At 37.6% G+C, this 144179-nt stretch overlaps 2 protein-coding genes across 5 annotated transcripts in view; both read left to right on the top strand.

Moving 5' to 3' along the window:
- The window catches only part of fhod1 (formin homology 2 domain containing 1), a 121472-nt gene extending 58815 nt beyond the window's left edge, over positions 1-62657 (top strand). Inside the window, exons 4-28 of one of the 4 annotated variants that reach the window (XM_030162084.1) lie at positions 6905-6972; positions 9330-9435; positions 12100-12194; positions 17069-17180; positions 17872-17966; positions 18955-19098; positions 19699-20105; positions 23896-24003; positions 26499-26579; positions 28736-28762; positions 30815-30865; positions 33285-33433; positions 35038-35094; positions 36676-36822; positions 37847-38016; positions 39982-40575; positions 43636-43791; positions 45264-45446; positions 45536-45655; positions 47484-47645; positions 50841-51031; positions 52510-52702; positions 53559-53733; positions 55326-55502; positions 61676-62657. In XM_030162084.1, the coding sequence (XP_030017944.1) occupies positions 6905-6972; positions 9330-9435; positions 12100-12194; positions 17069-17180; positions 17872-17966; positions 18955-19098; positions 19699-20105; positions 23896-24003; positions 26499-26579; positions 28736-28762; positions 30815-30865; positions 33285-33433; positions 35038-35094; positions 36676-36822; positions 37847-38016; positions 39982-40575; positions 43636-43791; positions 45264-45446; positions 45536-45655; positions 47484-47645; positions 50841-51031; positions 52510-52702; positions 53559-53733; positions 55326-55502; positions 61676-61758 (3851 nt within the window). In that variant the 3' untranslated portion in view covers positions 61759-62657. The remainder of the gene's footprint in view (positions 1-6904; positions 6973-9329; positions 9436-12099; positions 12195-17068; positions 17181-17871; positions 17967-18954; positions 19099-19698; positions 20106-23895; positions 24004-26498; positions 26580-28735; positions 28763-30814; positions 30866-33284; positions 33434-35037; positions 35095-36675; positions 36823-37846; positions 38017-39981; positions 40576-43635; positions 43792-45263; positions 45447-45535; positions 45656-47483; positions 47646-50840; positions 51032-52509; positions 52703-53558; positions 53734-55325; positions 55503-61675) is intronic. The other 3 variants (XM_030162101.1, XM_030162093.1, XM_030162110.1) reach the window with 3 other exon arrangements.
- Positions 62658-78234: 15577 nt separating this feature from the next.
- On the top strand, positions 78235-143968 carry slc9a5 (solute carrier family 9 member A5). The gene is made up of 16 exons (XM_030162120.1): positions 78235-78699; positions 102367-102669; positions 103488-103651; positions 113813-113891; positions 114589-114766; positions 117532-117752; positions 121555-121757; positions 127891-127980; positions 130838-130908; positions 132084-132210; positions 132996-133087; positions 133533-133659; positions 136818-136967; positions 139571-139640; positions 140524-140658; positions 142164-143968. The coding sequence occupies exons 1-16, from the start codon at positions 78330-78332 to the stop codon at positions 142778-142780; spliced, it is 2997 nt and encodes a 998-aa protein (XP_030017980.1). The 5' UTR covers positions 78235-78329; the 3' UTR covers positions 142781-143968.
- The last annotated feature ends 211 nt before the right edge of the window (positions 143969-144179 follow it).

Raw genomic sequence — 144179 nt, 5'->3', positions numbered from 1 at the left:
CAGGAGGAGGAGCTTCAGGAGGAGGAGCTTCAGAAGTGACCCATTAAATCAGTGACATGTGAAGACGTTCAGTCCAGTACATGACTGACATCCCATAATTCCATAGGTCAGAGTCCTGGTCATGTGTACAGACGCTGATGACCAGAGGACACGTTGTCCATTTAAGAGCCCTTTTGTTGTCCCTGTTGCCGTGACGACCCACTGCAGTGACTTCCTGTGGCAATAACTGGTGGTGGTGGTGGTGGTGGGGGTTTACTGACTGCATGTATTTCTGTTTCAGATCCTCATTTGTGCTTTGATTTGTGTTCCCTCAGGAGACATTTTCTCATGAACTTATTGCATTTTTGTTGTTGTTCTTGAACTTTCTGATAACTCCAGTTCACTTTACTGCCTGGTCTCATTCTGTTTCTAAAGACAGAACTCTCAACAAAGTCCATTTGTTTGTCAGATTCTTCCAGTGAATTAATTACCTCCGCCAAGGAGGTTATGTTTTTGCCAGCGTTGGTCTGTCTGTCTGTCTGTCTGTCTGTGTGTAAGATAACTCAAAAAGTTATGGACAGATTTGGATGAAATTTTCAGGAAATGTTGATACTGGCACAAGGAACAAATGATTACATTTTGGTTGTGATTGGGGGGGGCGCACTGATCGGCCTTGGCAGAGGTCTGTGCTCTCCAAGTGCTTCTAGTTTTCTTTGAATTTGTTAGATTTTCCTCCAGGTCTGTTTTTTTACTGACATTTTTAGGAAATCTGAAGAGTACAACAGCAGCTTTGTAACTCAGTCTTAGTCAGGATATGTGTTTTAAAGTAATGGTCACAAACTAACAATAGGCGCTTTTCCATTGACCCTCAAATTATATATTCTATTGTTATATATTATATTATATATAACTTGCGCATAACAATTTGTCTAATGGAAAAATGACAATTTCGCCAAAAGTCTAATTCTTCAATTAAGTTTTTTGCGCTGGCAAGAGGTGGTTTTTCGGAGATAGCGCAAATGGTATATCACACAAAACTACAATGGAAAGATCTTTTTTTGCAACTAGAGTCAGGTGAATTAAAAAAAACGGATGTTGACGTACGTTACAAGTAGCGAAGAAGAAGAAACATGTGTCGGTATGTGTGGACACACCAGGAAACCCCATCATTTTTTTTAATTTAGTACAAGATTGAGGGGTAATATATAATCATAATGAATATATCTGTAAATAAACACTATATTTACATTCGTTGCCATGTTTACAGAATGACTTCTCATGTCATCTTGCGAGAATAAATTAAAAAATCATCACATTTGTGATTGAATGGAAAAACCGACATTATGCACATTTGACATTTCGACATTTAGTAAATATGGGTAAAGTTTTGCACCAATGTCCAATGGAAAAGCCACTACTGAGATATAAAACTACAACTCCTAAGATGCTTTTCACCAACAAACATCCAATCACACACCTTCACAGCCTCTTGTCGCTACAAAGTATACATTTCCAAGGTTAAGCTACAGATTACGTTCTAACAGTTTATAATGGCTTCGTTTCCATGGCAACAGTAGCTGAGGCTCATGGGTAATGTAGTATTTAGACAAAACAGTTTTCAGAGTCGAAGTGAAACCAGAATGTCCCCAGTTCTGTTCCAGCTGCAAGAAAACCCTCCACTGAAGACTCCACAGACATGTTTTTGGCATCTGTTAACAAACACCATTTCCCATAAGCCCCCTGTCACTCATCATTAGAAATGGATTTATGGGTTCGTCCCTGGGGCCTCATGTACAAAGGTTGCGTACACACAGAAACGTGGCGTACGCCCTTTTCCATGCTCACGTTCAGATTTACAGAGAGTGACATGACCGTGGAAATGTGCGGTGCTCCACGCCAACTCCATGGCTGGGGTACGCATGTTTCTAGTGCTTTGGAACCGTCGGCGACACTTAGAGGTGACACTGAGAAACTGTTAATAATGTGACAAAGGTCATTCCTCCGATTGATGTGCATGTCAGAGATACACAAATGAACAAGGAACACACCGGCACGCAATTCTACTGCCAGAGCAGCACATCCACCACCAGAACCAGAACCAGACCAACCCTGGACCCATCCACGCCGATCCTGCCATCCGAACAGGATGTGATTTCAACCACATGAAGAGACAAGGACACACAATTCACTTGTTGATAATTGCATTTAATGTAATATTAATATCTGTGGAACATTTATAAGTCGGTCCAGGCGCTCATTGATGCCGTCGATTGCCCTCGCAATGTCCAGCTTGTGACTCGGGTGAGCACGGGCGAAGACACGGCCGAGGACGGACATCAGCAGCTGGCTGTTGGACCGGAGAACTCCCACAGTCTGTGACAGGCTGAGACTGTGTCTCACCGTCTTCTGTCTCATTGTCTTTTGGGAAATAATAAATGGAGTGATTAAACACAAGTCCAAGTCTTTGATTTCCTCTTTGATGTTGTGACATGACTACGCACGAACCTTTATCTTGTTTGGCTGTGATCAGACTATTGCATGACCTGTAGAATTAACAAATGTGTGAGTTACACAAATACTAAATATATGTTTATCTTGGGGGTGATCCGAGTCACCCTGTGACACCAGTGTCAGTCACAATATCGTCGACTCTCTGCTCAAACAGGCTGAGTTCGTCTCATTTCTCCTTCCGCCTGTTTTGGCCTGCGCTTCGCGTCCAGCTTGACGTCATGTGATCCTGCAGATAGGGGAATCCCAGAGGGAATCCCACCTGCAGACCCAGTTTATACTGATTTGCATATTTAAATGTAGGTGTGGAGAGGGAGGAGTCAGGTACTCCAACATATGCGATCAGTTCCACGTTGATTGGGACGTACAAAGGAAGTGTGCTTGGATTCAGGCGTACGCACAGTTTTGTTCATCTGGATTTTTTCGTGCGTACGGACTTTTCTGGATTTGGGCGTACACCAGGTTTCAGTATGAAATCCACGCAAGTCTTTGTACATGAGGCCCCTGGTCTTTATAGAACTGTAACCCACTGTAGATGTTCTACAGAGGGTTTGTGAAGACTTTCAAGTTCATGGATTTGGCCAATTTCAACACAAATAATGTACCAGATGAAATATAATTTACTTCTTGGCAGCGTAAAAAATGTTCTCATATCAACAGGAGGGTTATAACTTAAGAGGAACATTTAATTAGAACAACACTGTGTTTGTACCAGTCTCAGAAACATGTGGATTTAACTTTTCTGGAATGTTTTCGACGAAGAAACATAAATCAGAGACAAGTTTTTCTGAAACAAGTTTGGAAAAAGCACAAAAAGCTCCCAGGTTGGATCATATCATTATCCTCAGATCATAACTGTTTAACTCAGACACAAATGGACTAAAGTCTGTGGACCTGCTGAATCCAGGTGTTTCTTTTCTAACAGGGGTCTGGGATCCAAAACAATAATGACTAACATCAGAATATAGTTTTATATTATGGGATAAATATCATTACATTGGTTAGTTAGGGTTCAGTTATTATCTTTGTTTCCAAAATGACTCAGAGATGGTTTGGACTGAATTTCTCTCAACTTGGATTTTTTTTTTTCTCCATGACTCTGATTTTAAATGTTTTTCCTCTTAATGTCTCTAATATTTTCCTGCTCTGACTGTAAATAATGATTTTCTTCCACATCTAACCATCTACTTTCATCACATCTGGCTGAGGAAGAAAAATCTACAACACTTGGTTTATAATAAATGAAATGATCAAAAACAAAAAATAAATGTATAAAAATATTAAATAACGTGAAAACAATTTGCCAAAACTTTATTAAAATGAAAAAAAACTAAAATAAGGCATAAAATGAACAAACAGCCAAAGTGATCAATAAAATGAACAAAAATAATTAGAAATCAACATAATAAGACATGAAGAAAATAAACCACAAGGTGAAAAGAAAACAGAGAAGATAAACGAAATCAGTTAGAAAATGAACAAAAACCAAATAATATAATAAATAAAATGAGTAAAAATGAACAAAAAAAAAAGATTTTTTTTCTCCATGACTCTGATTTTAAATGTTCTTCCTCTAAATGTCTAATATTTTTCCTGCTCTGACTGTAAATAATAATTTTCTTCCACATCTAACCATCTACTGTCATCACATCTGACTGAAGAAGAAAACCTCCGTGTCACCCTCCTCCCACACTTGGTTTAAAATAAATAAAATGATCAAAAACAAATTATAAATGTATAAAACCTTAACCTTCCCTTGACTTCTACCTAAAGTAGGATTACTTTGTTTTATTTCATATTTGAAATAAACTGAAACTGACTGAACTGAAGGAACCCTCTTCACGTCACTAACGCACAGCACCGAACCCCCCCCCCCCCCCCCCCCCCATATAATACCTGAAGGAACCTGTCCACAGACACACTACAGCAGTGGAAAATGTAAGGTTCTAATCTGTCCACAGTATGAATTTGGAAAATGCAAAAAAATGATACAGTCTACTCTCGTTAAACTGCCCGCCGTTATACCGCCATTTTCTCTCACCGCCGACCAAAACCATTGCACAAAAATCCCCAATGCATTATTCCATTAGCTACCGCCATTTCCGCCTATCACCATCCGCCAGCCCAGTTCCATGCACAAACAACACTTATACCATTGATTTCCCGACCGTTATACCGCCAGCGTGATTGCCATCGAGTACACATAAATTTTAACAATGCACTGAAACAAACGCGCCAGACGCTGATCGCGACAAGCTACGAGTAGGTCTACGGAACGGCCACCGTTCATTTATCGCAGAACACTCAGTAGGTCAGGATGTCGGGAAGAGGATGTGGGATTAAGCCAAAGCCTCAAGATGATGGGGTGTCATTTCCCGACACGGTATAATAATGCTTAAAATGTTTCCCCACTTTAAATGATCCCTTACAACATAACAGAATCAAGATTTATTTAGAAACGCAATTTGAACGGGTTAACGGAGGCAGCATAGACAGCATATAGTAAAGACATGTACATTATGGACGCAACCCGTTGTAACGCCATTTTCGCTATACCGCCAATTTGGCCGTGAACGGAAGTTGGCGGTGTAACGAGAGTAGACTGTACTAAAGTTCTTAAGAGTCAAAGGTGTCAGAGTTGTTTTAGTTCAGGTTCCACATTCAGACCAACTGGGATCTACAGTAAAATAATAGTAGTAGTAGTAGTAGTAGTAGTAGTAGGTTTTGATTGATTGATTGATTTGATTGGTTTTCCCCTGTAAGTGGCTTTGGAAAAAAGCATCTGCCAAAAAATGCGTGAATGTAAAATGTAAAAAATAGTATAATAACCTGTACATATTGACTCCAAATTTAAATCAAATTTTCATTTTAAAAACTCCATATTTTATCGGTATCCAATATGCAAAACTAATCCCAAAAAAATTGGATCGGAAGCAAAAAATTCCAGATCAGACCTCACTAAACTGAAGGTCAGTGGACGTTTCTGTCTGAGTAACTGTCCTCAGTCATGTGGTCTGGACCTCATTCTGTCTGGACTATCAACTCTTTTGTGCCATTGTTGCCGTTTCTTATGAAATCCTGAGTCTGGAGTCACAACCTCTGACGGAAACAAACAGGAAATGGTTTCATTTGAGTCAGGAAGCCTCCCCATCCTCCCTACGCTCATCTGTACAAACCCTCCAACAGCATGTTTAACAAGGAGTTTGAATCAACAGAAGAAACCAATCAATCATCTAATACCAACACAAAGACTATCAATAAAAAGACCTTTGCACCTTTAACGGTCACGTTAAAAACATTATTGGTGTGTTTTAAAAGTGAACAAACAAGTGCAAACCCAGTAAAATGTCAGGAATGTGTTGGTGGTTGTAAAAGCAGCTGTTGGTGTCCATGACGACGGGGACGGACACCACCGCCGTTCTATCTCTGGACATCAGCTTCCACATCAGTCCGGACAGTTTCTGCCGCAGCACTGTCACATACACTGAACTGGAAAAAGTCTGAACTCTGCTGTTTTCTTCCTGTTCATCTTGTGTTCTGCCACATTTATTCAGTATTTATAAAATGTAAATGCGTTGTTTTTACACAGACTTGGCTCATACTAGGGATGTAACCATATGAACATTTCATATCACGGTTATTGTGACCAAAATTATCACAGTTATCATTATTATCACGGTATTGTTGAAATTGTGCTCAAAATGTTCAAAAAGTACTGATACACACACTGAAATAATTTAACCAAGTTGTATTAAAAGAAAATAGAATAAAATAGTTGGCACAATGTCCTTTCTCTTGGCAGAAACATTCAAATATTAACCCTAAGAGGTCTGAGCCTATTTTGTCTGTTTTTCAGTACTTTTGATTTTGCCTTTATAAACTATATACAGAAATGTTTATTATACCCATGTCTGGGATCTTTTTTTTTCAGCTCAACTTCATCTATCTCATCTGCCTATTATTTTTTCACTTTAACCTACTATGTCAACACAGAAGGACAAAAAACACACAAAAATATAAAATCTGATTTGAAAAATGTATATAATTTATTGCATAAATAACACAAAGATGCTTAACGAACCTTTTCAAAGACTTTAAAAGTGAATATTGGTTCCAAATATTAGATGTAGAAAAATCTAAATTGTAATAAATTAAAGCTATACTCAAATACTTTGACATAAAAGCATAGGTTTTTCCCCAAAAGTGTGGTAATCAAACACAGTTATCATAATAATTAGAATTTAAATGATAATACTAACCATCTGCAATTTTACCATGGTTTATCATTATACCGGTAATCGTTGCATCCCTAGCTCATACATATACACACTGCTGTCAGACGCCATCCTCTGCTCCTAATCCACCTCCTCTTGAATATAAAGTGATGTCCTGTGTTTGTTTTTTTTGTGTTTTGCAGAGAAGCTGTATAACTCTCAGGGTCCAGAGCTCAGACGGTCTCTCTTTTCCCTCAAACAGCTCTTTCAGGTAAAACCAACTCTCCTCATAACGACCTCTGATAACAACACTGATGATAGTTTTTATCAACTCATCCTCAAATGGACTGTTTTTTTTCTAACAGGGGTCTGGGATCCAAAACAATAATGACTAATGTTAGAATATAGTTTTATATTATGGGATAAATATCATTTCATTGGTTAGTTTGGGTTAAATTATCTTTGTTTCCAAAATGACTCAGAGAAGATTTTTAATTAATTTCTCTCTACATTGATTTAGTTTTTGTTTTGTTTTTTCTCCATGACTCTGATTTTAAATGTTCTTCCTCTAAATGTCTCTAATATTTTTCCTGCTCTGACTGTAAATAATAATTTCCATCTACTTTCATCACAACTGACTGAGGAAGAAAAATCTACCATTAAACTTTAAGGAAATATTGATGTTTCTATGTCAAATCCTGATGAACAGGACATCTGACAGCTGTAGACGTGATGTGTCCACATATTTATGTCCATATAGTTTAGAAACATCAATATTATAAACACTTTTATATTATTTCTTATATTTTATATTTATTTTATCTTTATATTATGGTGAGAGGCTTTATAAATTAATATGCCAAGTGAGCCCTTTGCATCAATACACAGATCATGCTATATCTTCATTTTATTTTATTTTTAAATTTTTTTAAAAATTTTATTTTGTTTTATTTTATTTTCATTTAAACCCCTGTGACCCTCTCAAGGACTAAGCAGTTCAGAAAATAAATGAATCAGTGAGCATTGTGGTGCGTTTCTACCACGTGGAACCGGCTCGACTCAATTCGGGTGCCATATACTATTCCTGGAGACTATTACAGGATACTACTGGCTTAAGAGTACCTGGTTGTCATAGCAACGTGTAACGTCTGTGTCGTCTGCTCAGAGAATTGCTGATAAAGTTGCTCATGGCGTGTTATCCCGTCAAGCTCAGCCTGAATTTTTCCATCATCCACCGAGGACAGAAATGTGTGAACCTCCTGGACCGACCACAGTGTAGTTTTTCAGGCTGTCATCATGGATTAACCTGCCCGTATATTTACTGTCAACTTCAGAATCTGGTTTTTAAAATGGCGGGTTGCACATTGATAACGCAATGACACACAGACAACTCTGACCAATCAGAGGTCTGCAGTGTTTAAACGTCACATTTTAGTTTCTCTTCCCCCGTTTTGGAACCTCGGCAGAGCATATACTAAAAAACTAGTACCGGTTCCAGATTCCAGGTTCTTTTATGTAATGGAAATGCAAAAAGGCAGAGTTGAGTCGAGTCAAGTCGAGTCGAGTCGAGTCAAGCCGGTACCATGTAGTGGAAACGCAGCAATAAACACCACTGTTCATCACTATCGTTGTCAGGGTTTTTAATAGAATATCCACAGCTGGTTAGACTTAAGTGAACTTTTTATCACATATATGCTTCTAAATCAGTGGTTCCAACCTTTTTTGGCTCATGACCCCATTTTAGCATCACAAATTTCTGGCGACCCCAGACATTCAAAATGGAGACATTTTTTTGCTAAAATTTTGTTATTTTTGATCATGTAATAGTTTAATATACTATGTTGCAAATAAACGTTCATTTTAGATGACATTTAGTCTATATAATGTATATTATTGCGGACAGAGGCAGAAAAGCCAGGTGTAGATTACTGCACAAAGGGAGAATTATATTTTCCTTGGTCAGGATATGTACAGTCAGTCCAGCTTGGATTTACAAGGCTGACAATTAATACTGAACAAACAAGAACTCAAACTATGAATTATGAAAGAGCTGCAGCATCTGAAACTGACCACAGTGAACATTTGACAGATAAACAGAACCACAGTGCTTCAGTTTCAGCTTCAGTTTCAGTTTCAACTCACCATATATTTTTAATTAATACGTTTTTGTTTTTTTTTTCAGTTTTTTTTATCAGTTACTATAAATTTCCAGCTTGAATTCCAACTTGAATTCCAGGCGACCCCACGTGGGGTCCCGACCCCAAGGTTGAAAAACACTATTCTAAATGTATTTTACATTTTGTATACATTCATTTTTTTTAGTCACCAAATGGACTGAACCACTCACATGAGGATTAGACATGACATATGTAACAGGTTTAACTCTGGATATCAACGTTTCACAATCATTTTCCTGTTGTATTTTTATAGATTGACTAATAATTATTCACAGAACAGTCATCAGTGGAAAATGAACCAATAGGCTTTACACTGAGATGAGTCACACACACACACACGGACATGCTGCTTCTGTCTGAAAACATGACATATATTTAATATTTGTTCGAAGCTCACATACATGTACGTGTCTGGTGTCTTACTGCTGTCTTTTTTTTTTTTTGTCTCCAGGACGATAAAGATCTAGTTCCAGAGTTTGTGGCGTCTGAAGGTTTGACATGTTTCATTAAAGTGGGAGCGGAGGCCGACCACAACTATCAGAACTACATCCTGAGAGGTAAGAGTCTGTAAGCCTGGACAGGAAGTTACAAATGACACAAGAGTGACGGGATAAATATGAAGCATTTAACCCTTTAACCCCTGAGCCCTGATTCCAGGTAAACGTATTACACACACACACACACACACACACATATATATATATATGTAAAACTCACATATTAAGTCAACTGTGGAAATATTGGCAATATACAAAAACTACTGAGATTAAATATTAAATACACAAGTACTACTGTACTTTCCAGGCAATAAGCCGCACCTGACTATAAGCCACAGGTGTCCACATTGTGACATGAGATATTTACACAGAAAGATGGTAAACAGAAATGTTATTTAAATATTATTTTCCATACCTTAACTGCTTTCTTCCAAACAGTGCCAGTAAAACGGCAGGAACACGGCTGGTTAAAAAACCCAGAAAAGTCATTGATCTCGCTGCAGCTCTATTTCCTTCTTAGACAGACACATCGATTGCTTTTAACTTAAAAACTGCAAAAGCTGCATTTCTTTGTGTGTTTTCCATGATGAGGGTTTGTGCATGACACGCAAAATAATTGTTAAAAGTTAAGATTCAAACTTTTCTCCGCATCACCTCTTCCACTTGTCTGTCTCACTTTTGCGCTTCCTGCTACAGCGCCCCCTGGAGGCTGTTAGCCCTTTTAAATCTATACTCGAGCTGCATCGCTGTATAAGCCGCAGGGTTCAAAACGAGAAAAAAGTAGCAGCTTATAGTCCAGAAAGTACGGTACTTAAAACTACTAAAATATGCAAAAAGCCAACTTTATACTACAGATAAGAAATATATACAACATATAAGGATATATACAGGTAATAAAAGGAAATATATACAGGTAAAATTAAAAACAAGGTGTATGTGTGATTTGGAGGCGTGTCCTTTTAGTTTTGTTCCGTATAATGTAACGTCTATTGTCTTTCTGGGAATCTCTAATGGCATCCTGGTGCAGATAGACACACAGCAGCTATTCAGCCACTTCCACCTACAAACATACAGACAAAAACATGTAAACTAATATGTAACATAAGTGTGTGTGTGAACAAAGAGGTGGAGTCTGAACAGATCTGATACAGGACTGTGACCCAGGACAGATCTGTTCGCTTCCTGTACACGATGACTAAACTCTACTGTTGGTTAAAGAGGAGCACACGTTTACCTGATCAGAAACAACACACCTGATGCTCATAAAGAAACATATTCACTATAATAAGTGTTAACCTCCAGAGACACAGCAGTGCATTTTTGTCCTCTGTAGGAGATAAGAGTTCCACAACTTTACAAAAAAACAAAACAACAAAAACACTTTCCACTGCAAAGGACATTCCATATAAAAAAAAAGTATCTGAATAAACTGTTGCATCAGGCTGTTTCCAATCAAGCACTTATTTAATGTATAAAACCTGAAACTTTTACTTTCCTGGTTAAATTTCTTCATAAAATGCAGAATTTGTAAGTAAGCTGCTTTTTTTCCACCAGTTTTTCCATATCTGTAGGTAGGATATAAAAAAACCATGAAGAATGGTATATATGTTAGTATGAGAGATTAATTATTAGTGATATTTGAGCATGAATCATATGTCATTAATAATTTAATCCATAAAGACCCTAAACATCCACCAGTGACCACAGTCATCTACTGGTATAAACTGTTTAATACCTATTGATCCACTAATCCTGTCAATACTTGGAAAAAATGGGTGTAAAATAGTTATTCATCTTTTTCACTTCCCACAGTGCACTTCAGAACAAAATTTCTTAACATTTTCCTACTTTTTTTTTCTTTAATTTTGTGCAGTTTGTCTCTTATTTTGTTCATGATACTTATTATTTTGTTGGTTTATTATTTATTTTTGTTCATTATATTGATCACTTCAGCTGTTTTTGTTCATTTTGTTGCTTAGTTTATTCTTTTTTTGGACTGTGGAACTGCTTTAGGGAGTTCAACAGGTGTCAAAAAGCACCAGGACTGATTTAGAAAAAAAGAGACAAAACTAAACCTGCTGGGCCCAAATTCAAATCCTTGTTGTTGTTCAGTGTGTTTCAGTTCACAGTTGATGTTCAACATCCGAAATCTCTTATTGATGTTCATTCTAGTGCCTTATTTAGTCCAAACCTGTCAAACGTCAGTTCCTCTCTGTGTCTTTTTCTGTTCTTCCACCTGTTTTGACCCTAAAACACACAGTACAACTAAACCACTGAAGAAAAGGAACACAAGCACATACTCACAGCAGCTTTAATGAACCTGAAACAGACACAGATTCACAGCAGAACCTTTACCTGAATCAGGGCTCAGGGTTAAAGGGTTAACGTGTCCATCTCTAGTACAGACTGTATCTGACCTCGGATCTGTAGGAAAACGCTTTGTGTTTGAAGACATTAGATCAGCTGATGTTGGTGGTCCCGCCTCCATCAGGGGCCCCAGGTTTCAGTATCTAGTCACGTGATGCAGCTGAAGCTGAAGAGGATGGAAACGCAGAGCTTCAGCTTCAGCTTCATCTTCACACGTCCACCAAACCCACAGGGAACTGAGTCAGCGCCGTAGATTATAGGTTCCACTGCAGCTGCTGGACTCATCTGTGGAAACGTTCACACCAGCGCTGATCTGTGTGTGTGTGTGTGTGTGTGTGTGTGTGTGTGTGTCCTCAGCTCTCAGTCAGATCATGCTGTTTGTGGACGGGATGAACGGAGTGATCAACCACAACGAGACGGTGCAGTGGCTGTACACGCTGACAGGAAGCCTGGTGAGTCTGCGCACACACACACACACACACACACACACACACACAGGGCTGGAACAGAAGAACACCAAACGACTGATCATTTCAACACTTCACAGCAGTTCTACAGCACCTTTCAAACAAGAAAGGCAGAAAAATGCATCAGATGTTCCATGTAAATAAATTAAATTTCCTGTTCCGTTCAGTTTTATGTGTGCAGCTCTATATCACAACAAGGTCACCTCACAGGCCTTTACAGAATCAGCTGGATATGAAAACAAACAACAGTCAAATAAACAGCAGATGAAGGAAATGGATTAATGTCCTGGTCATCCCTCGTCCTTAGACCCTACTTCTCCACAACAAAAAAACTCCAAAAACCCAGTGGGAAAAGAGAAACCTGAGGGAGAACCACAGTGAAGGACAGATCCACTCCCATGGACAGTAGATCAGGGGTGTCAAACTCATTTTCTTCTGGGGGTCACATTCAGCCCAGTTTAATCAGAAGTGAGCCGGAACCAGTAAAATAACAGCATGATCGCCAATAAATAATGACAACTTCTGTTTTAGCACAAAAAATAACTTTAAGTTATGCCAATATTTACATTTACAAACTATCCAAACAAAAAGGATGTGAATAACCTGATCAATGCAGTTTGTTAAGAAATGTTAGTACAATTTTATCGGTATTATGCCTTAACTTATCATTTATACATATGCATTACAGATCAGATCTACAAAGGCACAAAACTTTCAGTAGCAGGCAGAATATTGTCAAATTTGCACTTAATTTTCTTTAAACATTTCAGGTTGTTCATAGTTGTTCAGGTTATTCACATTTTATTGTTAAAGGATAGTTTCTTAATGTAAATGTTTTCATAAGTTAGTGTTTTTTGCACTAAATGAAAGAGAAAAAATTGATGTTGTCATTATTTATAGGTTATTATGATATTATTTTTGAGTTCGATGCCCTAACTTGCACTTTGCAAATTCATCCCATGGGCCGGGGTGGAACCTTTGGTGGGCCGGTTTTGGCCCCCGGGCCGCATGTTTGACACCTGTGCTGTAGACGAACCAGGAAAAAAAGACCTAAGACGCCCTTAAAACATATTCTAAATCCTAAGTGTTGTTTGATGATATTCTCGTTAAACTTAATGCTTTTCAGAAACTAAATCCTGTATTTGTGAGTTTTAGCGGATAGAGTTCAACATGTGAGTGTCATCAAACTGTTCATTATTACCTTTGGTCTGGATGAAAACATGCAAACATCACATTTAGTTTTAAGGCTTAAAAATAGGACCACGGCTCCTGTAGTCCAACAGCATGTTTAAAGACATTCACTGACATTCATCTGACCTTTGAAGGTCATGCAAGGTCAAAGGTCATGGCATCAAATGAAAGCCCATATGTGACTTCATATCTGTGAACAATAGTAATTATATCAATATCTTCAAATGTTTTGAAGTTATAGCATTTTGAAATGTGTCCCATTCTAAACTAATGGGATTTAGAAAATGTCAAAAAATAACAAAAAATTATAAACTGAATATTTCTTAATTCTTTGAACAAACTTGGTAGATCTTACCCCAAAGATGTTCCACAACAAATATTAAGTCATTCTGACTGACCGTTTCGGAGAAGAAGATTCTTGAAATATTCTGACAAAAAAATGGAAATGTTGCACAAAAAAAGGAAAAAAAACCTGCAAAATTCACTTTAGAATTTAAGACAAAACCACACAAACATCACACCCACTTTAATACTAAGAACACACCATCTAAGAGGGAAAACATGCAATTAGGACTCTTTTTGTATTCGACTTTATTCTCATCAAGTTACAGGTTTTATCTCAATATTTTACGACTTTATTCTCTAATGTTTTTCCCGCCTGTTTTTAAATTACGACGTTATTCGTTTAATATTATGGCTTTATTCTTAACCCTTTCTTGCATGAATTATGACAACCTTATTCAAGTTTAGTTTTTTTTTTCTGGGTGTTTTTATTCTTCTTTAGGCATGAAAAAAACTATGTGATTGAAAATTTTTTAAGAACTTTTTTCGTGGAGTTGCAAAAATGTCCACTCAGCTGGACACCATGCCTTTAGTTTTTGAAACAAAGAAACATGTATTTACTGATGTACTGCATGAAAACTATGAAATAAGAACATTTTTATCCCATAAAGACCCAAACATCCACCAGCGATCAAAACCATTTACTGATCTAAAATGTATGGTACCTTTTAATCCACTAATTCTATCAATACATGAGTAATTGGTGTAAAATTCCATTTTTTATCTTTTCATGGTCATCAGATATGACCCATTTGGACGTTCAGAGGCTCCGTAGTGAACGTGGAACACCGTCATTTTCTACAACATTGATTCACCAGTAAAACCCATGGAGTTGGATAAATAACAGCAGTCATAGATGCTTGTTTTATGTTGAAAAAGTCACTTATTCTTCAGTTTTCTGTTTTTTGATATAATAACCAAAAAGTTTAATCTGAGCTTTTATGAACATCTATATGATCAGTAAATTATATACTGGAAAAAACTTTATTTTCACTGGAAAAATGCTAAATACAGAAGGTTATTACCTCCGCCAAGGAGGTTATGTTTTTGCCAGGGTTTGTTTGTCTGTTTGTCTGTCCGTTAGTGTGCAACATAACTCAAAAAGTTATGGACAGATTTTGATGAAATTTTCAGGGTTTGTTGGAAATGGGATAAGGAAGAAATGATTAAATTTTGGTGGTGATCGGGGGTGGGGGGGCCCACAGGGGGGCCCATTTCCAACAAACCCTGAAAATTTCATCAAAATCTGTCCATAACTTTTTGAGTTATGTTGCACACTAACGGACAGACAAACAAACAAACCCTGGCAAAAACATAACCTCCTTGGCGTGGGGGGGCCCACGGGGGGGGCCACTGATCAGCCTTGGCGGAGGTCTGCGCTCTCCGAGTGCTTTTCTAGTTTCATAATAAATGGCAACAAATCACTTAAAAAAAAAAAAGAAAGAAAGAAAAAAATCATTCGGGCACTACTACATAAGTAGCACTGGGTCTTTATGGGTTAATGCTGCAAATCTGATGTTTTCTCACATTTTAATATATTCTAATGCTAATAAAAATTGATTTAAAAAACTGTCAATTACAGCCTAATAACAATTCGCAATTAATTTACACTTTAAACATGTTACAGCAGATCAGGTTTATCAAGAAGGTGAAGATTTATCCACTGGAGAGACCACTGTGCATGACAGGGTTAAAAGACTACGACATTATTCTCATAATACTACGACTTAATTCTCATAAAATTATGACTCTTTTTGTATTCGACTTTATTCTCATAAAATTACGGGTTTTATCTCAATATTTTACGACTACTCTCTAATGTTTTTCCCGCCTGTTTTTAAATTACGTTATTCTTTTAATATTACAGCTTTATTCTCGAAATATGACGACATTATTCTCATAATATTACGACTTAATTCTCATAAAATTATGACTCTTTTTGTATTCGACTTTATAAAGGGTTTTATCTTGATATTTTACAACTTTATTCTTTGTTTTTCCCGCCTGTTTTTAAATTGCGATGTTATTCTTTTAATATTACAGCTTTATTCTTGAAATATGACGACATTATTCTCATAATCTCACAACTTAATTCTCATAAAATTATGACTCTTTTTGTATTCGACATTATTCTCATAAAATTATGGGTTTTATTTCAATATTTTACGACTATTCTCTAATGTTTTTCCTGCCTGTTTTTAAATTACGTTATTCTTTTAATATTACAGCTTTATTCTCGAAATATGAAGACATTATTCTCATAATATTACGACTTAATTCTCATAAAATTATGACTCTTTTTGTATTCGACTTTATAAAGGGTTTTATCTTGATATTTTACAACTTTATTCTTTGTTTTTCCCACCTGTTTTTAAATTACGATGTTATTCTTTTAATATTACAGCTTTATTCTTGAAATATGACGACATTATTCTCATAATCTCACAACTTAATTCTCATAAAACTATGACTCTTTTTGTATTCGACATTATTCTCATAAATTATGGTTTTATTTCAATATTTTACGACTGTTCTCTAATGTTTTTCCCATCTGTTTTTAAATTACGTTATTCTTTTAATATTATAGCTTTATTCTCGAAATATGACAACATTATTCTCATAATATTGCGACTTAATTAGCATAAAATTATGACTCTTTTTGTATTCGACTTTATAAAGGGTTTTATCTTGATATTTTACAACTTAATTCTTTGTTTTTCCCGCCTGTTTTTAAATTGCGATGTTATTCTTTTAATATTACAGCTTTATTCTTGAAATATGACGACATTATTCTCATAATCTCACAACTTAATTCTCATAAAATTATGACTCTTTTTGTATTCGAGATTATTCTCATAAAATTATGGGTTTTATTTCAATATTTTACGACTATTCTCTAATGTTTTTCCCACCTGTTTTTAAATTACGTTATTCTTTTAATAGTATAGCTTTATTCTTGAACTATGACGACATTATTCTCATAATATTACGACTTAATTCTCGTAAAATTATGACTCTTTTTGTATTCAACTTTATTCTCATAAAATTCCAGGTTTTATCTTGATATTTTACTACTTTATTTTTGTGTTTTTCTTTTCTTACGTGGCCCTAATCGGCCGTCGTACAAAAACTGTCCTTTATGTGACTAATTCTACACACAGGAGTGAAAGGTGTGTCCAGTTCAATATAAAGTGTCAGTTTCCTCTGAAGGAATGAGTCAAATGTTGAGTTAGTAAAGCCTCAGACAGACACAGGGTCAGTGTTAAAGGTGGGACTGCAGCTCCATCTGGTGGACACTGAAGGACACGTCCTCTGTCTGTCCGCAGTCTCGTCTGGTGGTGAAAACAGCTCTGAAGCTGCTGATCGTGTTTGTGGAATACGCAGAATCCAACAGTCCTCTGCTCATCAACGCTGTCAACACAGTGGACGGAAACAGAGGTAAACACAACAAACACACACATATACACACAAGTATACACAAATACACACAAATATACACACAAGTATACACAAATATACACAAATATACACAAAAATACACAAATACACACAAATATACACAAATATACACAAATACACACAAATATACACAAATACATACAATATACACAAATATATACAAATACACACAAATATACACAAATACACACAAATATACATAAATATACACAAATACACACAAATACATACAAAGATACACAAATACACACAAATATACACAAATATACACACAATATACACAAATATATACAAATACACACAAATATACATAAATATAGACAAAAATACCCAAATACACTCAAATATACACAAATATACACAAATACACATAAATATACACAAATACACACAAATATACACAAATATTCAAATATACACAAATATACACAAATACACACAAATATGCAAATATATACAAATATACACAATTATGCACAAATATACACACACTCTTTTGGTTGAGCCTTTCAGTTTAAAGGGAAACAGGCTGTGGATCGTGTTGCATTATGGGAACAAACGTCAGGATCTATCACTTTGAACAGAACCCAGTTATGAGTTAATTAACGGACTGTAATTACAAACAAAAACAGCTGAGTGGTAAATAGTAAACAATTTGTTTATGCTGTAGGTGTGAAGCCGTGGAGTTACGTGATGGAAGTCCTGGAAGAAAGAAACGGTTCAGACACAGAGCTCCTGATGTTCGCCATGACGCTGATAAACAAGGTAAACAAACGCACTGGCAACGAGGTAAACAAACGCAGTGACTGAGATAAACAAACACACTGGCAAGGAGGTAAACAAACAGACTGGCGACGAGGTAAAGAAACGCACTGGCAATGAGGTAAACAAACACACCATGACGCTAATCAACAAGGTAAACAAACACACTGGGAACAAGGTAAACAAACACACTGACTGAGGTAAACTAACACACCATGACGCTAATCAGCAGGGTAAACAAACACACTGGCAACAAGGTAAACAAACACACTGACTGAGGTAAACAAACACACCATGACGCCAATCAACAAGGTAAATAAACACAGTGAATGAGGTACACAAACATACTGGCAACAAGGTAAACAAACACACTGGCAATGAGGTAAAGAAATACAGTGACTAAGATAAACAAACACACTGGCAAGGAGGTACACAAACACACCATGACGCTAATCAACAGGGTAAACAAACACACTGACTGAGGTAAACAAACACACTGTAAACAAAGTAAACAACCATGCTATTAACAAGGTAAACAAGCACACTGCCAACAAGGTAAACAAACACACTGTCAGTGAGGTAAACAAACATACTGTAAACAAAGTAAATAACCACGCCATTAACAAGGTAAACAAACACACTGTCAACAAGGTAAACAAACACACTGTCAGTGAGGTAAACAAACACACTGAACAAGGTAAATGCACTGAGCGAGGTAAACAAACACTTTCAATGAGGTAAACAAACATACTATCAACAAGGTAAACAAACACACAGTCAATTAGGTAAACAAACACACTGAACGAGGTAAACAAACACTGTCAACGAGGTAAACAAGCATGCTACTAACAAGGTAAACAAACACTGTAAACAAAGTAAACAACTGCGCTGTTCAAAAGGTAAAAAAAAACAAAAAAAACAAAACACCGTTAATGATGTAAACAACAACACTGTAAACAGCTGAACTCTGCCTAACCTTGTTGGTCCTCAGACCTTGGCCGTCCTCCCAGACCAGGACTCCTTCTATGATGTGACGGACAGTCTGGAGCAGCTGGGCATGGAGACCATCATCCACAAACACATGAACAACAAGGCCACGGAACCAGACCTGCGCACACAGTTCACCACCTACGAGGTCAGACACACACTGTCCACTGGGTGAACGTGTCTTTTGGTTGATCGTGTCCTTTGGTTGAACGTGTCTTTTGGTTGATTGTGTCTTTTGGTTGATCGTGTCCTTTGGTTGATCGTGTCCTTTGGTTGATCGTGTCCTTTGGTTGAACGTGTCCTTTGGTTGAACGTGTCTTTTGGTTGAACGTGTCTTTTGGTTGAACGTGTCTTTTGGTTGAACGTGTCTTTTGGTTGAACGTGTCTTTTGGTTGAACGTGTCTTTTGGTTGAACGTGTCTTTTGGTTGATCGTGTCCTTTGGTTGAACGTGTCTTTTGGTTGAACGTGTCTTTTGGTTGATTGTGTCTTTTGGTTGATTGTGTCTTTTGGTTGATTGTGTCTTTTGGTTGATCGTGTCCTTTGGTTGAACGTGTCTTTTGGTTGAACGTGTCTTTTGGTTGATTGTGTCTTTTGGTTGATCGTGTCTTTTGGTTGATCGTGTCCTTTGGTTGAATGTGTCTTTTGGTTGAACGTGTCTTTTGGTTGAACGTGTCCTTTGGTTGAACGTGTCTTTTGGGTGAATGTGTCTTTTGGTTGAACGTGTCTTTTGTGTCCTTTGTCCTGCAGACGGCCCTGAAATACGAGGACGGAGACATCGACGACCCGTCGTCTCACCTCCGTAAAGAGCGTCGTAAACCTGCCGCCGGTGAACAGGAAGGTCGGAGGAGTCGCCGCTCCTCGGCCCAGAACCTCCCTGACCTCCTGTCCTCCTCCACCTCCTCCTCGCCCTCCATCTCCCCCGCCATCACGCCCACCTTCCTGTCCCCATCCTCCGTCAACACCCCCGTGTCCCCCGCCATCTCCTCCGCATCGTCCTCCAACCCTAGCAGGGCCTCCTCCCCGCTGACCTCTGACCTCGGTAGCCCCTCCTCCAGCCCCCCGGGGTCACAGAGGTCGTCTCCTGTGCCGCACGGTGCCGCCAACGGATCAGCGCCGGTGACCGCAGAACCGGAACCGAAGGTGCCGCTGAGCCCGTAAGTTCAGAGTGTTCCTTTCGAGCAGCGTATGACGTTAACCACCATTTTTTATTCAAATGTGTCAAACCTCAGTGAAAGCCGAATTATCACTGATCCAAACATCACTCAGGCCTTTTCGGAAATTTTGTCGCTAAGTGCATTGTGGGAAGCAAAAGTGGTTTCTCAAAGATTCAGGTAAAAATTGAACCAGATGTCTCCAGCGTAAACTCCTCCAGTCCACCAGGGTTGTTTTCCAGAATGAGTCTAGTCGGTGGATGGAGGTAAGGATAGCAAACACACTGGCAACGAGGTAAACAAACACACTGTAAACAAAGTAAACAACCACGCTATTAACAAGATAAACAAGCGCACTACCAACGAGGTAAACAAACATACTGTAAACAAAGTAAACAACCACACTATTAACAAGATAAACAAACACACTGGCAACGAGGTAAACAAACATACTGTAAACAAAGTAAACAACCACACTATTAACAAGATAAACAAACACACTGGCAACGAGGTAAACAAACATACTGAAAACAAAATGAACAACCATGCTATTAACAAGATAAACAAACACACTGGCAATGAGGTAAACAAACGCACTGTAAATAAAGTAAACAACCACGCTATTAACAAGATAAACAAGCGCACTACCAACGAGGTAAACAAACATACTGTAAACAAAGTAAACAACCACACTATTAACAAGATAAACAAACACACTGGCAACGAGGTAAACAAACATACTGTAAACAAAGTAAACAACCACACTACTAACAAGATAAACAAACACACTGGCAACGAGGTAAACAAACATACTGAAAACAAAATAAACAACCATGCTATTAACAAGATAAACAAACACACTGGCAATGAGGTAAACAAACGCACTGTAAATAAAGTAAACAACCAAGCTATTAACAAGATAAACAAGCGCACTACCAACGAGGTAAACAAACATACTGTAAACAAAGTAAACAACCACGCTATTAACAAGATAAACAAACATACTGAAAACAAAATAAACAACCATGCTATTAACAAGATAAACAAACACACTGGCAATGAGGTAAACAAACGCACTGTAAATAAAGTAAACAACCACGCTATTAACAAGATAAACGAGCGCACTACCAACGAGGTAAACAAACATACTGTAAACAAAGTAAGCAACCACGCTATTAACAAGATAAACAAACACTGGCAATGAGGTAAACAAACGCACTGTAAATAAAGTAAACAACCACACTATTAACAATGTAAACAAACACACTAGCAACGAGGTAAACAAACGCACTGAATGAGGTAAACAAACACACTGTAAACAAAGTAAACAACCACGCTATTAACAAGGTAAAATGCTCTGGCAACGAGGTAAACAAACGCACTGTAAACAAAGTAAACAACCCCGTTATTAACAAGGTAAACATGACAACAGGGTATAACAGAGGCACGGAAGCTGGGTCGGACATTTGAAACCTGTTAAATTTCACTTTCGGTTTTCGGTAGTTATGGAGCCCCCCCCCCCCCCCCCCACCACTGGTCTCCTTCACTGTACCAAAAACATCAAAAATGTATCAAACCAAAGACCCCATACCAAATTAAAATTTTTCTGTATTGTTCCACCCTTAACAGACAGACTAATGGATTATTGATAATTAGGATGTGACGGAGGTTGGACACATTTGAACAAAAACTTACGATGAAAGTGAATACGCTGCTTTAAATAGGACTTTATAACACACATTGAACAAATAGAACATTGAAAACACAAACTGAGATTAAATTAGATTAGATTAATTAGATTAGATTAAATTAGATTACATTAGGTTAAATCAGATTAGATTAGTCTGATTAGGTTCATACTGTACTAGAATTTACAAAGATTTCTTTTTCTTATGTGTCAGATTAGATCAAATCAGATTAGATTAGATTAGATTAGATTAGATTAGATTAGATTAGAGTACCAGGTCACAGTATATTGTGTGTTGGCCATTTTCTATTTCATTTCATTCAACTAAAGCACTTGAACAAAACACACTCGTAATTTCAAATTCACAAGTGGAGACGTTCATCTCTCCGATAACACCTGAAGGCAGCATAATTCATGACACTGATTGTCTTATACAGACAGTGTAGAGGATGATGTCAGCGTGATTCTTCCTTAGTTGAAAATATCCTGAAATGTGAAAAGTGGAAGCAGAGTAATAATAACAGGTCGACCCCTGGGCTGCACTCAGAGCTTTACCAAGTTTAGACCGACACAACGAGGACGGAACGTGTTTTATTTGGAAACGGTTTTTCTCTGAGTTCAATCAATAGGAATGTTTGTCCTGTGGGTACGTTAAAGGTCCACACATGACTGTGAGAAACAGCAGAGTCTGAGGAAGACGTCATGTGTGTGGAGAAGGAATATGGTACTATTGATGTAAACCCTTTAACCCCTGAGCCCTGAGTCCAGGTAAAGGTTCTGCTGTGAATCTGTGTCTGTTTCAGGTTCATTAAAGCTGCTGTGAGTATGTGCTTGTGTTCCTTTTCTTCAGTGGTTTAGTTTTACTGTGTGTTTTAGGGTCAAAACAGGTGGAAGAACAGAAAAAGACAAAGAGAGGAACTGAAGTTTGACAGGTTTGGACTGAATAAGGCACTAGAATGAACATCAATAACAGATTTAGGATGTTGAACATCAACTGTGAACTGGAACACACTGAACAACAAGGATTTGAATCTGGGCCCAGTAGGTTTAGTTTTGTCTCTTTTTTCCTAAATCAGTTCAGCTGCTTTTTGACACCTGTTGAACTCCCTAAAGCAGTTACACAGTCCAAAAAAAGAATAAAGTAAGCAAAAAAAAAAAAAAAAAAAAAAAAAGGCTAAAATATTTACAAGATAATAACATGAAAGATATGCAAAAAATGGATTTAGATTAAGAAAAAAAAATAGAATAAGTTTTATAATTTCTTCCCAGTAGTTTTAGTTTTGTCTCTTTTTTCTAAATCAGTTCAGCTGCCTTTTGACACCTGTTGAACTCCATGAAGTCGTTCCATTGTTAAAAAAAAAAAAAAAAAAAGAATAAAATATGCAAGAAAATGATCAAAAACAGCCAAAGTGATCAATAAAATGAACAAAAATGAATAATAAACCAACAAAATTATATCTAATAAAGTAACATGAACAAAATAAGACAAACTGAACAAAATTGAAGAAAAAAAAATTAAAAAAACAACCAAAAGTAGGAAAATAAACAAATAAGCAACTAACTGAACAAAAACAAATATAATACTTACAAAATAATAAATTGAATGAAAAAATATGAAAAAAAAGTGACTAAAATAAAATAAAATAAATTAATACAATAAGCAACAAATATTTGATTTTTTTTTTTTTTTACTTTTATTTAACCAGGTTGATCCCATTGAGATGGAGGAGATTACATGGATAACACAGCAGTGGTATAGTCACATAGTTACAGTTTTACAATAATAAAAGTATTTGCAAATATAGAAACACCATAAAGAATCAGTGGAAACATTTCCAGACCAACAGCCTGTTTGAACACTGTCTTTAAAATCAGTCAAATCAGTTAGTGTTTGGAAATGGAGCTCAGACTGATGGGATTTCTGTCCTAATTCTGTCTTTGTCTTTGAATCAAATTGTGTCTTCAATGGGTTCTTTGGTTCTGGTTCTGTTTGGGTCGTATTTGGTGTTGGTTTCCTCTGTCATAACCTGGTGTTTCCCCTCCCTCGCTCTTCTCTCTCCCTCTCTCTCTCTCTCTGTTTTCCTACTGTGGTGTTTGGTCCACTAGGGGTCGCTCTTTCCTCAGTCATCACATGTCGGCTCTGGGTCTGAGCAGAAAGTCCAGACTGTTCTCCAAAACCAGCTCCATCTCAGAGGAGCCTTCAGCCGCCGGCAGGTCTGTAACGGAGCTCCTGATCTCAGATCTGTAAATTAAACAGACCCATTAACAGGATCAGGTTTCAGTCATGATTTAGGTTTTTTAGTTTTAACAGTTCACATTAAGGTCAAATCTATATATCAGGAGGAAACTTATCATTATGGGGGGGTTATACTGTGTGTGTCACAAAATCTTATATCATAAAATGTGACTGTCTTTCGTTTTTGTATTGTACTTTTGGAGATGCACAATGAAAATACATTTAAAAAATTAAAAAAAAAAAAAAGGAGGAAACAACATCAAACTAACTGAACTAAATGTGAATGTAGATAAACACAGATACATGGATACAAATCCCATATCAGATGTTTTTTTTTTTTTGTTTTTTTTTTCCTGAATATCGTAATATTAGAGCAGATGCATTGTTTTTTGCATATTGTGATGCATAGTTCAGGCACCTCTGTCTTCATGTCCCTGTTGTAAACTCATCACATAAAGTTACCTCCAGCAGGAAGAACAGATGAACCTGTCTATTATGAGCTGATAGTTTCCTCTTGAACATATTCTTTAACCTTCTGGAGCTCCTCTGATCAGGTCAGTCTGCTCTGACTGAGTTGATAAATGAGGCTTTTTATTCAGATTATTAGTGAAAAATAAGGATCTGTGTAATTGGAGCTGTTTATCATGTTTTAACCATTTAAGCGCCAAAGTTGTAATATTGCAACAAGAAACATAACTGAATGAAACGGACAGCTTTTTGAAATTTGTTATCAAAATTGAATATAAAAAAACAAACCTCTGGTGCCCAAAGGGTTAATTATAGAAAACCAGAAAAAGTTAGCAGACCTGAATATGATACAACCTGAATAAAACCTGTGTTAATGTGGATTATGTTCGAGTTTGTTAGATGATTTGTTATGCTATGGTTTGCTATGTTGTGCTATGCTATGTTGTGCTATGCTTTGCTATCTTATGCTGTGCTATGTTATGCTATGCTTTACTATGCTATCCTATGCTATGCGTTGCTATATTATGTTATACTATACTACACTATGCTATGCTATGTTATGCTGTGCTATGTTTTGCTATGTGATGCTAGGCTATGTTATGTTATGCTGTGCTATGTTATACTATCCTGTCCTATGCCATGCTATGCTATCCTATACTTTGCTATGTTAAGTTATGCTATGCTTTACTATGCTATGCTATCCTATGCTATGCGTTGCTATATTATGCTATATTATGTTATGCTACAGGGTGGGGAAGCAAAATTTACAATGAACATTTAGTTGTTTTTTCTCAGCAGGCACTACATCAATTGTTTTGAAACCAAACATATATTGATGTCATAATCATACCTAACACTATTATCCATACCTTTTCAGCAACTTTTGCCCATATGAGTAATCAGGAAAGCAAACGTCAAAGAGTGTGTGATTTGCTGAATGCACTCGTCACACCAAAGGAGATTTCAAAAATAGTTGGAGTGTCCATAAAGACTGTTTATAATGGAAAGAAGAGAATGACTATGAGCAAAACTATTACGAGAAAGTCTGGAAGTGGAGGAAGCAACAAAAAAACGTACCAAAGCTTTTATTAAAGCTCTCAAATCCAAAATCCTAAAGGATCCAACCAAATCTATGAGAAAAATGGCAATTGAACTTGAGGTAGACAACAAGACCATTAGAAATGCAGTAAAATATGATTTGAAGATTAAATTCTCATGACTTTCAATAAACTAATTGGTCATACACTGTCTTTCAATCCTTGCCTCAAAATATTGTAAATTTTGCTTCCCCACCCTGTATACCACACTATGTTATGCTGTGCTATGTTTTGCTATGCTTTGCTATGTGATGCTAGACTATGTTATGTTGTGCTGTGCTATGCTATGTTATGCTATCCTGTCCTATGCCATGCTATGCTATCCTATACTTTGCTATGTTATGTTATGTTATGTTGTGTTATGCTATGTTATGCTATCCTATGCTTCGCTATGTCATGCTATTCTATGTTATGCTATGCTATGCTTTGCTATGTATGCTATCCTATGCTATGCAATGCTATATTATGCTTTATTATGTTATGCTATACAATGCTATGCTATGTTATGTTATGCTATGCTATGCTATTTCAGTGTTATATTATGTTATCTTATGCTATGTTATGTTATATTAGATGTCATTTTACTATATTAGCTGGTGTTCTTTTGTTGCTACAGACCACTTGTTGCTTCAGTCTGTGATTTTCACCATAAACAGACTTTAAAGTCCATCTAAAGGGGCAGGACAGGGGCTTTTATTGTCTTTTATTGCTCATATTTTCGTCTCTCCTGGAGCTCTGTGCATCCAAACGTACATTTGTAGACTGTGTGTCTATTTTGGGATGGATGTGGATGGGTCGTGGCCAACCTGTGGAATGAACTGGCTCAGACCAGACTCTGAAACCCGACGCTCTGCTTTTCTCTCCGTTCTCGGCTTCATTTCTTCTCTTTTTTTTTGTGTGCGTTTCAGCTCGTCTCCGTCAGAACCGTCTCACACCCATTTCACAGCCGAGGCGCCGAGCAACAAGACGGAGACCAAGACCAGCTTCAAGTAAGTGACACTGGGATGTAAAGGAAGCTACGGTTACCGTGACGACCATCTGGGGTTCATCCAGTTACTGATTTACTGATGTTTGGGATGGTTTTTTTTAGTTTATTAACTGTTTTTTTCAACCATCACGTCATTAACTAAACTATTTTTACTGGTCAATGTGTCTAGTTTTACCAGTTCAGTGTTAATTAAACATTTTTCTGTAAAGTTTTATCACTTCTCTGTAGAATTACTGGATCGTTTCTGTGTAACGATCTCAAGATAGCGCTGAATCATTTGATTGTTTTGCCTTTTCGATCTTATTTTTTCACACTTTTCAGCTGTTCTTGAAAACGAAGAAAAGAATTCTAGATTGTTTCTCTGTCATCCGAGAATTTGTATAATCTGTTTAATTCAGAGTTAATGTGCGATTTCTGCATCTTCTCTGAATCATTTCTGTGTCATTTCTTGATCATCTGTGGGTTATTTGTGGATCATCTGTTTTTTTATTTTTATTTCTTGACAATATCTGCCTGTCACCATCACAGGATCATTTTTCATTTTGTCCTTCAGTTATTTATTGATCATTTCTTTTTCATAACGTCTACATCATATGCTTTGTCTAGTATTAGGGATGTGTACAGGCAAGAATCTGGTGATACGATACAAATTACAATACTAGGATCACGATACGATATATCACGATATATCATGATACTGTTAAAAAGGCTATTTTTTGTCTGTTTCTTTTCTTTTCTTTTTTTTTTTTAAATGATTATTTCCTGGAAGAATTGAATTACACCAGAAATATGCACAAATACTAACACATTTTTATTTGATCACAACAGGATCTAATGCTATATCACAAAATGTTCCTGTGTTCAAACTTAAATTATATTTTAAAGACATTACAGTTTAAGATCCTGTTCAAATATTCATATTCTGTTAGTTTAGAACTAACATCAGAACATTATATTTGTGAAATCCCAACAAAGGAACTAACATTATTTAATAACAGAGTGTTAAATAAGAATAATAAATAAAATATAAACAAAAAAGAAAAACAAAAATGAAACTCCACAATATCTGCATTCGAATAATTACCTAAAAATATTGATACAGTACTTTTTTTTTTAAACTTAATTTTTTTTTAGTTTTGCTCATACAAATATACAAGACATTTTACATACATTAATATATCCAATCAAACATCCCCATATGGCACCCATGAAAGAAAAAGAAAAAAAAAACATCTGCAGTAGATATTGATTACAATTAATCACAAATGAAACATGTATGACAAAAAACACACATGTATACGACCACTTCTAAATGCTTATTGCGTTAAAAGGTTAATCATGGGACTCCATCTCTTCATAAATATCTCTCCTTAAATTCGAAGTACATATGTAATTGTCTCCATCTGATAGAGTCCCTTCACTTTCTCAATCCAAATGTTATATGTGGGAGGTTCAGGTTTTAACAACTTGATAGTGATGCATTTAATGACTGCTGTTAGGAAAATTCCTAAGTGGTATTTTCGGTTATTTCCCTCTAAAGTTTCTGGGATTGCACCTAAAATAGCAAACTTTAAATCTAGATACTGTACTTTTTAATATCGATGCAGTATTGTGAAATGAAATATTGTAGAACCGATATTTTCTTACACCCCCTATCTGGTATAAAAACTGAAAACAGTCATGCTCGCAGTTATTTTTTTCACTGTCTTTATTCATTTATTAGTTTTATTTATTCATTATCTTCATGATCATTAGACAGATAATTGCAATCATATCTGTTCTCCATTTTTCTGGATTTTTATTTCTGTTTTTGGATCATCTCCAGATCATTGTTTTTCATTAGTTTCTATGTGTTTTCTCTTCGTTCTAGTTTAATTCTTCTTTAATTTAATCCCAGAATTATTTCCGCTGAATGTCTGGATATAGTTTCTTGGTTATTTCTCGATGTTCTTTCTTAAGTCTGTATTTTTTCTCTCCCTCCTTCAGATCTGAATCGCTCTAATATCTGTGTCTTAGACTCAGTGTTTCTGTTTACTCATGATTCTCGCTCTAATCTGTTTCTTTTTCTTCTTATTACGTCGTTGTGTCTGTTGCTGCTGTTGCTCTAATTTCTTTTTTCCTCTTTTATCTCTTTCCTCTCCATCGTTCCTCCCCCAGCTCTGGGGAGGATGAAGAGCTCTTCTGGTGAGTACAACCCCCCCCCCTTCCTCCTCATCACCTTTTTGTGTCCGGTTCTGGTGTAGTTGTACGTCTGGTCTCCAGTTGCATAAAGAATGTATTAATAAACAGAAATGATAAGATAAAAGTTTGATTTTAGCCAAAATAAAAGATGATATGATTATTTTCCAAAGACCCGGCTGAAATTAGAGGATTATTGTTGCTGGTTTTATGCATCTGGACGCCTGTTGTCAGGGCTGGTGTTGAAGCAGCTGGTCCATGATCAGCTTCAGAACAGGGAACGATGGGAAATCTGCTGCTGGAGAGTCCAGTCTGGGTCGGGGGTCGGGGGTCGGGGGGGGGGGGGGGGGGGGGGGGTTGGGTCAGGGTCAGTGTGTGTGTGTGTGTGTGTGGGGGGGGGGGGGGGGGGGGGGGGGGGCGGATTTTTATGGAGATCGTCTAATAATTCAACAACTTTACACTAATGTCAAAGATGGAATGAGGTGATGATTTTAAAACATATAACTGTACAATGAAGACATGATGAAATCACCCCCTGCTGGTTGAATGCAGGTACTGCAGTTTAACATGTTATCCTCATAATGAACTAACTCGTACTCAAATGGACAAAAGTATGTGGACGTGTTGAATCCAGGTGTTTCTTTTCTAACAGGGGTCTGGGATCCACAACAATAACGACTAATGTCAGAATATAGTTTTATATTATGGGATTAATATTATTGCATTAGTTAATTTGGTTTAAATTATTATCTTTGTTTCTAAAATGACTCAGAAATGGTTTGGACTGAAGTTATATGAACATTGATTTTATTTTTTTTATCCATGACTGATTTTAAATGTTCGTCCTCTAAATTGTTATACTATTTTTCCTGCTCTGACTGTAAATAATAATTTCCATCTACTTTCTACATCTGACTGAGGAAGAAAAACCTACCTTTAAACTGAACATGAACAGATGTCCTGTTCAGGAGGATTGGACATAAAAACATCAATATTAATAATCAATAGGATTTTTATCCCATAATATAAAACTATATTCCGACATTAGTTCTTATTGTTTTGGATCCCAGACCCCTGTTAGAAAAGAAACACCTGGATTCAACGGGTCCACAGACTTTGGTCCATTTATGTATGAGTTAGACAGTTATGATATGAGGGTAACAATATGTTTATATGTGATTATCGTGTCTGTGCAATCTGATAAAGAATTTACATTTTAAAGACACCCTTTGGGCTTTGTAAAGTGGATTTGTATGAGGTACCTCAGTGCACAGTCAGTGCATTAACTACATATTTCAGTGTTTTTCAACCTTGGGATCACCTGGAATTTCTAGTAATTGATAAAAATAAACAAAAAAAAAACATACTCATAAAATTCTGTTAAGTTGACAGAGCCAATCCCAATCCATAGCAGACAAACTGGGAGTCTGAAAATGAAGTACTTTATCTGTCAAATGTTCATTGTGGTCAGTTTCAGATGCTGCAGCTCTTTCATAATTCATAGTTTCAGTTCTTGTTTGTTCAGTATTAATTGTCAGCCTTGTAAATCCAAGCTGGACTGACTGTACATATCCTGACCAAGGAAAATCAAATGCTCCCTTTGTGCAGTAATCTACACCTGGCTTTACTGCCTCTGTCCAGAATAATATACATTATATAGACTAAATGTCCTCTAAAATTAACCTGTATTTGAAAGATAGTATAGAAAACTATAACAGGATCAAATTCAAATTAATTTTAGCAAAAATAAAAAAAAGTCTCCATTATGAATGTCCATTTGTGATGTTAAAATGGGGTCAACAGCCAAAAAAGGTTGGAACCACTGCCATATGGATTAGTTTGGTTGTGTTATGGTTTGATTTCATTCATTCCAGTTAAAACAAGTGGTTCCAGGCACAACAAGCCCCGCCCCTCGCAGGGCATATTAAATGCACTGACTGTAGACGTGGACCTCATGAAGTCCCCTTTCAGACCCAGACTGACCTGTGCCTGGGTGGTGGATCAGGGTCTCTGTGGGGGTGGGACAGTGTCCAGCTCAGTTCTGTTGTGTCCCTGCAGCCCAGATGACTGTAATGTAAAAATGGACAAGCCGGTTCTGAGGAAGTTTGAGTAAGTACTACTGCGCAGCCCCAATGCATGCTGGGAACCGGCCGGAGGACTGCTGTTGGTTTCTGTCAGGGCCTCCTCCTGTGTGTGCGTGTGTGTCTGTAGGTAGGTGTGTGAGTGTGTGTGTGTGTGTGTGTGTGTGTGTGTGTGTGTATCCACCAGGAGGTACTGTGATCACTTTGCTTTGTGTGTGTGTGTGTGTGTGTGTGTGTGTGTGTGTGTGTGTGTTTGTTTGTTAGCAAGATAACTCAAAAAGTTATGGATGGATTTTCATGAAATTTTCAGGAAATTCAGAAGAACTAACAGTTCTTCAAAAAACACCCAGGAAGCTCATAGTTGAGTATTTCCAGTGTCATAGTCACTTTAGTAAATGTCTGTATTCTTCTTCTGTTGTGTTGTTTAATCCTGGACCTGGACCAGGACCTGGACCGGTCTGAGTCTATTGTCCTGTTGCGGTTCGGTCCAGATCAACAGAAACTCAAAGTGTCACAGAGTTTGACTGTCGTGTGATTTTTTGGGATGCCTTTGGCCTCCTGCTGCGTCTTCTGCCTCTAAACACAGACATAAAACCCAGACAGGCTGATTACAGATCAGATCTGTGGTCCTGAAGCCTGGACCTGGACCTGGACCTGGACCGGGGCCACCCCAGGATCCTGAACTCTGCTGAACTGAACTGGACTGGAGAAGGGAACACACTGAAGCAAAACAAGAGTGTGTGTGTGTGTGTGTGTGTGTGTGTGTGTGTGTGTGTGTGTGTGTGTGTGTGTGTGTGTGTGTGTGTGTGTGTGTGTGTGTGTGTGTGTGGTGTGTGGGGCGGGGGGGGCTCAGATCTGTACATATTAAAGTCATAAATCTAATCGGTGCTGGTGTGAAGACCCAGTGGCAGTGCCTTTGGAATCCTTCAGTCCTGAACCATGATTAATTGGTTTTTGGTACAGTTTAATCACTGCTTTTAATTTTTGGTTAGGTCTAATCGCTGGTGTTTGGTTTTTGGCACAGTCTAATCGCTGGTGTTTGGTTTTGGTACGGTCTAATCGCTGGTTTTTATTTTTGGTATGGTCTAATCGCTGGGGTTTGTTTTTGGTATGGTCTAATTGCTGGTGTTTGTTTTGCCTGGAGTTTGTTTTTGCTTGGTTTTTGGTTTGCAGTGAAGAACAAATGAAATCCTGCCCGTCGTCAGGTCTCTGTCCATTAAACTGTGGGTTTTTCTCTCCTTTCACATGCTGTCGACAGTGTTTAAAGCCAACGTCTACTGTTTTTTTGTCAACAAATGTGTAAAAATGAGCTGAGCTAATGCCGTGTCAGCTAACAGATACAGACAGGTGACAAATGGAAGGTAAAACCTGATGGTAGTGTTCAAATTAAGAACAAAAATGACCAATTTATAGGAATTTTTATAGGATTCACTGAAAATTTGGAAGAGGATTAGGGCCACTAGAGAAAAAAAAAAAAGGTCCCATATATTTTTTTATTATTATTCTGAGATAAAAGTCAGAATTCTGAGTTAAGTCTTAGAATTATGACTTTTTTTTTCCTCAGAATTCTCAATTTGAACTCAGAATTCTGACGTTTACTCTCAGAATTATGGCTTTAATCTCAGAATTATGGCTTTTTGTCTCAGAATTATGGCTTTAATCTCAGAGTTCTGACTTTGTTTCACAGAATTCTGACTTTAAAATCAGAATTCTGACTTTTTTCTCAGAATTTGTACTTTTTTTTTCCTCAGAATTCTGGCTTTAAACTCAGAATTCTGCCTTTTTTCTCATAATAGTAATAAAAAAAATATTGGACCTTAATGTGTTTGTTTTTTTTCCAGTGGCCCTAATCCTCTTCTTTATGAAAATGATAATGTCATGTAATGAATGCTTTATATCCTATGTCTTCACAGTCACTAAATCAGACGAACACCTCTGGGAGATGCTGAGTGTTTCAACCACATTATCATTTTTTAGATATTGTGATAAATTGCCTTTGAGATCAATGACTAGAATTATCACAGTATCCATTTATATTGGCAAAGTTAATGTTGTTTCATTAAATTTTACTCCTGCATAAATTGATGTTGAAAAACTATTTCAGCTGCATAATTGTTACGATTATTTAAATGTTTTGACTTGAGATTAAATAGGGCTGAAAGTGGAACCTGAACTAAAATGAGTTTAACACCTGGAGCACGACTGTGGATCACTGTTGTGCTTTTAGTCATTTTCGAACAACAGTGGAACCAGACACATCACACATGGACCACATTTGTTGACAAAAAGAAAACCATTAAATCTAACCAGACAGGGTTGGGTTTATTTTTTTTGATGTATAAATTTGAAGGTCTATTTTCCCACCTGTGAAAGGGTCTGTTTTCTGCTCGTCTCTGAAGTCCTGTCACAGGGTCTGGTCTAACGTCTGCTGCCTTTCTCGTCTGCAGAGATCACTTCCTGCGTAACCTCGCTGCCACCCAGTGGGAGAAGAGGAGGAGGAGTAAACACCAAAACCTGCCTCGGGTGTCCTCGTCTGATGATGTCATAGCCCCGAGTCCACAGCCTGTAGACGACAGAGGCAGTGTCTCTACTGAAGGTCAGCGTCATCATAGTAAATATAAGCCACGGCCACTAGGGGACAAAAGTATGTGGACAGTCCCCCTGTTCACCAGAGGAAGTATGAATGCTGCAGCATGACATGACAACAAACCAGAAGGAGCAGAATGAGTAACAAAATAAATAAACATAAACATCAAAATGAGTAAAGACAAAAATGAATGAAATGAGACCAAATAAAAAAAGAACAAACAAAATAGGCAAGAAAAATAACATAAAATAAACATAATTAAGCGATGGATGGATGGATGGAAATGTAGAAAAACTTATAAAAATTGAACAAATTAAGCAAAAAAATAAACAAAATTCATAAAAATTGACAAAATAATGGAAATAAAATGTCAGCTTGCAACCGAATAAATACAAATTACAAATATAAGCAACAAAATTAGGAGAAAAAAAAGTAACAGAATGAGGAACAAAATTAAAAGAACAAACAATATAGGCAAGAAAAATGAAGAAAAACAAATAAGGGAGGGAGGGATGGATGGATGGATGGAAATGTAAAAAAAAAAAAAAAACTAATACAAAATGAACAAAAACAGCAATAAACAAAATTCATAGAAATTTACAAAATAATGGAAATAAAATGTCAGCTTGTTAAATAAGCAACTGAATGAATACAAATTACAAAATATAAACAACAAAATTATGGAAAAAGTGACAGAACAAGGAACAAAATAGACAAACGCAAACACCAAAATGAGTAAAGACAAAAATGGACAAAATGAGACAAAAAAGAATGAACAATATAGGCAAGAAAAATGAACATAAAATAAACACAAATAAGGGATGGATGGATGGATGGATGGATGGATGGAAATGTAGAAAAACTTGTACAAATTGAACAAATTAAGCAATAAAATAAACAAAATTCATAGAAATTGACAAAATAATGGAAATAAAATGTCAGCTTGTTAGATAAGCAACCGAATGAATACAAATGACAAATATAAGCAACAAAATTAGGAAAAAAAAAAGTAACAGAATGAGGAATAAAATAAAAAGAACAAACAATACAGGCAAGAAAAATGAAGAAAAATAAATGATGGATGGATGGAAATGTTAAAAAAAAAAAACCTAATATAAAATTAACAAAAAACAATAAACAAAATTCATAGAAATTGACAAAATAATGGAAAGAAAATGCCAGCTTATTAGATAAGCAACCGGATGAATACAAATTACAAAATATAAGCAACAAAATAATGGGAAAAAAAAGTAACAGGAGGAACAAAATAGACAAACACCAAAATGAGTAAAGACAAAAAAGCAGCAAAATTTATTTAAAAAGTGAACAAAATCAGACAAAATAAAAAGAACAAACAATATAGGCAAGAAAAATGAAGAAAAAATAAGAAGAAGAATAATAAATAAAATAAATATCATTAATAAAAAAATAAGTGGCAGATAAACAGTTCGATCTTAACTGTAACATTAAATCAGTGTCATCGCAGCATTAATGAGTGGGATCCAGTCCCTTTAATGGAACTGTGTGCAGATCAAGTACTTCATGAACCCAAAATAGAATACCTAACATCACATACTGGGTCAGAATAAATATGTTTTGTGTTCGTTGTACAGGTCAGACGTCCAGAGGTTTGGACACAATCGGACATGCAGAGTCCCAGAATGAAACAGGTGAGAAAACAGCTGATAAACACAGTGTGTGTCTGCGTGGTCACATATTACATCAGGACCTCTTTTGTGCATGTGGGTCACTTCAGGGTCGCTTTTTTTTTTTTTTTTTTTTTTTTTTTTTTTTTTTTTTTTGTAGTTTAGGTTATTTCGAATATGCAGCAAGACAAAGTAATCTTACTTAGTCCTTAGAAATAAAACAGGTAGTGAGAAGGCATGGGGGAAAAACAAAACCCACTAAACTTATACATACACATGACTTCATTTGCACATTCGAAAAAGAGAGGGAGGAAGTAGAACTTATTGAACCCCACCCCTTCTCCACACAACAGTCTATCTTTTAACTTCCTATCAGCAGAATATATGATCTGAAGATCTTTTATAAGTAATTAACCTCACTTATCATCCTCACATACACATACATACATTCAGTTCAGACTCAAAACTGATAGAAGTTGCATTTAATGTGGAATATGAACGAGCACATACACACACACACACACACACACACACACACAAAAAACAGATTTCACCCAAAAATCCGAAGTGTGCATTAAGACCTGCTGTCTGAAGGTAGTGTTAGTCTGTTTAACCTTATGTGAAGGATAAAATATGTGGAGCAGTGTGCCACCTGCTGGACTTTAGGGGTTATTACTAGTCTTTAATAACATCCAACATCCTGTCTGAACTGATGAAGCACCAGAATAAATACTGTATTCCTTATGTTTACACCTTTTACTACCACATGCATCTGTTATTTTGTTGTATTTGCTTATTTTTTTATATCATAGCTATATGTAGATATTTTAATTCGACATTGATCATGGCTGAACTGAGCAGACATGACTAAAAAAAACTCCAGTAAAAACTCTTCAGTGCCTTGAAAAATGACCTGGTTCAGATTATTATATTATTGTATTCACTATATGGACCAAAGTCTGTGGACATGTTGAATCCAGGTGTTTCTTTTCTAACAGAGGTCTGGGATCCAAAACAATAATGATTAATGTCAGAATGTAGTTTTATATTATGGGATAAATATCAGTGCATTGATTTGTTTGGGTTAAATTAATATTTTTGTTTATAAAATGCCTCAGAGATGGTTTGGACTGAATTTATATCAACATTGATTTTTTTAAATTTTTTTTTTTATCCATGACTCTGATTTTGAACGTTCTTCCTCCAAATGTCTCTAATATTTTTCCTGCTCTGGCTGTAAATAATAATTTCCATCTACTTTCATCACATCTAACAGAGGAAGAAAAATCTACCATTAAACTACAGTGAAATATTGATGTTTATCAACTATATGGACATAAATATGTGGACACATCATGTCTCCAGCTGTCAGATCTCCTGTTCATGAGGATCGGACACAGAAACATCAATATTAATAATCAATAGGATATTTATCCCATAATATAAAACTATACACCTGGATTCAACAGGTCCACAGACTTTGGTCCATATAGTGGATGAGTTGAACTTGAATGATAAGGGATAATTAAATTTGTTTGAAATGATCCTTTATTATCACTGATTTTGTGTGTGTGTGTGTGTGTGTGTGTGTGTGTGTGTGTGTAGCACCACCGATCCAGCGTCAGTGCAGTACGTTGTCCAACGACAGGAAGTTCCTGCTGGACATGCTCTATTCTAAGACCTCAACCACGACGCCGCTGAGCCCCGCCCCTGCTCCTGACACCACCGAAGAAGAAGGGCCCGCCCCCTCTGGTCTGTGTAGTTTCACATCAGTATGAAGCGTCCCCGTTCACATGTGACATAGAATATGTGGACAGAAGATCACTGACATTATAAAAGTTAGTTTGGCTCAGCAGAGGATGTCTAATTTCTCTACAGTAAAATTAAATGAAAGTTATGATCAAATAATAGATGAAAACAAGAACATTTGGTTCATAATAATTCCTGTTATCTTTAGAGAAGCTGAGAGTTGAGTTTATGGCTTAATTTTCATCAAATAAATATTAATAAGTATTTTTCAGTCCATCTTGAAACAGCAACAATTTATGAACTTAAACCACAGTAAATTAAATAAATAAATAAAAATAAATGAATTCAATTAAATAGATTTTTTTTTACCTACACAGGGTCATGGTGTATGTTTGACCCTAAAGTTTTGTTGCAACATAATTAAATTTAGACACAAACTTAAACTTTTTTTTTTCTCAAATCATTTATTGACATTTTCCATATTCAGTTCACAACATCCATAACAACATTTTTTTTTTTAATTAAACCTTTATTTAACCAGGAAGTCCCTTAAGATAAAATGTCTTTTTCCAGGCAGACCTGACCAAGAGGCACATCAGTACAATACAAATGAACTAACAGAGGATAAAACTTACATACAGTTAAGACAACATAAAATGGATTTAAAAAAAAAAACATAAAAAGCTGAAAACCAGTTTAAGAATAGCAGTTACACACTTCTGTTTGACAGAACAGATTTGAATTCACCCAAGGCAATAGAACTTTAGATTCCACCTAAACCCACCCCGTCTGTCCAAACCCATAGGCCAACTCTAAAAAAAAACCCAAAAATTTAATAAAAATAAAGAAGAGAATACAAGGTGAACTTAGATTAATGATCAGACCTTAATCCTTGCTGATTGAAGCCTGTGTTTCCTCTCTTTTCTGTACAGACTCATTCATTTCCAAACTCTTCCTCTGATCAGTTCTTCTGTCGGTTTTATAAAACTGCATCAGAGTGATACCTCTGTGTGTTTCCTCCTCTCAGGTGGTGATATAGGAGCCATAGGCCGTGTATCTGAACGCGTGTCGAGCTTCCGAGCACGCTCGGTAGAGCCCGCCAGCCCGAGTGAGAGCAGCGCTTCCCGGAGGGCGGAGCTAGAGGGACTGGAGGGTTCGGCCCAGGCAGCACTGGCCCGATTGGCTGAAGAGAAGCAGGTCAGAACCAGAGGAATAATGAAGGAACATGTTGATGAACGTTCACTCTACTCTGTCAAACTATTTCTGCAGCTTTATACATCTGCCACCACATCTGAGGCAAATACTGCACTTATTACTGCATTAGACAAAAATATTCTGACATTAGTCATTATTGTTTTGTATCTCAGACCCCTGTTAGAAAAGACACACCTGAATTCAACGGGTCCACAGACTTTTTTTTATTTTTTAATATATTAATTTATAATTTTTTGGTGCAGATTTAAGTTACATTGAATATAATCTAAATCTGACCAAGTGTATTTTCTCATTTGTAGTCTAAATATCTCATCACACTTAAAATCAGACAGAATCACCTAAAGAAGAACTTTTCAGTGAGATATAAAAACTGATTTTTAGACAATAGATCTGGAAAATCTGATTTCAACAAATCTAACAAAGATTATTTTCACTTGTTCCATTGGCAGATTTTTTTTTTTTTTTTGCTTAATTCAAGATTTTTTTGCTTAATAAAAAAAGCTCTTATATCTCACTGAAAAGTTCCTCTTTAGGTGATTCTGTCTGATTTTAAGTGTGATGAGATATTTGGACTAGAAATGAGAAAAATACACTTGGTCAGATTTAGATTTTTTCCAGTGTAACATGTTTGTTTGTGTGCGTTTATACAATAAGTTCATACATCGTATACTAGAAAAACCCTGTAAAGTGAATGTATTGTAAATGTTCAGACTGTTTGGAAGTGGATCTGACACAAACATTCCTTTGCGGTAAAACACATGCTCTCATTAATTCTCACAATTTCACATTTTCACCCAAAACTGTGTCTTGAAACTACAGACAAACAGTATTTGGACTTTATTTTACTTGACTCGAGGCTCAGACTGTAGGTGTTTGACTCTTAGACCTGACGCCTGCTCCTCCTCTGTGTAAAACTATCAGACTGTCCCTCTGGTGTGTATTTATAATTAGGGCTGTGTATTGGCAAGAATCTAGCGATACGATACAAATCACAATACTAGGATCACATTACGATATATCATGATATATCACGATACTGTTAAAAAGGCAATTTTTTGTTTGTTTCTTTTTTTAAAATGATTACATGTATTTCCTTGAAGAATTGAATTATACCAGAAATCTGTACAAATACTAAACACATTTTTTAGAGTCAAAAAAGTCCGCATAAGCATGCTAGATTTCAAAAAATATTCCAAGGCACACTGCAGGATTTGTCTAAAAATAATTTCTGGTGAAAAAAGCCCTGATGAAGACCAGACATCGCAACGCGTTGGCTGTATTTTAAAAGATTTCCATGGAGTAATAAAGGCATTTTATTTCTACACAAATCCCACAGTGTGCCTTGGAATATTTTTTGAAATCTAACATGCTTGTGCAGATTTTTTTGACTCTAAATAGTGAGACACACCACAAGTTTCCAAAGCACCTGTAGATAAGAGCACCTGTAGATAATCACCAAGAAGAAGACCCAGCAGCACTTCCACTCTGTTGGTTCAGACAAAACATATTTTTATTTGATCTAATGCTATATTACAAAATGTTCTTATGCTCTAACTTAAATTATGTTTTACAGACATTACAATTTAAGATCCTGTTCACATGTTCATATTCTATTAGTTCAGAACTAACATCAGAACATCATTTTAGTTCGGTCCCAACAAAGGAACTACCATCTGCCTCTCAGACACTAAAAAGTGCTTTTAGGATGCATCAGAGAAGCATTATTTAATAAAACAGTGTTAAATAATTATAAATACAATATAAACACAAAAGGAAAAACAAAAATGAACCTCTGCCATATCTGCATTTTAATAAATACCTAAAAATATCGATACAGTACTTTTTAATATCGATACAGTATCGTGAAATGAAATATCGTGATATATTATAGAACCGATATTTTGTAACACCCCTGTTTATAATCATGTGGCGTTCACGGACCAACAGAACCGCCAGCTCCGGCAGCAGTGCAGCATCGACGTGGAGAGCCACGCCCGTCGCCTGGACACCATCCAGATGACCCCCCTGGGCGCCGGGGGTCACACCGACGCCTGGGACCAGCTGCAGCCCAGCGCCGCCGCCCTGCGCATCAAAGACCTGGACTTCTCCGACCTGATGGACGAAGAGGACATCGACGTGTTGGACATGGACGCCTTTGACTCCGCCTCCCATCTATCCGCCGTCCCTCCTCCTCCTCCTCCCATCCCCGGACTGGCTGCACCTCCTCCCCCTCCTCCCCCACCCCCTCCTCTTCCTGGTGGTCCAGGAGCAGCCGGACCCCCTCCTCCACCCCCTCCTCCTCCTCCTCCTGGCGCTCCTCCTTTACCTCCTCCTCCTCCGGCCTTCGGGGCCGAGTCGTCGCAGAAGAAGAAGAAGAAGACGGTGAAGTTGTTCTGGAAGGAGCTGAAGCAGGCAGACGCGGCGCAGAAGTGTCGTTTTGGACGGGGGACGGTGTGGGCGTCGCTGGATAAGGTTGCCGTGGACACCGCCCGCCTCGAACACCTGTTTGAGTCCAAGGCCAAAGAACTACCCGTTGCCAAGGTAACCAGCTCTGTTTACTGCATCACACTAATACTCAGGAATAGAGTAGAACTTCTATCATGAGAAGTCAGTGTTTTCAGGACATTTTTAGTCCAACAGGTCAGATGGACAGTTGGTACCAGTTATCATCCTTTTGTTTTTTCTTTTTCTTTTTTATTAGTGATAGTTAACATGACATTGTGGACAGAAAAACAACAACACATAAACAAAAGGAAAATCAAACAAATATACAAACAAACCAAAAACAACAACAACAACAGAGTAATGACAAACAACAACAATAACAACAACATACAATGAAAAAGATCATAGATGTAAAGAGCAACTAAACAGTATAGATTAATTAGGGGTGATAGGGAAAAGGGGGGTGTGAATGAAAGAGAGAAACAGAGAGGGGGGAGTGAGGGGGAAAATAAGAATTGTTGCAATAATATAAAAATATATAATAATAATAATACCAGTAGTCTAATTTGCCAGTATTATTGTGCCAGTTATCATCTGTCATCTGTAAACAATTTTTCCAGAATCTTCTTCTCTGAAACAGTCAGAATGAGTTTATATTCGTTGTGGAACATCTTTGGCGTAAGGTTGACCAAGTTCATTCAAAGAATTGAGAAATATTGATTTTTTTTTTTTTTTTTTTTGATATTGGTTTATAATGGGACACATTTCAAAGTGTTATAACTTAATAACAATATTAATAATAACAATAATAATAATAATAACTAGAAGCACTCGCAGAGCGCAGACCTCCGCCAAGGCAGATCAGTCGCCCCCCCACCCCACCCCTGATCACCACAAAAATTTAATCATTTGTTCCTTGTGCCAGTATCAACATTTCTTGAAATTTTCATCCAAATCCGTCCATAACTTTTTGAGTTATCTTGCACACGGTGGGACAGACAGACAAACAAACCAGCACCGACAAAAACATAACCTTCTTGGCGGAGGTAATAATAATAATAATAATAATAATAATAATACTAATAATAATAATAATAATAATAGATTTTATTTATATAGCGCTTTTTATGGAACTCAAAGACACTTTACATAAAACAGATAAAAACAGAAACCAAACACATTAAAACAGATAAAAAGCAGGTGCAAAAGGCAGGTGTATAAATATAAAATAATTAAATATTCAAAGCAATCTTAAATAAATGAGTTTTTAAAGGGATTTGAAGGTGTTGAGGTCGGAGCAGTGTCGGATGGAGGGTGGGAGGGAGTTGCAAAGGGTTGGAGCAGCAGTGGAAAAGGCTCTGTTGGTTTTTAATGGTGGGGCGAGGAGGATCGGAGGGTGTGGGAGGGGGGCATGGGGCTGAAGGAGGTCAATGAGGTGGGGGGGCGCTGGTGTTGGAAGGCTTTGTGGGTGAGGAGAAAGATCTCAAATGTTATTTGGTGTTTGACAGGGAGCCAGTGGAGATGTTGGAGGACAGGAAACAGCTGAAAACAGTTGAAGATGTTGATCTAATTACTATTGATAACAGATAGGTCAGTAGGTAGATAAGTCACATATGTGCTTTCATTTGGTGCCATGACCTTTGACCTGGAGTGACCAAACGAAGGTCAGTTCATGTCTTTAAATATGCCGTTGGACTACAGGAGCCTTTGTCCTATTTTTATAATAATTTGAAGTATAAAACAAAGGTCAAGGTAAATCAGTCATTGAACTACAGATGTTCCAGTTGTAGTGAGATCTGAGTGTCAGTGTCAGTGGTTCCAGATGGTGGTGCAGACAACAGATCAGAGAACAGATCTGTTCACTGGGTTACAGAGTGGAGTCGTACATTTATACATGGATTTCTGTCCAGTCTGCGATTCCCTGCATCTGCTGAATTATTTTTATCCCAGGTAGGAACAATGTGTATCGTCCTTCTTTTATAGTCACTACTGCTGCTGCAACCATAGAACCTATAACACAACTAAGGTACAAGGATTTAAAAAAAAAAAAAAATATATATATATATATATATATATATATATATGTATATATATGTATATATATGTATATATATGTATATATATGTATATATGTATGTATGTATATATATATATGTATGTATATATATATATATGTATATATATGTATATATATATATATGTATGTATATATATATATATATATATATGTATATATATGTATATATATATATATGTATATATATATATATATATGTATACAGTGAAACAAAAGGAAAAACAATAAACTAATGTAGGGAGTTCATTACAGATGACAGCATGAGGATGCAGAGAGAGAGAGAGAGAGAGAGATAGGTAGGTAGGTAGGTAGGTAGGTAGGTAGGTAGGTAGGTGGATGGACGGATGGTGCCTTCAAGGACTATGTAATATATCAGATAAGGGTCATTAATGTTTTAATGAAAATCATCAGAAATCTAATTATAAACACTAGTGGGTTTTTTGAGGGTTTCTTTTAATATTTGAGCATTGAGACCCAATGGATCAAATATGATAGAAAATTGAAAATCCTACATGGAAATAGATATTTGATTTTTTTTATTTTTTTTTCGGTTGTTCAGAAGGACCAATAAAATAATAATAATAATAGTAGTAGTAGTAGTAGTAGTAGGACTAGTAGTAGTAGTAGTAGTAGATTTTTTTGGTTGTTTAGAAGGACCAATTAAGGCTCCAGTTTCGAAGAACTGGAATTTTCTGTCAATGTTTTAATGGTTCAGGCTTTACAGGGTTAAGATGTATGTATCATATTTGATCCTGCAGGTATATAAGGTACTTTATAAAAACACACAGTGTATCAAATGTGACACAAAAATACATCATAAACTAAATGATACGGCAAAATGTTGGGCTGGTATTTGATGGGTCAGGTTTTACAGGGTTAAAGTTTTCAAAATAGGTTAAATATTTCTGCAAATCCAAGGTTTAAAATAGTTTTTAAAGTTGAGTATCAGCCTTTGTGGTGTATTAAATCCCACTGTGACACAGTCATCATTTATTTTCATTAATTAAAACATCTACCCTTTCTCTTTTTTTCCACAAATTGCATGAATATTAATGTAGTTTTTTGAATAACTTTTCCAGAAAGGAGCAGAGACAAAAAAGGCTGAGATTCTGGTCCTTGATCCGAAGAGGAGCAACGCCATCAACATCGGGATGACCGTCCTGCCCGCCATCCACGTCATCAAGACCGCCATCCTCAACTTTGACGAGTTCGCCATCAGCAAAGAGGGAATCGAGGTGAGAATTAACCCTTAAAGAACCAGACATACTTACTACACTATTGAACCTTTATTAAGTGATTTATCACCATTCATTCTAATATTATTCTCTGTATTTTGCATTTTTCAGTGTAAATCCTGTATTTTCTATATTTAATTCACTGATCATGTAGATGTTCATTAAAGCTCAGATTAAAGTTGATGGTTATTCTATCAGAAACAGAGAAAACTGAATAAACAGTGACTTTTTCTGTCCAATCGTATCATTAACTGAACATAAAAAAAGTCTCTACAACCTTATTTTGTTCATGACACTTGTTATCTTGTAAATGTTTTATTAAATTTGTTCATTTTTAGTCATTTTACTTTAGTTTTTTGTTCATTTTCTTACTACATTTTTGTTGTTTTTCATCTTTTTTTTAGTTTGTCTTATTTTGTTCATGTTATTTTGTTGATTTCTTTTTCTTTTTTCGCTAATTTTTTCCACATTATTATTTGGTAGTTTTTCAGTAATTAATTATTTAATTAACTTATTAATATTTATAACAAGTGTGTCCATCCACTGTCATTGATCCAACTCCATGGGTTTATTATTTTGTTATTCAATTTTGTTCAGTTTGTGGTTTATTTTGTTCATGTTTCTTCTTATTATGTTGGTTTATTGTTTATTTTTGTTCATTATATTGATCACTTTGGCTATTTTGTTCATTTTGTTGCTTATTTTATTCTTTTTTTTTTTTTTTTTTACATGTTTCGTACTTTTTTGTTCATTTTGTTGTTTTCGTCAACTGTTTTTAATTATTTGGTTACTTTTTTATGTTATTTATTTTGTACCTTTTTTCCATTTTATTTGTTATTTAATATATCAAACTGTCATTGATCCAACTCCATGGGTTTTACTGGTGAATCAACGTTGTAGAAGATGACGGTGTTTCCATGGTAACTACAGAGCCTCTGAACATCCAAATGGGTCATATCTGATGACCATGAAAAGATGAAGAACTGGATTTTACACCAATTATTGACATGGATTGATAGGATTAGTGGATCAACAGGTATTAAACAGTTTAAATCAGGAGATGGTTTAGGTTTTTAGAGGGTTAACAGAATAAATACAGGGTTCTGGATGTTATGAAATGATGAATTCTTTTCTTTTTTCAAGTATTTGTTCACTTTTATCCCATATGTCAAGGTTTTTTGGTTTATCTTTTTCTTATTTTTCAAGTATTTTGCTCCTTTTATTCTCATTTTACACGTTTTTGTACATTTTATCCAGGACTAGTTGAGTTAAAACTGTATTTTACACCAATTATTGACATGGATTGATAGGATTAGTGGATCAACAGGTATTAAACAATTTAGATCAGTAGATGGTTCTGGTCGGTGGTGGATGTTCGGGTGTTTATGGGTTAAACACATTTGAACAGAATCTTCCTCTGATCCAGCCCAGACTGACCTGGTCCAGACTGACCCCCTTTTCTTCCTGAGCAGAAGATCCTGACCATGACCCCCACTGAGGAGGAGAAGCAGAAGATCCAGGAGGCCCAGTTGGCCAATCCTGACGTTCCTCTGGGTTCTGCCGAGCAGTTCCTGTTCAGCCTGGCCTCCATCAGCGCCCTGACCCCCCGCCTGCAGCTCTGGGCTTTCAAACTCAACTACGAGGCTCTGGAGAAGGTAACACCCCCCTTAGTCCAGAGGGTTTGGCCGTCTACGCTCCAGGTGTTTTAGTGGTGCTGATGTTTGGACTGTGTTGCCCCCTGCAGGAGATCGCAGAGCCGCTGTTCGACCTGAAGCTGGGGATGGAACAGCTGGCATCCAATCAGACCTTCAAGAGAATCCTGGCTACGCTGCTCGCCATTGGAAACTTCCTCAACAGCTCCAACGTGAGCATTTTTATTCTTTTTATCATCTCACCTGCCGACAGGTTATGAGTTATAGTGAAGACGCTGTGTCCGACATTAGCATCATCATCATCATTGTCACCTTCGTTAGAAATGTCTTCAAACATCTTCTCCGACCAAATTACTGGGATTCATTTATATTTACATATATTTATATTCATTTATAATCTTATACGTATCTTTCTTTGGACAATGTCAACAAACTGTTCGCCATTTTCAGAAATTTAGATTTTAGAATTTTTGACAAATTTTTGTAAATATTGTAACTGTTCTTTTCCTTCTACTGGTCCATATGTTGATGGTTTAGAACATGTAAATGGTTCCAGATATCAGTCTAGTTCCTATTGATCACTGATAGAAGTCTCATATGGACTTATTTTATTCATTTTGTTGATTATTTTGTTCATTTTTGTTCATTTTGTTGATTTTTTTTGTTAATTTTGTTGATTATTTTGTTCATTTTTGTTCATTTTGTTGATTATTTTGTTCATTTTGTGGATTTTTTTGTTCATTTTTGTTCATTTTGTGGATTTTTTTGTTACTTTTGTTGATCATTGTGTTCATTTTGTTGATTATTTTGTTCATTTTGTTCATTATTTTGTTGATTATTTTGTTAATTTTGTTCATTATTTTGTTCATTTTGTTCATTTTGTTGATTATTTTGTTCATTTTGTGGATTTTTTGTTAATTTTTTGGATTTTTTGTTAATTTTGTTGATTATTTTGTTCATTTTTGTTAATTTTGTGGATTTTTTTGTTAATTTTGTTGATTATTTTGTTCATTTTTGTTCATTATTTTGTTCATTATTTTGTTAATTTTGTTGATTATTTTGTTAATTTTGTTGATTATTTTCTTCATTTTGTGGATTTTTTGTTAATTTTGTTGATTATTTTGTTCATTTTGTGGATTTTTTTGTTAATTTTGTTGATTATTTTCTTCATTTTGTGGATTTTTTTGTTAATTTTGTTGATTATTTTGTTCATTTTTGTTGTTTAAATATTCTGTTCCTTTCCTTCCACTGGTCCGTATGTTGATGGTTTATTACATGTAAATGGTTCCAGATGTCAGTCTAGTTTCTATTGATCACTGATAGAAGTCATATATGGACTTTCATTTGGATCCATGACCTTTGAATAACCTTGAAGGGTCAAACTCAAGGTCACCACTGTCAATATTTCAACAATTTTCTTCTCTGAAACAGCTGGTCAGATTCATTTAAACTTTTATCTGTATCTTCCTTGGGACAGTGTCTGCAACGTTTGTTCAGTTTTGAAAAATTTTAGGATTTTTTTAGGGATTTTTGGAATATTACAAATGTGCCTTTGCTTATAATGGTCCATATTTTGATGGTTTATAACATGGAAATGGACTTGGTCAGAGCACAAAAAATATTGTATAAATTTGGAGGTAGAACATTTACAATCATAGTCATGGATAAAAGAAAAAAAAATCAATGTTGAGAGAAATGAAGTCAAAATTATCTCTGAGGTATTTTGGAAACAAAGATAACAATTTAAACCAAACAAACCAGTGCAATGATATTTATCCCAATAATACATATTTACATGTGTGTACTTCATAAAATATAAAAAGGCAATAATTTAGACCACAGTAGTAAATGTGTTCTAAAGGGTGATGGTGTGTCAGAGTGTTTCAGTGGATGAAGTTCAGATCCGTTTGTTTCCACCTCAAACAGATCAGTGATGACAGGAGGAGATACTTCTGTTTCCACACTGACGCTGTAATCAGATCAACTGTGTGTGTGTGTGTGTGTGTGCGTGTGCGTGTGCGTGTGCGTGTGTGTGTCTAGGCTAAAGGCTTCGAGCTGGGTTACCTGGAGAAGGTGGTGGAGGTCAAGGACACGGTTCACCGTCAGTCTCTGCTGCATCACACCTGCAGCCTGGTGGTGGAAAATTACCCAGAATCCTCTGATGTCTACTCAGAGGTCCCTGCCATCACCCGTTCTGCCAAGGTCATTATTTTCAATTATGTCCTGAATATAACAGGCTTTTTTTTCCTGGATGGTGAAAAGACTAGAAAACATTTTTTGTGGAGTGTTGCATTGTGGGTTGTAGTCGAGGTCGTTTGTTATTTTGAGTCGGTTTATGAAAAGCTGAAGTGAAAATGTCATATTCATCTTCTGCTCCAGCAAGAAGAAAGTATTCCAGTGACATTTTAGACATTTTGTGTTGAGCTTCATCACATTGTTCTTCACTGTAATAACATAATTTCATCTAAATGGTTTTTTTAGAGCGTTAACAAATACAGTTTCCCAAAGTCCTGCTGTATATTTAGAAAAAGCATTAATGAAGGAGGTGGATGGATGGGCTTGGTATATGGAAATATTAGCTGATGAATAATTGTCTTATTGCAATGTTTTAGTTGTCTTTTTCATAGCTTTTTGTCAGCGTTGATCATTAAAACACATAAAGGAAATGACATTCATGTCTCATAAACAAGAATATATAGTTTAACAGACATAGAAATGGTGATGACGTATGACATCTTTTTTATCTGCTTTTACACAGGTGAATAAAAATAGATTAGATAAAACTCTACTGATCCTTTAGGCAGGAAATCAGGAAATTGAAGTTCCAATAACAGAGCAAACACCGAATATACACACAAGAAAATAGCAAAACAATAACTTTAAAAAAACAAAAACAAAACAGTAGTGAAAAATTACAATTACGCATTGGAAAGTACTAACAGAAACAAGACGGTAAAGTAATAATAATAATAATAATAATTAGCTTATATATAGTTTAAGAATCACAGGATGAATTTCTACAGTTATGACTCAATATTTTGGCAGTGAGATGATTTTTTTTTCACACAAGCTTTGCAGATTTTTTTTTTTTTTTTTTGTAGATTTGTTTCCACAAGTTTCTCTGATACAGTGAACATCAAATATTTTAGAAGTTTCACAGAGTTTTATTGGCAAATGAATCATAGTTATGCAGAGTGAATTTATGTCACAGTCTAAACTTTAGCTCAAACCTGTAACCACTTTGGAAAAACCAAATCATCACAATCATCTGGTCATGTGACTAAACTGACATGTGACATAAACTAAACTGTTTCCATCATGGGAATAGAATCATGAAACACCTTCTAGCGTGAAACTACTGGTCGGATTCATTTCAGATGTGTTACGTACAGTACAGGCCAAGAGTTTGGACACACCTTCTCATTCTTCGCATTTTCTTTATTTTCATGACTATTTACATTGTAGATTCTCACTGAAGGCATCAAAACTATGAATGAACACATGTGGAATTATGTACTTAACAAAAAAGTGTGAAATAACTGAAAACATCTCTTATATTCTAGTTTCTTCAAAGTAGCCACCCTTAGCTCTGATGACTGCCTTGCACACCCTTGGCATTCTCTTGATGAGCTTCCAGAGGTAGTCACCTGAAATGGTTTTCACTTCATAGCTGTGCCTTGTCAGGGTTACTTAGTGGAATTTCTTGCCTTATTGATGGGGTTGGGACCATCAGTTGTGTTGTGCAGAAGTCAGGTTGATGCACAGCTGACAGCCCTATTGGACAACTGTTAGAATACATATTATGGCGAGAACCAATCAGCTAAGTAAAGACAAACGAGTGGCCATCATTACTTTAAGAAATGAAGGTCAGTCAGTCTAGAAAATTTCAAAAACTTTGAATGTGTCCCCAAGTGCAGTCGCAAAAACCATCAAGCGCTACAACGAAACTGGCTCACATGAGGACCGCCCCAGGAAAGGAAGACCAAGAGTCACCTCTGATGCTGAAGATAAGTTCATCTGAGTCACCAGCCTCAGAAATCGCAAATTAACAGCAGCTCAGATTAGAGACCAGATGAATACCACAGAGAGCTCTAGCAGCAGACACATCTCTACAACAACTGTTAAGAGGAGACTGCGTGAATCAGGCCTTCATGGTCAAATAGCTGCTAGGAAACCACTGCTCAGGAGAGGCAACAAACAGAAGAGATTTATTTGGGCCAAGAAACCCAAGGAATGGACATTAGACCAGTGGAAATCTGTGCTTTGGTCTGATGAGTCCAAATTTCAGATCTTTGGATCCAACCGCCGTGTCTTTGTGCGACGCAGAAAAGGTGAACGGATGGATGCTACATGCCTGGTTCCCACCGTGAAGCATGGAGGGGGAGGTGTGATGGTGTGGGGGTGCTTTGCTGGTGACGCTGTTGGGGATTTATTCAAGATTGAAGGGAACCTGAATCAGCATGGCTACCACAGCATCCTGAAGTGACATGCCATTCCATCCGGTTTGCGTTTAGTTGGACCATCATTTATGTTTCAACAGGACAATGACCCCAAACACACCTCCAGGCTGTGTGAGGGATATTTGACCAAGAAGGAGAGTGATGGAGTGCTGCGCCAGATGACCTGGCCTCCACAGTCACCGGACCTGAACCCAATCGAGATGGTTTGGGGTGAACTGGACCGCAGAGTGAAGGCAAAAGGGCCAACAAGTGCTAAGCATCTCTGGGAACTTCTTCAAGACTGTTAGGAAACCATTTCAGGTGACTACCTCTGGAAGCTCATCAAGAGAATGGCAAGAGTGTGCAAAACAGTCATCAGAGCAAAGGGTGGCTACTTTGAAGAAACTAGAATATAAGAGATGTTTTCAGTTATTTCACACTTTTTTGTTAAGTACATAATTCCACATGTGTTCATTCATAGTTTTGATGCCTTCAGTGAGAATCTACAATGTAAATAGTCATGAAAATAAAGAAAATGCAAAGAATGAGAAGGTGTGTCCAAACTTTTGGCCTGTACTGTATCTTCCTTGGGACAATGTCTACAAAGTCTGTTCACAGTTTCCAGAAATTTAGATTTTTAAATTTTTGATGAGTTTTTGTAAATATTCTAACTGTTCCTGCCCTTCTACTGGTCCATATGTAGATGGTTTAGAACAAATAAATGGTTCCAGATATCAGTACCACTATTGATTTCACTGCTTAAATATTTAACTGTGACTGTATAATATTTTTCCTCATCTGTATAAAACAGATCATTAAATGTCACATGTCGTCACCAGTTCAACTCTATATTCTTGTCCCAGATGGATGAAGACAGAGGATGAGGAGACACAGAAACACAGCGTAACTGTGAACCTCCAAACTCAACACATACTGACTACTTTTGTGCTTTTTTAAGGTGGACTTTGAGCTGCTCTCAGAAAACCTGGTCCAGCTGGAGAGACGCTGCAAAGCATCATGGGACAATTTAAAGGTGGTTGCCAAACATGAAACTAAAGCGGTGCTGAAGAACAAGATGACGGAGTTCCTGAAAGACTGTACACAGAGGATCATCATCCTGAAGGTGGTGCACCGCAGGGTCATCAACAGGTCAGCGGACACACACATATACAGGGTGGGGAAGCAAAATTTACAATATTTTGAGGCAGGGATTGAAAGACAGTGTATGACCAATTAGTTTATTGAAAGTCATGAGAATTTATTTGCCACAAGAAAATTGACATCATAGAAAATGTTTTTATTCTATGTGTCCTCCTTCTTTCTCAATAACTGCCTTCACACGCTTCCTGAAACTTGCGCAAGTGTTCCTCAAATATTCGGGTGACAACTTCTCCCATTCTTCTTTAATAGTATCTTCCAGACTTTCTGGTAATAGTTTTGCTCATAGTCATTCTCTTCTTTCCATTATAAACAGTCTTTATGGACACTCCAACTATTTTTGAAATCTCCTTTGGTGTGACGAGTGCATTCAGCAAATCACACACTCTTTGACGTTTGCTTTCCCGATTACTCATATGGGCAAAAGTTTCTGAAAAGGTATGGATAATAGTGTTAGGTATGATTATGACATCAATATATGTTTGGTTTCAAAACAATTGACGTAGTGCCTGCTGAGAAAAAAACAACTAAATGTTCATTGTAAATTTTGCTTCCCCACCCTGTACACACACACACACACACACATATACGCACACACACCGTCCACCTTTATGGATGGAATCATTGACATCATACATTCTATGGATGTGCATGTAATTACATATTGTTGTTGTCGGGCAGAAACCTCTTATCTCCAAAACAGTTATTTTTAGGAAACTGGAAAAAACGATGTGTTTTCTAAATAAATGAAGTGAGTTAAGAGATGGAGTCAGGAGCCGTTTTCAACACTTTTCATTGGTTAAATGTTCCTAAAACCATCAGGCCAACATGAAGACTGTCCAGTACAACTGTTTTATGACCAAAAAAAAAAGACCAAAAATCCCAAAATGGACTTAGGAGGTTTCTGCCAGACAGCGACGATATGTTGATTAATAGCCAACAATTAAATACAAATGAAGCAGCCATATATCATTTAATTCTGATTGCACCATAATGTGACTCAACACAAGGTGAGCTGACACTTCACTTCCACATGATAGAATAGAATAGAATAGAATAGAATAGAATAGAATAGAATAGAATAGAATAGAATAGAATAGAATAGAATAGAATAGAATAGAATAAGCTTTATTGTTATTGTAAAATACATTTGTACAGTGTAATGAAATGTAGTTTTACAGTCTGAAAGGTACTCAGGTAAGATACGCACAGCAATTATAGTCAAGAATAAAATATAAGTATGAAATAGTTCAGGAAAAAAAAAAGACAGTGTAAGTATAAAAAATAGTCAAGTAAACAATACACACACACACACACGTCAGTCCATGGTACGATGCTGTTTGAAAAAATAAATGTATTGGTTTCTGTGGTTCCTCTTAAATAATAGTAGATAGTGGATAAAATAAAACCAAACAAAACACCTGGGTGAATCTAACCTAGTCCCCCTCATCTAAACTCTGCTCCTGCAGGTTCCACTCCTTCCTGCTGTTCCTGGGTCAGCCGTCGTCCTCGGTCAGAGACATTAAAGTCACCAGTTTCTGTCGGATCATCAGTGAGTTCGCTCTGGAGTATCGAACCACCAGAGAACGAGTCCTCACCCTCAAACGGAAACGAGCCGCCCACCGAGAGAGAACCAAGACCCGCGGCAAGATGATCACCGAGGTAAACCTTCACACCAACACTCCGCTGTCCCACCACAACAGGACACGTACAGCAGGATTTGATGAGCTCAGTCTGACAGCTGCATCACCCAGAGCTGAAGGACACAGTGCACAGTCAGACACCAACAGAAACATGAGGATCCTTTACACACCTATAGGCTGAAGCACAAATCAGTATAAATCAAATCGTTTTGAATCGAAAATTGATTTTGCATTGAATCGTAGCCCCAAAAATTGGAGTTGAATCGTGAGATAGTAAAAGATTCCCACCCCTACTGGTTAGATTCATTCCAGATTTTTTATGCATTTTTCTTGGGACAATGTCAAAATTTGTTCACAGTTTTGAGAAACTATGATTTTGCTCATTTTTGTAAATATTCTAACTGTTCCTTTCCTTCTACTGGTCCATATGTTGATGGTTTAGAACATGTAAATGGTTCCAGATATCAGTCTAGTTCCTATTGATCTCTGATAGAAGTCATATATGGACTATGATTGGATGAGTTGAGTTCTCCTCCAGTGAAAGTCCCGCCCACTTCTGTAGTTAGATTGATGTGCATCCAGACCACAGGACTGGAACATAGAACAGAACCTGACAACCTCACACATTCAACTGGTTCTGATCCACATAGAACAGACTCTGACGTACAGGGACACTAGGACTTTTTATTTACATATAAATAAGGATGTAAACCATTGATCATGTGACAGAGTTCAACCAATGGTAGACGTTCATTTGACGGCGGCAGCAACAAACAACCAACAAACGTCTCATTGGACACAAACATAGAAGTGTTGACTAGAGACACTTTGAAGGATGGACGTCTAACTCCTTTCATCTGTTTCTTTTCTCTAAGACGGAGAAGTTTTCAGGGGCGGTACCTCAAGAGAATAGCCCCTCCCCTGTCTCCATAGCAGCAGAGGCGGCGCCTGGTCAGGAGGAGGAGCATGAGAACATGAAGAACCTCCTGATCAGCAACGACACCCTTCATGTCAACCAGGGCGGACTGAGACGGTCCAGAGCCGTTCGCAGTAAGTCGGGAGGGGGGGTTTATATCCCTACTTCTGCTCAGTGAATTTCATCCTGGGGGGGTAGGGGAGGGGGGACCAACCAATGTAAATACCAGCAGGTTGTGACAGTTTTCTTCCACCTACATTTCTGACACTAACATTCACCTGAACCCAACTGTCACATTCTCAGAATTTGCGAATGTCCTCATGCACTGGGGCGCTGTAAAAGGGGGGAGGGGGGAGGGGGGACATGTGACAAATTCATGTGGGCCAGCATTTGTGTGTCCAGTGAATATAGGTTAGAAATTGTGAAAATTTTGTGTAAGATCTGCTGTTTAATAGAGAAATACAACCTGGAGTTGGACATTGAAAGTATGTAAAGTTTCATTTTCAGATTCAGAAAGCTTTATTTATCCCATACATACATACATACATTCATTTGCAGCTTACCATAGACATCAGCCCACATCTGAAGTGCACAAATAAAAAAGAAAGAAAAAAGATCATTGAAAGCAGCTACAAATAAATGCATTTAAATAATCAACAATAAAAAGAAAATCTTATATAAAATAACTAAAATGGCTGCTGTCAGATTTTCAAAGTAAAAGTTAGAAGTATTTTCTTTTCACACCAGTGTTAGTTATGGACCACACTAGGGCATTAGCGACTTCAGATTTTTTCAGATCGACTTATTTGTCAATAAAGTCGACATGTTGTATGATGACGTCATCACATTGACAGCAGAGGAACACAGACACACAGCCGTTCAGCAATGAACAACTTGTACAAACGTTCACTGGAACATTAATGTACAGTAAAGAGCTGAATAAAAAACTAAGACACAAGCATCAACAGTCCTTCTCAGACATTTAACCAAACTAAACACAGGCTAACACCTTGAATTTTCTTTTAAATTTAAGTGAACAACAGAAAGTGGGAAAAGGTTCAGACAGCAGCAGAAAAGATGCACAGAATGTTAAAGGAAAGAGTGCATTGTCTTCATGAAATAAATGAACAGAATAATCCAAACACACTGGTGGTCCAAATTATTCTTCAGTATTGGTGGTGCTTCCATGGTTCACAGGACATTACTGAGACCAGAGTTTTTCTACGTCACAGTCAGTTTAGCTCCTACTCTGAGTCGTCTTCTTCCTTCAGTCTTGGCCATGCGCTAGTGATGCGCAGGTCGTTTTTTTTTTTTTTGTTTGTGTGGTTTTTTTAAGCCAATTTGTGGAATTTTGTTGACTCACCCCGCAAATAAAGTGATATTTTTTGGACCTGCACCAACCTGAGCCGGGTCCGCTGATCCGCGCATCACTACCGCTCACTGCGCTCCATGTTTTCATGTAGAAAGATGAGTATCGACATGCGCTGAATGAAGGCTCGCACGCTGTTGGGTGATGGAAGGGAGAGAATAACAAACGACTAGTCGACTCCTCCAAAGTAACGTCGACTTGTTCCACAGACATCAACGTGTCGACAAACCGACTTTTCAGTTAATGCCCTAGACCGCACCCCCATGTATATAACTGTTGCCCCACCCTCTGTTTTTTTTGACAAATTTGACAAACCCTGACCCGGATCTCAACCCTGGTTCTGGTTCTGGTCCTCAGGTCTGGGCAGAGTGAGTCCATCTCAGATGACGGTGGCTAAAGACGACGGAACCAGCTCCCAAGACGACGCCACGGACGAGATCATGGACCGGCTGGTCAAGTCCGTTACCCAGAATCCCTCAGACAGACAATCCAGCCCCAAAACCCGCAAACGCTCCAGAATGAACAGGAAGTCATGTGAGTAATTAAACGGACAGCACTGGACCGGGCTGGACTGTTGGTACTGACGGTCCAATAGGAACTCAAACGGGTCAGAACAGGAAAATAATAATAACATAGTGACATCGATCAGAATTACCCAGTACACAGGTGTTCAACATACGGCCTGTGGACCGAAACCAGCCCACCATAAAGTCCAGTCCAGCCCATGGGATGAACCTGTAAATGCAAAAAATGTCACTCAAAATATTAACAATTATTTTAGTTCAGGAGCCAAATTCAGCTCAATTCAGTCTCAAGTGGTTCAGATCAGTAAAATATGATCATAATAAACTATAAATAATGTCAACTCACATTTATGTCTTTGTTTTAGTGTAAAAAAAAAAGTACCATTACAGTATGAAAATATTTACTTTACAAACTATCCTTCAACAAAAAATGTGAATAACATCAACAACCTGAAATTTCTTAAGATAAAGGGCAATTTTACCAATATTCTGGTTCAGTTTAGCATTTCCACATGTGTATTATAACGTACAGATCACAGTGGATCTACAAATACACCAAACATTTAATAACAGACATCTGGGACTGAAAACATTACATTTAACTTCACAATCAATACAACGTTTTAAGACTGACCTGTTCTTTACCGTCAGTGTCGGACTGAATGTTTTAGAGGCTGGTTTTGGTCCACGAGCCTAATGTTTGACCCCCTGGTTCACAGACATGAAATCCCTCTGAAAAAAGTGTTGCTTCTCTAGAGAGACAACGTCAACAACATTAACACAGCAGAGCAACGGCAACATTTACCCTGACAGACTGTAGGAGTCCACCTGGAGCCGACAGTAACTCTGATTATTAAAAAATACAGGCTTAGAACCCAGCCGTAACCCTTTGACCCCTGAGCCCTGATTCCAGGTAAAGGTGCTGCTGTGAATTAAAAAATTTGCCCATTATAAGTGAATGGGGGAAAAAGATTTTAAAAATTGATTTAAAAAAAATTGAACTTTGACCTATTTTCCCCAAAATGTGATCAGATCTATTCTGGGTCACTGGCAATCTATAAACTCATTTTGGAATTTGGTATAAATTCAACCGATAGTTCTGCTGCTAAAATGTAAACAAACAAACAAACCGAACCACAAATAATTCCCCCTTGCCTTCCCTTACTTTACGAAATTAAAGTAAAAAAGAATAAAATAAGCTACAAGTATTTGAATTTGGTCCCAGTAGTTTTAGTTTTGTCTCTTCTTTTCTAAATCAGTCCAGCTGCTTTTTGACACCTGTTTAACTCCATACATCAGTTCCACAGTCAAAACTCAGTAAAAACACAGTAAAAAAAAAAAAGAAAATAAAGGAAAATCACCACAACACTGGAAACAACAGGAAAAACAAAAAAACACAAGGAAAACAGTGTGAAAAAGAAAAAAAGAAAAGAAAAGCCCAAACCGTCTATTTTTATAGTTAGTCGGTTTCACTCACTGCTCTGTGTTTTACCCCCCCATTCCACAAGGGGGTGGGGGTGAACTGAGCATGCTCAGATGTCTATGGAAAGAACAAGGTCTATTCTATCAGCACGACTGGAAATTAAACTACTGAACAAACAGGTGAATTTATATGAATATTTAAAATAAATCATACATTCAGAACGATCGCCACAGACACGTCAGGGGTTAAAGGGTTAACTTAAAAATACTTTTGACTAATTTGATAGCATTATATTTTAATAGTGTATTTTCAGGTGGTTTTCAGTTGTTTCTGGGCTGTTTTGTGTTGCTGTATTTGGGACTATGTGTTTTTTTAAGTAGATTCTTTTCTTTTGTATTCGTGGGGTTTGTTCTCCAGAAGGTCGAGGTCCTCCAGCCTCATCTGGTTCAGACTTTAGTGTGTTCAGACACAACAGTAGTTTGTGTCCAAAACAGCTCTGATTATCTCTGCAGCTTCATATCATTGTTTTTCCTTTGTCTGTAAATCCCTCTGAACAGATTATCAGTAGAAGTCTCTTCCTCACACTCATACAGGTTGTGTTAACTCTTTTCCAAAGATGCTGCCTCTTATTTTATCTGCATTTTGTTGAATTTGTCGCATTATTTCTGTACGTTTTGAGAGTTGAGGCCGTTTCACTAATGCTTGTTGTTCATTTATTACAAGACTGTCACTCTTAATGTTCTTTGCATAATATTCTCTTTAATAATATTTTTTTTAACCTTTATTTAACCTCTTTGACATGAAAAATCTCTTTTCCAGAGTATTGTGGCCAAGTTACACAAAATATAAATCTTATCCATACATCCAAGCTAAAAAAATATACTTAAAACACAATAAAAGTGAATGATAAAACATTAAACTAAGAACATACATATAAAACACTGCTATTATTTTAAAAGGTTTAAAAGTAGAACAAAAAGCATCTCAAAGCAGAACCCGATTCAATCAGTTATAATAACATCTATATCCAGATTTATCCGTTTCCTGTTCATCAAAATGACTTTCAGTGTATTTAAATCAACCAGTTCCTTCAGTTTTATTTCCTTCTGTAGGTTCAGTTCTATTCAGTGGAACCAGAACATTTCAAAGCTTTCTTTCCCAGTTCTGTTCTGACTTTTAGAACATGTAGATATATCAGATCCTTACTGTAATTATTAGTCATTCCAACAGATGTAGACCAGTAAATGTGATGGAAACAAACAATAAATTAAATACATTTATAGATAAAAGAATATAGATCAGTCCGTCCAACTTGAATATGGTTTTAAATAGTTTTGCAACAGCTGATGCAAAACAAAAAAACATCAGCCTCTAATCTGAATGTCTTTTCTGTGTCTTGATATAGTGTTCAGATAGATAGAAAGAAATGTAAAAAAAAAAAAAAAATCAAAATTGAAGAAAATTGGCAGGAAAATGAACAAAAAGAACCAAATAATAGGAATGGACAAAATAATAAAAAATATTTCAGCTTGATAAATATCCATCCATCCATCCATCCATCCATCCATTCTCTTCTGCTTATCCGGGGCCGGGTTGCGGGGGTAACAGTCTAAGCAGGGATGCCCAGACTTCCCTCTCCCCAGACACCTCCTCCAGCTCTTCCGGGGGGATCCCGAGGCGTTCCCAGGCCAGCCGAGAGACATAGTCTCTCCAACGTGTCCTGGGTCTTCCCCGAGGTCTCCTCCCGGTGGGACATGCCCGGAACACCTCCCCAGGGAGGCGTCCAGGAGGCATCCGAAACAGATGCCCGAGCCACCTCAGCTGGCCCCTCTCGACGCGGAGGAGCAGCGGCTCTACTCCGAGCTCCTCCCTGGTGACTGAGCTCCTCACCCTATCCCTAAGGGTGCGCCCAGCCACCCGACGGAGGAAACTCATTTCGACCGCTTGTATCTGGGATCTGGTCCTTTCGGTCATGACCCAAAGCTCATGACCATAGGTGAGGGTAGGAACGTAGATTGACCGGTAAATCGAGAGCTTCGCCTCTCGGCTCAGCTCCTTCTTTACCACAACCGACCGGTACAGCGACCGCATCACTGCAGACGCTGCACCGATCCGTCTGTCAATCTCACGCTCCATCCTTCCCAGGCCCAAACGTGTTGTGAGGGTCTGTTGGGAACGTCTGGCGGAACCCGATGTCAGTGTGGTTTTCAACTCCCACCTCCGGGAGAGCTTCTCCCAGATCCCGGGGGAGGCTGGGGACATTGAGTCCGAGTGGACCATGTTCTCCACCTCCATTGTCGAAGCGGCTGCTCGGAGCTGTGGTCGCAAGGTCTCCGGTGCCTGTCGTGGTGGCAATCCCCGAACCCGGTGGTGGACCCCAGAAGTAAGGGATGCCGTCAAGCTGAAGAAGGAGTCTTATCGGGCCTTGTTGGCCCGTGGGACTCCCGAGGCAGCTGATGGGTACCGGAAGGCCAAGCGTGCTGCAGCCCAGGCGGTTGTGGAGGCAAAAACTCAGGTCTGGGTGGAGTTTGGGGAGGCCATGGAGGAGGACTATCGGTCGGCCTCGAGGAAATTCTGGCAAACCATCCGGCGCCTCAGGAGGGAAAGCAGTGCGCCACCAACACTGTTTACAGTGGAAGTGGGGAGCTGCTGACCTCGACTGGGGATGTTGTTGGACGGTGGAAGGAATACTTCGAGGATCTCCTCAATCCCGCTGCCACGTCTTCCATAGAAGAAGCAGAGGCTGAGGTCTCAGAGGTGGACTCGTCCATCACCCAAGCTGAAGTCACCGAGGTGGTTGGCAAGCTCCTCGGTGGCAGGGCACCGGGGGTGGATGAGATTCGCCCTGAGTACCTTAAGTCTCTGGATGTACAGGGACTGTCTTGGTTGACACGTCTCTGTAACATCGCGTGGCAGTCGGGGACAGTACCTCTGGATTGGCAGACCGGGGTGGTGGTCCCCCTTTTTAAGAAGGGGGACCGGAGGATGTGCTCCAACTATAGGGGGATCACACTCCTCAGCCTCCCAGGGAAAGTCTATTCCAGGGTACTGGAGAGGAGGATCCGACCGATAGTCGAACCTCGGATCCAGGAGGAACAATGCGGTTTTCGTCCTGGTCGTGGAACGCTGGACCAGCTCTATACTCTCCATCGGGTGCTCGAGGGTTCATGGGAGTTCGCCCAACCAGTCCACATGTGTTTTGTGGATCTGGAGAAGGCGTTCGACCATGTCCCTCGTGGTATCTTGTGGGGGGTGCTTCGGGAGTATGGGGTCCGGGGCCCTTTGCTAAGGGCAGTCCGGTCCTTGTATGACCGAAGCAGGAGCCTGGTTCACATTGCCGGCAGTAAGTCAGACCTGTTCCAGGTGCATGTTGGACTCCAGCAGGGCTGCCCTTTGTCACCGGTTCTGTTCATAATTTTTATGGACAGAATTTCTAGGCGCAGCCAAGGGCCGGAGGGGGTCTGGTTTGGGGACCACAGGATTTCATCTCTGCTTTTTGCGGATGATGTTGTCCTGTTGGCCTCATCGAACCTGGACCTTCAGCGTGCACTGGGGCGGTTTGCAGCCGAGTGTGAAGCGAGCGGGATGAGGATCAGCACCTCCAAATCCGAGGCCATGGTTCTCGACCGGAAAAAGGTGGTTTGCCCTCTCCGGGTCGGTGGGGAGTCTTTGCCCCAAGTGGAGGAGTTTAAGTATCTCGGGGTCTTGTTCACGAGCTTGATAAATAAATAATTGAAAAAAAAAAAAAATGTTACAAAAGGTAAGCCATGATACAAAGGTTGGAAAAAAATGAACAAAATAAGGAACAAAATGGAGAAACATAAGTATCAGCAAAAAAATAAGCAGCAACATTAATTAAAAATAAACAAAACTGATCAAAATAAGCAAGAAAATGAAGACGGATAAACATAAATAAGCAACGAGATAGATAGATAGATAGATAGATAGATAGATAGATAGATAGATAGATAGATAGATAGATAGATAGATAGATAGATAGATAGATAGATAGATAGATAGATAGATAGATAGATAGATAGATAGTCAAAATTTAACAAAATAGGCAGGAAAAGGAACAAAAAGAACTAAATAACAAAAAAATGGGAAATATTTCAGTTGGATCAATAAATAATAAAAAAAAAAATGGTTAAAAAGGTATGTCATAATTCAAAGGTTGGAAAAAAATGAACAAAATAAGGAACAAAATGGAGAAACATAAGTATCAGCAAAAATTAACCAGCAAAATTAATAAAAAATGAACAAAACTGATCAAAATAGCAAGAAAATGAAGACGGATAAACATAAATGAGCAACAAAATGAACGGATGGATGGATGGATGGATGATAGATATAGATAGATAGACAGACAGACAGACAAAATTGAACAAAATAGGCAGGAAAATGAACAAAAAGAACTAAATAATAACAAAATAATAGAAATGGACCAATAATGGAAAATGTTTCAGTCTGATCAATAAATAATTTTTTTTAAAAATGGTTAAAAAGGTAAGTCATGATTCAAAGGTTGGAAAAAAAATGAACAAAATAAGGAACAAAATGTTTCAGCAAAAAATAAGCAGCAACATCAATAAAAAAAAAAGAACAAAACTGATCAAGAAAATGAAGATGGATGAAAATAATTAAGCAACGAAATTAACAAAAAGTCAGAAAGTGAAAATAACAATAAACTCATATAGTGACTTTATTACAGATGACAGCAATTTTAAAGGTTCTGATTCTGGCTGTGGTTTGTGTTTCAGTGCGGCGGACTCTGAAGAGCGGCCTCAGTCTGGACGTGGTTCAGGCTCTGGGTCTCAACAACAAGACAGGAGACAAAGTCTGAGCGGAGACGATCAATCGACTGATCGATCGGTGGATGAACACTAATGTGATGAATCGGTCGAGCAGGAGGACGATCATCCATCTGATCTGATTCACCGCCAACACACTCAGAAGCACTGTTCCTCTGCCGTTTGGAGACGCTTAGTTACAGAGACGTTGGAGATGAAATGATTGATGAGGCACATTTTCTGTGGTTTTTAACGTGTTTATGAATTCAGAAGAAAAACCACCGAAGCTCAGCCATAAAACCAAACATTTACAGGAGCCACTGAGTCACCGATCAGCTGTTTTCCTCTTATTCCAACAGTATTTCCCCTTTAAAACTAAACCTGGTGTCAAATAAGAATGTAAAGTGTAAAATATAAAATATAAAGACAAATATTCAGATGTACGACAGCGGATTAGGGCAGTGCAAGAAAATAAAAACAGAATAAAGTCGTAAAATATTGAGATAAAACCTGTAATTTCATGAGAATAAAGTCAAATACAAAAAGAGTCACCATTTTAAGAGAACGAAGTCGTAATATTATAAGAAAATTTGTAGTTAAAAAAAAAAATCATAATTTAACGGAAATAATGCCATACTTTTATGGGATTAAAGTTGTAATATTTTGAGAATAAAGCCATAACATTGTGAGAAAAAGTCGTAGTTTAAAAAAAACTCAGAATTTAATGGAAATGTCGTACTTATATGAGATTAAAGTCGTAATATTTTGAAAATAAATTTGCTATACTGCAATAAAAAGTCAGAATGTATAAACTGTATGCCTTAAACCTAGTTGATGACAGAGTTTCCAGTTACAGCAAACTCGCTTCAAAGTCCTTCGACTAATGCTAATGTGTTGATGGTGGGCGGGGCTAATCAGCTCAGTATTTGGTGGGCGGGGCTAATAGGCTCAGTATTTGGCCTTTGTGCGTAAACCTCGAATGAAAGTAGAACCTCACAGAATGTTCCAAGTTCTGTATTATGTGACGAGTGGGTACGACTTTATTAAATTATATTTTTCTACCTGTTTTTAAATTACAATGTTATTCTCAAAATATGACGACTTTAATCTCATAAAAGTACAACATTATTTTTGTTAATTTGTTTTTTGTTTTGGTTTTTTTTTTAAACTATGACTTTATTCTCATATTATGGCTTTATTCTTGAAATATTACGACTTATTTCTCGTAAAATTCTGTCTCTTTTTGTATTCGACTACAGGTTTTATCTCGATATTTTACAACTTTATTTTATGTTTTTTACTTGAAGTGTTTTAATTTTCTTCCGTAGCCCTAATACGCTGTCGTACAGATACAAACAGGTAAAGAGTGTGAGCAGATGTGGAATCAGACCTCCAGAACGGTGTTTTCACCTGCAGTTTCCGAAGAGATTTATTAATATATCTTCCAAATCAATCAAAAAATATAATGTTGACAGTTAAATTTATGGAAAAGGTCGAAGTCTGACTCTGTTTTTACCGTTCAAGTTAAAGTAAAAGACAAAGACGAACTGTGACATTAAACAAATATCTGATTTCAGCTGAATAGTAATATATGAATTATTTAAGGAATAAGAAATCGGAGTCATTCATCGTCTCGTTTAATGTCATTTTAACAGTGATTTGAAAAATTTAAAGGAAATCTGACTTGAAATGTTTTCTTAATGGATAAAATGAACCTGCTGATGCACAAGGTTAAAGAACGTTACACGACACATGATTCACTAAATGTTACTCACCTGGTACAAAACAGGTCAAACACATCAGCTGGTGTGTGTGTGTGTGTGTGTGTGTGTGTGTGTTCCACAGTGTCGTTGGTTCCGTCATTTCATGAACACAGACGTTAGATTATTATTAGACGATGACACTCATGTACAGTTTTTTTTTTTTTTTTTTCTTGCACTTTGAGGTGTTTTTGTTCGTGTTTTGTTTCACTTCTGTTTTTAAGGTCACTTTAAGGTCGACCGCAGGTTCAAAAGCTCCTTCACTGTTTTTCAGGCACATGGAGACAAACTGTCCAAACTGAAGGACGTGGACTCGGTTTTAATATTTTTGACTCGGTTCATGTTTGATGCTCAGTTAATGTTCAAAGATCCAGTTGAAAAATAAAGATTTTTAATGAATGACTTTTGTCTTTTGAAATGAAACTCCTGGACGTCTTCAGTGGAGTTAACGGGGGACTGACGGAGGAAAAACAACCTCTATGGCTACATTCAGACAGCAGGTCTTAGTGCACAATTCAGACTTTTTGGTGAAATCTGATTTTTTTGTGTGTTCGTTCCAAGGTTATTATCATTAACGAAAACTAATGAAATGACGAAAACTAGAATTGTAAAAACATTTTCATTCACTGAAATAAATAAAAACAAAAAAAAAAAGATAATTAACTGAAACTGTATTGTGTGTTTACAAAACTAAAACAGATAAAAACTAGAAGCACTCGGAGAGCGCAGACCTCCACCAAGGCTGATCAGTGGCCCCCCCACCCCGATCACCACCAAAATTTAATCATTTCTTCCTTATCCCATTTCCAACAAACCCTGAAAATTTCATCCAAATCTGTCCATAACTTTTTGAGTTATGTTGCACACTAACGGACAGACAAACAAACAAACAAACAAACCCTGGCAAAAACATAACCTCCTTGGCGGAGGTAATTTTGGATAAAATTTCCTTCATTTTCATCTTTGTCAATGTCGGATTGATACGAAATGGATTTATTTCACTCTAGCAGTTTTAGCTGTTGACACCATATGATATACTCAGTGCCAATGAACACACAACACTTGAATGTGTTTTATTGTTCCTGAGCTGCATCAGTATGTTTCAGTTTCACCTGTATAAGATAATCCCAGACAATTTCTTAACAACCTGAGACGGGTTGAGCTATTGTCACACTTGAATGAACTTGTCTGCATTCATAAGACTTGTTTTTCTCCTTGTTCAGCAATGAACTGCTCAACTTAAGGAACTGTGGTCAGTTAAGGAGTGGTCATGTTCTGTATATAAAGGCAAGCTGAAAAGCACCAAAATCATTTTCAACTAGAAGCACTCGGAGAGCGCAGACCTCCGCCAAGGCTGATCAGTGGCCCCCCCCGTGGGCCCCCCCACCCCCGATCACCACCAAAATTTAATCATTTCTTCTTTATCCCATTTCCAACAAACCCTGAAAATTTCATCCAAATCTGTCCATAACTTTTTGAGTTATGTTGCACACTAACGGACAGACAAACAAACAAACAAACAAACCCTGGCAAAAACATAACCTCCTTGGCGGAGGTAATAACTCAGCGATGCCTAGACTGACACGTGACCAAAGATGCCATGCTATGGGGCTCCTGGAGGCCGGAATCTCTGCTCGGCAGGTGGCGCGCCATTTTGGATGCAATGTGTCCACCATAGTCAGGATGCAACAGAGGCATGAAGAAACTGGCTCAACTGCAGACAGACCTCGCCCTGGACCAGCACGTGTGACCACGCCACAGCAGGATCGCTACATTGAGCTGCAGCACCTCCGGGATCGCTTTGTGACTGTTGGTTTTGGGGGTCCTTGAGTTTCTTTCTTTATCCTTATTTTTTGTCAACAAATTTGGACGTGATTTTTTATTTTTACTGTATAGAAATGGCCTATGATTAATTCCAAAGAGCTTAGGGAATAAAAATCCTCATCGATTTAAAAAAAATAAGAATTTTCAAGTGTTGTGTTTTCATTGGCACTGAGTATATTTAACAGTCTGTCACTTCTCATCACTTGTGGTTTCCAGTCGTCTTCTGGTCCCCACTCTACCTGGAAACATGGAGACTAAAGTTGGGAGAAAGCAGCAGAGTCCTGTCTGGGATTTATTTGAATACGACAGAGAAGAAGATAAAAGATATAAAAAAACTAAAACTAAGCATTTAGAAAATAACAAAAACTAATAAAAACCAGTAAACCTGCTCTAAAAACTAATTAAAACTAACTGAATTAGAGAAAAAAAAAGTCCAAACTAAATAAAACTAAACTAGAATAAAAAATCCAAAACTATTAGAACCTCAGTTCGTTCCTATTCCACATTAAATGCGACTTCTATCAGTTTTAAGTATGAACTGAATGTGACCCTGAAGTGACCCACATACACAAAAGAGACTCGGACATGAATGAGGAAACACGCCGTATCACATGACATATCTGGAAGGCTGCGCCATTTTGAACTTACAAACTATTGGTTGCTATGGGCAACAGCATAGTACCGACGTGCAGGAAAGAGCTGTATGAATCAAGATTTAAGATTCTAAAAATTGGATCAGGCAACGGCGAAAGCAAGGGGTCCGTATAGAGCGCAGGTGTCAAACATGCGGCCCTGGGGCCAAAACCGGCCCACCAAAGGTTCCAGTCCGGCCCGCAGGATGAATTTGCAAAGTTCAAGTTAGGGCATCGAACTCAAAAATAATATCGTAATAACCTATAAATAATGACAACCTCAATTTTTTCTCTTTGATTTAGTGCAAAAAACACTAAATTATGAAAACATTTGCAGTAACAAACTATCCTTTAACAATAAAATGTGAATAACCTGAAATGTCTAAAGAAAATGAAGTGCAATTTTGACAATATTCTGCCTGTTACTAAAAGTTTTGTGCCTTTGTAACTTGGATCTATAATGCACATGTATAAATGATAAGTCGAGGCACAGTACTGATAAAATTGTACTTATATTTCTTAACAAATTTCATTTTTTTCAGGTTATTCACATCCTTTTTGTTTGGATAGTTTGTAAACGTAAATATTGGCATAATTGAATGTCATTTTTTGCACTAAACAATTCGTAGTTGTCATTATTTACTGGCTATCATGCTGTTATTTTACTGGTCCGGCCCACAGGGCTGGACCAGGGCTGAATGTAAAAGAGAAAAGAGAGAAAAAAAAGAGAAGAAAAGAAAAAAAAAGAAAAAAAGAAGAGAGAAAAAAAAAAACAGGGCTGAATGTGGCCCCCAGAAGAAAATGAGTTTGACACCCCTGATCTAGAGAGAAGCTGAATACGACTGCAGAGTAAAGGGATTTGGAGAAGATCAGAGAAATGGAGGATATAGACCCTATGAACTACCAGTGTTCACCAGGTCCGACTGGTCTGTGCCCCCCCGGACCTACATGCGGTTAGTTATTACCTCCGCCAAGGAGGTTATATTTTTGCCAGGGTTTGTTTGTTTGTTTGTTTGTTTGTTTGTTTGTTTGTTTGTTTGTTTGTTTGTCTGTTTGTTTGTTTGTCTGTTTGTTTGTTTGTCTGTTTGTTTGTCTGTCCGTTAGTGTGCAACATAACTCAAAAAGTTATGGACTGAAATTTTCAGGGTTTGTTGGAAATGGGATAAGGAAGAAATGATTAAATTTTGGTGGTGATCGGGGGTGGGGGGGCCCATGGGGGGGGGCACTGATCAGCCTTGGCGGAGGTCTGCGCTCTCCGAGTGCTTCTAGTTAACTATCTGGTTTTGGGCATTAGTTACAACACAGTGTTAGAAGTCCTTTGACAGATATGAACAGTTTTTCTGTATCTGGGTTCAAGGTTTGAAGATCTACAACACAGGGGTCAAACATGCGGCGTGGGGCCCAAATCTGACCCGCCAAAGGGTCCAGTCTGGCCCCTGGGATGAATTTATGAAATGCAAAAATTACACTAAAATATTAACAATCCTTTTAGTTCAGGTTCCACATTCAGACCAATTCAATCTCCAGTGGGCAGGACCAGTAAAATACTATCATAATAACATAGAAATAATGACAACTCCAAATGTTTCTGTTTGTAAATGTAAATATTTTCATGTATTTACACTAAAACCAAGTATAATTTAGCAAAAATATCTGAATAACCTGAACAAATATGAACAACCTGAAATGTCTTAAGAGAAGTAAGTACAATTTTAACTAGAAGCACTTGGAGAGCGCAGACCTCCGCCAAGGCTGATCAGTGGGCCCCCCCGTGGGCCCCCCCACCCCCGATCACCCCCAAAAGTTAATTATTTCTTCCTTATCCCATTTCCAACAAACCCTGAAAATTTCATCCAAATCTGTCCATAACTTTTTGAGTTATGTTGCACACTAACGGACAGACAAACAAACAGACAAACCCTGGCAAAAACATAACCTCCTTGGCGGAGGTAACAATATTCTGTTTGTTACTAAATGTTTTGTGTGTTTGTAGATCCACTGTGTTCTGTAAGTTATAATGTACATGTGGAAATGATAAACTGAGGCATAATATTGTTAAAATTACACATTTTTTTTCAGTTTGTTCATATTATTCACATTGTTTTAAAGGATAGTTTGTAGATGCAAACATTTTCATCATGTAATTTTACTTTTTTCACTCTAAAACATAGAGAAAAGTTTGGAGTTGACCTTATTTCTATATTATTATGTTATAATTGTACTGGTTCGGCCCACTGCAGATCAGATTCAGCTGAATGAGGCCCCTGATCTACAAGAACCATGACTGTGAAAACACTGTGGTGGGGTCAAAGGTCAGCCCATGGATAGTGACATGTTTACGTGTGTATGGGAATTGTAAATTAAACTAGTCAGAAACTCAATTTAACATACCTCTGGGTCTCTGTGTTCACTGTGTCAATGATGGGAGTACCTGAAAGGTCAGATAAATGGGACCAGGCCGTTCAGACTGAAGTCACTTTTTAAAAAATCCAACATGTATCTGATTCAGTGGCACATTTGAAAGTGACTCAGATCTGATTTGAAAAGATCAGATTCCATGTGACTTGTGCTGTTCACACTATCATGAAAGAATCTAACCTGAGTCACATGGGGGGGGGGTCGGATTTGGGCCACATTTGTCTGCAGTCTGAACGGAGCCTATGAGGAGGTTTTGTCCCCACTGAGGACGTCCTCATGGTGTTGGAGTCTGTTCTGTCTGTTGTCTGTTACCGTTTTCTTTACGGGACTCAGGTCAGTGTTGGGGACATATGTGGACATACCCTGATGTCACCCATTTGGTTTTTCCTGTTGCTTTAAGGCGGCCATACACTGCGATTTTAGAGACGATTTCTCACTTGGGTGACTGTTTCTGGGATGGGGCCAGATGTGCCTCTGACCGTGTGTGGTGCCTGGTGCAGTGTACGTGGGCTAAGGAGAAGCCAATAACACCACACGACCAGCAATCATGTGTTCACAAGGAAAACAGAGCTGTTTGAAATCCTGCTCGCTCCTCATGAGGGTATTGCACTGTCAAAGCAGTGCCACGAGCCCACGGGCCTCAAATTCTCACACTGTGCATGTGCGAACACAATAATAGCCAGCTACTGTAAACTAATTCTAAGCTAACAGTAGCTGGCTATTGGCCTAGCGCAGTTTACACTATATTGCCAAAAGTATTTGCTCACCTGCCTTGACTCACATATGAATTTCAGTGACATCCCATTCCTAGTCTGTGGGGTTCAATATGACGTGGCTCCACCCTTTGCAGCTATAACAGCTTCAACTCTTCTGGGAAGGCTGTCCACAAGGTTTAGGAGTGTGTTCATGGGAGTTTTTGACCATTCTTCTAGAAGTGCATTTGTGAGGTCACACACTGATGTTGGACAGAAGGCCTGGCTCTCAGTCTCCGCTCTAATTCATCCCAAAGGTGTTCTATGGGGTTGAGGTCAGGACTGTGTGCAGGCCAGTCCAGTTCATCCACACCAGACTCTGTCATCCATGTCTTTATGGACCTTGCTTTGTGCACTGGTGCACAGTCATGTTGGAAGAGGAAGGGGCCAGCTCCAAACTGTTCCCACAAAGTTGGGAGCATGGAATTGTCCAAAATGTCTTGGTATGCTGAAGCATTCCCAGTTCCTTTCACTGGAACTAAGGGGCCAAGCCCAGCTCCTGAAAAACAACCCCACACCATAATCCAACATCCACCAAACTTTACACTTGGCACAATGCGGTCCGACAAGTATCGTTCTCCTGCCAAACCCAGACCTGTCCATCAGATTGCCAGATGGAGAAGCGCGATTGGTCACTCCAGAGAAGGCGCCTCCACTGCTCTAGAGTCCAGTGGCGGCGTGCTTTACACCACTGCATCCGGCGCTTTGCATTGCACTTGGTGATGTATGGCTTGGATGCAGCTGCTGGGCCATGAAAACCCATTCCATGAAGCTCTGTGCACTGTTCTGGAGCTAATCTGAAGGCCACATGAAGTTTGGAGGTCTGTAGCGACTGACTCTGCAGAAAGTTGGCGACCTCTTCGCACTATGCACCTCAGCATCCGCTGACCCCGCTCCGTCAGTTTACGTGGCCTACCACTTCGTGGCTGAGTTGCTGTCGTTCCCAAACACTTCCACTTTCTTATAATACAGCTGACAGTTGACTGTGGAATATTTAGGAGCCAGGAAATTTCACCACTGGATTTGTTGCACAGGTGGCATCCTATCACAGTTCCACGCTGGAATTCACTGAGCTCCTGAGAGCGACCCATTCTGTCACAAATGTTTGTAAAAGCAGTCTGCATGCCTAGGTGTGTGATTTTATACACCTGTGGCCATGGAAGTGATTGGAACACCTGATTCTGATTATTTGGATGGGTGAGCCAATACTTTTGGCAATATAGTGTAGCTTTTGCAGCTTACCTCTAGTTCTCGCTGTAGGATTGACAACCCATACTGTCCACATCTGGACAACCAATTCCTGCACCAAACACGTCGTCTTTTCTTCTTTTTTGATTCCCCGCAGATAATGGCACTTATTGCCAAAGCGGCTCGTTGGTTTTTGTTTAGCACTACCATTTCGTGACTCACGCCAACTCACAATCGTCTATGCATTGCCAGATTCCTTGGTATTTTAACATTGTATTTCCAGATACAACACCCCTCTGGTGTATGGTCCTACAGTGTGAGCAGTCAGGTCGAATACGAGCATCAGTGCAGTGTGAGAACATGAGCCTGACTTTACCATTGATTCGCACAGTTTGAGATGGAGCTGCGTGCAACAATCGAAATAATCGCACAGTGTATGGCCACCTTTACTGGCTCTTTGCAGCAACACGTTACCATATTTGGAAAAAGGGGTGGAGCTCTGGTAGCAGGTGAGCTAATGCTAAATGCTATCGTACTGACATGATCAAACTGTAAAGTTCCTCAAACCTTTGTGTCAAAAAATCTGTTGTCTAGTGTTATCGATTAAATACAACTGCAGTCAGTTAATATAGAAATGTATTATTCAGAAACAAAAGCTCTAAACATCCATCTCAGCAGATGAGTGAGCTGTCAATCACACCTGTCAATCACAGCCTTCTCTGAGCACTAAAATCTTATGAAGAAGATTAATGTCAAAATGGACAAAAACATATAAGAGTCCAAAAACAATTATTGAGACCACCATGACAACTGAAAAAATTGGGAAAAAAAAAAAACATTTATCTTAATTGGGACCATGCCTACAAATACTGTTCACAGTTTTGAGAAATTAGATTTTTTTTTTTTTTTAAGAATTTTTTAAATAATAAAACCATGCCTTTTCAGTCAGTGCATCTGTTGGTAATTGGATTTTCTTTTCAGAGACAAAAGAAAAACCAGTGGTTAATTGATTTTCCTTTTAAAATACAAGAATTTAAATTGAATTTCAATGCGTTTTTCTTTTTCAGTGTCAAATCAGATAAACCAAATTTAAAAAACAGATTTTTGTTTCCTCTGTCTAGTAACAAAAAAGAAAGCTACTACCTGACAGACATGATAAAACAGACCAAAAACGCCTGTTTATTTCATTTTCTGAGACCGAATGTTGCTATTTTTAAGGAAAGAGCACTAACGCCGAGGTCACGATTCTTACAAACGATGGGTTTGTCTGAATCTTCCAGTTCGTACGAAATCTGGACATCGCAGACATGCTCCCTCCACGAATGTCTACGAACTCCAGATTTTTATCTGTTTTGACACTAAAAAAAAAAAAAAACACCTTGAAATTCAATTTTAATTCTTGTATTTTAAAATGAAAGTTGATTAACAACTAGTTTTTCTTTTGTTTTGCAAAAGTAAATCCAATTACCAACAGATCCACTGACCCTTTCCTTCTAACGGTCCATATTTTGATGGTTTATAACAGTGATACTCGAAGTGTCCGTGAGCACCCCCAAGTGGTCTGTGAGAGGATGTCATAAAAAAAGTCACATTTATGTCAGTGTTTCTCAAATCATCCTCATCTGACTTCCAAAGCAAAGTTCAGAGAACAGAAAATTAGAATAGAATAGAATAGAATAGAATAGAACAGAATAGAATAGAATAGAATTGCCTTTATTGTCATTTGACAGCACAGTACAATGTACAGTACATCAAATGAAATTGAGTTCCATGTTAGGGACATAGGACCGCTGGAACCTAGTCGCGCCGCCACAGAATCCTTTCTTCAAAATTTGCAGTGAAGAACAGAGAGGCTAACGCAAGCACATACATAAGACATCATACAGTATACACACATTACACGTGGTCACATGATGGAACTTTTTCAAGGGATTTGGTCGATAATTATTTTCTAAATTAAAAGTGAATCAAATGTAGCCTAAATAAACCTAACAGTAGGCTTTTATTTAATTTGTCTGTGCAAACCCATGTTTTGCGTCACCGTCTCTGTACAGTCAGGTTACCTAGGTTACCTACTGTCGTATCAAAGACCTGTGGTGACTTTTGAGAAGTGGTGGAAATGAAGTAGAAAATTTAACTGAACAGAAACAAAGAGTGAAACGACAAGAAGAGTGACTTAAATAGCTCTAAAATATGACAATGGATCAGTGACTGAAGAAAAAGAGACCAGGGTTAGCAACAAGGTGCAAAGATATTCTGTTAGCATCGAGCTGTTAGCGCCATTTGGAATATACTGCAGACTTCATTTATAATATACAAAATATAGTAATGTAGTAACATAGGCTGTCTAAAAAAGGGTTTTTTAGGGTGGGAGGGGGAAACTGGCCGGCTGCTTAGGTGGTCGGTGAATTTATTATTTTATTTTTTTATGATAAACTGATCCTCGGTGTGAAAAAGTTTGACAACCCCAGGTTTAGAACATGTAAATGGTTCCAGATATCAGTCTAGTTCCATTCATTTTGTCGATTATTTTGTTCATTTTGATCATTAGTTTTTTCATTTTATGGATTTTATGTTCATTTTTGTTCATTTTGTAGATTATTTTGTTCATTTTTGTTATTTTTTTGGATTTTTGTTTGTTAATTTGTTGATTATTTTGTTCATTTTGTTGATTATTTTGTTCATTTTTGTTCATTTTGTTGATTATTTTGTTCATTTACATCCATTTTGTTGATTATTTTGTTCATTTTGTTGATTATTTTGTTCATTTTGTTGATTATTTTGTCCATTTTTGTTCATTCTGTTGATTATTTGTTCATTTTTGTAAATATTCTGTTCCTTTCCTTCTACTGGTCCATATGTTGATGGTTTAGAACATGTAAATGGCTCCAGATATCAGTCTAGTTCCATTCATTTTGTTGATTATTTTGTTCATTTTGATCATTAGTTTTTTTTTTTCATTTTATGGATTTTATGTTCATTTTTGTTCATTTTGGAGATTATTTTGTTCATTTTTGTTAATTTTGTCGATTTTTCTTTGTTGATTATTTTGTTCATTTTGTTGATTAATTTGTCCATTTTAGTTCATTTTGTTGATTATTTTCTTCATTTTGTTGATTATTTTGTCCATATTTGTCCATTTTGTTGATTATTTTGTTCATTTTCATCCATTTTGTTGATTATTTTGTAAATTTTCATCCATTTTGTTGATTATTTTGTCCATTTTTGTTCATTTTGTTGATTATTTTGTTCATTTTTGTAAATATTCTAACTGTTCCTTTCCTTCTACTGGTCCATATGTTGATGGTTTAGAACATGTAGATAGTTCCAGATATCAGTCTAGTTCCATTAATTTTGTCGATTATTTTGTTCATTTTGATCATTATTTTTTTCATTTTGTGGATGTTATGTTCATTTTTGTTCATTTTGTTGATTATTTTGTTCATTTTTGTCCATTTTATTCATTATTTTGTCCATTTTTGTTCATTTTGTGGATTATTTTGTTCATTTTTGTTAATTTTGTATATTTTCTTGATGATTTTGTTGATTATTTTGTTCATTTTTGTCCATTATGTTCATTATTTTGTCCATTTGTGTTCATTTTGTTGATTATTTTGTTCATTTTTATAAATATTCTACCTGTTCTTTTCCTTCTACTCGGTCATATATTGATGGTTTAGAACATGTAAATGGTTCCAGATATCAGTCTAGTTCCATTCATTTTGTTGATTATTTTGTTCATTTTGATCATTAGTTTTTTTCATTTTATGGATTTTATGTTCATTTTTGTTCATTTTGTAGATTATTTTGTTCATTTTTGTCAATTTTGTGGATTTTTCTTTGTTAATTTGTTGATTATTTTGTTCATTTTGTTGATTATTTTGTCCATTTTTGTTCATTTTGTTGATGATTTTGTTCACTTTTGTAAATCTTCTTTCTGTTCCTTTCCTTCTACTGGTCCATATGTTGATGGTTTGGAACATGTAGATGGTTCCAGATATCGGTCTAATTCCATTAATTTTGTCGATTATTTTGTTCATTTTGATCATTATTTTTTTCATTTTGTGGATGTTATGTTCATTTTTGTTCATTTTGTGGATTTTCTTGTTAATTTGTTGATTTTGTTGATTATTTTGTTCATTTTCGTCCTTTTTGTTCATTATTTTGTTCATTTTGTTGATTATTTTGTCCATTTTTGTTCATTTTGAGGATCATTTTGTTCATTTTTATAAATATTCTAACTGTTCCTTTCCTTCTACTGGTCCATATGTTGATGGTTTAGAACACGTAGATGGTTCCAGATATCAGTCTAGTTCCTGCTGATCACTGTTTGAAGTCATATATGGACTGTGATTGGATGAGTTGAGTTCTCCTCCAGTGAAAGTCCCGCCCACTTCTATAGTTTGATTGATGTGCATCCAGACCACAGGACTGGAACATAGAACAGAATCTGACAACCTCACACATTCAACTGGTTCTGATCCACATAGAACAGATGCTGACGTACAGGGACACTGGAGCTGTTTTTTGGAGTCTGCCTCTAGTGGCAGTCAGTGGTATTACACCGTATGATTTTTCTGGCCTCATTTTGGAGACGCAGACTGTGTCGATCGGTGCGACACAATCATCCATCCATCTGTTTTATCTGGGTCAGGGTCACAAGTTGCAGAAGGCTTTTGGACGCCTTATCGTTCTCCCTGTTGATAAAAAAAAAAAAACATAAATAAATAACCAGCTCCTAACACAGACTTCAACATAAACTTCATCATCTATATTGAACCTTTAATGTCTTTTAGAACGTCTGTTTTGTAAATGAAGAGGAGTGACGGGCTAATCAGATAAAACTATGTCATTTATTTGCCCACTTCCTCTTCGCGGTAGAGCTTGTTGTGAGTCACTATATCTACATGAAAAATGTGTTGAACTTGAAGAACGTAGAGATAAAAATGTCCCCTGAAAGTTTCAGAGTCTGTTTCAGTTCACCTCCAACAGGAAAAGAACAGAGTACGAAGAAGTCCCCGGTGTTAGTTTGGGTGAATTTAAGGTAAAGGAGGTGAAGTTAAACCAGTGGAATTAAATCTGGTATTTACTTTGAAATAAAGACACTTCTAGTCATCCATATTCAATAATAAATGTAATATTAGTCTGTTATTATTACAGAGACTCACAGCATCTACTAAAGAAAAGCTTTTCTAATTATGAGGAAAATATCATATAATTATAAAATGAGTCACAGCAGTAAAAAGAATCCAAAACCATAACAGTGGAATAGTCATGCCCAAAATGAGTCAGTTTGAGTTTATTAGGTTGGCAGAAGTCAGAATACAATGAAATGTCTTGATTAAAGCAGAATATAAGTGGTTTCTAAAAGCAGAGGGTGGTCTGAGCTGTGGTAGATATTTCCTCTATACCAGGGGTGTCAAACTCATTTTGGTTCAGGGGCCATATTTAGCCCAATTTGATCTCAAGTGGGCCACACCAGTAAAATAATGACTTTATAACCTATAAATAATGAAAAATCTAAGTTTTTAATTTCGTTTTAGTACAAAAAAACCCAATTAAATTATGAAAATATTTACATTTTACAAAAAAGATGTGACTAACCTGAAAAAACTGACATTTCATTTGAAAAACTAGTGCAATTTTAACAAAATTATGTCTCGACTTACTATTTATACATGTACACAATGTTACGTAAACATTTGGAAACACACATAATATTGTTAAAATTTTGGAGTTTGGAACTAAAATTTGAACAATTTCTACAATATTATATCTCTTATTATTATTATTATTATTAACACAACTACAGATCACAGTGGATCCATAAACGCACAAAACATTTAGTAACAGGCAGAATATTGTTAAAATTGCACATTTCGGGTTGTTCATCTTTGTTTTTATTAATGTATTTATTTGCATTTTATTGTGAAAGAATAGTTTTGTAAATGTAAATATTTTCACAGTGTAATCTTATTTTTTTCACTTACTTTTTTTTCAACATAATTTTTCACAAAGAAAATTTGTAGTTGTCACTATTTCTGGGTTATTGTGTTGTTATTTTTACTGTAGATCACATTGGTCTGTATGTGGAACCTGAACCAAAATGATTTTGACAACCTTGACTGTTCATGTTCATTTTTGCACTTTCATCCCGCGGGCTGGAATGGAACCTTTGGTAGGCCGGTTTTGGCCCCCGGGCCGCATGTTTGACACCTGTGCTCTATAATGTCCAGCCATTGTTGTGGTCGGAGAGGGTCACTTTTTAACCAGTTCCTTGCGACTACCTTTTTTCAGGCAAGAATTAAAATATTAAAATTTAAATATCACTGTATTTAAGTTTCATTTATTAGATATAACTGTGATCAAATCTCTCTCTCTCTCCATGTATTTGTCTATTTAACTTGATGGTTAAAATGATAGAGTTAGACAGATATCACTAACAAAATGAACAAAAATAATCAACAAAATGGACAAAAATGAACAAAATAATCAACAAAATCAACAAATTAACAAGAAAATCCACAAAATGAACAAAAATGAACAAAATAATCTACAAAATGAACAAAAATGAATATAATATCCACAAAATGGAAAAAAAATAATGATCAAAATGAACAAAATAATCAATAAAATTAATGAATCAAATATCACTGTATTTAAGTTGAATTTATCAGATTTAACTGTGATCAAATCTCTCTCTCTCTCCACGTATTTGTCTATTTAACTTGATGGTTAAAATGACAGAGAGTTAGACAGATTTTATCACAGTTATTTCTAATAAATGAAACTTAAACAGCAATATTGATTTATTATTATGTTATTGGCTCAGTTATTACATTTGCAAAGATTTTTTTTTTTACCAGGCCAATAATGTAATAAGTTATTAGGTGATTGGCCTAAACTTATTACATTATCTGTTCAGGACTTTTATTACGTTATTGGCCTGTTACATTTTAAAAATGGCAAATTTATGACGTTATCGACTGTTATTACATTATTGGCTTCTACAAGGTGTCGAAGTCATTACAGTCCAGTTTTTTTTTTTGTTTGTTTTTTGTAACTAATTTTATTGATCATCAAGGTCAAACATTGATCACATACGATCATGAACACTCCTGGACAACAAAGCTCTTAACAGAATATTAGTTCCTGTACCAGTTAATGTCCAAGTAGGAAAGGAAGCAAATGAAAGTCAAAGCTAAAGAGGGGAAGAAAAAACACGAAACTCAACTAAAAACTAAACAAAACAAGACAAAAATAAATAAATAAATAAAAATAAAAAATAAAGCAAACCAGACAAAAAACATGCAAACAACCACCGCCCCCCCCCCCCCCCCCCCCCCCAAAAAAAAAAAAAAAAAAGAATAAAATAATTTTTAAATAAATAAATACATAAATACAATTCCTCTCTAGATATTCGGCTGTTTCTACAGATGTTACAGAAGTCCACCAACTCATAAAAATGTCCTTTTTCAGTTGTATCATTTCTTCCATTTTGTGCAGTTGTACTTTAGTCCGGGTTGAACATTCAGACCAGTCTGACCTGAAGTGGATCAGAACCAGGAGAAGAAAATAATGAAGTGATAGAGAGAGCCTGTCTAATAAATGAAACTTAAATACAGTGACATTAATATAATATTATGTTACTGGCTCAGTTATAACATTTGCAAAGAGTTTTTTTTTTTTTGTACCAGGCCGATAATGTACTAAGTTCTACCGTTCCTGTCCTACAGTGAGTTCGGTTCAGTGCTTTTATCCTGTTTTCTGCTTCCACACCTGTTCATTCTGTTCACGCATTCACTTCCCACGGGTTTCCCACAGTGTCTGTCCTGTCGTGTCCTGTCGTGTCCAAACCCACCGGGGGTCTCCGTGTCTGCAGCTTCCGCCGCTTTAAGCCGTTGTGGGCGTGTCCATGTCCCCGGTGTCCCCTCCTCCGTGTCTTACCGGAGTCTGCGTGTGTGTGTGTTGCAGAGCGGCTGTGTCCTGTCCGTGTCCCCGTCTATAAAGGACACCAGGGGGATGACAGTCCGCTGAGCTCCGGGGGAAGATGCTGCTGATGCTGCTGCTGCTGCTGACGGCCGGAACCGGGACCGGGGCCGGAACCGGGGCCGGAACCGGGACAGGCGCTCCGCCGCTCCGGGGACCGGCGCTCCGGTCGTCCCCGCCGGTCCCCGCCTCTCCCTCCGCCTCTCCCCCGCTCCTCCTCCTCCCGAAGCCCCGGGCGGAGTACGGGGCTCCCGGCGTCGCCTCGGCCCGGTCCGCGGCGGAGGAACCGGCCGGCGGCGGAGGTGAGGAAGCCGGGGAGCAGCACCACCATCACGGCGGCGGGTTCCGGGTGGTCCAGTGGGAGTGGAGCTACGTGCAGACCCCCTACATCATAGCCATCTGGCTCCTGGTGGCAAGTGTGGCAAAGATCTGTAAGTCTGGGAATGGGGGGGGGGGGTTAGTTAGTGGGTTCAACTGGTACAACTGGCTTTAACCCTGTAGTTCACTCACAGAAATACTCTGAAATCCAACATTTCAACCTTAGTTTGAACTGAACTGAAAAATCTTTAATGTCCCCGAAGGTCAATTTGCTTTATAACAGAAGTGTAAACAATCAACCTCACACAGTACAAGAAATACAAGAAATACAAGAAATAAACTAGAAAAGCCTTCAGACAGCACAGACCTCTGCCAAGGCAGATCTGCCCCCCCACCCCCACCCCATCTCCATCATCACCAAAATGTAATCATTTGTTCCTTGTCCCACACTCTCTTAAACAGAGGTACCAGCTTGGACTTAAAAGGGTACAAATGCTTGTTGCTGGGGGTGTACTTTTTTCAGAGACATTTCTATACCCTTTTGAAATGGTCCATTTTTGTACCTTAAGTACTTTACATAGAAAGAAAACTCTCATATAGTTGATAATGCCATGAGGTTTAAAGTTTGAACCAGTGGCCTAATTGAGAAAAAAAAAAACAAAAAAAAACGGCATAGGCAAGCTACGACATCAAGACATGGAGGTGTGAATGAAAACTTGATAAAACAGATTATGGCAATAATCAGAGGTTCCAATAAGCTAAATAAATTATTAGGCTATTATCATTGAGCTAATTGGGCTATTAAATTAAAACACAAATTATTTTTAAATATAATATAGAGTAATTACAGTAGGATATATAATAAATAATGTGCCAAGCCTGATGTTTGAACTATAATTAGTCCTACTGTTCAGTTCTCCTAGCCTATAGCCTATTCTCATGGTCTACACACAGTTTTTAATGCTGCAGGGTACTTTATAGTACAAATTTGTACTTTACATAACTTTGGACCCTTTTTCATAGTCTTAAGGTGCAATTCTGGCCTCCTAAAGACCAATATTGTACTTTTGAGAGAACATTCTTAAAAAATGTACTTATAGGTACATAAATGTTCTGATCTCGTACCTCTATTTTTGAGAGTGCAGTATCAACATTTCCTGAAAATTTCCTGAAAATCCGTCCATGACTTTTTAGTTATCTTACAAACAAACAAACAAACCCTGGCAAAACCTAACCTCCTTGGTGGCGGTAATAAGTCATAATAGTTAACGGTGCATTTTCCCAACAAACTCATCTACAGGCGGTGTAAAAACTTAACGGCAGATGGGACGAATGATTTGAGATATGGGTTTGATTTGGAGAACCGATCAAAGCTTTACTACTTTTGTGAAATTTTCAAAATTTTTTATTGTTATGTAGAAAATCAAGGTCAATGAAGTTACCATATCTGGGTCCTAACCAGTACATAGAAAGAAAAAAAAATCTAAGAAGTATATAAAACTAGAAAAGCACTTTGAGAGCGCAGACCTCCGCTACGGCAGATCAGTGTTGTTCGCCCCCCCACCCCCACCAAAATGTAATCATTTGTTCCTTGTGCCAGTATCAAAATTTCCTGAAAATTTCATCAAAATCCATCCATAACTTTTTGAGTTATCTGGCTAACAGACAAACAAACAAACAAACAAACCCTGATGAAGACAGAACCTCCGCCGTTCCTTGGTGGAGGTAAAAAAAACAAACAAACAAAAAAACAAGAAAAACACACATAAGGTGAAAGGAACCTGTATTTTAGAACATTAGAACCTTCCTTTGGTCCCATCAGTCCCCCATCCTTGCTGGTCCAAACCCATCAGTCCCCCATACATGCTGGTCCAGACCCATTAGAACCCCATGCGTGCTGGTCCAGACCCATTAGAACCCCATGCGTGCTGGTCCAGACCCATTAGAACCGCATACGTGCTGGTCCAGACCCATTAGAACCGCATACGTGCTGGTCCAGACCCATTAGAACCCCATACGTGCTGGTCCAGACCCCTGTCCACATCCACATGATCCCTTTGAACATCATTCCTTACATTAGTTCCAGTACTTCATGGAACTGAACAAAGCAGGTCCACTAACTGTTCATGCACAGGTGGACCTTATAGACCCTGGAGACCACATTGGGCCTTACAGACCCTGGAGACCACATTGGACCTTACAGACCCTGGAGACCACATTAGTCCTCAGATCGGGGACTCACTGTCCTCACTGGAATTGGTGATGTCTTGTAATGTATGTGGAAATTACCAAAAATAGTCACGTGCCTGATAAAGGGTTAATTTGCACTGTTTCCCTTTTCCGTTATACCGTTATACTTCTACTCTTCTATTCTATTACATTTTATTTGTACTTTAATCATTCATTTATTACTAGTTAATTACTAGTTCTTAAACTTTTTTTTTTTAAATCAGTGAAGACTTTAAGCCATAAAGACCCAAACATTCAGAACCATCTACTGATCTAAACTGTTTCATACCTGTTGATCCACTAATCCTATCAGTACATGGAATAAATGGTGTAAAATACAGTTCTTCATCTTTTCATGGTCATCAGATATGACCATATTTGGACGTTCAGAGGCTCTGTAGTTACCGTGGAAACACTGTCATCTTCTACAACACTGATTCACCAGCAAAACCCATGGAGTTGGATCAATGACAGCGGATGGACACACTGGGTATAGTGTGGGAAAAAGAAAAAAAAAGCAACTAAAATGAAGAAAAAAAAAAGAATAAAATAAGCAACAATATGAAGGAAATCAGCCAAAGTAATCAATAAAGTGAACAAAAATTAAGAAAAAAAGAATAAAATAGACAACAAGATGAACAAAAACAAATGACATCTTAAATAAAATGAAAAAAAACAAAACAAAAAAACCCCGAACCAAATCAAATAAGAAAATTTCAACAATAATAATTAACAACGTGAAAATAAGCATAGAAATGAACAAAAATGAAAGAAAAACAATTAAATAGCCAATAAAATGAACAATAGTATCAAACCCATGGAGTCGGATCAATGACAGCGGATGGACACACTGGGTTTATGTTCAGTTTATGACAGATTGGACTGAGAAAGACACTGTTTATTCAGTTTTCCTCTATTTTTGATCAAAATAACCTTTAATTTTAATCTGAGCTTTATTGAACATTTATGATCAGTGAATTAAATATAGGAAAACACACGATTTACACTGAAAAAAAACACAAAATATAGATAAGAATACCATAAAAAATGATGATAAGTCACTTAATAAAGGTTAAACTTCCTCGTGGAACTGCCACAGAAGTACCAGTGGGTCTGTAAGGGTTAGTGCTGCTTCTGTTTTATCTGGAGGATCATTCGAAGCATCTCCTGGACAAGAATCTGCAGAAGAAGATGTAAAAATGTGCAGAATGCCACTTGAACTCCTCTGTGTGTGTGTGTGTGTGTGTGTGTGTGTGTGTGTGTGTGTGTGAGAGAGAGAGAGAGAGAGACGTGTGTGTGTAATATGTGTGTGTGTGTGTAATATGTGTGTGTGATACGTGTGTGTGTAATATGTGTATGTGATACATGTGTGTGTGTAATATGTGTGTGTGATACGTGTGTGTGTAATATGTGTATGTGATACATGTGTGTGTGTAATATGTGTATGTGATACATGTGTGTGTGTAATATGTGTGTGTGATACGTGTGTGTGTAATATGTGTGTAATATGTGTATGTGATACATGTGTGTGTGTAATATGTGTATGTGATACGTGTGTGTGTGTGTGTGTGTGAGAGAGACGTGTGTGTGTAATATGTGTGTGTATGTGTGTAATATGTGTATGTGATACGTGTGTGTGTGTGTGAGAGACATGTGTGTGTAATATGTGTATGTGATACGTGTGTGTGTGAGACGTGTGTGTGTAATATGTGTGTATGTGTGTAATATGTGGATGTGATACATGTGTGTGTGATACGTGTGTGTGTAATATGTGTGTGTGATACATAAGTGTGTGTGATACATGTGTGTTTAGGTGTATGTGTGTGTGTGATACGTGTGTGTGTGTGTAATATGTGTGTGTGCGATACGTGTGTGCATAATATGTGTGTGTGATACGTGTGTGTGTGTGATACGTGTGTGTGTGTGTGTCTAATATGTGTGTATGTGTGATACGTGTGTGTGTGTAATGTGTGTGTCTGATACGTGTATGTGTGTGTGTGTGTGTGTGTAATATGTGTGTGTATGTTTGTGTGTAATGTGTGTGTGTGTCTGTCTGATACGTGTATATGTGTATGTGTAGTACGTATGTGTGTGTGTGTGTGTGTGTGTGTGTGTGTGTGTGTGTAAGTCCTGGACCAGCAGGAGTCCACATGTCTGAGTCTGGGGTTTGAAAGGTTCTGTTGGTCCGTCACAGTCTGTGGACGTACACACACACACACACACACACACACGCACACACACACACACACACACACACACACACACACACACACTGACGCGCTGCTGGTGAGTCACCGCGCTGCAGGACAATCCCAGCCTATACATACCCCCAGAATGACGCTCTAATGCCCCCCCCCCCCCCCCCCCCCCATACACACACACTGAGCCTCTGTTCCAACAGCAGTCTGAAGCAGCTGTCACGACTCTGCACACACACACACACACACACACACACACACACACACACACACACACCCCAACCAGAGCATCTGCAACAATAACCTGCATGGATGAAAACCAGTGAATGACCTGTTTAAGCCTGGGGGGGGTGGGGGGGTTAGACTCCAGGAAACTGTTGAGTCTATGGGACCGGATGCACTTCCTCTACAGTGACAGATAAATGTGCCGCACATCCTTAATTTTCACTCTTCTTTCTGCTTCTGCATGGACTCTAAGTGCAGCTGGACATGAGTCAGATGTGCAGAGTCAGAGGGAAGAGCTGTGGAGGATCGGACAAATACAACTGGGACTTTAGGCTGCGTTCCAGGCATCCCGTAACTCCTGTTTTTCCAACCTTCTACTGGTGAAAATGCACTGGAATGTCAGTCAAACCTGTGACTTCCCACCTGTGAACTCGTACTAGATCCATGTACTCCCAGTTCTGAATTCTGACGTCACGTAGCAATGGCATCTCCCATAGATGTGGTGTTTATGCAGATTGTTTTTTAAAACAAGGTATTGCTCTGACATTATTTGTCTGCAAATGTTCTGCATAATCAGCAGCTGCTCTAGCGTTAGTTAGTTTTCAGTCTAATGAGTGCAAGAGTAAATTAAAACCAGATACGTATTCAAATATACAAATAACATAAAAGGTAGAACAGCTTCTCTTGCCTTATTCGCCATTTTTCCTCCTCTGTTTCCCTCAAATAAGCAAAAAACAAACACCTTTGGCGAAAGAAATGATTGTAAATGAGCATAAAGTACGGTCTGCCATGCTGGTTTGTTTACATCTAACTCCCACAATTCCTTGCGCTTAGGCAGTTTGGTGTGACTTGCCTGGAATGTTACAAAGTCGTGAGTCGTGATTTGAAGTCGTGACTTACGGGCTCAAAAAATGGCCTGGAACGCAGCATTATACACACTTCTTATTTACCCCGCCCCTGAAGGAGGGGCAAGGGGTATTGGTTTAGGTTTGGTTTGTTACCTCCGCCCACCTCCATGTTTTCACTGGGGTTTGTTTGTCTGGTTGTTTGTCTGTTAGCACCATAACCCAAACAGTTATGGACGCATTTGGATGAATTTTCAGGAAATGTTGATAGTGGCACAAGGAGCGAATTATTAAATTCTAGTGGTGATGGGGGGGGGGCTGGTCCTAGTGCTTTTCTAGTTTATTTGTTTGTTTGTTTACGCTTCAGCAGCAAAACTATTGGTTGATTTCATACCTAACTGGGTTTATAGATTACCAGTGACCCAGAATAGATGTCATTACATTTTGGGAAAAGTAGGTCAAAGTTCACATTTTGAAGGAATTTTTTAAATCTTTTTTTCTCCCATTTACTTATACTGGGGGAAACTTCAAATGTCTATAACAACAGCAATTTTGTTTCAATTTCCTTCAAACTTGTCACATATATAGAAGCAATAGATATGACATCAGCACACACATAGACATGATGACATCAGCTGGATCCATGACAAAATAAGATACAATATGTGCAAGGGGCGGGGCTTGTTGTGTCTGGAACCACAAACGCAAAGTATACGCTCTGTGTGTGTGTGTGTGTGTGTGTGTGTGTGTGTGTGTGTGTGTGTGTGTGTGTGTGTGTGTGTCTGGGTCATCACACTAACTCCGTACACAGCTGACTGCTTCAGTTTGTCATACTTCTATATTTTTGGTCAGTGAACAGACTAGTGAAAACAGTAAGTTGATAGGACCAATATTTTGGGAGATATTAGTAATTTTGGAATACAATAGACTTATAATCACGTTGCTATGGTCAGAATCACGTGAACGTTTTGGCGGTGACTACTGGATGAATGTAGTACAGCATCCAATTTCTGGATGACATGCTCGACCTCTTCAGCCAAAGAAAAACTGACTGTAGTGTCTTTTCTATTGGACATCTGAGCTAAACTTTCCCCATATTTCCTAAATGTGTTCCAAACAGAAGTGTGGAATGTTGGTTTTTCCATCCAATCCCAAATGTGCTGATTAGTTTCTTTCTTCTGGTAGATGTCAGTAGAAGTCATTCCATAAACATGAACAGAAATCTGTGTTGTTTTGAGTCTAGAATGCTGGCTCCCCCTCTATCTCCTACTAAATTCTAAACCGATGTGGTTTCCTGGTGTGTCCACACATACACACACACGTTTGGGTTCAACTCTTCTTCTTCTTCTCCTGTTGCAACATCCATGTTTGTTTGTTTTTTGTTCACATGACTCTAGTTGCACAAAAAGCTCTTTCCATTGCGGTTTTGTGCGATATACCAACTTCACTACTCCTGAAAAACCACCTCTGGCAAGTGCAAAAACTTTTTATCAAAAAACAACAGTTTTAGTGAAATTACAGCTGAGGTTTATTATATAAAAACTAGTGCTGGGCAGCGATTAAAATTTTTAATCACAATCAATCGCGTGGATTTCTGCGATTAATCACGATTAATCGCATAGTTGTGTGTGTGTGTGTGTGTGTGGGGGGGGGGGGGGGGGGGGGGGTAGTTGCCAGCATCAACAGCGTGTATTGCCTTTAAGTGATATTTCAGACTGGAAGTACTGCGGTGATAAAAAATAATCCCACACTGCAGTGCGGCCAAACAACCCCACCATCTGAAGATATTTAAAATGAAAATGTCCATGGAACAGACCAGTACTTTTCTCCATGTTTATGTCCACACCAGTTTATTTCTGCTTGTGAGTGATTGACAGGAGTCTTAAGCCCACTAATAAGTACTAATACTTATAAGACCAATAATTTGTGATGTTCAGTTGTTAAAAGCAAGCAAAGGGGGCCCTCTAGTGGTCGGAATAAGTTGCACTAACGTATGTTTGTCCTTGCGGTGTTCCCGTAGTCAGTTCGGACATAACGTTTCTTTCACTCTGTTTATATGGCCCGACAAACGTTTGCCTGTGAGTATTTTTTGTTCAGTTGTTGTAAGAATGAATAGTATTAAATATCTCTGATGTGAACTTTTGTTGCTGGATAAAAAGACGTTGTAAATCTTAAATTAACCTGTAAATGCTAATTGTTAGCGTGTCTATGGATTTTCCCATTCAAGTTAGCATCAAGCTAGCGGTCTTTTTCCCATTCATTTAAATGTATAATGCCATGTAAATGTACTAAGGCAATGAACAGAACTGAGACATATTTTGTTTGTATGTTGCAGTTTTACAGTGAGTCTCAAGTAAAAGATTTGGAGAGAAGTTTTGGGCCTCCAGCTTTTCTTGGTAAACTTGTTGTCTATCTGCTGAGCTAATCGCTACACGCACACAAGCAGAGGCAGAAGAATAGGAGTTAGAATAAAAGGGCATTAACGTGAGATAAAAAAAAATTGTGTTATTTAATGAATGCGTTAACGCGTTAACTTGCCCAGCTCTAATAAAAACCAGAGAAAACTGAAGAAAAAATGACTTTTTCAGTCAAATCTCTCATTAGTCCCTTCTCCATTGATCCTCAAATTGCATGTATATAACTTGTGCATAAATATTTGCCAAATGGAAAAAATGGCAACTTCACCAAAACTGTTGTTTTTCAATTAAAATTTTTTGCGCTGGTAAGAGGTGGTTTTTCCGGCACAGCGCAAATGATACATCAAGCAAAACTGCAATGGAAAGACCTTTTTCTGCAACTAGAGTCACATGAACAAAAAAAAAAAAAAAAGGATGTTGATGGATGTTACAACAAGAGAAGAAGAAGAGTTTTAAAAGAAACATGGTGTGGTATGTGTGGATGCACCAGGAAACTCAGTCATTTTAGAATTTAGTACAAGATAGAGGGGTAATATATAATAATAATGAATAGGGGTGTGTATTGGCAAGAATCTGGCAATACGATACAAATCTCAATACTAGGATCATGATACGATGTATCACGATATATCATGATACTGTTAAAAAAAGCAATTTTTTATTGGTTTTGATTCTTTTTTAAAAGATTATTTCCTGGAAGAATTTAATTACACCAGAAATACACACAAATACTAAACACATTTTTATTTGATCACAACAGATCTAATGCTATATCCCAAAATGTTCCTGTGTTCAAACTTAAATTATATTTTACAGACATTACAGTTTAAGATCCTGTTCAGATGCTCATTTTCTATTTCTTCATAACTAACATCATAACATTATTTTTGTGCAATCCCAGCAAAGGAACTAACATCTGCCTCTCAGACAGTAAAAAGTGCTTTTAGGATGCTTCAAATAACCATTATTTAATAAAACAGTGTTAAATAATAATAAATACAAATATAATAATAATAATAATAATAATAATAATAATAATAATAATAATAATAATAACTAGAAGCACTCAGAGAGCGCAGACCTCCGCCAAGGCTGATCAGTGGCCCCCCCCGTGGGCCCCCCCACCCCCGATCAGCACCAAAATTTAATCATTTCTTCCTTATCCCATTTCCAACAAACCCTGAAAATTTCATCCAAATCTGTCCATAACTTTTTGAGTTATGTTGCACACTAACGGACAGACAAACAAACAAACAGACAAACAAACAAACAAACAAACCCTGGCAAAAACATAACCTCCTTGGCGGAGGTAATAAATAAGACATAAACAATAAAGAAAACCAATAAACAAAAATGAACCTCTGCCATATCTGCATTTGAATAAATACCTAAAAATATCGATACAGTACTTTTTAGTCTCGATACAGTATGGTGAGATGAAATATCGCGATATATTGCAGATCTGATATTTTCTTACACCCCTAATAATGAATATATCTGTAAATCAACATGAAATTTTCATCAGTCGCTATGTTTATGGAATGACTTCTACTGTCATCTCGTGATAATAAACAAATCATTGCATTTGTAAATAATGGAAAGACCGACATTACGCACTTCTGTTTTTTCAACATTTAGTAAATATCAGTAAAGTTTTGTCCAATGTTAAAGTGACTATTACCTGATCTTAAACCCAGTGTCCATCCACTGTCATTGATCCAGCTCCATGGGTTTTACTGGGGAATCAGTGTTTACATTCTTTTCTTTTTAACTTTTCATTAAATAACGAGAATTTTAGCAAAATTGTTGTTTTTCCAAAATTGTTGTTTTTAAGCAAATTTTTATGCGCAAGTTATATTCACATAATTTGAGGGTCAATGGAAAAGTGACTGGTGACATGATCATTAGTACATAATGAGTTTCATATTCATTCATTATTTGATGCTTTCCGTCCCCATGACTCTTACATAAGTGACACGTTGCTGTGTGTACGGGTCGTACTTCCTGTTCCCTTATTGTAAAGAGTCACCAATTTACGTTGAGTTGGAGCCGTCCTCAGTGAATCAGTAGCGACAGGACATTTCCAGTCGGTGTCATTGACATCACTGACGTAGAAGTCTGTGTATGAACATTCTCATCTGCAGGTTGGGTTTCACACGTCGGTGTTCTGCATGGCTGACGTCCAAAGATCTGTCACAAACTATAGTGGACCGGTTGTAATTTTATCATATATTAACTGAACAGGCGAGTGGCAACAGCACAGAAAAAGTTTGGACACGTGAATGAATTAGTGTGTGTTTGAGGTTCATTACAGCTGCTGTGAGTATGTGCTTGTGTTCCTTTTCTTCAGTGGTTTAGTTTTACTGTGTGTTTTAGGGTCCAAACAGGTGGAAGAACAGAAAAAGACAAAAAGACGCATTGAAGTTTGACAGGTTTGGACTAAATAAGGCACTAGAATGAACATCAATAAGAGATTTAGGATGTTGAACATCAACTGTGAACTGGAACACACTGAACAACAACAAGGATTTAAATTTGGGCCCAGTAGTTTTAGTTTTAGCTATCTTTTTTCTAAATCAGTCCAGCTGCTTTTTGACACCTGTTTAACTCCATAAAGCAGTTCCACAGTCAAAAACAGAATAAAATAAGTAACAAAATGAACAAAAACAGCTGAAGTGATCAATAAAATGAATAAAAATAAGCCCCAAACTGAACAAAATTAAAGAAAAATACAAAATAGAAAATAAAATGTAGGAAAATAAACAAAATAAGCGACTAAATTAAGAAAAACGAATAAAATACACATCAAGTATTTGAATTTGGTCCCAGTAGTTTTAGTTTTGGGCTCTTTGTTTTTTCTAAATCATTCCAGCTGCTGTTTGACACTGTTTAACTCCATAAAGCAGTTCCACAGTCAAAAACAGAATAAAGTAAGTAACAAAATGAACAAAAACAGTCAAAGTGATGAATCAAATGAACAAAAATGAATAAAAATAAGCCCCAAACTGAACAAAATTGAAGAAAACTACAAAAATAGAAAATAAAATGTAGGAAAATAAACAAAATAAGCCACTAAATTAAGAAAAATGAATAAAATGTTTACAAAATAATATGAAAAAATATGCAAAAAGAAAATGAAGTTAAAAAAAAAAAAAAAGAATAAAATAAGCAACTAGGATTTGAATTTGGTCCAAGTAGTTTTAGTTTTGGCTTCTTTTTTTCTAAATCAGTCCAGCTGCTTTTTGAGACCTGTTTAACTCCATAAAGCAGTTCCATGGCCCAAAAAAAAGAATAAAATAAGCAACAAAATGAACAAAAACAGCCAAAGGGATCAATAAAAGGAACAAAAATTAATAATAAACCAACAAAATCATAAATAACTTGAAAATAAGACACAAACTGAACAAAACTGAGAAAAAAAGAAAATAGAAAATAAAATGTGGGAAAATAAATGAAATAAGCAACTAAATTAACAAAAACAGATAAAATACTTACAAAATAAAAAAAAAACATAAAAAATATGCAAAAAAAAAAAAAGAACTTAAATGAAGTAAAAAATATTATTTGAATATGGTCCCAGTTGTTTAGTTTTGGTTCGTTTTTTTTTCCAAAATCAGTCCAGTTGCTTTTTGACACCTGTTAACTCCATACATTAGTTCCACGGTCAAAATTCAATAAAAACACAGTAAAAAAAAATAAAGGAAAATCACCACAACACTGGAAACAACAGGAAAAACAAGAAAAAACAAGGAAAACGGTGTTAAAAAAAAAAAAAAAAAAAGCCCAAACCATCTATTTTTATTTTTGTTTTTGAGTCCGTCTCACTCACTGCTCTGTGTTTTACCCCACCCATTCCACAGGGGGTGGGGGGTGATATCAATACAATATCAATAATATCAGTATCAGTAAGAATATTATTGTGTATTTAGGGATGTAACGATATGAAAATTTCATATCACGGTTATTGTGACCAAAATTATCACGGTTATCATTATTATCGCGGTATTGTTGAAATTGTGCTCAAAATGTTCAAAAAAAGTACTGATACGCACACTGAAATAATTTAACCAAGTTGTATTTTGAAAAAACAACAACAAAAAAATCAAATAAAATAATTGGCACAATGTCCTTTCTGTTGGCAGAAACATTCAAATGTTAACCCTTACTGGTCTGAGCCTATTTTGTCCGTTTTTCAGTACTTTTGATTTTGCCTTTATAAACTATATACAGAAATATTTATTATACCCATGTTTGGTGTCTTTTTTGTCAGCATAACTTCATTTATATCAACTGCCTGGTATTTTTTCACTTTAATTTTTTACTGCCCTTGCATCGAGTCTCTTCTTTTCGTATGCTAGACAGCTAGCTAACACGTGTGATGTAGGCTCCAATGATGACAAGATGATCCTTTTATCTTGTTTATTATCTTCCGACATTACTTTTAGAACATGTAAAAGACAAATGATGTCCAAGGCCACACATGTTGAGACAAAAGTACTAAATTCTGCACAAACCCGCTTCTTCATTACATTCCGGTCACACAGTATTCCCCGCACATGCGCTGAACACTGTGTAAAAACTCAAAAACACTATTTATGTCTTACCACAAGAGGGCACCAAACCATTACAAATGAACACAGTTATAAAACTTCAGCTAACTTAAATGTACAGGCAGAATAAATTTACTATAAAAACATAAAAGGCCAGAAAACACAAAAAATATATAAAATCCCATTTGAAAAATGTATATAATTTATTGCATAAATAATAGGCCTGTAACGGTACACAAAATTTTCGGTTCGGTACATTTTCGGTTTTCAAAGCCACAGTTCGTTTTTTTTTTTTTCGGTTCGGTACAGGAAGAAAGAAAACCCCTCAAAATGTCTATTAATGCATTTATGAATTTTTTTAATTCTTACCCCAATTTTTGGAGACAATAGAATATAGAAAAACAGGAATAATATAATTCTGCTGCTACAAATCAAATAGAAAATAAAATAAATTATTAATATTACTGAATATATTTTAAACATTAGTATTGCACTTTTCCCTGAAAGGTAGTTTTGAACAAACAAGAAAAATCTAATCACAGTTCTGTCAGTTCACATTCTGCAGAAAAATAACATAAAAATTCCACATGAAGTGCAACATTAACAAGAGGGTAAACTGGTATTCTGTTGAAACAAACTGAAGAGAAACTTTGACAACACAATGAACCAAATTATTTATTTTAGGACAGAGAACAAACTGTTTAGGACACTGTGTGTATTTGTGTGTGCCTGTGTGCACGGGGGATTTTTTTTTCTTTTCTTCTTTGCCAGAGCTGGGGAGTAGGGGGGGCACGCAGTTATATACCTGGGGGTGCGGTCCATAACTAATGTAACGAACGCTGTCATGAAATGAAAGTGAAACTTTACATACTTTCAACATTCTATTTATTCCTCTTTTATACAGCGTGTGTGATAGACAGACAGACAGACAGACAGACAGACAGACAGAGCTAGTGTCAGTGTTTTAGAACTACCGTAGTTCCTAGGGGCCAAACAACGTCCGTCTTATTAACGTCTCTTTCCTCATTGTTGTCTTTCACCTGAACCTGAACTGATCCAAACTGGACTGGACTGATGGTGGAGGGTCTTCAGTCTCCTCCTTCCAGGTTCACATCATATTTGTTGTTTTTTTAACCTTATATCAGCTGCTATTTCATATTTCAGGTCAATGTGTGCTCCTTTATTAAGTCTGTGTGAAACTTGCGCAGATTTAAAGTTCCATGTCAACGCCAAGTTCAACGTCTTTCATTCCTTTTTCTTTTTCTCATCATACTGTGCCGTTTCGGTACAGCTGTGGACCGAAATGGTTCGGTTCGGTACGTGTACCGTTACAGGCCTAATAAATAACACACAGATACTTAACGAACCTTTTCAGAGACTTTAAAAGTGAATATTGGTTCCAAATATTAGGTATAGAAAATTAAAATTAAAACTATGCTCAAATATTTGACATAGAGGCAGATCTTTACACAGGGGTTTTCTCCAGAAAAGTGCTGTAATCAAACACGGTTATCATGATAATTAGAATTTAAACGCTAATACTAACTGTTGGTAATTTTACTGCGGTTTATCGTTATACCGGTGATCGTTACATCCCTGTGTGTATTATATGAGGAAGAGGAAGAGCAGATATTTGTGTTAAAACTGAGGGTAAAAGTCAAACATAGTCAGTAAAACATCCTGTAAAACTCCTGTCCTCTTCCTTTGGTTCCTTCGTTGTCTTTTCTTTCCTTCAACTGTAAATGTTCATGATGGGATGTCGTTGATGAATGTACCCAGTGTTTCTGTACTCGCCGTCCGTCTGGTGTGTGGGAGGATCATCTGTGTGTGTACGAATATGTGCAAATATGTACGAATATGTGCTGTAACCTGAGCGAGCAGACCCAGATATAGAAAGGATCAGGTTTGGACGTTCAACAGGGTTCCAGGTTTGGTTGGAAATTTGAAGGTTTAAGTTTTGTCCGCCTGCTGTCAGTTTATGCCATGCTATAGGAGGAAGAGTGGAAGAAGGATGTGGTGTGTGGGGTCACGGGGAGGTCAGGGCACGGAGCGCTCATGCTGCATTCTAGTGTGACTCAGAAAATAGGAATTCCCAAAGACACGTTGGGTTTGAGCAGACTCAGGTTCCTCCTCAGCCTGTGTGTCGAAGCTGCTCAGACACTTTTCTAAACAACACAGACAGATGACAGGGGGCGGGGCTCAGCCTGTTGCCATGGGTGACGCCTGGTTTTATGAATCAACCTACTATGTGTACACACTGGTGACACACACACAACATGCACAGTGGGTTAGTGGTCCCTGGACAAGTGGGTAGACGCTCACTGTTTTTTAAGTAGTCCAGAAAAAGTGCCCTATATTAGAAACAGTGACATGTCAGACTGCTCTGTTTACTTTACCCAAAAATCCATCAGTAGTATTTACTCACTACTATAAAATTATCATGACTTGATCCGGAGCAGTTTGTAGGTTTTACTGGACACACAAGTATACTGCAGGAATGGAAATGGATTCAACAGGAGGAAAACACAGGAGAACGTTAGCCTTTAATAACGTTAGCCTTTCATAATGGTAGCCTTCATAACACTAGCCTTTCATAATGTTAGCCTTTCATAGCATTAGCCTTTCATAACGCTAGTCTTTCATAACATTAGCCTTCACAATGTTAGCCTTTCATAGCATTAGCCTTTCATAATGTTAGCCTTTCATAACGCTACCCTTTCTTAATGTTAGCCTTTCATCGTGCTTGCCTTTCATAACATTAGCCTTTCATAACATTAGCCTTTCATTACATTAGTCTTTCATAATGTTAGCCTTTCATAGCATTAGCCTTTCATAATGTTAGCCTTTCATAACGCTAGCCTTTCATAACATTAGCCTTCACAATGTTAGCCTTTCATAGCATTAGCCCTTCATAATGTTAGCCTTTCATAACGCTAGCCTTTCTTAATGTTAGCCTTTCATCGTGCTTGCCTTTCATAACATTAGCCTTTCATTACATTAGTCTTTCATAATGTTAGCCTTTCATAGCATTAGCCTTTCATAATGTTAGCCTTTCATAACGCTAGCCTTTCATAACATTAGCCTTCACAATGTTAGCCTTTCATGGCATTAGCCCTTCATAATGTTAGCCTTTCATAACGCTAGCCTTTCTTAATGTTAGCCTTTCATCGCGCTTGCCTTTCATAACATTAGCCTTTCATTACATTAGTCTTTCATAATGTTAGCCTTTCATAGCATTAGCCTTTCATAATGTTAGCCTTTCATAACGTTAGCCTTTCATAGCGTTCGCCTTTTATAACGTTAGCCTCCATAACGATAGCTTTTCATAATGATTGCCATTCATAATGTTAGCCTTTCATAATGTTAGCCTTTCATAGCATTAACCTTTCATAATGTTAGCCTTTCATAGCCTTAGCCTTTCATAGCCTTAGCCTTTCATAATGTTAGCTTTTCATAGCCTTAGCCTTTTATAACGTTAGCCTTTCATAATGTTAGCCGTTTGTAACATTAGCCTTTCATAAGGTTAGCCTTTCATAACATTAGCCTACTCACACAGTTTAACTCTTGGTGACACCATCTCTTCTCGTCTAAATGTGCAGTCATATGTCCAGTAGTTTAAAACAGTGACTCATTCTGAAACCACCGTAAAACTTACCTCAGAATTATGTATTCCATTAAAGTAGGTTCTCTCCATACGTGGAACTCACTTGAAATACGTTTATTCTGCCTTTTTTGTTTGCAATTCCAACTTTCAACGACATGTGCAGTGACCTGTCAGTCAACTGGGGTGGCATTGTCACCTGAGGAGGTGTCCAGTCAGGTTCCAGAGGTGGACAGCGCTAGTTAGTAATATTTTCCTCGGAATGACCCGCCCTACTCTGCCTCTGATTGGCTCATCAGTCCTCATGCCTAAAGTTAACCAATCTAATCAGTGAAGGCAGCGAGTATTAGCCAATTAGAGGCAGAGTAGGGCGGGTCATGGCTTCAACAACCTAGAGAAAAAATCAGATACGATTGAATGGTGTGCATTAGGGGGATTTAGAAGAGGGTATACACAATTTTAAATATTACCAATGGTCTGTTTTATAAACAACATATGTTACTGTGGAAGTGTAAAAGTGAGTGAATGAACTGAATATTAGTGTTTACAACCGAGTACGTTTGTCCAACTGTAGTTTTACTGGTGAATCAGTGACTGTGGTCAAACCAGCCCCTAGTGTTTTTCATGTGCACTATTTATCTGATAATTATAGTAAAATAAGTTGGATAAAGTAGTTTTAAGGCTATTTTTAACATGAAGTAACATCTTTTTCCTCCATATGTATGTCATGAATCTAGTATATTTGGTATTATAAAAGTATTTTCGTCGGAAATAGTGTAAGAGACGAAATTCAATGATGAAAAAAATTAATAAAATAAAAATAATTTACTCCCTCCAAAAGTAGCCTGGAAGAAGTAGTTGGGATTTTGGAGTATGATTACTAAAAAGTACACAGTACAAGTAGTTGATAGTGTTTGTTATATATACTTTAGATTAGTTGGTTTTGTAGTGTTTAAATGAACATACATATTTATTTCAGTCTCTTTTCTTCAGATACCACAACAAAATACACTAAATCTGTGCACAGCCTTAAAAAACTGAACTAAATGAGTTAAAGGTTAAAGTCAGTATTTAGTTTGACCTGTGACCCCATGAAAAGAAACAGCAAAAACTGTTAGAAACATCTGGAATGTGTTGAATGAAACTGGAATAAAGCATTAGAAATTGAACAAAAGGGTTAAAGACATGTTAAGGTCAAAGGTCACATTAAATAAAAACCACTGTGGCTTAGAGAAACTGTTTTAACCTGAAACTGTGTTTTTTTTACTGTTGTTCAAACTACAGTAAAGTATATACAGCAGTAAAATATACAGATTAAAACGGTCTGTGACACACAATTAGAACAGCAGTTTGGACTAGACAGTAGATTATCCATGTGATAATTAGACATATACATATACAGGGTGGGGAAGCAAAATTTACAATATTTTGAGGCAGGGATTTAAAGACAGTGTATGACCAACTAGTTTATTGAAAGTCATGAGAATTTATTTGCCACAAGAAAATTTCCATAATAGAAAATGTTTTTATTCTATGTGTCCTCCTTCTTTCTCAATAACTGCCTTCACACGCTTCCTGAAACTTGCGCAAGTGTTCCTCAAATATTGGGGTGACAACTTCTCCCATTCTTCTTTAATAGTATCTTCCAGACTTTCTCGTAATAGTTTTGCTCATAGTCATTCTCTTCTTTCCATTATAAACAGTCTTTATGGACACTCCAACTATTTTTGAAATCTCCTTTGGTGTGACGAGTGCATTCAGCAAATCACACACTCTTTGACGTTTGCTTTCCTGATTACTCATATGGGCAAAAATTTCTGAAAAGGTATGGATAATAGTGTTAGGTATGATTATGACATCAATATATGTTTGGTTTCAAAACAATTGACGTAGTGCCTGCTGAGAAAAAACAACTAAATGTTCATTGTAAATTTTGCTTCCCCACCCTGTATAAGTGTACACAAAACATCTATAGGAGGAGTTGAAACAGAGGATTACTTACTAAAGGTGTGGGTCCAGTAGTGAAGGATGAATAGAAAGAAAAAATGATTGAGTTTAAAAATGTGAGGAGATCAAATGAGGATGAACAGAAGTGGTTCAGATCGAATTAGAGCCAAAAAACAGAGTGTGTTGAAGCTTTGAAGTGTTTGTTTTTACCCCTGTTGATTTATGACACGTGTTGTTCAACCGCGTACCTGGTTTATATATATATATATATATGTGTGTGTGTGTGTGTGTGTGTGTGTGTGTGTGTGTGTGTGTGTGTGTGTGTGTGATATTACGTGTTATCATCTGTCTTGTCATGACTCACAGGTGACATTAAGTGATGGATTCCTCACCATGTGTTCAAGGCCACACACACACACACACACACACACACACACACACACACAGAGCAAAGGTTTTAATAATAAAACATGAGTCATATCTTATTGAAATGTGTCAAATTTGCTTAAACCAGATACATTTGATGTGAAGTGACTATGATTCACCTCTTTTTTTCTCTCCTCATGTTCTGTCACCGCCAGTATTTTTCCATAATCGAAGCCATACGTTAGGAATAAATATAACTGACATCTGATATTGGTCTGTATTATTATTATTATTATTTTTTATTTCTTTTGTTATTAATCATTTTTATTTTTACTTAGATAATCACAACAAAAAAGTAGTAAGTAAGTAAATTTTATTTTATAGAGCACTTTCACAGACAGTCACAAAGTGCTTTACAGTGCGAAGTACAAATAAACAGTCCAAATAAAAATACAATGAAAATACCATTAAACACAATAAAATACAATTCAAATATAATAAATACATAAAGTGCAATCAGTTTGTAGCAGCCCTGAGTCATTTGGGAAATTAAAAAGCCTGCTTGAACAGGAGTGTTTTGAGGTATTTTTTAAAACTCTACAAATCACCAGAAATAAAAAACAATAAGCAAAAACAAAACAAAAAAAAACTACCCAACAATAACCATGAAGGAAAAAAAAACAAAAACTGATAGATGACAATAGACAAGAACTAAGACGACTGACAAAAATCATGAGAAAAAAAAGAATGGAAAAGAATATATCTTTATTGTCATTGGTATACATGGTATACATTCATCCAACATAAAAACATTGTAAAAAGAAAAAAAACACACATAATAAATAGAATAAGACGTAAAGACACACAGACACACTCACATTCTGTTGCACTATTTTTTAGTAGAAGTGAGTGCATTTACTGCAGTGGGGTAGAAAAAAAGATAACAGAAAAAATATACGTGTATGTACACTCAACACACATATATGTTTTTTCTGGTCTTTATTTACATTTTATTTTATGGACGGTTTTAGAAAATTCAGTGACAGAACAGATGATCGACAAAGACATCAGAGCCAATTAGAACAGAAGGAGAATGAACAGAACGGCCGGGCAAAAAGAGAACTTTTGAGTGTCTTTCTCTGTTCAGTATTTCATCCTCCATCCACAGTCATGTTGGCCTTTGTGCTGGTGCATCCTGGTGCTGTTTGAGGTCACAGCTCCTCAGTGTGTCTCAGTTGGAGTTCTTCTCCTTCATGTTTGTTTGGGTTCGCTTCCTGAAGCTCCACCCACATGATGGAACACACACTGCTTTAACACCTGAACAGCACAGATGGATGGGCTTCTATTCAACTGTCCTTCATTATGATGTTCTGGAATCCAGAGCTGGGTAATCACTATAAATTAAACCTCAGTTTTTCTCAAAGTTATAATCCATAAATCTGTTTTTCTCTCCCGCTACTTGAACTGAAGACAAAACCAGATTAAAAACAAATGGTTCCAGGCATAACAAGCCCCGCCCCTCGCATGTATTGTGTCTTATTTTGTCATGGATCCAGCTGATGACATCATGTGTATGCGTGTGCTGATGTCATATCAACTGCCTCTATATATGTGGCAAGTTCGGAGGAAATTGAAACAAAATGGATGTTTTTATAGATATTTGAAGTTTTGCCTGTTATAAGGAAATGGGAGAAAAAAAGATTTAAAAAATTCCTAAAAAATTTAAACTTTGACCTACTTTTCCCAAAATGTAATGAGATCTAGTCTGCATCACTGGCCAGCTATAAACCCAATTTAGTAGGAATTCAAACAACAGTTTTGCTGATACAGACATTTGAAATTGCGTCCATTATAAGTAAATGGGAGAAAAAAAGATTTAACAAATTCATAAAAAATTTGAACTTTGACCTACTTTTCCCAAAATGTAATCATATCTGTTCTGCATCACTGGCAATCTATAACCTCAATTAGGTATGAATTCAACCAATAGTTTTGCTGTTAAAGTGTTAACAAACAAACAAACAAATCGGACCAAAAACAATATCCCTTGGGGGGGGTAATGTTTCTTTACTCAAACTATATTCCATATATGACTGGAGAAACACATATTGAAATAATAATAATTTCAATTTTTGCAATTTAAACATTAAGATAAGATAACTCGTTCTAGATCCATGTACTCTGGAAGGATCTCTCCACTGGTCACCGTCCCATTCCTGTTATTTCCGGTTCACGTAAGCGGTTACACATCGCTAAAAGGCATCATAATACCGCTAAGCTCTGCTTGTTAACGTACACCTCAGTCACTGTTGCGTCCTTCTCTGTAGGGTTATGGAACTGCCAATCTGCGGTGAACAAAGCAGATTTTATTGCCGCCTATGCCAACCACCACGCACTGGACATCCTGGCTCTCACTGAGACCTGGATTAAACCTGAAAACAATGCAACCCCAGCCGCTCTTTCTACCAACCACACATTCTCCCACACCTCTCGTCCATCTGGATGAGGAGGTGGGGTGGGTCTGTTAATTTACAGCAAATGGAAATACAATCATGCCATCCTAGTGGCAGCACCAGTCAAACTTTACACAGTTGTCATTTATCGTCCACCAGGGCAACTGGGTGATTTTCCTGATGAGCTCGACACTCTGCTCTCCTCCATCCCAGAACATGACTGCCCCATGCTAGTCCTCGGTGACATGAACATCCACTTAGACAATCCCAGCTTCTCAGATTTCTTGTCACTAATACTGTCTTTTGAGCTACAGCGGGTTCGCAGTCCTCCAACCCACAAAGGTGGAAAAGAAAAAACCTGTACACCTGTCTGACCACTATTTCATTCAGTTCAGTGTGTCTCTCCCAGAAAAACACTCTGCTCCCTCCCCCATGATCTCCTTCTGCCGCAACCTCCCCAACCTGTCCCCCACTCACTGCTCCACCCTTGTAGCCTCCGCTCTCCCTCCGCCCAGCACATTCTCCTCTCTAGAGGTTAATGATGCCACTGAGTCTCTGTGCTCTACACTTAGCTCCTGTCTGGATAGTCTGTGTCCTCTGTCCACCAGACCCGCTCCATCCTCCCAGTCCCACCCATGGCTCAATGATACCCTCCGGTCGCTGCGTACCAATCTCAGAGCTGCAGAGAGAAAATGGCACAAAACAAAAAGCCCTCCCGACCTGATCACATTCCAGTCACTATTATCATCCTTCTCATCCAGTGTCACTGCTGCGAAGAAGGCTTACTATAATAACAGAATTCATTCTGCCACCGACACCAAGAAACTGTTCTCAACCTTTAAAACACTACTCAACCCTCTGCCTCCACCGCCCACTACCAACCTGACAGCAGACAATTTTGCCTCATTTTTCACAAATAAAGTGTCCACTATCAGCAGTCAGTTCACTGATCCACTTACAGACTGCATGCCTCCCTCATCATCATCATCATCCTCATCATACACTCCTCCTTCTCCCCTGATTATGGGTACCACTAACTCAACAGACAAAAGCCCAACTGCGTCATTCCTTTCATTTACCCCCCTCACAGAGAACGAGGTGTCTAAACTCCTTTCCTCTAGCCGTCCTACAACATGCCTGTTGGACCCTATTCCATCCAGCCTCTTACAGTCTGTAGCCCCTACTATCACAGCACTGATCACACATGTGATTAATGCTTCACTGACATCAGGAACATTTCCTACAGCATTCAAACAAGCGCAGGTAACACCACTACTCAAAAAACCTTCCCTCACCCCCACTCAAGTGGAGAATTATTGACCGGTCTCACTCCTCCCATTCCTTTCTAAGACCATTGAAAGGGCGGTTTTCAAACAGGTCACAGAATTCCTCTCCCAAAATAACCTCCTTGACATCAACCAATCTGGCTTCAAAATCTGCCACTCCACTGAAACGGCTCTGTTGTCTGTGACAGAGGTCTTGAAAGAGGCTAGAGCAGCAAGTCCAAGTCCTCAGTACTCATTCTATTGGACTTATCAGCAGCATTTGACACTGTCAATCACAACATCCTATTATCCATACTCTTACACATGGGCATTACAGGCCATACACACTCCTGGTTTCAGTCATACTTCACTGGTCAGTCCTTCGAAGTGTTCTAGTTAGGGCACACATCTGCAGTACACAGCCTCGCTACAGGGGGTCCCCCAAGGCTCTGTGCTTGGGCCCCCTCCTTTTTGCCACATACACCACCTCACTGGGTCAGGTCATCCACTCACATGGTTTCTCTTATCACTGCTATGCTGATGATACCCAGCTATCTCTGGCATTCCCACCTGATGACTCCACAGTCTCAGCGCAAATCTCAGACTGTCTCTCAGACATATCTGCATGGATGAAAGCCCATCACCTTTAGCTGAACCTGTCCAAAACTGAACTGCTGGTCTTCCCAGCTAAGCCAACCATACAAAAGGACATATCCATCAAAACTGACTCCTTATCTCTGGCTCCTACCAAAGTAGCAAGAAACTTGGGAGTCATGATTGATAATCAGTTGTACAGCTGTTTTTACGTTTTTAATCTATTCTTGAATTTTTCTTTCATTTTTAGTTTTTCCCCTGTAAGTCGCTTTGGAAAAAAGCGTCTGCCAAATGCATAAATGTAAATGTAAATGTACTCCCACTTCTGAGCTCTGACATCATGTAGCCCGTGAAACAACACTGCCACCCCCCATGGATGTGGTGTTTATGCAAGTTGTTTAGTAAAACAAGGTATTGCTCTGAGATTATTTATCTGCTAATGTTCTGTGTATCTGCATAATCAGCAGCTACTCTATCGTTAGCTAGTTTTCAGTCCATTGAGTGCAAGAATAAATTAAAACCAAATACATATCCAAATATATAAATAACAAAAAAGATATAACAGCTTCTCTGGCCTTATGCACTGTTTTTCCTCCTCTGTTTCCCCCAAATAAGCAAAGAGCAAACACCTCTGGGATAGAAATGACTATAAATGAACATAAGCTCCGTACAGTCCACCATGTTGGCTTGTTTACATCTAAGTCCCACAATTCCTTGCGCTCAGGCTGTTTGGCGTGACTTACCTGGAACGTTACAAAGTCGTGAGTCGTCGTTTGAAGTTGTGACTTACGGGCTCAAAAGCTGGTCTTGAACATAGCATAACTGCACTTTTAAGAAAATTGGACATTTTAATAAAATAATTTTCAGAAAGTGAAATCTAGTTTAGTTGAATTATTTCAGTGTTTTCTCCAGCCCAACTGTAAGAAATAAAACCATCCAGCTACTGATCATCACACCCTAATGCTGCTGTCTGTCTGTCTGTCTGTCTGTGTCTGTCTGTCCGCCCATCCATCTGTCTCTATCTGTCTGTGTCTGTCTGTCTGTCTGTCCATCTCTGTGTCTGTCCGTCTGTCCATCCGTCTGTCTTCAGTGTTCCATTTCTCCCAGCGGTTCACCACCGTCGTACCTGAGAGCTGCATGCTCATCCTTCTGGGTCTGGTTCTGGGCGGGATCGTCCTCATCGCCAATAAGAAACAGCTGTACCAGTTAGAGCCCGCCCTCTTCTTCCTCTTCCTGCTGCCGACCATCGTGGGCGATGCTGGTTACTTCATGCCGGCCCGCCTCTTCTTCGACAACCTGGGCGCCATCCTGATGTACGCCGTGGTGGGAACCCTGTGGAACGCCTTCTGCACCGGGTTCTCCCTGTACGCTGCCAAACTGGTGGGGGTCATAGGTCAGTCTGAGGTCAAAGGACACACACAGACTGCACAGAGAGGGTGTCAATCAAAGTAGAATAGAATACAACAGTATAGAATAGAATAGAATAAAACAGTATAGAATAGAAAAGAATAGAATAGAATGTAACAAAATAGAATAGAATACAACAGTATAGAATAGAATAGAATAGAATAGAATAGAACAGTATAGAATAGAATAGAATAGAATAGAATAGAATAGAATAGAATAGAATAGAATAGAATAGAATAGAATGCAACAAAATAGAATAGAATACAACAGTATAGAATAGAATAGAATAGAATAGAATAGAATAGAATAGAATAGAATAGAATAGAATAGAATAGAATACAACAGAATAGAATAGAATAGAATAGAAGTCGCATTTAACATGGAATGTGAAGGAGTACAAAAAAAAATCATATTTCACTAAAAAATCCAAATTGTGCATAAGCCCTGCTGTGTGAACAGAGCCCTGGATTCAACTTGTCCACATACTTTTGTCCATTTGTGGATGAGTTTTGCAGTTATGATATGAGGAGAACTAGATGCTGCATCATCGCCTTTCTGCATCTTCCACTTAGCACTGCTTTAGACCAGTGGGACTCGTCTACAGAACTCTAACCAGGCCAAACAACCTTATTCCCTGTTGACCTGATTAACCTTATTTACCTGTTTCCAGCTCTGATACAGTGGAGATAGATCTGGTGAAGTTACAGAGAAACTGATGTAAAAACCTGAACATACACTGTCTCATATGACGTCAGTAACCATGTGCAGATGTGTGTTACTGTGTGTGTGTTTGTTGTGTTGCAGACGAGCGCGTCCATGCAGACCTGTTGGACTTCCTGCTGTTCGGGGCGTTGGTTTCGGCCGTCGATCCGGTGGCGGTTCTGGCCGTGTTTGAGGAAGTTCACGTCAACGACACACTTTTCATTATAGTGTTTGGAGAGTCACTGGTCAACGACGCCGTCACCGTGGTGAGACACTTACACACACACACACGCAGAATCACACGTGTACTGTGAGGGAAACAGACAGCTGGGACACAAAGGAAAACATGGAAATGTGTGTTGCTGTAGCAACAGTGAGGCCTTCACTGTCTGTAGAGACTGACAGGGTGCAGACTGTGTGTGATGAGCGTCTGTTTGTCCTCACATTATGGACATCAGCTCCTGTTTGGACCAAGGACAACATCCACTACAGTATGGGTGGGGGTTAGCTACAACTCCATTCACCGACTCTCACTGACAGACATCATCCTCTGAAATACCAGCAGGTTTCTTTTTCCAAGAGTTGTTATGTCTCATACAGAGGTTAAATATAGACCACGTATGATTCTGTAGAATAAAAGGGTCCACAGAGACGAGAGACATTCAATTAAACATGGTGCAAGAAAAAAAGGTCAACTGGGAGTTTTTGAAACAGATGGTACCAGTTCAGTGGTACAGTATAAACCATTTAACCCTGTAAATCCTGACCAATCAGAAACTAGACACAAAATTCTATTTTTTGGGAACTGAAATGTTTATTAGACCTTTTAACAATATCCAAATAAAACATTTTGCCATATTTATTTTTACTTACCCAGGCAAGCAATTAAGAACAGATTCTTATTTACAAATGCAGCCTGATCAAAGAGCAGTGGCTCCTTGAGGGATGGGGTGTGTGTGTGTGTGTGTGTGTGTGTGTGTGTGTGTGTGTGTGTGTGTGTGTGTGTGCATGTGTGTGTGTGTGTGGGTGGGTGTGTGGGTGTGTGTGTGTGGGTGGGTGGGTGGGGGGCTAAAAGTAAAAACAAGGTTAAACAATTACAGAAACAAACGGTTAATAAATAAGTCCATTACAACAGAAACAGTGAGACATGTGAGAGGCAAATACTCAAAGGGTGCAACAGTCAACTGCAATTAGTTGCAGGTTTTGCTTAAAAACAGTGAGAGATGTGAGGACAGTGATATCATTTTGTATATAATAAATTTTCATATTTAATACAATGAACTACTTTTGATTTGTGACCTACAACAAAATTGTAAAAAATAATATGAACTTTTGTAATAACAAGTTCAAAGTGTGCATAATAGGACTCAGACACCCAAGGGTTAAAGAAAGTATCGTTCTTGTTGATTTGATAAAGGTCTCAGAACCTGGTGTAGCAAATATGATACGCATGGTTTTATAGGGTTAAAAGGCAAACTGATAAGCAGTGGTGTCTGCTGGGTAATACCTCTGTTGTCCAGTTTGATCATGTGACAAGACAATGTGGTTTGGTGTCTGGACAAAAAAAATCTGTCAAGACTGAACTGAGGAGGCAGCGAAACCTAAAGATAAAAGAAACTGTTATAAAAGCCCACAGATGAGCCCTGAAGACCCCAGTCAGACTTTAGGGTCAGTAGAAGGGTTTGATGTCAGCTGTGTGGGTGTTTGTTTACAGCTTGTTCCCAGGGTTGGACTGGGAGAGCTTCTGTTTATTGAATAAAACAGACACACAGTGGCATTGTAGTTGTGGTTTAGAGGTGACAGAGCTGCCAAATAACCCAGAGTTTTATGAAGGTAGGATACTTAACACCAGAATTTAAGGCCACATACCTTCCATCTGCAGATCTGTCCTATTGGTCCAAAACAAAAGGCTAAATATGTAGGTTTAGACGACCGTTTAACATTAATGCGTCAATGTGAAACCACTTATACCTTATATACACTCACCAGGCTGCATTTGGAAACTCGAAAAGCACTCGGAGAGCGTGGACCTCCGCCTAGGCAGATCAGCACCCCCCCGATAACTTTTTGAGTTATCTTGCTAACCAACAGACAAACAAACCCCCCACCCCCACCCCCATCACCACCAACATTTAACCATTTATTCCTTGTGCCAGTATCAATATTTCCTGAAAATTTCACCCAAATTCATCCATAACTTTTTGAGTTAACTTACAAAATACACAGACAAACCCCGATACCATCCTTGGCGGAGGTAATAAGAATCTGTTCTTAATGGCTTGCCTGGGTAAATAAAGGTCAAATAAATAAATCAATGTACAAACATCTGTGTCTGAATCTGACCCTCTGTTTAACCTGATGATGTTTTTAACCTCCCTCCTACTGTCTGAGAAGCATCTAATGACACCAAAAACACACACATTTCAGCTTTAATTACACTACTTGGCCTATTAGCATAGCTTAGCTGCATTTATTTATTTGTTTAATAGGATCCCCATTAGCCCCCCGGTGGTGGTTACTAGTCTTCTAAGACTAAAATTCAAATACACAACATATACAATGCAAAAAACATATAATTACAGATTGAATTTCATACAGAAACTTTACAGAAGGAGTATAAACAGGGTCGTACAGTTCATTTGACCGTACATCTACAAATCATTAAGTTCAGTTAAAATGGGATTTCATAGCTTTTTTAAAAGTGCATTAAGTTGATAAGTCCTCCAGCTTTTTAGGCATTTCATTCCAAACTTAAGTGGACTGCATTAGCTAATGTGAGCCTGACTTCAGTGTATGTTTTTATTTCTACAGTCAGCTAGCATGCTAATAGTGTTTTTAGACCATAGACTGTACTGTACCGTACTTTCTGGACTATTGGCTGCACAACCAACATCCCACCATTGATTCATTGATGCCAAGCGTACATGCGGCGGCTCTATTTCCTTCTTCGACAGCTGGATCGATTGTTAGCCTGGAAAATATAAATTAACCGCATCACTTTTGAGCTGCGGGTTCACAGCATATGAAAAAAAGTAGCAGCCTATAGACCGGAAATTACTGTACATAATTAGTGAAACCAGAGGAACTGTGACATCGCCTATTAGTTTCTGAACTGAAGCTGGTAGGTCATAATTTGCCCATCTCCAGAAGTAACCATATTTGATCAAAAGGGGCGGAGCTGCTTTAGCACAAAGGGTGGAAACATGTGCAAGGAGTCATGGATGATGTAATGCTAAATGCTAGCTTATAGACTTGGTAAAACAGTAAATTCAAATCATTTTATAGTCTTGTTGGGATAAACTATTAACTATTGTTTGTTTGTTTATTTTTTATTTCGAATACCAGTTGAATGGTCTGTCCGGTGTTTTAATAAATAAAACAAAACTCCAAAAGGGTTAAGGTTAGGGTCATGGAATGAGTCCTGGAAAAACGTCATTTACTTTTTACAGAGAAGTTCACTGTAAGTCTATTGCTGTGTTTCCACTACATAGTACCGGCTCGACTCAACTTGACTCGCCTCGGCCTTTTTGCATTTCCATTACGTAAGAGAACCTGCAATCTGGTACCTGGAACTAGTTTTTTGGTATCTACTCTGCCGAGGTTCCAAAACATGGGGAACAGATACTAAAACATGACGTGTAAACACTGCAGACCTCTGAATGGTTAGAGAGTCGTCTCTGTGTCATTGCGTTATCGATGTGTGACGACCTCCCATTTAAAAAAAAAAAAAAACAGATTCGGAAGTTGACAGTAAATATAGCGGTAGGTTAATCTATGATGACAGCCTGCAAAAAAAAAACCACTATGGTCAGCCGAGGAGGTTCAGATATTTCTGTCCTTGGTGGCTGATGGAAAAATTTAGCATGAGCTTGACGGGACAACACGCAACAAACGAGTTTATCAGCAGCTCTTTGAGCAGACGACACAGAAGTTATGCACCGCATCGCTATGACGGCTAGGTACTCTGAAGTTGGTAGTATCCTGTAATGGAAACGGTCTTCAGGAATAGGACCTGGTACCCGAGTCGAGTTGAGTTGAGCTGGTTCCAGGTGGTGGAAACACTGCATATGGGATCCTTCACTTTTTGGAGCTGCCACCCGATGGCCGTCAGTGGTATTGCAACTTTAAGTTAGCTCTGCATTGGCCTCAATTTGTAGATGAGGTTCTTTCCGCCCGTGGTTTAGACATTAGACAAAGTTCACATGACTGTTACTGAACCAACCTGTGCATGTAAACACAGTAGTTAGCTGAAATTACTTGGAAGTTAACGTTTCCTAATTTTCAGGACAGTTAATGTTTGCAGTTCTTTAGCAGTGACCTTAGTTCTGTCATGTCCTCCCGTCCTTTTTCCCCTCCTCCTTCTTCTTCTTATCATCATATGGTCACTTCTTCTTCACTTGAGGCTTTAAAACCACAGACCACAAACCAATGAACGTCACAACATTTAGTAAGAAGTCAGTTAAGCTCCTGTTTGGTTCCACATGCAGCACTTCACACTGTTAATAATGAATAAATACGAAGGTTATTGTTATCGGTGATTAGATCGTCATGGAAACATTAAGTGGATTAGTAATTACAGATGCTGTTGATTTAACTGCGGTCATAATTCATGAATTAAAAGTGATTAAACTGTCACAAATATATTGCATTCGACAAATGAATGGAGCTGCTGGCCTGAATAAATGTGGGTAAATATTTACAAACGGCTGCAGTGAAAGTGATTTGTTTCAGGGAAAGGTCACAAACAAAATGATCTGCAGTTTGGAAAATTATGTCAATAGGACACGTTAATGCAGTGTTTGTCAAACTGTGTGTGTGTGTTGGGGGGGAGGGGGGGGGCAAAGGCCTGTCTGGGGGGTCATGGGATCAGTCCTTTGGTGTGTTTTTGTTCTTCAGGTTAGAACGTGTATCAGGTGGAACTAATGTTTGAGCGTTGGAGCACCCTGGACTCATTTAAGGGACGGACACCAAACCAATCTGCTGCCATGGTGATCTGTCACTAGACTGGACAAAGAGTTTAGGTTTGGACAATGGACAAGGACAAGACACTTGGACAGACTAGAGGTAAGATCGGGCCTAAAAAATCCAGCCTGACCCGACCCAGGCCCGCGGGTATTAAAGCCCGACCCAGCCCGAGCCCGACCAATTAACTTGATTTGCAGGCCCAAGCCCGAAGCAAACCCGAAATTTCATATTTTATTTGTGAGGACTCGGGAGGAGGAGGGGTGATTTATGATAACAAATTAAAGCCTGTCTTTTGTAACGAAATCAAAGTTAAACAAGACTGTATAAACATTTACATCTTTTATATTTCTGTGTCTGCAGAGGTTACATTAACCGACAATTTTCCATCATTGACAGATTTTTTTAAGAGTTGACGGGAAAAATTTAAGGCCATCCGTCATTTTGACGGGTTGAAAATTGTGCCATAAACCACAGCAGCAGTACGTCCTTAAGAATCTAGCGCGGCACTTTAAGAGAGAGAGAGAGGCAGAGAGACAAAGAAGAACAATGACGGGTGGATAATAGACAGAGACAGGAAGGAGTTCTTTGAATTGTCATTGCAAGAGTTTAGTACAGTACGTGTTGTGAGGAGGCGACTTCTGTTTTTTTGCGGAAAACATATATAACATATATTTATTAAAAAAAAAAGTCAGCGAGAGAGAAGCCCGGCCCGACCCGACCCAAACGTAATGATAGACATTTTAGGCCCGACCCGGCCCGAAATTCGGGTCGGGCTCGGGCTCAGGCTTGGGCTTAAGATCTTACCTCTAGGACAGACATGTTAGGGTTTTGGACCAGTTTGGACAATTTGGACTTTAATGTTCTGAGATGGAAGCGGACTCATTGACCCACAGAGTTTATTAACCCTTAAAGACCCAAACGTCCACCTTTAACCCTTAAAGACCCAAACGTCCCCCTTTAACCCTTAAACACCCAGATGTCCCCCTTTAACCCTTAAAGACCCAAACGTCCACCTTTAACCCTTAAAGACCCAGATGTCCACCTTTAACCCTTAAACACCCAAATGTCCACCTTTAACCCTTAAACACCCAAATGTCCCCCTTTAACCCTTAAACACCCAAACATCCACCTTTAACCTTTAAAGACCCAAATGTCCACCTTTAACCCTTAAAGACCCAAACGTCCCCCTTTAACCCTTAAACACCCAAACATCCACCTTTAACCTTTAAAGACCCAAATGTCCACCTTTAACCCTTAAAGACCCAAACGTCCACCTTTACCCTTTAAAGACCCAAACGTCCACCTTTAACCCTTAAAGACCCAAACGTCCACCTTTAACCCTTAAAGACCCAAACGTCCCCCTTCAACCCTTAAAGACCCAAACGTCCCCCTTTAACCCTTAAAGACCCAAACGTCCACCTTTAACCCTTAAAGACCCAAACGTCCCCCTTTAACCCTTAAACATCCAGATGTCCCCCTTTAACCCTTAAAGACCCAAACGTCCCCCTTTAACCCTTAAAGACCCAAATGTCCCCCTTTAACCCTTAAAGACCCAAACGTCCACCTTTAACCCTTAAAGACCCAAACGTCCTCCTTTAACTCTTACAGACCCAAACGTCCCCCTTTAACCCTTAAAGACCCAAACGTCCTCCTTTAACCCTTAAAGACCCAAATGTCCCCCTTTAACCCTTAAAGACCCAAACGTCCACCTTTAACCTTTAAAGACCCAAACGTCCACCTTTAACCCTTAAAGACCCAAACGTCCACCTTTAACCCTTAAAGACCCAAACGTCCCCCTTTAACCCTTAAAGACCCAAACGCCCACCTTTAACCCTTAAAGACCCAAACGTCCACCTTTAACCCTTAAAGACCCAAACGTCCCCCTTTAACCCTTAAAGACCCAAATGTCCACCTTTAACCCTTAAAGACCCAAACGTCCCCCTTTAACCCTTAAAGACCCAAATGTCCACCTTTAACCCTTAAAGACCCAAACGTCCACCTTTAACCTAAACCATCTCCTGATTGAAACTGTTTAATTCCTGTTGATCCACTAATCGTATCAACCCATGTCAATAATTGGTATAAAATACAGTTCTTCATCTTTTCATGGTCATCAGATATGACCCATTTGGACGTTCAGAGGCTCCGTAGTTACCGTGGAAACACCGTCATCTTCAACAACATTGATTCACCAGTACAACCCATGGAGTTGGATCAATGACAGTGGATGGACACACTGGGTTTATGTTCAGTTAATGACAGATTGGACAGAAAAAGACCTTGTTTATTCAGTTTTCTCTGTTTTTGATATAATAGTCATTAAGTTTAATCTGAGCTTTTATGAACCAGAGCCTCACCGATTCCGATTATAGCGCATCACCAACTAATCAACATCAGTCAATATGTAACTGATGTATCAACTGTTTTGCTGCGTGGAGATTCTGTTGCTCTGCTCTTGTGTCTGTGCTGCACAGAGAGTTAGAGGAATAGTGAAGCATGTTCACTTTCACTTTCACTTTGACCCCCCCCCCCCCCCCCCAGTCCTACAAACTATTCACACCTACCCCCGTTCGTGAGATTCCTGTGTACCTCACAGTTTCATTCTGCAGGTGTGCCTGGGTATTAATACAGTATATTAATAATGGTCTTAATACTGTATAGTAATATTGTGTTAATACTGTATATTAATAATGGTCTTAATAATGTATATTAATATTGTATTAATACTGTATAATAATAATTGTATTAATACTGTATATTATTATTGTTCACATTTTAAAGAATGATTTACCAAACCATTTTTATGTCACTACTTATAAAATATAGACTCACATCTTTTTAAAAGTCTGCTCCCCAGCATCAAAACTACCACATCTACACCCCGTGGTTCCCCACAGGTCACAGACTAGTCTGATAGAAGACTATTATACAGCGTTTGAACGTTGGGTTCATTATCTGTGTGAGATAAACAAAGATCCAACTGTTAATCCACCTGTCCACTGTTATCTAATATAAGACTGTTATATCCTGTATATATCAATGTTCTTATTTCATATATCTGCCAATATATCGGTTATCAGCCAGTATATTGGATATCAGCTTTTTTTAGCCCCCAAAATTGGTATCAGCATCGGCCCCAAAAATCCCATAGTGGTTGGGCTCTGTTATGAACCTTTACATGATCAGCAAATTCAGTAATGGAAAACACCTGACTTTGACTTAAAAATGCAAAATGCAGAGGATAATATTGTAATAAATGGTGATAAATCACTTAAGAAAAGTTAAATAGAGAGAAAAATTCCTTTGGGAACTGACACGAAAGTAGTTCTGGGTCTTTATGGGTTAAATGTTCATCTTTGCGCGCAAAATGTGTTTGTTGTTCTAAAAAAAAGTAACTTTATTGTCATAGTTGGAAGATAACTGTGCAGTGGGCAGCCATGGAGGTAGAGCAGGTCGTCCAATAACTGAAGGGTTGGCAGTTCGAATCCTGCTCTGTCCTTGTCATGTGCCGTGGTGTCTGTGGGTAATCACTTCCCCCTCCTTGCCTCCAGTGTCACTCACTGGTGTATGAATGTGTGTGAATGTGTGTGAATGTTGGGTGGAGGTGGGAGGGGCCGCAGGGACAGCTGTGGATACAGATGTAGTTCAGCTCCACCAGAGGGAGAATGAAGAACGGATCAATAATGTAAAGTGCTTTGGGTGCCTTGAAAAGCACTATAGAAATCTAATCCATTCTTATTATTTCCTATTTTTATCTGGAAAAATATTGTCTGAGGGAGCAGTCTGTTGAGTTTATTTGTATTATTCAAGCAAAAATCTAAGTTATTTTTAATTTGCACAAGTTATTCAAGGAAAAGCAGAAAAATATTGGTACAATACTGATGGGTTTTTTTTTTTTTGTTTTTTTTTTTGTAAAAGTTGTAATTGAACCACTGATTAAAGGGGGGGCAACAGAAAAAGACTGAGAACCACTGAGTTAATGTGAATTTCAATGTAAATATGTTTGTCAGAATGTAACAGTTTAGAGGCCTGGACAGTAAAAGCCAACCGTTAACCCCAGCGGAGCAGCGGTGGATGAGTGAACAGGTGAAGGTCCGTGTGAAGGCTTTGAAGAGCGGACAGTGGTGTGTGATGACCAGGCAGACGGCAGAAAAGCCTCACAGTTCCTCAGTAAAGGGTTCAGATTCTGAGTAGATTAACTCTGTAGTTTTCTAATCCTCCGCAGCACTCAGACTATGAGCTAATCCCATCAGCAAATGGAAAAAAACTGTGGGAAGACGGCGAGTGTGACCCACAAGTCTGGAAATACTGAAGGAAAGACACACAGAGGCATGAGTGTGTGAGAGTACGAGTCCACAGAAAGACGACAGAACCCCTGAACCCAGCTGCTTGAACCACAGCTGCATCTGTCTGTTTTATACTGAAGTGTGTTCTGTATGTGGGTCCAGTGTCAGACCCAGACCCAGACCCAGACCCTGGTCACCTGCTGACTTTAAGGTCCTTACAGTGGGTTTATAAAATCACTGTTTTCAGAGTTCTGAGCTCAGCACTTTGGAGAATGTCAACTTTTTCCATAAGTCACTTTAATCTGTGGCGGTTTATCGGAAAACATGCGCTGGAAGACAAACACCGTTAAAAGTCACAGCTTTCCCATTAACCCTCAAACTACGGGAACACAACTGAGGTGGGCAGTACGAACATTTACCCACATACTGGGGCCTCAAAACCCATACCCATCCAGTATCATTGTTCATTTATTATGATTATTTATTTTATTGTTGGTTCATTTTTTTGCTTATTTTGTTTAATTTGTAGTTTTTCCTCCAGTTTGATGCTCTAGACTCCTAACTGTTGTGTGTGTGTTGTGTGTGTGTTGTGTATGTTGTGTGTGTGTTGTGTGTGTGTTGTGTATGTTGTGTGTGTGTTGTGTATGTTGTGTGTGTTGTGTGTGTTGTGTATGTTGTGTGTGTTGTGTGTGTGTTGTGTGTGTTATGTATGTTGTGTGTGTGTGTTGTGTGTGTTGTGTATGTTGTGTGTGTTATGTATATCGTGTGTGTTGTGTGTGTGTTGTGTGTGTTATGTATGTTGTGTGTGTTATGTATATTGTGTGTGTTATGTATGTTGTGTGTGTTGTGTGTGTGTTGTGTGTGTTGTGTATGTTGTGTGTGTTATGTATGTTGTGTGTGTTGTGTGTGTTGTGTATGTTGTGTGTGTTGTGTATGTTGTGTGTGTTATGTATGTTGTGTGTGTTGTGTATGTTGTGTGTGTTGTGTGTGTGTTGTGTATGTTGTGTGTGTTATGTATATTGTGTGTGTTGTGTGTGTGTTGTGTGTGTTGTGCATGTTGTGCATGTTGTGTATGTTGTGTGTGTTATGTATGTTGTGTGTGTTGTGTATGTTGTGTATGTTGTGTGTGTTGTGTATGTTGTGTGTGTTGTGTATGTTGTGTGTGTTGTTTTGCAGGTTTTGTATAAAGTCTACATCTCCTTCGTTGAAGTGGGGGCAGAAAACGTGCAGACGGTGGATTACTTCAAAGGAGTGGGTGAGTCCACAAACAAACTGAACTGATGATGACCCAGGACCTGCAGCAGCAGCCTTCATCATCCTTCTGTTCCTCCTCCTCTTTCTCCTCCTCTTTTTCCTCCTCCTCCTTTCCCTCCTTCTCCTTCTGTTCTTCCTCCTCCTCCTTCTCTTCCTCTCCTTCCTCCTCTTTCCCTCCTCTTTATCCCCCCTCTCTCCCCTCTCTCCTCCTCCTCCTCTCGCCCCCCTCTCTCACCTCTCTTCTCCTCCTCTTCCTCCTCCTCCTCTCCTCTCTCCTCTTCCTCTCTCCCCCCTCTCACTCCTCTCTCCCCCTCCTCCTCCTCTCTCTCCTCTCTCCTCTCCTCTCTCCTCCTCCTCCTCCTCCTCCTCTCTCCTCCCCCTCCTCCTCCTCTTCCTCTCCTCCCCTCTTTCCTCCCCCTCCCCCTCCTCTCTCCCCCTCCTCCTCCTCCTCCTCCTCTCTCTCCCCCTCCTCCTCCTCCTCCTCCTCCTCCTCTCTCCTCTCCTCTCTTCTCCCCTCCTCCTCTCTCCTCCTCTCTCCTCCTCTCTCCTCCTCCTCCTCCTCCTCCTCTCTCTCTCTCTCCTCCCCCTCCTCCTCCTCCTCTCTCCTCCTCCTCCTCTCCTCTCTCCTCCCCCTCCCCCTCCTCCTCCTCCTCTCTCTCCTCTCTCCTCCCCCTCCCCCTCCCCCTCCTCCTCCTCAGCCTCCTTCCTCATCGTCAGTATTGGTGGGACTCTGGTGGGTCTGGTCTTCGCTGTCCTCCTGGGCTTCATCACTCGTTTTACTAAGAAGGTCCGCATCATTGAGCCTCTGTTCGTCTTCCTGCTGGTCTACCTGGCCTACCTCACAGCTGAGCTCTTCTCGCTGTCCGCCATTCTGTCGTAAGTCTGACCGTCACACCCAAACACTTTCACTCATTAACCCTGAAACACACACTCATACTTCTGTGGCAGTTCCCAAATGAGTTTATTCTCCATATTTAACCGTTAGTGATTTATCACCAGTTATTGCAATAAAATTCTCTGTATTTTGCATTTTTAAATGAAAAATCCTGCATTTTCTTATATTTAATTCACTGATCATGTAGATGTTCATTAAAGCTCAGATTACAGTTGAGGGTTATTGTATCAGAAACAGATCAAACTGAATAAACAGTGTCTTTTTCAACTAAATATTATCATTAACTGAACATAAACCCAGTGTGTCCATCCACTGTCACTGATCCAACTCCATGGGTTTTACAGGTGAATCAATGTTTACATTCTTTAATCTTCTTTAATAATTTTTACTTATTTTCTCCATGTTATTTATTATTTTCTACATTTTCTTATTCACTTTTGTTCATTTTGTTAATGTCACTGTAGTTTTTTAAGTCAAAAGTCATAATTTTTTTCTTCAATTCACTTCAGTTTGTGATTTATTTTGTTCTTCTTACTTATTATTTCATCAATTTCTTATCGATTTTTGTTCATTTTATTCATTACTTAGGCTGTTTTTGTTCATTTTATCCACTGGCATTGATCCAGCTCCATGGGTTTTACTGGTGAATCAATGTTGTAGAAGATGATGGTGTTTCCACAGTAACTAATTGTGAACGCTGAGAAAAATGTTCAGTTTTCAGCTTATTTTGTTCATGTCACTTATTATATTGTTGATTTATTGTTAATTTTTGTTCAATTTATTGATTACTTTGTCTGTTTTTGTTGATTTTGTTGCTCATTTTATTCTTTTTTGCTTCATTATAGTTCTATGTTTTCCATTTTATTTATTATTTTAGACATGTTTTATTGTTTTTTAATATATATAAACCAAGTATCTCCATTTCCACTCCATCCACTGTCATTGATCCAACTCCATGGGTTTTACTAGTGAATTAATGTTGTAGAAGATGACGGTGTTTCCACGGTAACTATGCAGCCTCTGAACGTCCAAATGGGTCATATCTGATGACCATGAAAAGATGACAAACTGTATTTTACACCAATTATTGACATGTATTGATAGGATTAGTGGATCAACAGGTATTAAACAATTTTGATCAGTAGATGGTTTTGGTTTTTGAGGGTTAACAAAATAAATACAGGGTTCTGGATGTAATGAAATGATGAATTCTCCTCATTTTTCAAGTATTTTGCTCATTTTCTCCTCATTGTAGAAGTATTAGTTCACTTTTATGCCAAATTTCAAGAGTTTTAGGTTCATCTTTTTCTTATTTTTCAAGTGTTTTGCTCATTTTAATCTCATTTTACAAGTTTTTGTGCATTTTATCCAGGAATAATTGATGCAAAACTGCCTTTTACACCAATTATTGACATGTATTGATAGGATTAGTGGATCAACAGGTATTAAACAGTTTATACCAGTAAATGTTTGGTGTTTATGGGTTAAATCTCTTTTCCAGATATATTTTTTTTATTTGCACATCATTAACAGCAAGAGAAAAAGAAAAAAGAAAAAAAAAGAAAAGAAAAGACAACATTCAAACAAGTAGCATCACTGTGCAGGAGAGGACAGAAGCCAAAAAAAGGCTTATGTGAATACCTCCCCGGAAATAAACAATACACAGGAAGAAGAAAAGAAAAAGAACAAAATAATTAAAAATACAATATAACTGAAATAATAATCTAAAACACAGGTGTCAAACATGTGGCCCGGGGGCCAAATCTGGCCCGCCAAAGGGTTCAATCCGGCCCCTGGGATGAATTTGTGAAATGCAAAAATGACGCTGAAGATATTGACAGTCATTTTAGGTCCATTCAATCTAAAGTGGATCAGACCAGTAAAATACTATCATAATAACCTATAAAAAATGAAAACTGTAAATTTTTCTCATTGTTTTAGTGTAAAAAAAAAAAAAAAGTTAAATTACATAAAAATATTTACATTTACAAACTAGCCTTTTATTTAAAAAAAAAATGTGAATAACCTGAAATCTCTTAAGAGAAGTATGTGGAATTTTAATAATATTCTGCCTCTGATTTAATGTTTTGTGCATTTGTAGATCCACTGTGATCTCTAAATTGTGATTCACATGTATAAATGAAAAACTAAGGCATAATATTGTTAAAATTGCACTTATTTTACTTACGAATTTTCAGGTTCATATTTCTTCATGTTATGTTCGATTACAATTCATGCATGTAAAACATTTTCATTACGGAATTGTACTTTTTTCACTCAAAAGTTATTATCCACCTATTTATATTATTTTACTGGTCCGGCCCACTTTATATCATATTAGGCTGAATGTGGCCCCTGAACTAAAATGAGTTTGACGCCCCTGATCTGAAGTAAAAACAATAGAAATATAAATCAAACTACAAATCATCAAATACAAATCAAATGATAAACAGCCTTACATTTTTTAAAAATAAATTACAGTCCTTTTCAGATGCTTTCTAATTAATGATAAAGAAGATGTTGATTGAAGTTCAGGTCGTAGATTATTCCAATTCCAGCATGAGGAGTTGTAGTTAAATAAGACGGTTCATCTTATTCAGATTCATCTTTTGTAACTTTCTGTACAGTTACGGCTCCATTTAGCTGCAGAATCTGACTCTCTTCTACCAGCTCATATATGACACAGACAGAGCTGTTGAATTATTTTTCTTCAGTTTTCAGCAGTTCTTCCTCTTTATCTCTTCAGTATGACCTTCTGTGGCATCGGCGCCAATAAATACGTGGAGGCCAACATTTCCCAGAAGTCTCGGACCACGGTTAAGTACACGATGAAGACTCTGGCCAGCATCGCAGAGACGATTATCTTCATTTTCCTGGGAATCTCAGCCGTGGACAAGACGAAGTGGGCGTGGGACACAGGCCTGGTGTCCTGTACGCTCATCTTCATCTTCATCTTCAGAGCTATGGGTCAGTCACACTTCATGTTTATTGTCTCTATTTGCACATAAGGAACTTTTGACAGGTGGTTTTTGGCTGTACTTAACCTCCTCAGATCCAGCTATGGGTTTTCTGTCCTCATTTGTGGATAAGAGTTTCACAACTTTATACAAAAAAAGAAAAGAAAAGAAAACTGTCCACCACAGAGGACATTCCATAAAAATTTTAAAAACTGCATCTGAAACAACTGTTCCATCATGATGTTTCCAATATAGGCACTTATTTAATAAAAAACAAAAAAAAGCTTGTACTTTTGCTGACATTTCCTGGGTCTTAGGAGGTTAAATATCAAACACACTATAAGAATATGTACATTATATATGGGTTCTTCTCTGAAACCGGTCCTAAAAACAGAACAGAGGGGCTAAAAATTCAAAGCAGATGTAGATGAATGTTACGAAGCAAGTTTGGAAGCACTTTGGGTCTATTTTAAAATAAATATTTACTGAGATAAAAGAGAAACTATTTTACAGATAAAACACATTTTTATATTATTTTACATTATTTTTAATACAAAAATCCACATGTAACACGGTCAAAAGGACACAAAAATTACACTACTATTTTTTTATTTTTTTTTTTTTTTAAATATCTTTATTCTCTCACAGGTGCATTTTGGGAATTGAACTAATTATCAAATGCAAAGTGTTTCATAAAAATGACCGCTGTTGAAAAATAATTTAAGATTTATTTGTGTTTAAATGTTCAGATTATTTTTTTTTATTTTTATTTATTTATTTGCACATCATAAAACAGCAAGAGAAAAATAATAAAAAAAAACAACAACAAACAAGTAATATCATTGTGCAGGAGAGGAGAGAAGCCAAATAAGGCTTATCTGAATATCTCGCAGGAAAAAAAAAGAGAAAAAAGAATTAAAAATACAATATAACTGAAATAATAAACTACAGTAAAAGTAATAAAAATGCAAATCAAAGTACAAATCATCAAATACAAACCAAATGATACACAGCCTTACATTTTTTCATGAATTACAGTCATTTTCAGATGCTTTTTAAGTAATAATAAAGAAAATGTTCTGTATGTAACACCAGTGGACACGATGGGTTCCACACCAAACCTGGAATGAGACTGAGACTGATGAAAAACCCACATGTGTGGATTAGAAAAACCAATAGGATTGACACATTTAATACAGTGTCTTTATTTATAGTCTATATAAAACCATTTACACACGTTTTCACATCTAACGCACTGACACCTAGGAAGATTTAATGTCCATATTTGGGTTCTATTTTTTAGACCCAACAGTTGATTGAAAATCCATTAATTATGGGATGGATCAGAGCAGCAGAATAATTTTTGTGCATTTATCTGAGGTCATCATTAGGTCCATCCTGGGGGGATATATGTGTACATTTACCTTTTATTATTGGGTCTAAAAAGCTGGAAAAGTGACAGATACTAAAATAAACCCAGTTTCATAGAAAAACCCATATTCATGCTGCGGGCCGGGTTGGAACCTTTGACAAGCCGGTTTTGGCCCCTGGGCCATATGTTTGACAACCCTGCTATAGATAATGATTCTTGTTTTAGTATAAAACAGTAAAATTACATGAAAATATTTACATTTACAAACTATTGAATTAAACAAGCTTGAATTAAGCAAAAAAAATCTGAATCAAGAAAAAAATTCTCGAATTAAGCAAAAAAAATTCTTGAATTAAGCAAAAAAAAAAAAATTTGAATTAAGCAAAAAAAAAATTCAATTTAGGAAACAAAAATCTTGAATTAAGCAAAAAAAATCTTGAATTAAGCAAAAAAATAAAATCTTGAATTTAGCAAAAAAATCTGCCAATGGAACAAGTAAAAATTACCTTATCTTATATCTTAAAATTATCTTGGTAAGATTTGTTGAAATCAGATTTTCCAGATCTATTGTCTATAAATCAGTTCTTATATCTCACTGAGAAGTTCCTCTTTAGGTGATTCTGTGTGATTTCAAGTGTGATGAGATATTTGGACTAGAAATGAGAAAAATACTCGGGGTCAGATTTAGTTTTTTGCAGTATAAAAACTTGTCTTCAGACATAAAACCTACAGACTTAAAATCATTGGGTGTCAAACATTCAACCAATTAACCCATTAAAAGTATAAACCCAGACGTCTCAGAGCAGATCATATAAACAGACTTTTCTCTTTTACAGTTTCAGTAAAACCCACTGACTCAGATTTCCACCAGCTCTTTATCTATTTATTTCTTTTATCAGTAGATTTTTATTTGTCATTTCCTGTTACACTCTGCCGTTTCCTTCCCATGCTCATAATTGAAAGATGACAGCAGCGGTGGCCTTTACCGCTGACATTCACATCTGAAGTACAGCTGAATACTGATCAGGTCACACTGAAAACACTGCCTTTTAGTTTTTATTCTGTGGATCTGCCGATGCTTCAGTCAAGGAAGTTTAACCCTTTAAAACCATTTGTATCACATGTGCTTCAGCAGGTTCTGAGGCCTCTATCTAATCAATAAGATCAATACTTTCCTTAAAAACCTGTTGTATGTGACCTGATATATGTGTTCTGCCCCCTGGTGGATGATCATCCCACTGCAGCCAGTCAATGGGCTTTTTTGTCTTTTGTCTTTTTTTTTAATTTCATTTTTATTAAAACATAACAGACACAACATCTTCCCAACAGATTAATCGTTCATATATTCCTCACAGTGTACATATTTAACCCTGCAAAGTCTGAACCATTAAATTATTGACAGAAAATTCCAGTTTTTTTGAAACTGGAGCCTTTACTGGTCCTTCTGAACAACCAAAAATTTTTTTTTCAAATATCAATTTCCATGTATGAGTTTCAAGTTTGTATAAACTGAATAAACAGCGTCTTTTTCAGTGCAATCTGTCATTAACTGATCATAAACCCAGTGTGTCCATCCACTGTCATTGATCCAACTCCATGGGTTTGACTGGTGAATCAATGTTGGAGAAGATGACAGTGTTTCCATGGTAACTACAGAGCCTTTGAACGTCCAAATATGGTCATATCTGATGACCATGAAAAGATGAAGAACTGTATTTTACACCGATTATTGACATGGATTGATAGGATTAGTAGATCAACATGTATTAAACAGTTTAGATCAGTAGATGGTTTAGGTTTTTGAGAGTTAACAGAATAAATACAGGGTTCTTGATGTTATGAAACGAGAAATTCTCTTGATTTTTTAAGTGTTTTGCTCCTTTTCTCCTCATTTTAGAAGTATTTTTTCATTTTTATGCTATGTTTCAAGGGTTTCCGGTTCATCTTTTTCTTATTTTTTCAAGTATTTTGCTCATTTTATTCTCCTTTTACAAGTTTTTGTACATTTTATCCAGTGATGATTTAAGTAAAACGGTATTTTACACCATTTATTGACATGTATTGATAGGATTAGTGGATCAACAGGCATTAAAGAGTTTAGATCAGTAGATGGTTTAGGTTAAAGGTGGATGTTTGGGTCTTTAAGGGTTAAAAAGGTGTGTATCAAATTTGATACAGCAGGTAAATAAGGTACTTGACACCTAATGTATTAAATATGATACAAAAATATTTCATAAACAAAATGATGTGGCAAGTGTTTTGTTTGGATTTTGTTAAAAACTCTAATACACTTCTCAATTCCACAAAAATGGACTTTTGTTTCTAGTATTTGAGTGGTCAGTTTTTACAGATTAAACTCAAATATTCTGTTATTTTTCTGTAAACTGAAGACACACATGTTTCCTAATGTTTCTAAACCTCTGGGCTGTGCTCTGTTCAGGTGTCATTGGTCAGACCTGGGTCCTGAACCGCTTTCGTCTCGTCCCATTGGACAAGATTGACCAGGTGGTGATGTCCTACGGCGGCCTGCGGGGGGCAGTGGCGTTCGCCCTGGTGGTGCTGTTGGACGGAGAACAAGTCAGAGCCAAGGATTACTTTGTCGCCACAACGATCGTGGTGGTCTTCTTCACTGTCATGTTCCAGGTAGGGTCTGTGGGAATTAGTGACAAATTAAAGGAAAAACCTGTGGACAAACAGAACACATACACTTTACACTGGTGTTAATATCCCATCATGCTTTGGGGCCTGTAGAAAGAGTCTGTGTAGGCTCAGATGAGTCTGAAGTGACTTTTGGAAGAACCTGAGACACTGGTCAATAGAAGGACATTTTTCATTTAGATCTGTAGGAAAAACATCAGTGGTGTCAAACATACGGTCCACGGGCCATAACTGCCCGTCCAAAGGTTCCAGAGGGTCCAGTGGGGCCCATGAGATGAAATTTGTTAACATTTCTATATTAAATGTAATATATATAAATGCAGTATATAAATGAACACAATTTACAAATGCTCTATTTTTCAGTTCCAGGTGTCTGTTACTAAATCCTTTGTGTGTTTGTAGATCCACTGTGATCTGTAGAGTTATACCACATGTGTAAATGAAAAACTAAGGCATGATATTATTAAAACTACTTCATTTTTAAGAAAATAAGGACATTTCAGGTTATCCATAGATGTTCAGGTTATTCATGTTTGTTGTTCAAGGATAGTTTTTTTTATTATGTAATTTTACTTTTTGCACAAAAACAGAGGAAAATGTGGAGTTGTCATTTTTTTTATAAATTATGATGTTATTTTACTGCTCTGGCCCCACTGACATCAGTTTGAGCTGTATGTGTTACCTGATTTAAAATGTTTGACACCCAATGCATATGACCATGAACTGTGGTCAATGTCACTCACTCAATGACCAGGATGTTTTTTGTTTTGTTTTTTTCTGCAAAGTTTTTTTTTTTTTATTGAATTTTTAGATTGTAACAATCATAACTGTACAATTGAATGTACATAAAATATAACAACATGGTTGTGTACCCCCCCCATACCTACTCTAACAGAGTCTCTGATGCACCTCATACTCTAACAAAAATATATAAACATACACATCCAAAATGAATACAGAAAATTAAAATAATAATAATAATAATAATAATAATAATAATAATAATAATAATAATACTAATAATAATAATAATAATAATATATATCCTTAGTGACAATGAGAAATTGTTTGTGTCCATCTTTTTAATTTATGATAAGACAGGCTGCCACATTGTATAGAATTTGGCTGCATTGTCTCTTGTGGTAGATCTAGTTTTCTTTTATGTCAGATAGTTCATCAGGTCTTTTATCCAGAGGTTGAATGTCAGTGGATTTCTGTAATGACCAGGATGTATGTATAGTCGTGTGATCTGTAAGTTGTGTGACCACGGTGTGATATTGAAAACATCAACAATGAGAATGAACTTCATACTTAGATCAGTAGATGGTTTTGGTCGACAGTTGCTGTTTTGGGTCTTTATGGGTTAATGGCACAAATGTATCAACAACCAGTTGAATGGATGTCATCGATTTAAGCTTTAAAATCGTGTTCATACAAGTTTGAGGAAGAAGTACATTTGACAGTATACTGCAGTACACACATATACTGTACATTATATACCCGTATTTACAGGAAAACTCCACTCACTGTGGACAGCTCATCCTACCTTTGGCTGAGCAGAGGTCAAAGGTCACGTCAGTCACTCATCTTCATCCTTCGTGGACTCTGAGCGTCTGCCACTGCATCAATATTTAACCCCAGTGTAGACGCTAACAGCAAACTGATGTCTTCAAATCACTACAGCTCTGTGTAATAAGTCCACAGAACAAGAGGAGGATGACATGAATTAAATGTAATTAGTATTTTTACTGACGTCTACGGTTCAGAGGGTAGAGCTGCAGAGGGTCAGTGTTTCCTGATCTGATCTGAAATGAAATATTAGAGCTGCATGTAAATACAAAGCACTTCTGTGATTTGGTTTCAACAGGAACGTTAAAGTCAGTTTTATTCAGGTTCTACATCGGAGGGTCAGAGCAGTAAAATAATAACATCATATCCGATGAATAATGAATGAAAAATGAATTAGTGCAAAAACTGATAAATTAAGAAAATAATTACATTTACAAACTATCCTGGCACAGAAAAGATGTGAATAACCTGAAAAAATGTAATTTCTTAAGAAAAATAAGTGCAAATTTAACAAAATTCTGCCTCAGCTTCATCATTTCTACATGTACATTACAGATCAGATCTACAAAGACACTAAACAGTTAATAACAGGCAGAATATTGGTACAATTACACGTAATATACTTTAAACATTTCAGGTTCTTCATATTTGTTCAGGTTATTCACATTTTATTGTTAAAGGATAGTATATAAACGTCAGTATTTTCATTATGTAATATCTTTTTTTTTCATATTAAACCAAAAAAAAAATTGTAGTCATTATAGGTTATTATTTCACTTTTACATTGTCACTTGTTAATATCTTCAGTATATTAACAATCATTTTCATCTTTCAGGCTGGATTGGACCCTTTGGTGGGCCAGTTTTGGCCTGTGGGTCACATGTTTGACACCCTGGGTTTACAATCGTTATTATCATAGCTCACATCCCCTTCTCTGTCCCTAAATTTGCACTTCAATTTTTTTTTTTTTAAGTGCACAGTCAAACTTTTCTGTTATCGCTAAGTTATTTACTTTTTTTTTATTACTAAAACAAAGACAAAAATTTACAGTTGTCATTACTTACAGGTTATTATGACTAGGGGTGTAAGAAAATATTGGTTCTGCAATGTATCGCGATATTTTATTTCACAATACTATGTCAAGATTTTTTAGGTATTTGTTCAAACGCAGATATGGCAGACATTTTTGGTTTTCTTTTCTGTTTATACTTTATTTATTATTATTATTTTACAATGTTTTGTTAAGTAACGGTTATTTCAATAATCCTAAAATCACGTTTTACTGTCTGAAAGAGGCAGATGTTGGTTCCTTTGTTGGGACTGTACAAAAATAGTGTTCTGACATTCTATTCACAACTAATAGAATATGAACATTTGAGCAGGATGTTTAACTGTAATGTCTCTGAAACATAATTTAAGTTTGAAGTTTTTACAGAGGAAAGTTTTGTGATATAGCATTAGATCCTATTCTGATTAAATACAAATGTGTTTAGTATTTTTGCATATTTCTGGTATAATTTAATTTTTTCCAGGAACTAATGATTAAAAAAAAAAAAAAAATTGCCTTGTTAGCAATATTGTGATATGTTGCGATATATTGTATAATGATTTGTATCTTATCACCAGATTCTTACTAATACACACCCTTAATTATGACAGTATTTTGCTGGTTTTACCCACTTCAAATTGAATTATTCTGAATGTGAAACCTGAACTGAAATGATTTTAACACCACTGATTGTTAATATCTTCAGTGTAATTTTCCGCGGGCTGGATTGGAGCCTTTGGTGGCCAGTTTTGGCCCACGGACCGCATGTTTGACATCAATGCTGCACATACTATACTTGTGTTAATGCAGGTACAAACAGACGTACTGACATTTATACATGTGCGTCACAATTACAGCCTTCTGTCGCCTAGCAACCACAGTGATGCTCCCTGTGACCTTTGACCTTGCTGTAGAACAGAGCAGATAATTGGCCTCTCATTGGATTATCAGTTCTATGTGCTCTACTTCTGTGTGCGGATGAACATCTGAACTCAGTCCAGGAACTGAAGGATCTGCTTTAGTCACAGTTTACATTTGTCAGAGTAAATGCAGTATTTGTGTATTTAAATGTAAAATATAGGTTCAGATTTGGAGTCCGAACCTCTAAACACTTCAGCAGATGGCTCTCACTCCTATTAATCTTCTGTTATCTACACACTGTGGAGTCCAGTCTGATTATAAATCCTATTATTTGGTTTCATGCCTGCAGATACTGTGCTGTGGAGGGCTTTATTGCAGTGTGTAATTATTTGTAATGGCTGTTTGGGTTTAATAAGGCGGTAGACGATGCTTTCAGGGTTTTATTGCCAGTGTTGTCTGTGTTTGTGGAGTCTGCTCCTACAATCCAATATAAATGATGTCTGCGTGGTTTGTGTTTCAGTCTTTTATAGTGTGCCACAGATGCTTTAAAGGATCCTGATGAACTGTGACAAACAGCATCTTTAAGTTCAGTCTGTGAACCTGACGTCTGCACGTGTCTGTATTTATGACTGATTTAGGATTTACTGAATAACGAGTTTTTGTTAAATTAACTTCAGTGGATCCTCTGCTGTCGCTCATGGCAACCACACTATCTCTACTAAAGACGAGGAAAAACACAGCAGACAGTTTATATATGAATGACATGGTTCAGTTCACAGTTTGTTTTATTTATTTATTTATTTAACCCTGTAAAGTCTGAACCATCAATGACAGAAAATTCCAGTTTTTTGAAACTGGAGCCTTCATTGTTTTTTTTTTTCAAATGTCAATTTCCATGTATGAGTTTCAATTTTTTTTTTTTTCATTTTGATTAATTTTTTATTCAGCCCACCACCACCACCCCTCTTCAGAGGACAACTTTATTTTTAATTACAGCTTGTGCTTAACAAGTAACAAGTAACAATCTCAAGTTTTAGACTCATGTTGTCATCTATTTCTTGTTTGTACACTTATATATAGAGCAGTGGTTTTCAACCTTGGGGTTGGGACTCCATGTGGGGTCGCTTGGAATTCAGATGGGGTCGCCTGAAATTTCTAGTAATTGATAAAAAAAAAAACAACTTACTAACAAAAAAAATAAATGGTGAGTTGACAGAGACAATCCCAATCCATAAAAGACATGACAAACTGTGAGTGTGAAACTGCAGCACTGTGGTACTGTTTATCTGTCAAATGTTCATTGTGGTCAGTTTCAGATGCTGCAGCTCTTTCATAATTCATAGTTTGAGTTCTTGTTTGTTCAGTATTAATTGTCAGCCTTGTAAATCCAAGCTGGACTGACTGTACATATCCTGACCAGGGAAAATCTAATTCTCATTTTGTGCAGTAATCTACACCTGGCTTTTCTGCCTCCGTCCATAATAATATACATTATATAGACTAAATGTCCTCTTAAATTAACATTTATTTGCAACATAATACCGCAAACTATTACATGATCAAAAACCAATTAATTTTAGCAAAAAAAATGTCTCTGTTTTGAATGTCTGGGGTTGCCAGAAATTTGTGATGCTAAAATGTGGTCACGAGCCAAAAAAGGTTGGGAACCACTGACATAGAGGGAGGGGTTCGTATAGACAAAAGTGGACAGACAGGACGTAACAAAGGGACAGACTGACACAAGACAGTGGGACAGAACAACTAAGTGGGTGCTGTTGGAAATACTGATGTGGATCTGATGTATTGTGTTGGCGTAAGTGTGCTATATGTGTGTGTGTGTGTGCGTGTGTGTGTGTGTAATTATTATGTTACTGATGAGTGGGAGTGAGGCATGGATGAGTTTCAATTTTGTATCATATTTGATCCATCAGGTTTCAAAGCTCAAATATTATTTTTGAACAAACAAAAACATAATAGAACACAAACATGTCTAACACATTGTTAGTTCCTTTTCTAAATGGTCCCAGTTCTTCCTCCTTCCTCATCAATGAGTCTTGTAGCGCCACTCAAAGGTCTCTGGTGAATGAACTCCTCCCCCTGGTGGATTATCTGTGTATTGCATGTATCTAATTGTATCCATCTGTTTTTTCAAGAAAAATATATCACACTGATCATGTAGAGGGCTTCAAAACTCATGGATCAAACATGATACGTTTGGAGTTATAGGGTTAACTGTAACGGCGTTTCTTCAGTCATTTTCTTTTTTTCTTTTTTTTTTTGTTCTAGTTGTTGTTTGTTCATCTTGTACATATGTAGAGTCTAGTTTAACTTTTTTTTTTTTAATCTCGCTTTGTTTTGACTTCATGTAGACAAAACCAAGAACATAATTTAAATCATGAATGGTTTATAACACGGACACCTCCTGTCCTATTCCCAGTATTGATCCCCCCATCCCCCGTCCCCGTCCCCGTCCCCGTCCACGTCCCTCTGCAGACAGACCCACTGTCCATCATATCTGACGTGACCTTTTCAAAAGCTGCTTTGTTTTGGGCCAAATGTCACAGATGTTTGAACAGAGGAGTTTCCCTTCTGTCCTGTGAATGTGTTGAACTAATGCTGAGCTGTTTGTGTCTCTGTCAGGGTCTGACCATCAAACCTCTGGTCAAGTGGCTCAAAGTTCCTCGATCCACCAGCAGGAAACCCACCATCAACGAGGAGATCCATGAGAGAGTGAGCCAACAGCATTTATATTAGAAAAGGGAAGTGGACTGTGTGTGTGTGTGTGTGTGTGTGTGTGTGTGTGTGTGTGTGTGTGTGTGTGACTGCTGCAGTTTGTCATACTTATGTATTTTTGTTCAGTGAACAGACTAGTGATATAATAACCTTACATTCACTTTGCTATGCTCAGATTCATGTTGCCTACATTTAGACCAATGGGGGAACATTACTAATGAGTCACATGACTTTGTTAGAGTGACATTTTCAGACCTCATTGAAGTGAACAATGATCACCTAGTAACATCATGATGTTAGGCCCCAATACCAGGTAAAATAATATCCAAGTGTCTACTGCCACAGTACTGTGGCACCAAATATGGGTTTGTCTAGGACCACAGAGCCAGTCAGCGTCCTCGTTATATCATGTCTACACTGGTAACTTACAGCCTGAAAAGTACCACTCAGAATAGGCAGTAGATAATCAGATAGTAAATAGGTCACATTTAAAGACAGCAGATATTTAGCTCAGTAGGTAACATATCAGACTGCAATGCAGAAGACTCAGGTTTGATTCCTGACTGATGTAACACTTTTTTTTTTTTTTTTTTAAGATTTTCAAATGGGGGGTAGAAGCAGGATGGGGGGTATGGCGCTGGTAGGTAAATCTGACATGGATATAAATCAGCCACTGGGACAACGTTCAGAGTGCAGGATTCAGACCACAGCACTGAACTGACACAGAACTGAGAAGTCACATGACACACTACTGTATCTAACATGTAGCTCCGCCCACCTTCTCCAGCCTCACAGACTGAACAGAGCAAAGAACACCATAAAACAACATATAGAGCATTTAGAACAATTTCTATTCTATTCTATAAACTATTACTAATTAGTGGTTTCTTCCACCAGTTGCCACAGTACTGTGGTTGAAAAATGAATAAAAGAATGAACTGAAGTATACTGCATAGGTGACCACAGTACTGTGGAAACAAAAGGAGAATGAGTTCATGGAACAGGATCTGTGATTGGCTCTGGGACAAATGACAACATTTGCAAAAAAAAAAAAAAAAACAACAACAACAACAACAACAAAAAAAACAGTAGTTATTTGAATAATTTTTTAAGTACAAAATTGTAAAATGTTAAATACAATAATTAAAAATGAGAGGGAATCACAACAACAACAGCCCAGTTCAGATGCCTATTTTACCTCATTCAGATGCTGTTAAGTCATTAAGCAGGTCTAATTGGTTTTTGAGAATTATATTTTTGGAATCAGTACTTCTTAAAGCACTTACGCAAATATGTGTAGTTTTATAATAATCCTGTGTCAAAATCCCCTCTACAGAACAAAATACAGCACGTGTTTTTCTTTCACTTGAAACAAATGCACCTTTTTCCCATTTTAATTTATACCAAGAAGATGAAGATCAAATGTTTTGTTGAAATTCTCATTCATAAACAAAACAAAAATGTAAAATAGTTGAACCTTTATTTGTGTAATCTCAGAAAATGTCATTATGAGCATTTACAGTTGTGTTTTATAATAAATATGACAAAAAATGCAAGTCAGTGTTTTTTTATTTTTTGCTGTAACACACAGTTTTAAGCATTTATTACATATAATAATAATAATAATAATAATAATAATTAATGGACAGATACTGAAAGTTAAGTTCTTCCTGAAAAAAGGTGCAAAAGAATTGGCAAAAACACATTTTCTGACACTTTTATTGCAAAAAACAACATAAATAAATGTAGTCCTGTTATAATGGTAGTCCTTAAAGGGTTAATTACTTACTGTCTGTAAGCCAAACCACCCCTCTGGGTCTTTAAAGCTTTACTCTAAAAACACACCTCCCTTCTATAGAACTAAATAAAGCATGTGTTTCCTTCACTCAGAACAAATATATCTTTTTACCATTTGATTTACACCATGAAGATCAAACGCTTGGTTGAAATTCTCATTATTTTTTAAAACAAAGCACAGTATTTTAAATTTCTGACGACTAATTTGATGTATTTGTGTCTTTTTTAACCCATAAAAACCCAAAAATCCACCTTTAACCAAAACCATCTACTGATCTAAACTGTTTAATACCTGTTGATCCACTAATCCTATCAATACATGTCAATAATTGGTGTAAAATGCAAATTGTCATCTTTTCATGGTCATCAGATATGACCTATTTGGGCGTTCAGAGGCTCCATAGTTACCGTGGAAACACCATCATCTTCTACAACATTGATTCACCAGTAAAACTCATGGAGTTGGATCAATGACAGTTTGATATATTAAATAATAAATAAAATGAAAAAAAAAAAGTAAAAAATAATAAATAACATAAAAAAGTAAGCAAAAAAATTACAAAAACAGTCAAAGAAAACAATAAAATGAACAAAAAAAGTACAAAACATAAAAAAAGAGAATGTAAAATGAGCAAAAAATAAATAATAAACCAACATAATAATAAGCAACAGGAATAAAATAAACCACAAAAAATAATAAACCTATGGAGCTGGATCAATGACAGTGGATGGACACACTGGGTTTATGTTCAGTTAACGACATATTTTACTGAAAAAGTCAGTTTTTGATACAATAACCCTCAACTTTAATCTAAGCTTTTGTGAAAATCTATATTATCAGTAAATTCAATATAGGAAAATACCTGATGATCACTGAAAAAAATGCAAAATACAGAAGATTATTTTATAATAAATGGTAATAAATCACTTAGGAAATGTTAAATATAGAGAAAAAAATCTTTTGGGAACTGGAACACAAAATTAGCTCTGGATCTTTAAGGGTTAATATCTGACCTTTTCTTCATTCTCCATATGTGTTGTTGTGCTGATGCTTCAGGCCTTCGACCACATCCTGACGGCGGTGGAGGACATCGCAGGCCTTCAGGGATACCATCATTGGAGAGACAAGTGAGTCTTACTGACACACAGGACAGGGTGAAGGACAGATTAGTGCTGCAAAAGGAAAGTCAGCATTATTACATACAGTAACACAAGGAGAAAAGATGTAAGTCAGTATGTTTTAGTGTTTGTTTGGTATGACTGACAGTGACCACTAGGGGGAGCCCATCACACACAGAGGGAGACAGAAAATGTCATGAAAAAAAGAAAATAATAATAATAATAAAAAAGAAAATAATAATAATAAAACAAAAGAAAAAAAAATTCATTACCACCTGAGCCATGGGTGGCCATGGCTCACAGAAATCCAATCCACTATTATAATTATTATAATAATAATTATAATAATAATAATAATAATAATTATTATTATTATTATTATTATTATTATTATTAAAAAATAAAAAATAAAAATGATAAAATAAAATAATAAAATAAAAAAATGAAAATGTCATGAAAAAAGGGAAAAAAGAAAATTTAAAAGAAAAAAGAAAAAAAATTAATAAAAACTGTTTTACACTGTTTTATGCATTTATATAATATTGCTGGTATGTGATTATTGTTAAATATATTGTTTTGTAAGTTCTGCAGACTAACAATTAGATAGTTACTAAGTGTAATATGCTTCAGTTTTAATCTGTTTTCTATCTGTTCTTTACATTATTAGGACTCTAAACAGATGTTATTATATCATTAAGGAAGTAAAAGTTATGTGTTCTGTTGTATAAATGTGAGATGGGGGTGGGATTTAATATGTTTTCTTCTTCCCACTCCATTTTGAGCAGAACATGTTGAATTTATTTTATTACTGGTGTACATGGCAATTACTATTTTGCTTTTATGAATGTATTTGCTCTGATATTAGTTCCTTGTACACATAAAAATGTTTTGTTTTTTCTTCTTCTGCCCAAAACAAATGAATGAATGAATGAATATATTCATACAATAATGATAATTAATGGACAGATACTGAAAGTTAACTTCTTCTGGAAAAAAGGTGCAAAAGAATTGACAAAAAAGACAGTTTCTGACACTTTAATTGCAAAAAACAGTATAAATAAACCGTGGTTTGTTATAATGGTAGTCCTTAAAGGGTTAACTACTGTCTGTAAACCAGATTACCCTGTGGGTCTTTATAGATTTACTCTAAAAACACGTCTCCTCTGTTTGTGTTTCCTCTTGAGGTGGGAACAGTTTGATAAAAACTACCTGAGTAAGCTGCTGCTGAGGAAGTCTGTGTACAGGAAGAGTGAACTGTGGGAGGCCTATCAGAAGATCAACATCAGAGACGCCATCAGTGTCATCGACCAGGTACGAGGAGGAGGAGGAGGAGGAAGAGGAGGGGGAGGAGCAGGAGGAGGAGGAGGAAGATAAGGAGGAGGTGGAGGAAGATGACACTGACCTGTACATATGGACAGATGTTGATTAATCAATGATACCCTATAATCAGCCTATAGTGGAAACATCATGATGCAACAGTTTTTTCAGATGCATTTTTTAAATTTTTATGGAATGTCCTTTGCAGAGGACAGTTTATAATAAAACTAGTAAAAATATATGAAGATCTACTAAAACGGGTAAAAACAGGTTCACAAACATAAACATAATATAGAAATATTCTCTAAAAATACAACCAGAAGATAAAACAGATTAAAAGTCCCACACTTGTGTTAAAGCCAGTGCAAACAGCTGTGTCTTTAAAAGAGGTTTAAAATGTCCACTGGACTGTGAACATGTGACGTGTTGGATTTCCAGAACCTTGGACCTGAACAGAGAAGGTTCAGTGGCCTTTAGAGTTCAGGAGGATCTGTGGTCCGTCTAAAAACAGACATTTATCTGAATGAGATGTGTTTATGAATAATACATGAGAAGGGTTAATGTGAAGAAACAGACAAGGAAAAAACAACTGATGAAAGAAAGAAAGAAAGAAAGAAAGAAAGAAACGTAGCAGAAAACAGGCTGTTTTTACAGTTGCAGTGGATGATGGGAAATGTGGTCCTCTGGGTTTGAAACAGCCTCTATATATGTGTGTGTGTGTGTGTGTGTGTGTGTGTGTGTGTGTGTGTGTGTGTGTGTGTGTGTGTGTGTGTGTTCAGGGGGGGAACGTCCTGACTTCAGCCCGACTGTCTCTTCCGTCCATGACCAGCAGAGCGTCTTTCCCTGAGGTCACCAACGTCACCAACTACCTGTGAGTCCATATCCAGAGGTGTGTGGCGTTCACTGTCCCGTCCCAGGTGTGGGCCGTGTGGCGTTCACTGTCCCATCCCGGGTGTGGGCCATGTGGCATTCACTGTCCCATCCCAGGTGTGGGCCGTGTGGCGTTCACTGTCCCGTCCCAGGTGTGGGCCGTGTGGCGTTCACTGTCCCATCCCGGGTGTGGGCCATGTGGCATTCACTGTCCCATCCCAGGTGTGGGCCGTGTGGCATTCACTGTCTCGACCCAGGCGTGGGCCGTGTGGCATTCACTGTCCTGTTGTGGGCGTGAGCCGTGTGGCGTTCACTGTTCCATCCCGGGTGTGGGCCGTGTGGCATTCACCGTCCTGTCTCAGGCATGGGCCGTGTGGCGTTCACTGTCCTGTCCCCTCATTAGGACAGGTGTGTTTCATTGGTGTGGTGTTGTCGTGTCCCTCCAGGCGTGAGAACGGCAGCGGTGTGTGTCTGGACCTGCAGGTGATCGATAACGTCCCCGGAGCCAAAGTGGAGGAGGACATGGAGACACACCACGTCCTCGCTGAAAACCTGTACAAACCACGGAGACGGGTAACACACACACACACACATTTATGTCCACTGTCAACTACACACACTGGGCACAGTGTTGTTGTAGTTCAGGGGTGTCAAACATACGGCCTGTGGGCCAAAACTGACCGTTCAATCCAGACCATGGGATGAAGTAGTGAAGTGCAAAAATGACACTGATGATATGAACAATTAATGATGTTAAGATCACTGTAGTTCAGGTTCCACATACACACCAATATGATCTAAAGTGGGTCAGAACCAGTAATAATACCAGTGAAATAAACAGTAATAATACCAGTAGAATACCATAATATCATAATAACAAATAAATACTGCTACTACTGCGCACTCATTACTTTATTTACTTTTATTATTACCATTTATGTCATTTAGTCACTTAAACAAATTTGTCATTTTAACAAATGTCTTTATTTTTCTATTGTATTTGCTATTTATTCTCTTGTGCTGCTGTACATTTGAATTTCTCCCTTGGGGGATGAATAAAGTATATCTTATCATATCTTATTAAATAATGAAAACCACTGTTTTAGTGTAAAAAGTAAAATTACATGAACAGTTTTATGTTTACAAACTATTCTTTTACCAAAAATTTGAGTAACCTAAACACATATGAACAATATTAAATGTCTTCATATAAATCATTGTAAATGTACTAATATTTTGTCTGTTATTGAATGTTTTGTGTATTTGTAGATCGACTGTGATCTGTACGTTATAATGAACATGTATAAATGATAAACTGAGGCAGAATATTACTAAAATTGCACTTATTTTTCTTAAGAAATGTCAGGTTGTTCATGTTATTCATATTTTTAAGGAAACTTATAGATGTAAACATTTTCATAATGTAATTTTACTTCTTTTTTTTTTTAATTTTACGGGTTGGGCCCAGTAGTTGCACCAGTAAAATACTATAATAATGATAATAATAATAATAATAATAATAATAATAATAATAATAATAATAATAATAATAATAACAATAATAATAATAACCTATCTATATTTACAAACTATCTTTTCATGAAAAACCATGTACAACGTGAAATATTTTAAGAAAAATAGTGTAATTGTACCAATATTCTGTCTGTTATTAAATGTTGTGTGTATTTGTAGATCCACTGTGGTCTGTACGTGATGAACTGAGGCAGAATATTGGTAAAATCATATTTATTTTCTTAATAAATGACAGGTTGTTCATTTTAATCACATTTTTTAAAGGATAGTTTGTACATTTAAAAATGTTCATAATGTAATTTTACTTTTTCACATAATCCAACCAGTAGAGGGCGTCAGAGTCCATGTGTTTCTAACAGAGTCTGTTCATAAACTCTATAAACCAGTGTGTCCTGTCAGTGGTGGATGAGTAGGACAGTGTCTCCAACGGACGGTCTGAGGTGTGTCGTAGGTTGGACATGATAAGAAAGACAGTCGACCAATCAGAGATAAATAAGACAGAAATTAACTGAAACAGGGCTGGAAGTGGATCAGAACCAGACCAGTATGATCTGAAGTGGATCAGAACTAGACCAGTATGAACTGAAGTGGAGCAGAACCAGATCAGTATGATCTGAAGTGGAGCAGAACCAGATCAGTATGACCAGAAGTGGAGCAGAACCAGATCAGTATGATCTGAAGTGGATCAGAACTAGACCAGTATGACCAGAAGTGGATCAGAACTAGACCAGTATGACCAGAAGTGGCTCAGAACCAGATCAGTATGACCAGAAGTGGATCAGAACCAGACCAGTCTGATCTGAAGTGGATCAGAACCAGATCAGTATGACCTGAAGTGGATCAGAACTAGACCAGTATGATCTGAAGTGGATCAGAACCAGTAAAATAATAACCTATGAATAATGACAACTACAAACTTTGTATTTATTATTTATTTTTAATGTTATGTTGTGTGTAACTGCACACACATAATAAGCCTGAATGACTGCATTAAACTGCATTAACTTTACTGATTTTGTAGCTAACATTAGCTAATGTTAGCTAATGTTAGCTAATGCTACTTTCAATACTAGCTGGTTTCAAGTTAATGTAAAAGTTTTATGTCAACATCCAACTACCTAAGTGATGTAATTTTAAACATATTTAAGTATATTAATTTTCAGATTTTGTAACAGTTAATGTGTAGGTTTTCTTTTTTCTAGTGAAATTTGTGTGAATGTTAAACTTTGACAATAACAAAAGGCAAAATTAGCTAGTTAGCCGATGCTATCTATCTATCTATTTATCTATCTATCTATCTGTCTGTCTGTCTGTCTATCTATTATAAACTGATTTATTGTCATATTATCAGATTATATTAACATTAATCATCTTCCACATTTAACTAACTTTACAGATTTTGTAGCTAATGTTACCTAAAGTTAGCTAATGCTGCTTTCAATTCTAGCTGGTTTGTAGTTAATGAAAAAGTTTTATACACAACATCCATCTTGTTAATGTAATTTTAAGCATATTTAAGTAGATTATTCTTAATTTTCAGATTTTGTAACAGTTAATCTGTAGGTTTTCTTTTTTTCAGTCAAATTTGTATGAATGTTAAACCTTGACAATAACAAAAGGCTAAATTAGCAAGTTAGCTAATGTTAGCATCTATCTATCTATCTATCTATCTATCTATCTGTCTGTCTGTCTGTCTGTCTGTCTGTCAGTCTGTCTGTCTGTCAGTCTGTCTTTTTGTGCATTTCCTTCCACTACTGTTATATGAATATCATCATTATCATCATCGTCCTCATCATTATGGTTTAAGCCTTAGTTGTAATGTTTCGTAGAATAACTCACCTCTGAGCTGTTGATGGAGAGGTTCATAAACTCAAATAGTATTTTGTCCAAACCCTGAATGAGGCTGACAGGGTCTGCCTCCAGGTTCAGGATTATATAACAGTATTTCTGACACTTTCACCGTTTGTCAAAGCATAAATCACTTCAGATGCATTTGTATTATTTATTGATCCACACATAGACACAATAATGAACTAAATCTGTTTCCATTGCATTTATTCACATCTGACTGTGATATTTGGAGGTTGTTTTTCCAGTTGTTTTCATGCAAAAATTAAAAATGCAAATAAAAACAGCTATAAAAACGTTCTTTGTTTGATAAAGTCTTACTTGTGTGCTGTTTGTGTTGCTGTGTGCAGTATCAGTCCGCCTACAGCCGTCACTTCATGCCTCTGGGGGAGAAGGAACGCCAGGACCGTGAAGTTTTCCAGAGGAACATGAAGAGTCGCATGGAGACGTTCAAGTCCACCCGACACAAACGGCACAAGAAGGAACGCAGCCTCAAGAAGGTAAGAAACCAGAGGATTTACTGTCACTGTCAAGAACCTGCTGCAGGAAAGAATACAGACCTTTAACCGCAGGAAGGAGTTGGGTTTAGGTTTAGGACAATAATGTCTGTAGGGTCAAAAGGACTTCCTGTTTTAAAACGGGTCATAGGTTGCACTAGTCAGTCTGTATTTAGAAGGTTATTCATGTTTTCTGTTTTTATAAATGCAGATAGGACACACTACTGCTCCTAGAGTTTATTTTCAACACCACGCATGGTACGATGCAAAAAAAAAAAAAAACGCTTAGGTCACCTTCAGTTTTTTTGTTTTTTCATGATTAAAATGATCATGCATGCATTTGTCATTTTCTTCTCTTCAGATACAACAAGAAAATACAGGAAATATTCACACGGCCTTAAAAGACACAAAAACTAGCGGAAGAGGATTAGGGCCACTGGGAAAAACAATTAAGGTCCAATATATGTTTTTTATCCTTATTGGGAGAAAAAAGTCAGAATTCTAACGTGAATCTCAGAATTCTGACTGTTTTAAATTTTTTTTTTGTTATTATTGTTCTGAGATTAAAGTCAGAATTCTGAGAAAAAATTCCAAATTCTGACTTTTTTCTCAGAATTCTAACTTTTTTCTCAGAAATCTGATTTTAATCTCAGAATAAATGGGGGTGAAAAACTAATCGAACCATCTAGTATCTGATTTTAATCTCAGGATTCTGATTTTAAACTCAGAATTCTGACTTTTTTTCTCAGAACAATAATAAAAATATATATATAGGACCTTAATTCAATTTTATTTTTTTCTAGTGGCCCTAATCCTCTTCTGTAAAAACCTGAAGTGAATGGGTTCTAAAGGTTAAAGTCTCTATTCAATTTGACCTTTGACCCCACAACAAGAAGCAGCACAAACAATTAGAAACATCTGATGTGTGTTGAATGAAACCTGGAATTAAACATCAGAAAATGAATGCAGTGAATGTCATTTTGTCTGAAATTTTACAAGAATAAAGTTCTAATATTTCAAGAATAACATCGTAATTTAAAACAAGTGGGGAAAAATATCATAATTTATGAGAATACAGTCGTACCCACTGGTCTCACAATGTAGAACTTGGAACGTTTAGTGAGGTTCTACTTTCATTTGGGGTTTACGCATAAAGGCCAAATACTGAGCCTATTAGCCCCGCCCACCATATACTGAGCCTATTAGCCCCACCCACCATCAACACATTAGCATTAGACGTCCGCTCCAACAGAAGTGAAAGTTGATGCTTCACTTGTTGCGTTCGCTGTAACTGGAAACTCTGTCGTCAACAAGGATTAAGGCATAAATTCATAAATAATGACTCTTTTATCATACTATTGTGAATTTATTTTCAAAATAGTACAACTTTAATCTAATAAAAGTACGACATTATTTTCGTTAAATTATGATTTTTTTCTTTTAAACTACGACTTTACTCTCATAATATTATGACTTAATTCTCATAAAATTATGACTCTTTATGTATTCGACTTTATTCTTAAAAAATTATGGGCTTTATCATGATATTTTACAACTTTATTCTCATGATATTATGACTTTATTCTCAAAAAAAATTATGACTCTTTTTGTTTTTGACTTTATTCTCAGAAAATTACAGGGTTTATCCAGATATTTCCCAACTTTATTCTCATAATATTACGACTTTATTCTCGTAAAATTATGACTCTTTATGTATTCGACTTTATTCTCAAAAAAATTATGGGTTTTATCCCGATATTTTACAACTTTATTCTCGTAGTGACAGTATTTCTGTTTTCTTATGTCATCCAAATACACCGTCATAGTAAATGATCATAAAAATGTAAGAAAAAAAATAAAATAAAAAATACCAATATGACACAATAGAATATATGTAAGGACACACAAACTCAGAAATTGTCATTTCAAGCTCATTTTCAATCAGGAATTAGTGACAAAAAGGTATCTCACACACTGTCCATTCAACTTACAAAAAACTTTAGTAAATATTCCTATTTCTAAAGTTTTTTGCAGTTGAACGGACAGTGTGTGGGATACCTTTTTTCTTCTTCACTCATACCTCATGTTCCTACATACCTGTCCCCTGAAGACTTTGTAGGTGTGCACCAGCCTCCAAACCTGCTAATCAGGAAATAGAGAACTTTTCTGTTTAAAGGAAAATAAAACTGATAGAAATTTTAAAAATGAGTCTAATTGATTACAGTGAACCTATAACTGGTGTGTGTTTACTCCAGTTTAAAACACTACAGATAGTTAACGCTGGTTTCACTGACACTGAATCTATAGGACGTGGGTCTGACACAGAGTAAAGGTCAAAGGTTAAATAAGGTGTGAATGCGTTCAGAGTTTTAGCAGCGTGTCCCCACATGTCCTCTGCTCCTGCTGCTGGGACAGATGTTTGACTCTGAGGCGTTAATGAACAGCTTTGGTGCGCTAAGTTTTCATGTGTCAAACAGCGTCTTAATTACAGCAGAAAACTTTTCACCGCCCGTCGTTATGAAAGACGCCGCTGTGCTGATTGGAGGCCGGCTGCTTCCTGTTATGGCTGCAGCTTAACTGTGTTTATTCTGTCCTGTCGTCAACAGCGGCGAGGCTCCGACTCCAAAGAGGACGGCAACGAGAAACCCAGACGCAACGTCAGCTGGCAGGACAAAGGTAAGGCAAATATAGAGCACGAGAGGAGGGAATTATGCAGAATTAGAGGGAGAGTCGGATCCACCATGAACAGACTCAGATTCAAAGAGACCCAGACAGACTCAGACTTAAACAGACTCAGACTCAAACAGATTCAAACAGACTCAAACAGACTCAAACAGATTCAAACAGACTCAAACAGACTCAGACTCAAACAGACTCAAACAGATTCAAACAGACTCACTCAGATTTAAACAGACTCAAACAGATTCAAACAGACTCAAACAGATTCAAACAGATGCATACAGACTCAAACAGACTCAGATTCAAACAGACTCAAACAGACTTAAACAGACTCACTCAGATTTAAATAGACTCAAACAGATTCAAACAGATTCAAACAGACTCAGACTCAAACAGACTCAAAGAGATTCAAACAGATTCAAACAGACTCAGACAGACTCAGACAGATTGGATCAGCCTCTGTCTGTTTACTATACAGACTAACCCAGTTAGATCCAGTCTAACTTTTAGGGCAGTGTCCAGATGAATGTTTTTTCTCTATTTAACTTTTCTTAACCCAGTAACACTAAGGGCCACTTTTGTGGCAGTTCCCAAACTAATTTTTCTCTATTTTGAACCTTTCTTAACTGATTTGTCACCAATCTTTAAAATTATATTATCCTCTGTATTTTGCTTTTTTGGGTGTAAATCATGTATTTTCCTCAATTTGATTTACAGATTATGTAGATGTTCATGAAAACGCAGAGTAAATTCAAAGTTAATTATATCAAAACAGAAAAAAAAAAAGTAAAAAGTGACTTTTTCAGTCCGATCTGTGTGTGTGTGTGTGTGTGTGTGCGTGTGTGTGTGTGTGTGTGTGCGTGTGTGTGTGTTTGTGCAGATCCGGTGGTTGTTCCCGTCGAGTCGGAGGAGGAGAAAGGCGAACATTCAGACCCCGAGAAAGAGAAAGAGGAAGATGAAGGAATCACCTTTGTAGCTCGAAAAGCAGAGACACCCAAAATACGACCCAAATCAGGTCAGATGGATGTAACGTTCACCTGCACCACCTGGAAAAAAAACACAAAAAACAACCCTGTGATCAGTATTTAAACTTTCTACAGTATCTGAAACTATGACTAGAGGCCAACGCTTGGACACTGTGGTGATTTGGACAAAAAAGTTACAAATATTCCCATCAGTTTGTACTGATAATAGCAAAGATAAATATGAAATCACAACAATCTAAACAATCAATGACGGAATCTTTATTTGAACCTAAATGAGCAGAAGTTAAATGAGTAGAACAACTAAAAAAGATTCAGCATTTTGTGTTTTATGTGTCAGTTAGGGCTGCACGATTTTGGCCAAAATGATAATCACGATTGTTTTGATGAATGTTGTAATCACGATTATTCATCATGTTAGGGAAAACATCTGTATTGTTATTGCACTACTTTTAAACAAACAATATGTGAACAGTTTTCAATGCATAATGAAACTTTAAATAAGAATAAATGATAAATAATTTAAAAACAGTAAAATTTACCCAAGAATTTATAATTTACTAAGGGCTAACTGAATAAATATAGTGTTATTATGCTTGAAAATAATTGAGCGGATCACATATTTCCACTGCTGCAGGGTGCGTTCGCTTGTTATTTATGCAGCTTAATGAAGACTTAACCATGTGTTCGCCCCCTGGTGGATGTATGACTACTGGTTAAGAAAGTGCTTGATTAGATATGCAGCAGAGCCCACATTTTAAATGTAAATATCACCAACAATCAGGTTAATTTAATCATGGCAGCCAAAATTGTGATCACGATTAAATGTCGATTAATTGTGCAGCCTTAGTGCCAGTTATCACAGTGTAAAATTAGATCCTAACCACTGGACTCCAAGGACAGCCACGCAATAATTTAAAAGTTGTATCATAATATGATGTAAAACTATGTAATGATAACTGTCAGTATTTTATCAGACAGCTCTATTTTAGCTCTATTTACTGACACCAGTTCATTCAAAAATTAAAAAAAAAAACAAAACAAAACTGTTGTTTAAAATGGGAAGAACCACTGTACTAATGACCACACATGTGTATTTCTTAGTCTTTGTATTAAAATATGTAAACTGGAATATACAGCACATATGTAAACAGTGTTAAAAACAAAAATGCATTTCAGAAAAATATGAATATATGAAAAAATATGAAAATATGACTTTTTTTCCTGTACATGCCCATTACGACCCTGAAAAAACAGCTCACTTTAGATCATTTTTCTGTATGGTGGAACCTGAACTAAAATGATTTTAACACCGCTGATTGTTAATAATAATAATAATAATAATAATAATAATAATAATAATAAATTTTCCATCTAATCTAATGTTTCAACTGGATGTACATCCAGATGGTGCTACCGCCAATCACATGTCAGACCTGAGTCATGTGATGATGTGCGATCATCTGTGGAATGTCTCTGATCTCAGGTCAGTGCTGTCAGCCTTCTTCTGTGTCATGTCTCTTCTGTTCTCCCACAGTCCCAGCAGCTCTGGAGGGCTGTCACAGTCCACCTGCAGCCCCTTACTCACCCACTAGTGAAGACAGCCACCTGCCGTGGAAGGGCGGGGTGGGCTCGCCCCCTCCCTGCGTGTCCGTGGAGGCCACTAAGATCATCCCCGTGGACCTCCAGCAGGCCTGGAACCAGAGCATCTCCTCCCTGGAGAGTATCTCGTCCCCCCCGGCCCCCGCCGAGCCCGTCCACCCCAGGGTGAGCGCCCTGTCCAGACTGGGCGGACCGCGCCCCGCCTCCTACACGCCGCCAGGCAGCTTAGCAGGCAGCACCTCCTCTGTTGGAGCCCAGGTGGCACAAGGCTCCTTCTGCTTTCCAGAGAAGAAGGAAGAAGAAGAGGAGGAGGAGGAGGAGGAGGAGGAAGGAGCGCTGCAGGAGATGCGCCCGCTCATGTCCTCCCTGAGGCCACCGGGCGCCATGCCACCGCCCCCGCAACCACCCCCTGGCTCCGCCCCCGGGTCAGGGAAGAGGAGGAACCCCTGTGTGTACCTCAGGAGCTTCGTGACAGCTCCTCCCCCTCCCCCTCCTCCTCCTCCTCCTCCTCCTCCTGGCGACTCACGCAGCCGAGGTCCGACCCAGCTGTAACGGCCCATCATCACCAGTAGAGGAGGGGCAAGACGTGAGCGCCACCATCAGGAGCATCAGGACACACCCACTAAAACAAACCAGAGGTCAGGCTGCATCACACCTGTCGGACCGTCCAATAAGAAACCAGTTCAGCGTCTCACTTGGACTGTGGTAATTTAGTCCAGTTCCACCTTTACATGCACATGTTCTGATCCAGACATGGTTCAGAGGTCTAGATATGATCACTACAGCCGCAATCTGGGCCACAAAAATATATCAGCACACAATCATGATCATATTTACGTCCATAATAATGATAAGCTTTAGAAATGTAGACTGGATGTGGTCACATGTCCACCCTCAGAGCAGCACATGTGGCTGGTTTTCCATTCATGTGTAAAATCCAGAAAGTGGCAGATAAATGTTTGTATTCTTGTAGTCCCGTACTGTATTCTGGTCTCATTTACTGTTTATTGTCTGTGTCAGAGTTGAATACACAGACAGGAAATCAGTCCATTTAAAGGCACCGACAGACCTGATGTTACCTTCAAGTGCATCATGTACATTTAGAAATCTATGTTAAAATAACCCCAGACGTAGGAAAGCTTTCTTTAAATTCCTAGACCTATATCTGAAAGGATGAGTATTCAGGCCTGTGTTATTATATTTAACTTTACTGAATGAACTCTGTTTCTTTTCCATATTAGATTATTATATTTTTGTCTTTTTGCCCAGGCCTGTCTCAGACTGCCAGCTCCAAACGGTTTTTTGACCTACACAGTTTGCATCCAGATTGATTTCAGAAAATCTATTCAACAAAAAGCCACTTGGGATTCGATTTCTGCAAAGTGGATTTGAACTACACTTGTAGGCATCATTTAAAATCTGATTCTTACTGGATTCCAGTCAGATGTGGTTTTAGTGTGTGCACTGGCAGCATCGCAGCATCGAAACCTGAACCTGAACCTGAACCTGAACCCCCTGCAGTCTGAGCTTAAGTAAGGCTGAATCCCAATTCACCCCTTGGCCCCTCCCCCTTACCCTTACCCCTCGGTTTTGCACGTACACCTGAAGGGATACTGTCGTCTCAATTCTCAAATAGACAGAGGGGAGGGGCTAAGGCAGAGGACTGTTTGACCCTCGAAACTGAGATTTTTCAGGACCACATTACGAACAGAAGGGTAGGAGAAATTTCCCATAATTCTGTTTGAATCGTTGGCAAGATGGAGGTAAACACAGCAAAAAAGTGCAGCAGTGTGATGAAAGAAACACACAAATGTACAGATTTTCTTTGTAAACAACTTAATCACTTGATAGACCATTTATTGCCGTTTCAATGTGTTATAGATCGCATTTCTGTGTTTTTATAGTTGATAGTCGTAAACAGATGTCCAAAGCCCATGGAACAGAGATGGTT

This window comes from Sphaeramia orbicularis, chromosome 3, assembly GCF_902148855.1.
Source record: "Sphaeramia orbicularis chromosome 3, fSphaOr1.1, whole genome shotgun sequence".
Lineage (NCBI taxonomy): Eukaryota > Metazoa > Chordata > Actinopteri > Kurtiformes > Apogonidae > Sphaeramia > Sphaeramia orbicularis.
Note: the sequence above shows the minus strand (reverse complement) of the source record. Positions and strands in the feature narration are given on the sequence as shown.

Excerpts from the sequence above, each read along its gene's own strand:
- slc9a5 (XM_030162120.1), top strand. The coding sequence starts at position 78,330 with ATGCTGCTGATGCTGCTGCTGCTGCTGACGGCCGGAACCGGGACCGGG. Across the intron at positions 133,660-136,817 it reads TGTACAAACCACGGAGACGG|TATCAGTCCGCCTACAGCCG; the intron begins GTAACACACACA and ends TGCTGTGTGCAG. Across the intron at positions 140,659-142,163 it reads CAAAATACGACCCAAATCAG|TCCCAGCAGCTCTGGAGGGC; the intron begins GTCAGATGGATG and ends GTTCTCCCACAG.